This window comes from Lepus europaeus, chromosome 12 (assembly GCF_033115175.1).
Source record: "Lepus europaeus isolate LE1 chromosome 12, mLepTim1.pri, whole genome shotgun sequence".
Taxonomy (NCBI): Eukaryota; Metazoa; Chordata; class Mammalia; order Lagomorpha; family Leporidae; genus Lepus; species Lepus europaeus.
The window spans coordinates 91541993-91675056 of NC_084838.1; the positions used below are offsets into that span (position 1 = coordinate 91541993).

Sequence of the window (133064 nt, forward strand, 5' to 3'; positions counted from 1 at the left end):
CCCCCGTGGCCACTCCCCGGTTCTGTGACTACCCGAGCTTCTACTTGGGAGTGGGTACCCGGAAATCCAGCCAGCCAGAATGTGGGGTGAGGGCCAGCTGCTCCCAACAGTCTGACCTACCCCAGCCACCTTCCTCTTGGCCCACCCAGATCTCCAGCCCCAGCTTCACCTGACCCGCTGGGATGGAGGCCTCCACCCAGGCTGAGATGACCTCATGAGAGGTGCTGTGGGCAGGAAGCAGCCAGCTGCCGCGAAGGCCAACTGGTCCCTGGCAACTACCTGCCACCCCGGGAACCACAGCTGCCTCATCCCAGGGGCAGGAGGAAGATTCTGAAGGGGAAGTGGACAGGCTTGGACCCATCTGTCCAGTGCCAAGCACTGCACACACACACGCTACCTTGCAGCTTCAGAGCTGACCACTGGGAGCCTCACAAGGAGGGCATCATGGGGCAGGTGCAGGAGTGGGCCAAGGGTCATGCCGTCCTCCATGAAAGTGGGAGGTGGGCACAGCTGGAGCCAGATCCACCCACACCTAAATGCCCCTCTGCCAAGTCCTGGGGCTGGCGGCCTCTCTGGCTCAGTGTCTCCTTCTCTACAATGGAGCAGTTGTCAGAGGAGGAGCTGACGAGAGCCCCAAGACCCAGGGTCAGTGCCGGGCCTTCCTGACCCAGGCAGCCTCCAGTTCTCCATCCGTGCACTGGGAAACCTGACCCAAAGTGCTCAGGGGCTATGAGGCAAGACGGGAGTCCCTGAGGCCCTTCCAGGCGGTGGGCAGCTTTTCACCAAGCACCCAGCACTGCTGAGGGGCACGACTGCCCTCCCTCGCGGAGCTGCTAAGCTGTGGGGAAGTGGACAAGAGAGCAACGAGTCCGGCCAAGGAGTGGAGACGCTGGGGGAAAGCTATCTGTGGTGGCAGACATCGAGGACCTGTGGAAGAGCCCACTGCATGCTCGCACAGAAGCCCTGAGTTGGGAGGAGACTGGCGGTTTCTGCAGGCCGCATGGAAGGCTCCTGGTGATGGCAAAAGGCAGGAGAAGCGAGGCAGGCAGGAAGTGTGGCAGGGCCAGGACTTGCAGGCCTGATATCCACATGGGATCAGCACGGTTGCATCCGGTAGGATGGGCACTCGGAAGGCCGAGCCTGCAGGTGGTGTGGCCGCAGGGCACAGTATGTGCACAAGTGAACCCAGCTGGTCCTTTGCACACTCCCCTCTCTGGACGTGTTTCTCAACTGCAGACACTCTTGAGCCATGATGGTCTTGTTGGCAGCTGGGAGCCCTGGTGCATTCAGGCTGCAGGGGATGCCTGGTGGGGCTGGTGTGCTGGGTGGGGTGGTGGGCACCCCGGGACCCTCAGTGGGAGGTGGGCAGACCTCCATGCAGGAACCTCAGCTGAGAGTCTGTTCACTGTGCCCCCTGGTTTTCTTCCGTATCCCCTCATTTGTGGCCATGGAAACCTTTCCGCTCAGGAGTGCCCTGTTTCCAGCTCAGGCTCCAGGTGCCCCTAGCCCAGTCCTTGCCCATGTGGTGAATGGGCACCCAGATTTTGTCCTGCCCCAAAATCCTAGGAACCTAGAAAGTAGGAACCCCAGCACAGTGACCTCCTGTGCCTGCAGGAGGGGCTGGCCTCGGGGACGAGGAGGAAGGACTGGGAAGAGCCAGAGCCGATGGCGTTCAGCAGGTGAGCAGGCCTCACTGCCCTGTGGATGGGCAGGGTCTTGTGCCCAGGCCTGGGCTCTGGAGGGCAGGAGGCGGCCGGGGGTGGGGCCCACGTCAGGCAGCCAGACGCGGAGGTATGCAAACAGGCCCCTCGCTGGGGCGTCCAGTGGACTGGCTTCTGGCACGGACACTAGGACGGCTGCCCCACGAGGCAGTTCCGCAGGCAGAGGCCCCTCCCTCTCCCTGCTGGAGCCCCAGCTCCCTCTTCCAGGCAAAGTGAGAGCAGAGAGAACACGCATGCAGGCGCGAGCCAACGGTTGTCCAGCAGGTCCCCGGGGCGGGTGATGGAGTCGGGGGCACGCCCAGCCCCAGTCTGCGGGGCGGGGGACGCAGAGTTAACCACCACTCTGAGCCTTGTTGACTGGGGCTGCCCCAGGCTGGTTGGGACCACAGTGACTTTGGGCTTGGGGTTTTTCACAAGAGCAGCTGAATTTCTTTCATCTCTAGAAAACGCTGGAAGCTCTGTCTTCGCCTGGCCAGGACAGTTGGCAGAGGCTCCCCATATCACCATGGCCTCCGGCCCCTTACTCATCCACCTGGCTGCTGTCAACATGACCCGTGAGGACAAGGACCACTGTAGGGCATCAGTTAAAACCTCCAACCCACCCATCCCTCCTCTGCTCATGGTCCCCCTCCTGCCCCTGGCAAGCTGAGAGGAGTGTTCTGAGGCCGCTGGGTACCCCTGTGTGTAGGGAGAGGCGAGGTGGGAGCTGGCAGCCTTCTGTGGGGTTGACCGTGGGCACCCTAGGCACAGTCTCAGCCCTGCAGCCCCCTGCCCTGCTGCAGTCATGTCTGGCAGGCCGATTCCAGCTGCCCCTTGCCCTGTCTGAGTGGGGTGGGGTTGGGGTGGGGGCTTCAGGTGGTTTCCTGCGTCTCTTTGGGCAGCAGCTGGAGCAGGAACCAGGTACCTCCATGCCCTCCAGAAGGGCTGGCCCTGACCCTCCTGGAGGTATGCTGTCCAACGTGGAAGTTCACAAGCTGCTTTATCTCCAAGCCTCAGATTCTCAATGAGGAACTGGCCGGAAAAACCCATCGTGACCCAGTGAGTCACGCTGGGCACCCGATACAGACCCAGGGGGAGGCTGGGGCTCCCCTGCCATGGTCCTGCCCTCTCCCAGGCAGCCCAGCTGGAGGCTCCACATCACCGGCGCTTTTCTTCTCACCTGGAGCCTCCCCTGTCCTGTTCCCCCTCAGCCATGCCCTCACTGTATCGCGCCTTCTTACCCATGGGCAGCTGTCCACACCTGTCCTACAAGTCTGCCCAGGGGTCCTCTCCCAGTGCTGTGTGATGTTCGAGGGCTGGGGGTCCCGAGGGGCTGGTCCCTAACTCCCCCCAGCCCGTCTTGGGCATCTGGCACTGGGACCTTCCCATCTCTCTTTTTTTTTGATCCAAAGCCAGGAGCCAGGTGCTTCCTCCTGGTCTCCCATGGGCTGCAGGGCCCAAGCACTTGGGCCATCCTCCACTGCACTCCCTGGCCATAGCAGAGAGCTGGCCTGGAAGAGGAGCAACCGGGACAGAACCCGGTGCCTACATTGGATGCCGGCGCCGCAGGTGGAGGATTAGCCAAGTCAGCTGCAGCGCCGGCCACCTTCCCATCTGTAAGCCTGGCTCACAGGATGCAGCCCCCGGGATGCAGAGCTGCCCCCAGGCCAGGTGTGCGGTCTGTGCCATTCTGTCACCCTGGTCCCCACCCCCCACCCATGGCTTGCCTGCCATAGGACCCTGAGGGGCTAGGAGAGAGCACAGCAGCCAGGCGTACCTGCAGTGGCCTGCGTTTATTCCTGCAGACAGGCAGTGCTGCCCACAGGGCCGGCCACAAGTCTCACAGTGGCCACGCGGCCAGGGCAGGTCCGAGAGTGGCTGGGCAGCAGCCGGGAGTCCAGCCAGGTGGAGCAGGCCGAGCCTTGGGCCTCCACAGGCAGCTCCTTCTGGGCTGTGGGCTGAGCGCACAGCCTCAGGAGAGGTAGGGAAGGGAAGTGAGCGCTGGGGAAGCAGGGTGCAGTCCAACTCACGGGATGCAGACAGGTGGGCAGAGGCCGGGCGGCTGTATGTGGCTTTGCCTGCCACCATCTCCAACTGCCTTTTGGAGGCAGTGCTCATGGCACAGTCCACTCAGACGGCATTTCCTTTGGCAGTGGCCACACTCCCTGCCCTGGCCACACTGCTGGGGCTGGAGCAGAGGATGCTAGGTCTGAGCTCTTGGCTGAGACTGGCTGTGTGACCCTGGGTAAGTGGCTCTCTGGGCCCAAGGTTCTTCCTCTCTGGAGTAGAGGGAGCCTTCAGGACCAAGGGCCCTGAGTTTTGGGCCGTTGGCCCGCCCTCAGCAGTCCTGGGCGCCTCCGATACCACCTCCTGGGACAGCACAGGCCTGACGTAGTGCAGCAAAGGCAGCGGGCTGAGCTCATGGAATGGCTGTGCCCAGCGGGGGCTGGGGTTCTGGGGCTCCTGGGCTGTCCTGGGCTGGGTCCCTCCGGGCGGCGGTGCTCAGGGCCTCCAGCCAGCGCTGCTGCAGCTCCGTGGAAGGCATGCTCAGGTACCAGGACTGCTGGCCCCGCTGCAATTTCAGTACATGCCCCACCTCCAGCCCCTCTGCAGGCTCCGGCACGCTCACCGTGCAGCCAGGGAGACGGATGGGGCACAGCTGCTGGCTGTCCTGCAGTGAAGGAGCCAGGGTCAGCGTGCACGGCTGGTGGGCTCGCCTGTGCTGCCCTGTCAGCTGGAGGATTGGCAGCCCCCTCCCCACCCGCTGACAGAGGAGGCGAGAAGGAGGTCCCCTTACCCTCCAAACCTCCAGCCCCCATGGCCTCTCTCAGGCTGCTCTCCCCAGAGGTGAGGCAGGACAGCCCTGGGACATGAGCAGCAGCAGGTGGGGCTGGGAAGTGCCTGGAAGGCACCCTGAGTAGGTGAGGTTCTCTAGCTCCTGGCTCGCCCAGGATACATGAATGAATGAAGGAATGAATGGATGGGTACACATGAGAAGGAGCCACCTGCCTGTCCCGACTCAAACCCCGACTGGCTCCGGGGTCCTGACTCCTGCAGGTGGAGAACAGGGGTTGATTCTGAAGACAGCTGGGGGCCTATGTCCCACTGCTCATACAGGTCTTTCCCAGGCAGGGAGCCGTGTGCCACCTTGGGCACTGCAGGCACAGTGGATTCCCAGCCCAGAGCTTGGGGTGGGACACACACCTGGCTGCTTCCTCTCAGGTGCAGAACGTGGGGGTCCGGCAGAGGGATGGTGGCCCACACCTCACTCCAGGTCGTCCCATCGTCCGACAGCTGTAGGGAACTGCAGAGCAGGCTGGGCTGGGGGTCCGCAGCAGGCAGCTTCTGGTGATACGGGGCACAGGTTAGGGGTGGTCTCACCTGCAGGGGTCATTCAATCACTGGAGGGGGCGGGGGCAGGGCCAGAGCTGCTGCTGAGGATGAGCCAAGGCCGGACAGGGGCTGAACCCAGCCTCTCCTGGCTCCAAAGGTCACTGGGGGCAAGCTGGCAGGGCACACTTGTGGGATCACGTGGGGTGTGCAGTTTGGATCCTCTGATGGGAGTGAGACCATGTGCAGGTCAGGACAGCGTTAGTGTAATAGGGAGACCCAACGTGTGTGGGCACACGCCAAACACACCACAAGCACATACAGACACACACCACTGGCATGGAGGGGAGAGGCTGGTGCCCTGTCACCCTCTGACCACGCAGGTGATGCTGTGGCAAGAACAGCATCTCCCTGCAGGTGGGCCTTGAAGCTAGAGTGGGGCCAGCTCCAGGTCTTACCCTCTAATCAGCGTGACTCCGAGAAAAGTTGACCCTTGTTCTCACGTGCAAGTGGTCCCCAAGCCCCAGCCCTGCCTGGCCCTGAGATGCCCAAAATGCATACGTGTGACATTTTGGGTGCAAGTGTCACTGCTCCCAGCAGCTCTCCCGGGTTCTAGAGCCTGTGGACCCTACTGGGAGCAGACTTAGCTCAAGCGGGGTGGGGGTGGGGGAAGGCTGCATAGGAGCCAGGACCACCCACCTCTGTGTGGCTCTGCTTGGCCGGAGTCGCTGGCTGGGTCAGGAAACACGCTCTGCAGACGCGGCTCTGCCTGCTGTTCTCAGCCTTGAACTCGGAGCACTTCCCGCAGATGACCTGCAAGATGGACGGCCCCTGAGACCCCACCTCTCAGAGGGAGGAGGGGGGCGGACTTATGGTGTGGAGAGAGAATCCTGCAAGTCCTGTCCGGGGCAGAGAGCAAGGCTGGTCCCCAGGGCATCCAGAACCCGCCATCCCCATCTAGGGGCCTGGCATCCAGGAGTCTGTGCTTCCAGACAGAAGGGCAGAAGGAGCTGCCAGGCACACGCAGACACCCATGTCTCCAGCCACCAGAGGGATGCCAGGCAAAACCTCGGGGCCTCTTACCCTGAGCCAGGAAACGCGTGTTGGTGAGAACCTTGGGGAATGCATGGAGGTACACCACTGGGGAAACCAGTACAGCGATTCCTCGAAACAGCAAACACAATTACCACGCGGCCCAGCACTTCCACTCCTGGGTATTCACTCAGAAGAGTTAAGAGCAAGATCCCAAAGAATGGTTTGCACACTCATGTTTACTGCACCACAAAATCACAGTGCCAAGAGCTGGTCACAAGCCAAGGTCTATCACAGATCAACAGAGAAAGAACTCTCAGTCTACCATGCACAAAGGTGTGTGGTGTGCGGGGATCAAGCTAAGGGATGCCCCTCACTGACTCTGCCGGAGCTCTCAGTACCCGGGCCCCACTCCACTCTACCCACCTACAGACCTGTCAGCCCCTCAGAGCTGCAGTCCATCCATCATCCTGTCTCTCCTGCCTCTCCCAGTACACAAGAGTCTCTCCTCCAGTCTCAGCACCAAGCACATTTGCCTTTCAGCATCATCTCTCTATTGTGCCACCAACACTCACGTGTCCTTGGCTGACACTGCTGGGGCCATGCCACCCTTGGCCTGAATTCAGGGTTGATCTTGGTCTCAGCACTTGTGACTCTTTGCAGCTTGGACCTCCTCTCTTGAGATGCCGACCCCTCCCTGGATGGTCTCCTGGGTCCCGCTGATCCCAACTGCACTAGGGAGCCTTGAGATCATGGCTGCCTCCACCTCTGGTTGTAGCCAAGTGAGGCCTCCCCATCCCAGCCACTGTACCAGCATACGCTGGTCCTCCTCAGTGGTCAGCTGGCCCAGTCCCTCCCTGACACCCACTGCAGGCCAGGCTCTGGGTCAGGCAGCCCATACATCCCTCACATCTTTTTCTGTTCCTTTCCCACTAGACATGAGGGCCTGTAACCATCCTCTACCATCCACCATCCCCCTGTCATCCCATTCATCCACCCACCCTGCTAGCCATCCTTCATCTATACTTCCCCTCATCTACACATCCCCCCATCCATCCATCAAAGGACTCACCCGCTTATTCTCCCCGCCCCCACCACCAGTGTGGGAAGGCTTTATGAAAAGGCACAACAACAAAACAGGTGAAACTGAACACATTTATGCTAAGTGAAATAAGCCACAAAGAGAAATATCACATTTTTTCTCTTGGATGTGGAAGGTATAGAGAGTATAAAAATAGTGTGGGCAGGGACCTGCCCTATGGTATAGTGGGCTAAGCCTCTGCCTATGGCATTGGCATCCCATATGGACATCCCATGTCCCAGCTGCTCCTCTTCCACTCCAGCTCTCTGCTATGGCATGGGAAAGCAATGGAAGATGATCCAAATGCTTGGGCCCCTGCATCCACGTGGGGGACCAGGAGTTTCCTCCTGGTTCCTGGCTTCGGATTGGCTCAGTTCCAGCCATTGTGGCCATTTGGGGAGTGAACCAGCAGATGGAAGACCTCTCTGTCTTTCCCTGTCTGTAACTCTACCACTCAAAAAAGTGTGGGCATCATATTTTTTGGTATTAGTTATAAACATTGTCTTCACTAGATTATATCATCTATATGACAATATACCCATCTTTCCTCACTTTATGATCATTGTTAATGGATCCTACATGTAATGTTAATATTTTTGTTTTCAAGAAAAAACAATATATGTGTAGGTATATAATATCTACATAGTGGAGCTGGCATTGTGGCATAGAGGTTAACCTGCTGCCTGCAATGCACATGCAATATGTGGTTTCAGTCCCAACTACTCCACTTCCAATCCAACTCCCTATTTTTTTTTTTCTGGACAGGCAGAGTTAGACAGTGAGAGAGAGACAGAGAGAAAGGTCTTCCCTCCGTTGGTTCACCCCCGCTAAATGGCCATTATGGCTGGCGCGCTGCGCCAATCCGAAGCCAGGAGCCAAGTGCCTCCTCCTGGTCTCCCATGCGGGTGCTGGCACAGTCACGGCCACCTGTCCCTTTTGCACCATGCCCTCCCCTCCCCTGCCGGGTACTCACTGCCCCACAGAGCTTGCAGTGATGCCTCCTCTTGGTGATGGAGTTGAAGGTCTCGCCACAGCTCTTACAGCTCTGCTTCTCCTTGTCACGTCTGGTCCTACAGGACAGTTTTCTAGGCTCCGGCTACAAGGGGGTAAAGAGCTGTCATCAGCTTCGCCCTGCCCTGTGGAGTGTGCAGGGACAGCTCTTGCCCAAGTAACATTACCCATGCTCAAGGCCAAAGGGGACCATGCAGAGGGGAATGAGGTAAACAGGCAGGCAGCCTGTCCCTTCCCAGCTGGCCCCAGGGCCCCCACAAGTCATGTCGAGTGAGATCCCAAGTGCATCAAGACCTTTTTGTCTGGAACTGCCAGGCCAATGGCTTCATCAGGTGCATGTGAGAAAACACGGTTGAGCCAAGACTGGAGGAAAAGGCATTCACAGAGCAAGTGGGCTCAGCAGGGGCGGCCCCAGCACTGAGGTCCAGGGCACCTGCCAAGCTCCGTACCTCATCAGGCTACCCTGTGCTGGGCACTTGGGAACAAATACGCCCTGCCAGGTGTGCCACATGCATGAACACATGTGCCCACCCCATGCCTGCATGCACACGGTGTGGGGCATCCAACAGGGCTTATGGGGGGGATTGATGTGAGCTGAGCTGGCTTGGGGCGTAACTCCCACTGTCTCCCTGCCGCTGTAGGAACTCCTGCCAGAGAGCACAGCAAGGATGGTGGAGCAGGCTCACCTAAGGGCTGCTGGCCAGGACTCGGCTCCCCTGTCTGAGCGAGCACTGGGGGGTGGAGACAGGAGGTTCCTGCTCTGCCCTCATCAGCCCTATGACCCTGGAGGAGCTGCTTCTCTTAAGTTTCCTCATCTGTGAAATGGGGCGAGTGGCTGCTTCCCTGGCCCTAAGCCTCATTCCAGTACATGAAATCCGGACTGTTTTGGGTGACTTGCTAGTTACCCTTTCATGTTACAATAGCCCGGGAAACCCCAGGGATGTACCACTGTGGACGAAACTGCTTCCTGGGCTGTTGATCCCCCTAGAAGACCCCAGCCCTGCTCCAGGCTCCTCCCTGCTGACAGAGAAGACAGACCTGAAGGAGAGTTCAAGGCAGTCCAAAGATCTTTACCAAATTTCCCAGGATGGGGCTGGCGCGGTGATGTAGCAGGTTAACTCTCTGCCTGCAACATGTTCATCCCATACAGGCGCGGTTCAAGACCCATCTGCTCTACCTCCGATCCAGCTGCCTGCTAATGTGCTCGGGAAGGCAGCACAAGAAGGCCCATGTTCTGGGCCCCGGCACCCATGTGGGAGACCCAGCAAAGTAATACAGATGTCTCAGAGCAAATTCTGGCCATGCACATCCCAGCTGCACAGCCTGCCGTGTGGTCTCTCTCACTGTCCCCACTGGGGGCTCTGCCACTGTGGGGCATGGGGTCCTGGGGGTGAGGAAGGGTGACAGGGACACTGGCTCTGCTCTGTTTTGTGAAGTCAGCCCACTCTCCAAGGACACAGGTGTAAGATGACCCTGCTGCAGGTGACCTCACGCTCAATACTACAGTCTGGGCTCCAAGACCCCAGGTGGACAGCAGGTATCCTTGACTCAACATGCAAATCTGTCACCTGCCACGCCCACATCTTCCCTGAGGGCTCCACCCCCACACTGCTTCTCCCTTGTGACTGCCTCTCCAGGACTTCCGGGGATTCAAATGTGCCCTGAGAAGTGGGGGGCCTAGGGCATGGCAGGGACTGTGAGAAGGAAAGGGATAGAGAGGGAAAGAGGCCACCCCCAGGCCACCCACCATCCCTGCCGTCCTGGTGAGGGCTCAGTGGGCCTGGGAGTGGGTGGTAGTTGGCAACAGGGCACCCCATGTGCTGTTCTCAGGGGCCAGGGCAGGGGGCCCAACACTGCTCAGCAGCTAAGAACACAGGAAGCCATGGAGCGCACTGGGGTCACTGCAAGGCAGGTGCTGGCCCACAACAGGGTGGAGGAGAGGCTTTGGTGAGCTCAGGCTCCTGAGGCCTCACAGGGACCTGGTCCCCGCTGAAGGTCAGAGGGCAGCGCCCAGAGCAAGGAGGCAGCATGAGGCTGGGGCTGCCTGGATGCCATGGCCTCCTTTATCAGGCAGGTCTCCCGCAGAGGGCAGCAGAGTGAGAGCTCAGAAGAGCCCTGTACAGGTGCCAGATGCTAAGGATCACAGACCACTGCACCCACCCCGATGTGGCTCTGCCCCTGGGCACACCAGCTTCCAGAACCAGGGTCCAGCTGGATGTGTACACGGCAGGTGACGAGGGGGACAAGGAACCCCCTGTGGCCAGGAACAGGGAGTCAAACCAACCATGCACCTTGCTTGGATGAGGCTGTCAGGCTGAGCAGAGGCAGGGACTCAGTTTTCTGAGTGGATGGCAGGACGGCAGGAAGGCCAGGTCCTGCTTTTCCCGGAAAATGGGAATTGCGGCTTCTGCAGTAACTGGCCGAGCAAGTGACCGCACCCCACAGAGCCCCAGGTGCCCAGTGTTGCCCTGGAAGGTGAGGTTTTTCCAACAGCTGAGGCACAGTGTGAGGGTGGGCACAGGGCACAGGGCTCCATCCTGGAAGAGGTGGTTCCGGCACAGCACAGTGGAGGAGGCGTGGCCTGGCCCTCCAGGTGGCAGCGTCAGATGCCTTGCTAGCTCTCGGAGGTGTGTGCGTCACCCAGGGCAGATCTGGGGCTCGGTGAGGCCCTCTGGACTCCGACACTTCATACTTCTGTTAAGAATGACTTGATCTGCGCAGAATGGGGAAGTCTGAATTCTCTGACTCCCCTTACAAAACTTCCTGGCTGGGGTTTAGCCTCTCTTAGGAAAGAAGGTCTCGCAACAGCTGTACACTGAAGAAATCAGGGCTCAGGAAATGAGACCACTGCACCCTGTGGCATATATTCCCTCTCCAGACATGCTAAGAGGGAGCATGCCAGCAGGCAGCGAAGATCACTCTTTTGGGCATCAATTTAAAACTTGTGTCTTTGCACCTTGCGTGGATTGGTCCTGCCCTACTCGCCCTGTGTGCTCAACAGCTGCACACTGAGGCGTCCTGGGTCCCAGTTCAGTTCTGCTTGGCACAGAGGCCAATGACAAACACCTGGCTAGACCAGGCCAGCCAAGTCCACTGGGGTTGTCTGTGGGTGGATGGCGGCCTTGCTGGGTGTGAATGAAGGGACAGAGACAGAGACCAGACCTTGAATTGTGATCCCAGACACCCAGCTGTGGTGGGCTTCACGTTGTGCAAGCTGCGTAAGGCTGAACCCCACAACACAAGAAAGCAAAAGATGCGAGGTGGATTGAGCATGCCCAGGACGGCCACCATGACCAGGAGACACTGCACAGGGGCGGAGGCTCTGGGCCTTGAAGGCTCCAGGTACCTTCTCACCTGTAACAGGAGCAGCCCCTGTGTGACTGCAGGCACCTGACACAGCCTCTCTGATCTCCCTGCCTGGGGGGCAAGTGAGGCTCCAAGGGGTGGCCCCTGGGAGCCTTGGTTTTCCCCCAGGGTAAATATTTTAAGACGTGGTCTTCTGAGCTCCTTCCTCTGCTCTGGTCACTGATCCCCATCAGCCTCTGCTGTGGGACCCTCCTCTCCACAAAGGCCTCTTTGCTGGATTCCCCTCGGGGCCCTAGAATCCTACAGACAGCCTAGGTCCTGCCTGCCCTGGCCTGGGCTCCATCTCCCGCCATTTCCCTGCATTCCCCGGGGCCTGTGGGCTGGTCGGTGGGCAGTCAGTGGCTGGAGTTCAAGGGCACTGTCATGGAGATGGTGAAGGGTGTGTGACCAAGGCATCTCCATCTGCCCACGAAGCTCACACCCATGAGCGTAGTTTCTCCCAAGGATCCGGAAAGGAGGTGACCAGAACCATGTGGGACCAGCACAGGGCCAGCCTCACACACAGAATGACTGAGGGACCTGCTCACGTGGCAGCGTTGGCCCCAGTCAGGCCTCAGGCAGGTCAGACAGCAGGTACCAAGGCCCTGGGGCCTGGTGGAGTAGGGGAGGCCAGGGCATCGCTGGGAGGGGACAGGAAGCAGGCAGTCAGGAGGAGCCAATGCAGGAAGCCATGTGGGGCTCAGATGTATGTTTCCCCTCAGAGCTGCCCAGCTGCACTCCGACTTCCTGGCTTTCAGTCTGAAGGAGAGACAGGTGCTGCTCAGCGGAGCCCAGCAGCAGGCCACCTGACCACGGGGCCCTCCTCTGGGCCTGCCGGTGTGGATTCTGAGGGCCTCCCTGAGACCCCTTTGCCCTCCCTGAAGCCCTTCAAGGCCAGCTTGCTAAAGCTCAGGCCACAGGAGGGGGTGGCCGGGCAGTGGTGAAGGGAGGTCGGGGTGTCCTCCCACCAATCCATGCAGGACAGCCGGCCCTGTGACTGTGAGGTGGCTGGAGCGCAGGGCTGGTCATACAGCAGCCAGCCCCATCCCCCAGCCCCAGGTCGGTCCTGTCTCCTGGCTGGGCCTCCCCCTGCTCCTAGTCTCCAAGGCCATCTCACCTCACTGCCCTGAGCCCCGTTCCTCCTCCACAAAATAGGGCGGCCCCAAGGAACACCCCAGAGCAGCAGTGAGAAGGGAACAGCGTTGTGTGTGCCGAGAGCTGATGGCTGGTGCCGACTCACAGGCTGAGTCATCAGCTGTCCTAGGCCTTGTCCAGCTGAGCCCACGCCCTCCCAAGATGGAGCAAGGGCTGGGAGGGTAGGCATGCATGTGTGCGTGTAAGACACACAGACGAAGAGAAAGGCAGAGAGAAGAGTGAGCCAGCACGAGGGGAGGCCCTGCTATGTTCTGAATGTTCAGTGTCCCCCAGAGGCCCATATGTTGAGGGCTTGGTTCCCATGGTGGTGCTACTGGGAGGCAGGGGAAGCTGTAGAAGATGGGAGGTCCTTAGGTCATTAGGGGCAGGCCTTGGAAGGTAGTGCTCACGTGACCCCTCAAGTGCTTGTGCAAGGGGCGTTAGAAAGCCCGTCTGGCCCCAGCCACCCTCTGCTTCCCTTCCTGGCCAGCCTTTGACCTATCCTCTGCACGTCCTCTCCGCAGCCACCATGGGCTCCTGTGCCAGGCCATTTAGACCTTGAACCTCCCAAAATGGGAGCTCAGTAAATCTTTTGTCTTTATAAATTGGCTGCCTCGACCACTCCTTTACAGAAACAAAACAGTTGGCTAGAATAGGGAGAAAGCCTTGGAGGAGAGAATGCAGGGCTGTGCCCTAAGGTGGGATCTCAAGACCCCTGGGGAGATACAGACCCTGTGTGTGGGGTGATGTTCAGGGAAGCCAGCCCAGGTGGATGTTGTGGTGCCACAAGAGTCACTCCCCAGCATGTGACACAGCAGCTGTCCCGGGTGGCTCAGGGTTCAGGTCCCCATCAGTGTTGGCCCTGATAGCCAATGACTATCACTCCAGGGACGGATGCTCACACAACAGGCACTTACGTGGCTCATCCTATATGACCTCCCAAATTACGAGGGTGACAGGTCTCACTCGGGGCCTCACAGCCAGTCCCCAGCGGGCAGGCAGTGGGACACAGCCCTGCCTTTGGGGGCTGCGCTGCTTTGAGAGGTTGAAGGCAGATGGAGGGAGGTAGGAGGCCAGACTCCCAGCCAGGGGCTCAGAGCTGGGGCTGGACCTGTCTTCTTTATGTTACTAACCCTCCTAAGCACTCTGTGTCTCCTTAATACCCATTCTACCAGGACACAGCTCACACACCCAAGAGCAGGAACGCTGCTGGAAATCGGAGAATTCTTACACGTGTACTCCTGGCCCAGGAATGACTCACCTGCACCCACCTCTTAGCAGCAACCACAGCCAGGCCTGAGGCACCAGGGCCTGGTCTCGGACTTTTCCCATTCCCACACGCAGACTCCCAGGCACAGCGAAGGGGAGTCTGCACTCTACCGACCTGCCGCTGCATCTCATCTGCTCCCCACCTTGCCCCTGCTGACCGCTGGGTGTGGCCACTCACCCCTGTGGCACTCCTGCTGCCGTCGATGGCCACCGTAGGCTCCACAGAGCTGGGACTCACCATCTGGAAGGGAAGCAGACCGGGTGAGAAGACATTCCCAGACCCTAGCTCCTCTGTGGCTTGAGGGCTGATGCAGGAGGCGGAACTGAGGGGTCTGGAGTTTGTGTGACTTTGGGGAAGCTGCTGCCCTGCTGGTCTGTGTCCACAGGACAAGGCCTCTGGGGTTCTGACATTTCCTAGCATGCTGGACACTGCCAGGGGACACCTGTCACATGCCTCTCCTGCACAGCCCCCCCCACTGCACGGTGAGGATGGCCCTTTGGAGTCCCCCTCCCACAGGGGTGCTCCTGGCGCCCCTGCAGCCCCAGCTTTCCATTGTGAGTGAGAGGGGCCCGGCTTCCTGGTGGAACAGGCCCTGCGATTTGAAAAACAGTTGTGCTCAGTCTCCATCCCCAGGTCACTCCCACGCAGGGAGGCCACAGGAATCTCCTGCCCATGGACTGTGCAAAGTTTTCTTCTAAAATTCATCTGTCCAGGAAGCAGAAAAGGTGAGCAGATTTCCATGCAATTAATAAGTGGGCAAAGTAAGCAGTGGGCAGATTGTGTGAGGCCTCAGGGAGGACAGAACCAGCCTAGGGCTGGGGCCTGCAGCTGCTGGGCCAGGCTGAGCTGGGCACAGTGGTCCCCCCGGGATAACGTGGTGGGAGACAGGGGCCCTTCATCCTCAAGTTGTGTCCAGTTCCCCCACAGTCTGGAGTGGAGGTGACCTCCCCTGGGCACCTTCCCTGGGTATCCTTGCTGGGGCTCTGGCCCTGTGCATACTGCCAGGGCCTCTTTTGTAGTGGCATAGACTCCCTCTTGCCAACCTCCCCCCCTGACTACACAGAAGCCAGGGCCATGGCTTCCTAGGAACCTGCCTCTGGTGTGACCCATGTCTTCATGCAGAGTGCCCCACCTCTGGGCCTCCCCACCCAGGGTGGCTCCATAGAGGACATGAGCTCCCCCAAGGGGATCTGAGCTGATGTCTTAGGGGTGCAGGGGCATTTGGAGAGAAAATACAACTGTAAAAAGGCACCTGGGGTTACTGGGCCAGACAGGGGGTGCGCAGAGAGTCCTCTGGCCTGAGACCTCTGAGACTACTTCCACAGGGAGGTGATAAGGGGTCTGGGTGCCAGGGGCTGTTGTGCAGGAGGCATCAGATGGCAACAAGACAGCACAGAGGAGCACTTCCTCCACACTGAATCCAGCCTCCTCATCCTCCTGGGTACCCAGCAGCGCCCGCATGGTGCTCAGAGAGGGGTGGGCCGTCAGCTGTCTCAGTTCCTGGTCTGGGAGGACAGCTGCTGTCTGCATGCCTGACCCTGTCCCTCCTGCCCTCCCTGTCCCAGGCTGTTGACTCACGGGTGAGTCTGGAGACGGGCTGGGGTCCTCGTCCAGGCTGCAGGCACTGCTGAAGGCCCTGAAGGTCTCACTGTTCTGCCTGTGCTTCTTGATGGTGGCCTGGATGACCTGAGCACACAGCAAAGCCACACACGTCATCAAAGAGCATGGGTAGGGGGATGGGAGTGGGGGGACTGTGCCTCTGTCCTCAAGGAAGAGGACAGGGTCTGGTATTCACGGAGCACCACCTGGACCCCTGGCCATCTTATTTACCCCCCCCCACTCCCCCACCCCGATCAATGATTTAACTCTTCCTAGGAGCCAGCCAGAAAGAGGAGACCTGGCAGGGGACAGGACACCTAGCCTGTCCCCCTCCAGGCCCATTTCTGTCTATTTATTTATGAGAGACCCTGAATAAGCAAATGGATGGGAAAGACCGTGTGTGCTTACTGAAAGCACGGGAAGGCCACTGCCTCAAGTCAGGGCACAGCCCATGGGGTCACAAGGCCATCCCATCTGTGAAATGGCCACACTGCTCAGTAACTTGGTCATTTAGTGACTTTAAAACTTAAGAGGCTTCACCTGAATCCATTCTTTCTTCTCTTCTTCAGTCCTATAAAAAGAAAGCAGCATTTTGGCAATCCAGTCTTGGATGCGGACAATCAGCGCCCAGTCTCCTTCAGCCCCGCGGCACACACCTAATTGCTCGCTGTTCAGATACAGCTCAAGGCCTCAAGGTGGACCCTGGCCAGCTGGGGTCAGCTGTGGGCTGCAGAACCCCTGCAGCGGATGCCAGTCAAAGCCTCCCTGGGCCATTGCAGACTACACAAAGCTCGGCCAACACTGGTGGGATGTGAGAGATGACATCATAGCTGCCAGTCCACGCACATGCCCAGCATTGCCTGGCTTGGCTGTGCTAGCAGTCAGCAAAGTCTCCAACAGGACCAGCAGCCCTCTGTCAGCAATCTGACAGACCCGACGTCACAGATGCATGGAAGCCTAAGTGCATGGATACTGCCCGCAACCTGGCAATGGGAGACCCAGCAGAGCCCCAGGTCCCATCCATGACGCTGGTGGATGGCTGTGGGGAAGGGTTATGCTACTCTAGGACATGGTGCATGGATATGGATGATTCCTGGTGAACTAAGTGGAAAAAGCAAGAGGCAGAGCAGGCTATGCAGTAAACAGCATCTGATTTTAGAAGTGAGGATATATGTATATGCACAGAAAACCCTGGAAGGAAACTCAAGAGATGGCTAGAATGTCTGTCAGGCCTGGGGAACAGGACTGGGCAGAGGTTTAACTTTCACTGGTCTTCCTTGGTACAGTTAAATGTTAAGCTAGAAATCAATGATGAAAACATGTCAGAAGGGCACCCTGTTTAGGAAAAGAAGCCATCTGCTAAACTCTCAGGTCAAGGGTGTTCACCAAGCAGTGGGCACAAGGGACAGCCACGCCTACCGAGCCTGCAGCTCCAGGGACCTGTTCTTCCCCACGATGATGAATGTGTGGGCTGCGTTTGGCTTCACGGTATCTCGCACCTGCAGAATGGGACGGAGAGCCAGAGGTGAGCCAAAACAAGCTGGTCGCTTCGGCAGCCCTATAACTGCAGCTTCGTGTTCTCTGACTCAGAGGTTCTAGTGCCAGGGATGGGGCAGAGGTGGCCCTCAGGTCTGCGGGGAGGGGATGTCAAGGTTCAGGGTAATGGTGGGAGGAAGGGTCAGTCCCACTGCATGAGCTGGTCCTTGGGGGATGCTAGACCACCTGACCAGCCCAACAGGGCCAGGACCACTCATCCTCTGTGCTTGGGGCTCTGCTGGCTGAACCTGCTGCCCACTGGGTCTTCTGCAGGAGCAGTCCCAGCCAGCCTCACTCAGCCCATGCCTCTCTCTGCAGGCACCATGTCCCTGAAGCAGTCGCACCCCTCGGGAGGGATGAGGGTCTTTTAAGAAGAATGAGAATGGCCATGGTCGTGCTGCAGGTGTCTGGAGCCCCCTGGGCCAGGTACAGCCTGAGTTTGGGGACAGAGACAGGATAAAGGGCACTAGAGCCTACCCAGAGGCTCATTTCTTTCAAGATTTTGCCCTTGTCCATCAGGACACACAGAACGGTGGCAGGCATGGCTCCTGGGGGCCCTTGGGCAGACCCTTCTCAGAACACCCTGGACTGCCTTGACTGCTAGGCCCTGGACCCTGCACCCTGCCAGAAATTCTGGACTTTCCCCACCCACAGGCTGAGAACTTCTGCATTACGACATCCGGTCACTTGAAGCAGGACTGACTTCCTACAAAAAATTTGCACAGACGGTTTCTTCTAACCACGGAAACAGGTACATTTTCTGTAGTCATTACTTTTAATGATATTTCTTAGCCTGGATTCAGAAACTTTCAACTTAAGAAGGAAATTCTCGGCGTTATTTAAGCAAATAAGAAAATCATTTCTACTCTTTGAAACGATTTGATACCTTGATTTCCCCTGTGTTTTTGGAGCACCAGTTATTTCAAAGCCCTCCTCGGCCTCCACTGCTCACGGAACAGGGGACAGCCAGATAAGGGTTGCTCTGGACCCACACAGATGCCTGGGAACCCTCCTCTGACTCCAAGTCAGTGCAGGAGAGGAAAGACCCTGGTCCCTGAAGACAGGCAGGGCAAGCAGGCTCACGCCCTGAATCTGGGCTTCCATCTGGCTCTGGAAGCAGGGCCCTGGGTCCTGGCCTTTCAGGTAACAGGGGTCAGGCAGAGAGAAAGGATCTGATCCACCCAGCCCAGGACATCAGGGCCCAGATGATGTTTGGACACCACCTCAGTCACAGCTAGAGGCTGCGACCAGATCCAGGCGTCCTCAGCCCTGTGTGGTACCCCTTCTGTGGGTGGGTTTCTCAGGAAGGGGCTCACCTGCAGGCCGGAGATGTCCATCTTTTCCCGGACACTGAACTTCTGGCCCATGAGCCGTAGTCTGGGTACACAGTAGAGAATCATGCTGTTGAGCTGCAAGGGAGATGGCACGGTGAGGTCCCAGGGAGCCCCTTACAGGGGCCCTTTTGGTTCCTTTCAAGCCACAAAGGAAAGCGTATCTTAGAAAGGTGTGCACAGACATTTTAACTATGGTTGCATCTTTGAGTGGGGAGACGGCAGACATGGCTTTGTGTCTGTCCAGTTTCTACGCTTTAGCTTGTCTGCCAAGAACGTGGGCTAACTGTGGAACACGCAAGCAGAACTTCTGCAGGAGCTGCTGCTGCGTGTGACACCACGGATGAATCTCTAGCACACCGTCAGTGCCAGACTCATCTGGTGGCATTTCCACGGCATTCTGGGAAAGGGAAAAATGACAGAAGCAGAGAAGAGAGCAACAGGGGCCGGCCAGGGGCTGCAGGGACTCTGAACCACAAAGGGGCCAGTTCCAGACAAGGGAACTGGGCGGGGGGGGGTGGGGGTGGGGTGGCGACTGAGTCATTCCTTAACTCGGTGGTGGTTACAATGACTGCATTCGTCAAAACTCAGAACTGTACAGCAGATGTGGGTTTACTGGATCTGCATCTTAAAAACAATAAAAAACAAATCTTTCAAAGAGATAACTGTCGATTCAAGAAGAACAGAAGCTACAGAAAAATGGGAAAGGTCCCAGGTGCCTGCCTGAGTCTCCTTATTCTTCCCTGCAGGCCAGGGTTTGGTTCTGGGCTGGCTGGAGTGAGTGAGTGAGTGAGTGAGTGTGTGTGTGTGTTTACAGTTCTCTGCTCTCTCCTGGCTCAGTTCCTGTCTGTGTGTGTGTGTGTGTATGGCTACAGTTCTCTGCTCTCTCCTGGCTCAGTTCCTGTCTGTGTGTGTGTGTGTGTGTGGCTACAGCTCTCTGCTCTCTCCTGGCTCAGTTCCTGTGTGTGTGTGTGTGTGTGTGGCTACAGCTCTCTGCTCTCTCCTGGCTCAGTTCCTGTGTGTGTGTGTGTGTGTGTGTGGCTACAGTTCTCTGGTCTCTCCTGGCTCAGTTCCTGTCTGTGTGTGTGTGTGTGTGTGGCTACAGTTCTCTGCTCTCTCCTGGCTCAGTTCCAGTGTGTGTGTGTGTGTGTGTGTGTGGCTACAGCTCTCTGCTCTCTCCTGGCTCAGTTCCTGTGTGTGTGTGTGTGTGTGTGTGTGGCTACAGCTCTCTGCTCTCTCCTGGCTCAGTTCCAGTGTGTGTGTGTGTGTGTGTGTGTGTGGCTACAGCTCTCTGGTCTCTCCTGGCTCAGTTCTTGTGTGTGTGTGTGTGTGTGCGTATGTGTGTGTGTGTGGCTACAGTTCTCTACTCTCTCCTGGCTCAGTTCCAGTGCAGGCAGATGAGGGAAAGTGAGGATGTTGGATTTAAGAGATAAAAGCATGAGATGCTTGCAGCACACGGGGCAGTACTGCCCGAGAAGGTTTGGCGCCTGGATGTGAAGACACCAGGCTGTGTGTGACCCCCCCAGGTGGGTCCTGGGGGTCTCTGAAAACCCTGAAGAGCCCTGTCCTTGGGCTGCCAAGCCCTGTAGGTACCACCCCGGGGCTGAGGGTAGAAGCAAGGGCACTCGGGCTGGGCTGGCAGCCTGGCTCACCAGAAAGAGGTGGCGGTCCTGGGCCGTGCCGTTCTTGGCTGACAACTTCTGGATGTGGCCTTCCTTGATCAGCTCGTTGGCTGGGTTGACGATGTCCTCCTCGCCACCCAGTTGCTCATACACCTCCAGGAGCTTATGCATTTTCTCCTGCAAGAGACACAGGGCCCAGACTGATGCAAGACCTCAGGAACCAAGAGCTTATGGGAGCTGCTGGGAACCCAGAGGCCAGTGGAGCCCTGTCCTGGACCCATGTCCTGGAATCCCAATAAGGCAATGAGTCTACTGGTAATGGAGTAGGAGGGAAACACAGGGCAACAGTCTAGTTGGGAGCTGAAGGGTGAAGAGGAGTTCACCATGCAGAGAACAACAACAACAACAACATCTACCTCCATTGCTGTGTGTCAGGTGTGTTCCACACACAATGCATATTTTAACTCATTTTATTCCAACACTGACCCTATGAAGTATGTGCCATAATTTTCTCCAATTTATAGACAAGAAAAATAAGGCATGGTGAGATCACCTGAGTGACTGTGATGCTACCAACCCACCAGTCACTTCTCCTGGTCCTGGTGGGTGGGTGGCCACGTGGCCAGTTAGCATGCCAGGTACGATCAGACAAGGGTGGTGGCCCACAGACCCTGCTGAGCCAGAAGCCAATGCAGCAGAAGGCAGAGCTGAGCCCACAGTGACCTAACAGAAGCAATGTTGCGCAGGGCTGGATCCCCTGTGCCCTAGCAGGCCCCATCCTTGGACTTGAGTGATCTCAGCTGGCACTCCTGGAAACAAGTAGGTTGGCCTGACCTGTCTCTGGCATGGATGCAGGTGGATGTGGGTGGGCCACAGGGAACAGCACGGGGTGTGGGGCACACTAGAGGGGCAGGCTAGGTCAGCACTGAGGGCCTTGCAGGAAACAGGGGAAAGGGCAGGTACACCTGGTGCGTACTGGGCGGTGAGGGCAGGGGACATACAGCTGGTGTACTGGAGGGCTGGAGGTGGGGTTGTATCTGGCAGTGCAATGGAAGAGCTGAGTGTGTGCCTGGTATGTACTGGGGGGCCTAGGCAGGCACAGAGCCAGTCCATGAATGAGACTAACCCAGCTTTAGGGAATGAATGGTGAATGAATGAATGACACCACGACCAAGAGCTGACAGTTATTATACCAGGTCTTCCTCTGAGCACTACATGCGGAGATTCCTTTAAACCCCACAACAGTTCAATAATAAGAGAGGCTCTGTCAGGGCCCCGTTTCACAAAAGGGGAAGCTAAGGCACAGAGCACTAACTTGCTGAGGATCACGGATCCAGAGAAGGGCAGGCTGGCCCAGCTCTAGGTGGAGCTCTGACGGCCCCAGGGGTCAGGGGAGAGGGTGCTCACTGATATGGCCCATCTGGGTCCTGGGGTGGAGGTGCTCACTGACCCAACCCCCCACCCTCACTCCCTGCACCGCTCTGCGGCTCAGATCCCCGGCGCCCCTGGGGAGCGCACTCACCACTTTGCGGATGGCGGCGTTGGAGTGGTCGGCGGCCGTGGAGATGAGCTCCAGGGATCCTGCAGGAGAGGAATCAGTCAGGCCAGGCGGGAAGAAGACGCCGCCCTTCTCCTCCTGGAGTGCCTCGGAGCCCCAGGGAGCTGACCCAATTTTGCCCCCTGCCTGGTGGCCCCAGGCTGCTTAGAGACCTGGGCCAGAAGAACAGGGTGTGGCCCATGGCTCCGGGTCTGCAGGGGGCCTGCTGAGGCCAACACCAGGTGAGACCTCCACTCTCCTACACAGATCCCTGCCTTGTGCTGCCTACTGGCCACCCCAAGGTCACTGCTCTTCAAGCAGGAATGCCTCCCCCCCCGCCCCCAGTCCCACAGGGTCTTTTCTTGGTGCCTAACCTCTGAAGGTTAGCATGGACCAATGTCTGATGGGACCTTCCCCACAGCCCACACCTACCCTGCACTTCTACCCTCAAGGACATGAAGTCACATCATGGACTGTTTAGGGGACTTCTCTTTCCAGCTCTTTCTGTGCATCTGTCTCTCACCCCACACCCCCTCTGCATCTCTGCCTCTTCATCTCTCGCTCGTCCTCTTGCCCCAACTCCACCATCAGGGATCCAGGCAAGCCCTCCTCCCCATCCCGCCCCTGGGCCTCGAGGCCACTCTGCTCACTCTCTGCGTCCTTCCTGTCTGGGTTGTCCCCTGGGAGCCTCTTCAGGTAGTCCTTGAGGAGCAGAGCATAGCGGGGGACCCTCTGCACGGGCTCCAGCATGTGGTGCTGCAGCGTCAGGTTCCCGCACACCTCCTGCTTCTGTGAGGACAGAGGATAGCAGGTGCACCCGAGGGCACAGCTGTGGACACTGGCACCACCCTGGTTCTGGCCATCACAGCCCCAGGTCCAGCTGCCCTCTGTGACATGGGCCAGCTGGGGAGGCTGAGGCTCAGGGAAACTGGGGGATGGGCTGAGGACCAGAACGCCAGGTGGGTTGGCCTTGGCCCCCAGAGCTCACTCTGTTCTGCGAGTACAATTCTCACTGGAGAAAAGAAAATGCTGGGACCAAACTGCCTCGTCCCTCGAGTGCTTTCCCTGCCAACGTCCACCTGTGCAGGAAGCCGTGCCGAGAAATCCAGCAGAGCTTTGCCCGACTCTTGCTATGGGGACTTGGACCCACATGTGTCCTTATGCCTAGAGGCCGTGGGGAGTCTTTCTGCAGGCTCCTCCTGCTCTGAGTGCATTGGGAGGGCTCCCCTCGTGCAGACACCCAGCCAGTCACAGCCACACAGCATGATAACATGTGGGCCTCGGCGAGACAGCTCCCTCCCGTGCATGATTCTCCCATTCATGAAATGGGAAGAACAGCCTGTCTTTGGGAATTACTGCAAGGACCAGGATCCGATGAGCATCAGGACTCATCCCACAATTTTCTCTCTGACTCAATAGCATCCTTTCTTATTTTTGGAGTTAAAAAATTTTTTTAAAGCAAGGATGCCTGGCATAGTCGTTAAGACACCTGCATCCCACTTCAGAGTGCCTGGGGTGCGAGGCCCAGCTCTGGTTCCTCACTCTAGCTTCCTGCTGATGCAGACCCTAGGAAGCAGCGAGTGAACCAGTAGATGAGAACTCTTCCTCTCTCTGCTTCTTAAATAAATTAGTAAAATCACGTTTTTATAAAGACACACCAGCCCCTGCACCTGAGAAGGCCCATGTCACTGCCCCAGCTGCCTTACCTGGATGCTGTGGATGACGTCTTTGAATGGCGGTGAGCGCTGGGTCCACGTGCTCACCAGTGCCATGGCCCTGTCAAAGTTCTTCACGTACTCGCCATACATCTTCAGGAACGGGGCCAGCTTCTGCAGGATGTCCCCCAGCCGGGGGTTCGTGTCCCTTCGTGGAGGAGTTAAGATCATCAGACACACAGCCCAGGTGGGATAAGGCCTGGAGCCAGTGGACATGAACTTCACAGGGTGGGGCGGGGGGGGGGGGGGAGGATGCTGGCAGAGGGACCAAGGCCATGGTCCGACTCCCAGTGCTGTGTGGCGACAGGTGGACTGGCCACCCTCTCCAAGCCTTCGTCAGGAGGTTAAGGTATAGGCTGCCTAAGAAGTACCCGACGCTGCAGGCTGAGAGCCAGGGCCCGAGCCAGGGGCCGTGAGTTGTAGCAGAGCAGCACATGTAATGGGCCACAATCAAAGAGGAGTCCCATAATACCATTTTACTCCGTTTAAGTGAGTGAAGCTTGCAAATGACAGGTACGATCGGACAAGGCTGTGGATAAGATCCGCCAACACAGGCAAAGTCCCGCCCAACACAGGCAAAGTCATGGGGGCAGCAGTGCCCTGCAGTGATGAAAACGAAAGCTCTCACTACTTCAAACAGGGATGGCAAACAGATTTCAAGAAGCAGGAAAATGGAGATTTGTTCTAAATAGATAATCAAAAGCTGGAAAGGTACCATGTGGGTTTGACTTAAAGGCCACCAACGGGGGAGGGTCGGTAAGCAGCAGGAGTCCTGAACAAAGTCAAGAACGGAGCCGCAGAGGCCACCTGTGCATCCATGGGTTACCAGTCTCCAGGACCTGAAGGAGAAAGCCTGTCCCCACTGGTGGGGTCAAGGACTCTGTCAGCCCGAAGGCCACGCACTGCCTGGACTGCCCTGGGGGACACCGTGTGACCCGTTCTGAAGATTTACAGAGTGACCAGGCCCCACCCTGAGTGAGAGCTAAGGCCTGACAACCTCTGTGCTCTTGGGGATGCAGCTTGAACGGGCTTGGGGGACACCAAGAGGCAGCCAGGCCAGCAAAGGGATTCCCTAAAGCACGGAATCCCAGAGTGGGAAAATGTCTGGTGAGGAGAACTGGGGAGTCGGGGCCTCTCGTGCGGCATTCTATTAATCAGGACTTTCAGCTGAGCTCTCCCTCGCTAAGAACAGACTGGGGCAGCAGAGGGACAGAGGAGCCAGCTGCAGGGATGCTGGGCAAGGGTCTGGGGCCACTTTTGGGGAAAAAAACCTTTTTTTCAAGCAAAGATGGAGTGCGTGTGGGGAGAAAGAACAAAACCAACGAGCACTGTTTGTTCATGTTTGGCATTTCCAGATGTCAGATGTCACTTGAATCCCACAGAGCCCAGAGCAGGCCAGAAAGCTCCTTCATTCTGTGTTGACACTGAGTGGCCAATCATGGCCACCAACCAGGGAGGGGTGAGTCAGGACTCGACCCAAGACCGGGCAGGGAAGGGAGGCCCCCAAGTCCCCACGAGACTGTCGCCCGGGTGCCTGCCTGGCTTTCAGGCACATGGATCCCCACCCAGAACGCAACTCACCACTCCTCCGAGATGCGGGTCCGCAGCTCAGGCAGCAGGAACTGCCCGTGGAAGCGGTAGATGGAGGAGATGTTGGAGAAGATGCCCGTGGTGACCTCCGGGGGGATGCCTGCTTCCGTCAGCCTGGTGCAGAAAACCTGGGCACAGAGATGCCCACGATGGCCCCTGCACGTGCTGCAGTGCGGACACTGCCATGACCGGGCCACCTACAGCAGGGTGGGTGCTTGGGAGGGGGCTGCCATGGCTCTGTGACATCAACCTCGTGGTCTTCAGGCCAGCTTGCCTGTGGCTGAGGCACAGCATGCTTTCCCAGGTCACTTGCAAGGAAGGGAAGGCCCAGATGGCCTTCTCTGGCTTGTGAAACACAAACTGCCCACTCTGTCAAATCCTATCCATTGAGGCTTCATTTCCTGTGCTCAGAAGTACCATGTTGCTAGGTGGGCAGGGATGAGGGGCACCTACTGTCCCACCTATGCAGAAAATCATCCAGAAGCTACCTGTGTGCTCAGATAATGCAAATGCCGGCAAGAAACAACCCAAAAGTGACCAGACAAAACTTTTGCCCCAGGGCTACAAGCACTGAAAGTCAAAAATATGTTTCTGATCCAGACTTCTATTTGTCTGAGTTTTGGCATTTAAGTCTTTCATAACTCCCACTGTAATACCCAACCAGTGCTAAGAGATAGGCAGCTGGCCTCTGAGACTTCGCACTGCACTCTGAGTGGTTAAAGGTGGGCCCCCGCGGCATGCAGGTTACCTGGTCCAGCAGGTGCAGCCGCCTCACGTAGGTCTCCTCAGTTTGCAGGAGCTCCTGTGCAATGTGGAGCAGCTTTTGGGGGTTGGAGCCCTGTGGAGAGATGGCTGCAGCTCACCTGAGGGAGATGAGCCTGGGGCAGGCAGCACCCCACCATGGCTGCCTGCTGTGTGCCAGGATGACCAGGGGCCGGGAAGGGCAGGAGGGATTGGGATTGGGATGTGGTGCTCAGTTCTCATACATGGTGTCTCCAGGCAGGGTTCAGGAAAAGCACCACAGTGTTTGCCAATCTCCCAAAAGCTTCTTCAGCCCCGAGATGACTCCACCCGCCTAGGGCGTTCGCTACAGAGCGGCTTGCAGCACAGGTGCGTGGCCTGTCCGTTAAGATATCTACGTGCCATATCTGAGGGTCTGTCCGGTTCCTGACTCCAGCTTCCTGCTAACGCAGACCCTGGGAAGTAGTGGCGATGATCTTAATGGGTTCCTGCCACCCACATGGGGGACCTGGATTGACTTTCTGACTCCTGGCTTCGGCCCCAGCAGGGGGCCACTGAGGACAGCTGGAAAGTGCACCAGCAGATAAAAACTCAAATAAATAAAAATTCAAAAATGAAATATGTCACACGTGCATCACAAAGTGACATCAGCAAGACAGTTGGCTAAGAAACTGCAGGCCCTCCTTCCCTCACAGAGACATGGAATTAACAACACACAGACTGGAAATACCCCTCTGAGAAATCTAGAAACCAGGTGAGACGCTACAACATATGACTTCAAAACCAAGAAGGGATTCCAGTGAAAGTGAAGGAAAATTGGTGGTGTTTGGTGCACCTGTTTTAGTCCATTTTTGTTGCTGTAAGAAAATGCCTGAGACTAGATAATCAGAAAACAACATAAGCTTATTTCTCATAGTTCTGGAGAGCAGATGTCCAAAATCAAAGCATCAGCCGCTTTGGTGTCAAATGAACGTCTGGTTTCTGTCTGCAAATTGGTGGTCAGAGGCTGTGCCCTCACATGTTGGGGAGGATGGAAGGACAAAAGGCGGATGAGTGCTTTGCCTTGAGATGGTGGAGAGCAGAAGAGCACAAGAGAACGAACCGTTCTAGAAGGGACCTCCTCTCCCCCGTGAGAACTCCACTCCCCTGAGCTCATCGTCTCCTAAAAGCCCCACCTATTAATACTATCACAATGATGATTACGTTTCAACCTATGAACTCTGGGGTGTACATCAGACCATACTCCTCCCCTGTGCAGCACAGCACAGCACCACTGAGAAGAAACCTCCCATAACAGGACCCTACTGTCAGTGTAGAAGCGAAGAAGTGAACTACATGTCCAACACTCTGTGGACATGTGGACTCTGTGGACTGCCCATGGAACTGACCTCTCTCTCTTCCCTCCCCTGCCCCCTCTCCCCACTTCTCTCTCCCCCTTTCCTTCTCCCCTGCCTGCAGTGCTAATGAGAGCTGAGGGAATCTATTACCATTAGACACGGTCTACTAAAAAAAAACCATAAAGGGAATCCTTCAAGTGGAAATAAAAGGATGGTAAATAGTTACATGAAGCTAAAAGATAACATAGTTCTCCAGTAAAGGTACATACATGGTCAAGTATAATAACCTGAACTCTTATAATTTTGATGCATAGAATTTAAATCATAAAGGGGTCAGAGCCATGGCATAGCAGGTAAAGCTACCATCTGCAGTGCCAGCACCCCATATGGGTACTGGTTTGAGTCCTAGCTGCTCTACTTCTGATCCAGCTTCCTGTTAATACACCTGGGAAAGCAGGGGAAGATGGCCCAAGTCCTTGGGCCCCTGCACCCGCATGAGACATCTGGAAGAAGTTCTTGGCTTTGGATCAGCCCAGTTCCAGCCATTTGGGGAGTGAACCAGTGGATGGAAGACCTCACTCTCTCTCCCTGTCTGTGCCTCTCTGTCACTCTCTGCCTTTCAAATAAATAAATAAATCTATTTTAAAAAGAACTTAGATCATAAAACAAAAAAATTAATGTTGGTTACAGACTTTTTTTTTTTTATTTTATTTGTGACATCAACAATATGGAGCAGGGACAGAGGAACCAGATTGTAAAAGTAGTAGTTTTTTTATGTGACTAAAGTTGGCATCACTTTTTCTTTTCTTCATTTTTATTTGAAAGAGAGAAAGAGAGAGCACAAGAGAGAGAGGGAGGAGAAAGAGAGCGAGCTTCCATTTGCTGGTTCATTCCCCAAATGCCTCCAACAGCGGGGGCTGAGCCAGGCACTCAGTCTGAGTCTCCCACGCGGGTGGCAGGTACCCAAGTACTCAAGCCATCATGGCTGCCTCCTAGGATGCACTTTAGCAGGTAGCCAGATCAGAAGCACAGCCACTGGACCAAAATCTTTAAGTCTGTGTAAACTGGTCTAAAATATGTAAAGATGATTTGTGACATCGATACTAGGGAGCAGGGAAGGAGGAATCAGAACTGTAAAGGAGGAGAGTCCTTGTATATGGCTAAAATTGGCATCAAGAGAATGCTGTAATTTTAAGATGTTTTATATAACTACAGTGGAAACCACAGACAAAACAGCTAAAGAATATACACAAAAGGAAATGAGAAGCGGATCAAAGAACATCAATCATGAAACACACAGGAAGGCGGTAAGAACGGAGAGGAGAAGCAAAGGCTAGAAGACATTGAAAACAATGAACAACATGGAAATCATAAATCCTTCCCTACCAGTAACTACTTTAACTGTAAAGGGATTAAATGCCCCGATCAAAGGACATAGATTGGCTAAATGAATTAAAAGCAGCAGCATCCAACTATATGCCACTCATAAGATACTGTAAACCTAAGGACATTTATAGGCTGAAAGTGAAATAATGGAAATATTCCATACAAATGGTAACTAAAAGACAGTAGGAATGGCTACTCTTATACCAGACAAAATAAACTTTAAATAGAAAACTGTTACAAGGGCATGATGAAAGTGTCAAGTCAACAAGAAGGCATTACAATTATACATACTCATGCATCAAACCTCAGAGCTCTGAAATATATAAGCAGCTCTGACAAAATTGAAGGGAGAAATAGACTGCAACAAAATAATAGGAGGAGACTTCAATATTCCACTTTCAATAATAGATAGAACAACCAGACAGAATATCAGTAAGGAAAAAGAGGAACTGAACAACACTATCGAAAATGGGACAGATACAGAACACACCACTCAACAATAGCACAATATACATTCTTCTCAAAAGCACATGAACATTCTCCAGGATGGATCACATGTCAGGCATAAAGCAAGTCTTAACAAATGTGCAAAGTACCTTCTAGTGTCAGTGGAATGAAACCAGAAGAGAGTAACACAATGAAACTCACAGACACGAGCAAATCAAGTGACATACTCTTAAAAAAAACCAATGGGTGAAAGAAGTCAGAGAAGATAGAAAACACCTTGAGACCTACTGAAATCACAACACACTTAGGAAGCAAACGCAGTGCTGAGAGTTAAAAAAGGGGGCAGGCATTTGGCCTAGAGGTTAAGGTGTTGCTTGAGATGTCTGCCTTCCCTATCAGTTTCTGGCTCAAGACCCAATTCCAGGTTCCCGGTAATGCAGAATTTTGGAAGCAGCTCAACTAGTCAGATTCCTGTTACCCACATGAGAGACCCTGACTCAGTTCCTGACTCTCAGCTTTGGCCTGTCCCCGTCTTGGCTGTTGCAGGCATTTGGGGGAATGAACTATTAGATGGGAGATCTCTCTCTCTCCCCCCCTCCCCTCCTCCCTCCCTCTCTAAAATAAATAAGAGGAGGAGTAGGGACAAGGAGAAGAGAAGGGGAAAGGAGGAGAAGGTGGAGGAGAAGAAAGATCTTGAACTAACAACCTAACTTTACTTGTCAATAGAAAAAGAGGAGTAAGCTAAACCCAAAGCTAGCAGAGGAAGGAAACAGAAAGATCAGATCAGAGATAAATGATACAGAGAATGGAAAAACAGTAGAAAAAAGTTAACAAAACTGGGGGCTGGCCCTGTGGCATAGTGGGTAAAGCTGCTGCTTGCAGTGCCAGCATCCCATATGGGTGCCGGTTCGAGTCCTGGGTGAATCACTTCTGATCCAGCTCTCTGCTTTAGCCTGAGAATGCAGTAGAAGATGGCCCAAGTCCTTTGTGGGAGACCCAGAAGAAGCTCCTGGCTCCTGGCTTCAGATTGGTGCATCTTCGCCCATTGTGGCCATCTGGGGAGTGAACAGTGGATGGAATACCTCTCTCTCTCTCTCTCTGCCTCTCCTCTCTGTAATTCTTTCAAATAAATAAATAAGTCTTTTTAAAAAAATTTAACTTAAAAAAGGTAGGTTTTTGAAAGGAACAACAAAACTGACAAACTTTACCTGGATTAACTAAGAAAGAAAAGATGACTCGAATAAGCACAATCAGAAATGAAAGAGGGGGCATGACAACTGGTGACACAGAATTTAAGAGAATACTACCAACGACACGCCAATAAGTTGGTTAATCCTGAAGAAATGGATATATTCCTAGAAACACAAAACCTACCAAGATTAAATCATGAAGAAATAAAAAATCTGAAAAGCTCAATAATGAAAAAGGAGGCTGAGACAGTAATTAAATAAAGGAAAATCTAAGCCCAGTGGCTGCACTGGAGAAGTCTCCTGAACACGTAAAGGAGAACTGACCCACTCCTGAAATTTCTTAAACAGCATAAGAGGAGGGAGCACTTCCAATCTCACTGCACGAGGCCAGCGTTACCCTGACACTAAGGCTTCACAAAGACACTACAAGGAAACCACAGCTCAACATCCCTGATGAACACAATCCAAAAGCCTCAACAAAACACTGGGAAAACCAGATTCAACAGCAAATTGAAAGGATTATACACCACGACCAAGTCTGATTTATTCCTGGAATGCAACAATGGTGCAACAGACAAAAATCAACCAATGTGTTACGTCATTAACAGAACAAACAATAAAAATGACATGGCCTTCAGTTGACAACGAAGCTGGATGACAGTCAACACTGTTTTGTGATAAAAACACAACAAACGAGGAACAGGAGGCTTCCTCAGCATAAAGGCCACACATGAGAAGCCCACGGCTAACATCATCCTCAATGGTGAACATCTGAGCTTTTCCTCCAAGGCTAGGAATTCTCTCTACTTCTATCAAATATAGTACTGCAAGTTCTAGACGAAGTGATTAAGGAAAAAAAAAAAAAGGTAACCAAATTGAAAAAGAAGGAAAAAAATTAACTATTCACAGATGATCTTATACGTAGAAAACTCTAAAGATTCCACAAAAAACTACTAGAACTAATGAAGTGGGCCGGTATGGCAGCACAGCAGGTTAAGCCGCCACTTGCAGTCACCAGCATCCCATATCATAGTGCCAGATGGAGTTCCAGCTGTTCCACTTCTAATCCAGCTCTCTGCTAATGTACCTGGGAAGACAGCAGGTGATGGCCCAAGTGCTTGGGCCCCTGCTACCCAGCTTGGAGACTAGGGTGGAGTTCCTGGCTCCTGATTTTGGCCTGGCCCAGCCCTGGCTGTTGGGGTTATTTGGGAAGTGAAGCAGCTGGCAGAAGATCTCTCTCTCTCTCTGCCTTTTAAATAAATAAATACAATAAATAAATAGGGACCGTCATTATAGCATTGAGCGAACTATCACTTTTGCCTTTCAAATAAATGAATTTTAAAAAATCTTTAAAAAATCAGACCAATGAACCAATTCAGTAAACTTACAGGATACAAGATGAACACACAAAAATCAGCTGGTCTGAGAGCACAGACTTCAGACCCCGGGAGCCCTGTGCAGTGACTGGGCACACGCTCTCTGTGCTCCAGGGTGGAGAGAACTGCAGCCCACAGCCCCTGTGTTAACATCTGAGCAGAGCTTGACGAAAGGAGAGGGAAGGATACGTAGAGTATCTCAGTGGGGCTCCTGGGGGTTATCCTTGGATTCCTGGGGATGGGCCCTTCCTGGTTTGTCCTCTGTGCGCTCCTGCCCCTTGCACATCACAAGTGTCTCTGGAAACATCTGCTGGTCGCCAGATGGAGCCACATCCCCTCACACCAGGCATCACCCACCCCAGCCAGTAGTGTTCAGTCTCGTTCTTGGAGTAAGTGACCCAGCTTAAACCTATGTGTGGAAAAATGATTTTGTCTTACATTTACATTTTTCAGCTTTTTGGACAATCTGGGCTTGACTGGCTCATGTATGCACTTGCTAATTTGGTTCTGAGTCCTTTCTACCCCCACCCGGGAGATGGTGAGACCACTCCTCCCGCTTAATGCTACGTAAGTTACTAGGAAACTGCATAAGGCAGCAAGTAAGGGTAGGTCCCCAGGGCAGAGTGGCTTCAGGGCAGGGCAACCCCAGGGCCCTGGGAACAGAGGGGAGGTGAGTGAGGACCAAGAAAACCTCCCAAGATTTGGTAAGAAAAGCAGGGTGCCAGGGAAGGGGCACCTTCACAGGAACAGCCCTGGGGGAGACCAGGTGAGGAGATCAGCATGGAACATCTAGGACTCAGCCACATGATTCAGTCTCTCTGGGCCCGGATTTCTCTATTCAAGAGATCCCACTCCCAGGCACCTTCACACATGACCTTGAGAGGCCATACAAACTAGCAGTGCCCTCCATCCCCAGCTGACCTCACCCTGCCAAGTGCCATGACAGCAATTCAAGGTGCTAAGTGTTTAACTCTAAATGAGCTGCTATTATGGTACTTAACCCTGAAGGACACTCCCATTCAGAACAAAGGCACTGATGGGTGGGCGGAGGTTTAGCCAGGAAGGGAGCTCTGTTCTGGGAAGGGGCTCAAGCTGCAGTGTGTCCAGTGGCACCAGCCCAGCCCTCTGGGCCCTCAACACAGCGTTGGCTTCATGCCTAACCCATGTGTCCCCCATAAGGGCTGCGCGATTTGGGGGCCAAGAAGTGTGCTGATAAAATACATCCTCCATCTTTGCCAAAGCCTCTCCTTTATTATTTCGGCTTTCTTAGATTTTTTTTTTTTTTTTTTTTTTTAAGATTTTTGACTGGCTCATGTATGCACTTGCTAATTTGGTTCTGAGTCCTTCCTACCCCCACCCCGGGAGATGGTGAGACCCCCTCCTCCCCCTTAGTGCTACATAAGTTAGTGGGAAACTGCAGAGGTCCCGGTAGCCTCAGGTGGAATGGCATGTATCGACCATGTCTTTTATTATCTTCTGTATCTGCCCCTTTGACATCTGGGCCTCGCTGACCCTAGAGGGATGGCTGCCCCAGACGTGGCCAGTTCCTAGGGACAGTAACGGACCCATCTGTGATACAATCTTTCACATACAAACCAGCCAGTCCACAGCTCACACCCCACCTCCTCCACTGTGGGACTCACACCCTGGGCCATTGTCTTGCTGCCTCATTGCCCCAGGGCCAGACGCCCAGCTAGCGCTGCATGCCACAGTCCATGGAAATCAACCAGATTGGCCAATGCATACCTGCTTACTCCCTTCCTTCCTGTAGAAACCAAAACAGTCTCCTGACCCGTGTTCCCCTCTCCTCCTGATTGGCCCTAGTGCTTCCCCACGTGTGTGGATGTGTGTGTGTGAGGGGAGTGCACTGGCCTCCTGGGATCCATGAGTAACAAATTACCTGCTCCATGGTGGTTGTCCCCTGATCTTGCTGGCCTCACCATATCTGAAGAATAAAACCTGCACAGCATCTCCTCTTATCCACTGTTTCCCTTCCCATGGTTTCAGTTACTTGGAGTCAACCAGGATAATACTAATGAAAATACTAATATTTTGTCCAGACTCTTCCTAGGCAAGACCATAGTCATGTAGCTTTTATTAGTATCTTGTTACAATCATTCTATTTTATTTTCAGTTATTACTATTAATCTCTTACTGTGCCTAGTTTATAGACCAAACTTTATCATAGGTATCTGTGTACAGGAAAAAACAGTCTACAGGGTTCAGAAGCAGCTGCGGCTGTAGGCATCTCCTGGGGGTCCAGGGCTGTGTCCCCTAAGGATAAAGGGGGTGACTGTACTAAAACTTAGCCCCAGCCTTCTCTCCATCAACTAAGCTCGTGGTGGTCCAGGCACCAGGCCCTCTGCCCACCAGGTCTGTCTCCTGAGTCATGGCATCAGCAGCAATGTCACCACAAGGAGCCAGCAGGCCCCACCTGGTCACTTGGCAGCCTACCCACGCTGTGCTCCCTTCACAGAGGTGGTTTCTCCAACTCTAGGGCTATCTGCTGTGCTTCTACCTCCCCTTGGGTCCCAGAGTCCAGTAAATGCCAAAGAGAAGGTGTGCAGGCTCTCCCTCCGGGCAGGTCCACCATGCCAGGGACATACCTGCTGCTCAGGCCTCCACCCACGGTGCTGGGCCTCACGGGTCCTGCCCAAGTCTGAGGAGCGCAGAGCACCCAGCCTGTGCCACACCCTGTGGGTGATCCCCAGCATCTGCCTCGGTTTCCTCATTTATAAAGTGGATGACATTCATGCTACCTTCCTCAAGCACTCCACAGAGGGTGGCTGTGGGTGGCACCACCGGTAAGACTGACCTTTGTGCCTTCCTAGCTCAGGAGCTGGCCACACCTCATAGATGTGGAGACTGAGGCTCAAGGTAAGGGCACTGTCCAATGGGGCAGGTGGGCCTCATTGGTCATTCCCAGCAGACTTCATCCCAAAGTCTCCCCTTGGGCAGTGGGAGCCTGTGTGCCTCATTTCTGAGATGTGGGGCCCCTCAAACCCCTCCAACAAGGCCCTGGAACCCTCACCAGAACATAGCACAGGGGGCCTACCTGGGCCAGGCTGGCGTCCTCGTCGGTGCCCAGGGGGCTATGCTTGGGGTCGGCCTCCTCGCCCACGTCACTGTCGGCCTCCTCCGGGGGCACATCCTGCTGGGCCTGGCTGTCTGGGGCCGTCTCGGGGTGCAGCATGGCGGAGGCTGGGGAGAGCTCCTCGCAGGGGAAGTTCTCGCCGACCACGCTGGAGGACGGGCTGTCAATCCCGCTGTCCCGGTTGGGGATCTTGGTGATACAGCTCAGCTCCCCACGGGGGCCAGTGTCTGAGGCACTGTCCCCTGCCACAGCTGGGCCACCAGCGTCCCCGCAGGAAGCATCGGGCCTGACTGGGAGTGCTTGGAGCTTCCCCATGGAGGAGGTGCCAGGCAGAGAACTGGGCACCCCTGGGGGGACAGGTCCTGGGGAAGTTGAGGGCTTCCTGCCCAACTCCATCGTCAAGGCCGAGTTCCCCGAGCTCCTAGGGAGGCTGGTTGGCAGCTTCCTGTCAGGAGAAATGAGCCCAGCTTAAAGCAGCCCCTGCAGGTGGCCAACCTCACTGCCCGCCAACGGAAAGTCAGCTTGGAGGAGGCAGGCAGGGGCCACAGGCGTCGTGCAGACACTCCAGGCAGCTGCGGCGAGGTCCTACCGGGATAGGCTTTCTTCGTGGAATGGCAAATAGGGCAGATGGCAAAGGTTTTGTTGTAAAATGAAGTTTCTCCTACACACACACAAAGTAACACTGTGGCATAAAGCTCTCTGCCGCTCAGTGGGTTCAAAATACAGGCACAAAATAATGAGCAGCAGCGACCAGAGCTCACAGCGCTCATCCATCCACGTCCACAGTGCTTCTGGGTCCTGTGCTACCCAGCCCGGGCTGAGGCTCCCCGTCTCCTCATTCCCCAGACACGTTGAGGACATGGCCTCTAGAGGCCCCGGCCCTGACCGTGCCCCCAGGTCCCTGCTCAGGGCTTTGCCTCCACCCTCCCTCCCTCCCAGGGCCGTCTCACACCTGCACCTCAGCAGGAGCAACCTGGAGTGCTGGTCCTACTGACCCCTGAGGAGGGTCAAAGGTGAGATAAGACCAGAGGGGGCCTAGCAGTCCCTGAGATCGTCCCCTTGACCCATGACCAAAAGGGCCCCAGTGATGGTCACTTACCCCACCTGAGGCTGTCACCCTCCCTGACAGGGCTGAGGGTCGGCCGGCAGAGGCTGGAGGGACTCGCTGAAAGTCTCTCTCGCTCAGAAGGTCTGAAGTGGAGTTGACGAGGAAGTGCTGAGAAAAGGTTAAGGAGAATGAAAATCTCTTTCTGCAGCTGGCATTTGGAGCAGCTACAGCTTCCATAGGGGAGGGGACCCAGGTAGGGTACAGGTGTCCACAAGGCGGACACAGCACAGCCCGTCCTTGACCCCTGGCTGACACACACAGCTCCGAGAAGCGCAGGGGCCCATGGGCGGGCAGCATCTCGGCTCGTCTTAAAACTCCAGGTCCCCAGAATGCACTTGTCCTTGTTCAAAGGGGCTGTGTGCGGAAGGGTCACCTGGAACATGCAGGCACCTCTCGGGTGAGGACAGCTGCCAGCCCTCCTCGCCCACACCCCACACCCTCACCCGACACAATGAGAACAGTGTCTCAGAGTCCATCCCTCTTGTCCTGTGCGGCAGACGCCCTGAGGCAGAGCTCAGCACAATCAGGCTCCCGCAGTGTCCCCTGGGGCTGTGCAGGACCACCCACGTCCCCCAGGCTATGGGGCGACAGGTCCTGTGAAAGAGCACCTGAGGCCTGCACGGCTTCCTGTGTGTGTGTATGTGCGCTGCCACGCAGCAGATGGGTTTTGAGTGGACCTCTTTCAAGTGACCCCAAACTCGCTTCAGGTGGGCACTTACTATTGGCTACTGGTACATTCTTCACGAGCTTAATGGGGAGAAATATTAAGATTTCTAAACAGAAAATACATGTTTTGCTGCATTCTTCTCATAGCACAGGAGATAAACTCAAGTTTCCAGAAGTCAGACATGACACAGCAATAAAAACACGCACACGGAATGTGAGTCCTGCTCAGCCCCGGGGCAGCAGAACAGCAGAGGCCACCCTGGCTCCTCCCTCTTAGGGGAACAGTGATTCTGGCCAAGATGGAGGAACAGAAACCAGACTGACTCACCTGAGGCAGCACGAGTGGACAAAAGCCACAGAACAACAGTTGGCGAGACACTACGCCAGTTGGCAGAGCACCGTGATCCTTGAGAGATGGGAACAGGTGAGGGGGATGTGCTCGTGCTCAGGCCACAGGGGAGCCTGGGGAACTCTGAGGACATGGAGCTGGGAGTCCTGGAGACCAAGGCCGCCAAAGCCCGAAGGACAGGCCTCTGGAGAGGACAGCGGTCCACAGCGAGAGAACCCTAGATCCACAGAGGGACCCTCAGAATCTGTCAGCAGGAGCTATAGGGGCTGGAGGAGGAGCCACATGACAGGACCAGAGAGGGGTTACCCAGGTCTGCCGGGTTCAAACCAATCAGAGGGGTTACCCAGGTCTGCCGAGTTCAAACCAATCAGAGGGGTTACCCAGGTCTGCCCAGTTCAAACCAATCAGAGTGGTTACCCAGGTCTGCCGAGTTCAAACCAATCAGAGGGGTTACCCAGGTCTGCCCAGTTCAAATCAATCAGAGCGGTTACCCAGGTCTGCCCAGTTCAAACCAATCAGAGTGGTTACCCAGGTCTGCCCAGTTCAAACCAATCAGAGTGGTTACCCAGGTCTGCCCAGTTCAAACCAATCAGCCTAAAAAGCCCAAGGCTTGTAGAGCATGGGGTCACGTGCTTAGGAGGGTCTTGCCTCAGGAGTGGAGGGTAATTAACTCCATGTGCTGTTCTGGTCCTACTTAAAAATATTAACAGATGTTTACAAGAAGTCCAAAGGGTTTACAACTTAATTGTATCTCCAAGCCAAGCTCTAAAATACTCAAAGAATATAAACCAGCAAGGTAAAAGTCACAATGTCTGATATTCAATCAAAAATTACCAGGCACGTAAAGGGACCACATAACCCATAACAAGGAGGAAAACTGAAAACTGACCCAAAAGTGACAGAGATGTTGGAGTTTGCAAAGACATTACAAAGGTGTTATGCCTGCATTCCACTATGTTCACATGCTAAGTAGGGACATGAAAGAGGTAAGAAGGCCTACACCAGACTTCTAGAGGTCAAACTACAAAATGTGAGATAAAAAATTCACCGGTGGCAGACTCTCAGCCCATGGACCCACAAACTGGGGAATCGGGCCCCCTGTTGCTTGTGTCTCGTCTGGTTACTCCAGTGTCGCTGCTATGAAGGAAGTGGTTCAGCAGCTCCAGCTGGAGGCTGGACTCAACCGTGTCAGTGTCCCAGGCATCTCAGAGTTGAAACAGTTTTGCTCAACACCAAACCCTGCTGACTAGAGTATCTTCAGGTACAAATCCCTTCAGACCCCAGAAAGTCTGATGCTCTCTGCAGTCAAACCAATCTTTCAAAGAGTTCCCAAACCACTTCTCATTAGCTCTCATTTAAGAGAGCTAAATTAAAGCCTGTACAAAAGCTTCCCTTAACACACGAGCCACAATATACAAACTTCCACTTTTATTAGCCCTTAACACCTACCTCTGAAATTTCAGAAATTTTTATTTCACAAGGGTAATTATTTTATATATAATAGGAGCAGCATACAATAAAATACTTAGTATAAATGTGGAAAAAAAATACACTGGATGGGACTACTGGCAGATTGCACATCGTAGAAGAAAAACCAATGAATCTGAAGAGACAGCAATAGAACCTAAACCAAGGGAAACACAAACACACAGAGAGAGAGGGACACACACATACACAGAGACAGGAATAGTGAGAAAGAGACATAGAAGTGGAGAGACAGAAGCAGAAATAAAGACACATGGAGAAAAAGACAAGGAACAGTGCATTAGTGAGCTATGGGAAAACTTCAAACAGCACAATACACATGTAATTAGCATCCCAAAAAGAAGTGAGTAGGAAAAATGCTCATATTTGAGGAAATAATGGCTGCAGTTTTTATTGTATGACAATGACACCCCAGAAAGAAAAATCTCGTTCCCATCTTCTTTGAGGTATGCAGACATCGGAAATGTTGTTTCCAGTGTCAGTTTTGTTAGGACAAAAAGGGAGTACCAAACCTGAAGATGGAGGCCTGGGCAGCCCAGGTCGTCCAGAGGAGAGGGGTTTCATCATGCTGGTGGGGGGGTCCTGGAATTAGGATCATTCTACCTTGGAAGGGCTTTTGCACAAGAGCAGAAGAACAAAGAGAAATGGAGAGAGGGACAGGTAGAAGATGAGCCACACAGGTATATTAGCAACTGGGCAGAGCTGCCCCTGACTCTTCTCCACCTCCCTACCCCACCCAAGCTTCATCTGAAGCCACCCTACTGGGTTGGCAAGGCCACAACCTAGAGTCCAACGCTTTCCCTGTCTGTAGACACACATGCACATGCACACACTCATATATGCACACACATGTGCCACACACATGAAACATGTAAACACACACGCATGCACATATTTGACCGCATGCACACACACACAATATGCAGGGTTGTGGTGAGCATCTTCTCACGCTCGTTCACCAACAAGTACCCAAGGTATACTTTCCCTTCCCTTAACACGGGGTCAACTTGGTGAGGCTGACCCAGGCCGCAGCACTTGGGCACTGGAGCCCCCTTGGTCTTGGGTCACTGACACACATAGCGCTGAGCAGGGAGATCATGCAGCAGAGGGTCAGTTCTCTCTCCACTGGCATCCTCCAGCAAGGTCCTGAGGAAATGTCGACCTGCCTAAGAGAATGATCCGGCGCCCACTGCAGACTGGCCAAGGCTCAGCCACAGGTAGCTGAGGCTGGCACCACCCAGCAAGGGGGATTCCACAAGTATCAAGGCATTAGTACTGTCTATGTGGCTCCATCGCAGTAGCCGTTGGACAGGAGTAGGGTAAACGCTGTTGTCCCCACTCCTGGAGCCCCTAGAGCCCAGCTGCCATATGCGATGGGTGGGCCAGCACTGCAGCTCACTAGGTTAATCTTCCACCTGCAGCGGTGGCATGCTGGGTTCTAGTCCCGGTTGCTCCTCTTCCAGGCCAGCTCTCTGCTGTGCCCTGGGAAGGCAGTGGAGGATGGCCCAAGTGCTTGGGCCCTGCACCCACATGGGAAACCAGGAGGAAGCACCTGGCTCCTGGCTTCAGATTGGCACAGCGCGCCGGCCATAGCGGCCATTTGGTGGGTGAACCAATGGAAAGGAAGACCTTTCTCTCTCACACACACACTAACTCTGCCTGTCAAAAAAAAAAAAAAGAGAGAGAGAGAGAGAGAGATGGACGGAGACAGTCCCATGGCCCACTACAGGAGTCTGCCTGTCGGCCCAGCTCCAACATGCCTCTGGGGGCAGCATGAGAGCATCCCCTGCTACAAAAAACCACCACAGCGCTCATGTGCCTTACTGCCTGTCCCTAACCACAACAGCCCAGTGGTCCCACACCAGTGTGTGCTCCATAACTGCGTGCCAAGGGAGTGTAGGTTTTTAAAATCATCTGCACATCCTGTGACACCCTCCAGTCTAAGGGGGACTCTGATGTCCCTCCCCTGAATATGGGCAGGGTTTAGAGATCTGCTCTAACCAGAGGGCAGCAACCACCACACAGAGAGGAGCACTGGCTATGCAAGGAGGCTACATGGTACGTGCCAGTCAATAGCCTGCAGCAGCCAGACCTGGAGCTGCGGGGGAAGCCTTGGAGATGGCCCGGGCCTGCTGCCGAGAGCTGCCATCTGTGCCACTGGCCCCAGACTCACCAGGGATGATGATGGGGTAGCTGTGGCTTCACTCTGCCTTGTTGAGGGCTGGTCAGTTTGCAACGGCTGGCCCCAGTGATGCTAAAAGTGATGTGGGCAGGTGGGGAGCTAGCAGAGAGGAGCTGAGGTTTGACGGCACCGCCCCGCTGCAGCCCAGCCCAGCCCACCACATGACAGCTCCAGCCAACCCATGTGGCAGTGTGGCCTGTGTGACAGCTCCAGCCAACCCATGTGGAAGTGTGGTCTGCGTGACAGCTCCAGAAAGCCCCGCAGAAGCCCTGGTCAGCCAGCACAGCAGCTTCAGTTGACTCTTGCATGATAGCCTGGTCTGCACTGCCCAAACCCATCTTCCATGCACCAAGTCCCTCACTCCCCTGACTCTTTGTAGCAGAAACTGTAAGTTCCTCAATGCGGTAAACTTAGAACCAGAGCCAGCTGGAGATATCCAATAGAGCTACAGGCTATGTTCTGTGGATGATCTTTGGGTCATTATAATGTTATTATAATAAAATTACCATGGCTGGCACTCCCATTCCCAGCATGCACTTGATGCCATGACACTTCTACAAATTCCATAAAGGCCACAGAAATGGGCAACACCCAAGCCTTGTCCAAGCTCCATCCTCTTTGTTTTTTCTTTTTAAAGAATTATTTATTTATTTATTTGAGAGTTAGAGTTACAGACAGTGAGAGAGAGAGAGACAGAAAAGTCTCCATCCGTCAGTTCACCCCCAAAATGGCTGCAACGGCCGGACCTGCGCCGATCTGAAGCCAGGAGCCAGCAGCCTCCTCTGGGTCTCCCACGCGGGTGCAGGGGCCCAAGGACCTGGGCCATCCTCCACCACTCCCCCAGGCCACAGCAGAGAGCTGAATGGGAAGAGGAGCAGTCAGGACCAAAACTGGCGCCCACGCGGGATGCCGGCGCCACAGGCAGAGGATCAACCCACTGCACCACAGTGCCGGCCCCATCCTCTTTGAATATTTAATTAAGCTCCACCCCAGACACCATCCCTCCTTTTAGTATAAAAGTACACACCCACCTTTGAGCTTGCCTGCACTTATTTTTTGAGTGTACACTTTTCCTTTGCTTTAAATAAATTTTGCTTTCCTGCTTACTTTTATCTATGTCTCTTCCTTGAATTCCTACTTACGACAGAGAGAAGAACCTGGACCAAGCCTAGACAGGGGGCATCCCTATAACATAAGGACCATCAGGCAATACCACGAGGGGCTGTGTGTGCACACCTGCAGCCCACAGGCCACAGGTTGCCTCTGGCCCCTGTACAGCCTCTGCTTTGCTTACCTTTAGTGTGTAGTTCCAAACCTACTGAGGTCATATTAGCATGCCCCAGAGTACAGAGTTATGCCTGGGAGAAATGCCCAATGACCAGTGGAATTAAAGCCACCCCATGACCCAGAGAGGCTCAGAAGCACAAGAACTGTCCCTGGGGTCTCAGCCTGGGAAACATTCTGGTGGCCACCAGTCTGACCAAAGGTCTTCATCCTCTCTGCCGAGCACACAGTGGGGTCCCACAGCTTTGGAACTGGGGTGGGGGTCAGCAGGATCTTGGAGCAGGACAGGGAAATGAAGGCAAGGTGGGCAGGGAGAGGAGGAGGCAATCAACATGGCCCCTCCGGTTTGCTCGCAGTAGCTCCTGACAGTGACCTGTGCCTGTGCTGTTAAAACAACCAAATCCTCTTCAGACAACTTAGAAACCACAGAAAAACAGAAGTCAGTACAAGTGACCTGCGGCCTTTGCAGTGAGATGATGGCTGTGGTCAGGTGGTTGGGTGGCCAGGGCATGGCTCTCCAGCTTTCCAAGTGGGGCTTCTCGTATAGCAGTTGCACTTGTCCCTGTCCAGTTGCCAACCTGTGTCTACCAGGTGCCCTCAGGAATCGTTTCTCCCAAAGGAGGTGAAAGCAGGGACTTGAACAGATATTTGCACACCCATAGTCACAGCAGTGTTAGTCACAAGAGCCAAAACGTGGAAGCCACCCAAATGTTCATCAACAGATGGATGGATGGGGGCCGGCACTGTGGCACAGCGGATTAACGCCCTGGCCTGAAGCGCCGGCATCCCATATGGGTGCCAGTTCAAGACCCGTGCTCCACTTTCTGTACAGCTCTCTGCTGTGGCCTGGGAAAGCAGTGGAAGATGGCCCAAGTCCTTGGGCCCCTGCACTCGCGTGGGAGACCCAGAGGAAGCTCCTGACTACTGGCTTCGAATCGGTGCAGCTCTGGCCGTTGCGGCCAATTGGGGAGTGAACCATTGGATGGACGACCTTTCTCTCTCTCTTTCTCTCTCTCTGCCTCTCCTCTCTGTGTAACTCTTTCAAGTAAAATAAATAAATCTGAAAAAAAAAAAAAAAACAGATGTATGATGAATAAAACCTGGTCCATTCATAGAAGGGACTATTATGCAGCCTTAGGAAGGGAAGGCATTTTGACACATGCTACAACACGGATGAGACACTTGAGACCTCTGTGCCCAGTGAAACAAGTCTGCCATGAAGGTCACCCACTGGGATTCCACTGAAGCAAGGTCCCTAGTGTAGTCAACTTCAGAAGGAGGAAGCTAAATGAGGCTGCCAGGGCCCAGGGGAGGGGGAAGAGGGAGAGAGTGTTGAATGGGGACATAGGCTTACTTGGGATGACGAAAACGTTCTGGAGATGGATGGTGGTGAAGGTTACACAACAACATGAATGTACTTAATGCCACTGAGCTGTACACTGGAAATGATCCAGATGGCACATTTTATATGCTGCATCTTTTTTTTTTTTAAAGATTTTATTTATTTGAAAGAGTTACAGAGAGGTAGAGCCAGAAAGAGAGAGAGAGGTCTTCCAACCGCTGGTTCACTCCCCAAATGACCTCAACGGCCAGAGTTGAACCGATCTGAAGCCAGAAGCTTGGTCTCTCATATGGGTACAGAGGCCGAAGGACTTGGATCATCTTCTACTGCTTTCCCAGGCCATAGCAAAGAGCTGGATCAGAAGAGGAGCAGCCTGGACTTGAACCGGCGCCACAGTGCTGGCCCCATATATGCTGCATCTTTCCTAACTCTAAGGTTTTGCTTTTTATTTATTTGAAAGGCAGACTGGCAGAGAGAAATGGAGAGAAAGACAGAGACAGAGTTTTTCTAGCTGCTGGTTTATTCCCCAAATGGCTACAACAGCTGGAGCTGGGCTAGCCTGAAGCCAGGAGCCCAGAGCTTCATCCAGGTCTCCCACATGGGTGCAGGAGCTCAAACACTTGGACCATCTTCTGCTGCTCTCCCAGGTACATTAGCAGGGAGCTGGAGCAGAATTGAAGCAGCCAGGTCTTGAACCAGACATCCATATGGGATGTTGGTGTTGCAGGCGGAGGCTTTACCCACTATACCACAACAATGGCCCCTAGACAAACTTACTTTAACAAAAAAATGCATTCAGAAGGCTCTCACCAGAAATTCTGTGAATTTACACCAAGGTGACTGATCCCAGGATGGGGCAGGCCTGGGTCTGTGGGCATCAGGCTGGGGTCTGCATGCATGAGGTACAGAGCGCAAGCACCATCCTGGCAGCCCTGCTACCATTAGACATGCAATGAATGGTTGTAGGAAATGCAGGAACATTTCCTGGTGGTTTGCATTCCTGAGACCAAGGTTTGCATTCCTGTCCCAGGTGGCAGACATGGGGTGAGGAGGAGGGATGGAGCCTCCTGCCAACTCCGGAGGGTGAAATTAACCAAACCTCTAGGAGGCCCTGCCTGTACCCTCCCCTGCTCTGGCCAGAGGCCCATTCCCTGGGGGTTTTGAGACATGATGGCCAATGCAGATTGAGCCTGGCACACAAGCCCTGTGTGTCCACCTTGCCTGCTGTGTAGCCATCATTGGCCCCGAAGCTGTGCATCCACCCTGTCCTGTCTGGACAACTGCAGACAGGCCTGACTTCCCAAAGTCTCAGATTCCCCGTCTGTAATATGGACACAGTAACAGTCCGGTAAGGATTCTAAAAGCCTGAAGCCAGCACACAGCAACCCTATCCCCACACTGGCTGTTTTGTACGTTGTCAGCGGCTCTGACAGACACAGGCACAATACTTTGTCATCAGATGGGACAGAGTCAACTGAAGCACTCCCAGGCCTCTGTCACCAGCTGCAATGTGGCTCAGCCATGGCAGATCAGTGAGATCAAGTCAGGAGCAAGTCCAAGATCTTTGCTAAGACCTAGAATTGGTGGAAATACACAAACAGCGGCTGGTGCCGTGGCTCAACAGGCTAATCCTCCGCCTCGTGGCGCTGGCACACCGGATTCTAGTCCCGGTTGCCCCTCTTCCAGGCCAGCTCTCTGCTGTGGCCTGGGAGTGCAGTGGAGGATGGCCCAAGTGCTTGGGCCCTGCACCCCATGGGAGACCAGGATAAGCACCTGGCTCCTGCCTTTGGATCAGTGCGGTGCACTGGCTGCAGCGCACTGGCCTTGGCAGCCATTGGAGGGTGAACCAACGGCAAAGGAAGACCTTTCTCTCTGTCTCTCTCTTTCTCACTATCCACTATGCCTGTCAAAAATAAAAAAAATTTAAAAAAATAAAAAAATATAAATAAATAAACTTGTCTTTAAAAAAATACACAAACAGCAAGCCCAGGGAGGCACAGGGGCCTCAACACAGAGCCACCTCTCTCACAGGGTTTCCATATAGGGGGACCACCACCATAATATAATAAAATCTCAATCTTTTAACTAAAATAAACTTCTTCCCTACATAAGTAGCTATACACATAATAAAGCAAGCAGAATCCCAGGGGCTGTGCCGGGATGGATCCCACAGCTGGTGGGGGGTGTGCAGGCACTGGGTTTCCTTCAGGTGGTCAAAGGATAGGGTAGCTCAGGAGGAGGTAGGGAAGCCTCCAGGGTCCTGCCAGTCCAGGGGAGAGACTGGGGCCACAGGGAGGCTGAGGAGGGGTGATGTGGGTGGCCCAGAGGCCAAACGCCTGACCCGTACAGGGTGGAGGAGGAAACTCCTAGTGCCTGAATCAGGGTGCACAGCAGGAAGAGCAGAGGGCAGCGAGGCCATGCATCCATCTCACCCGCAGGGCTGGAGGCTCTGTGGGCACAGGAATGGGTAGTTTGTCCCAGACCCACAGGTGCCTGCTCCCACTTTCTCAATAACAGCACAGACCCAGCTATGGCCAGCATGCACTCGTCTCCCTGCTGGACACCTGTCCCACTCATCACCCTCCAGGACCCACAGATATCTGCAGAGCAGAGGACCGAGTGCAGACAAGGAAACATCAGGGATGAGTGAAGGCCCCACAGCTCTTGTTTCCTTCCTGGGCTGGCTCGGTCCCCACTGGCTGACCGAGCAGACATCCTGCCCAGAGAAGACAGGGACAGACGGGCACTGAGTGACCAGCTGTGCTCATCCATTTGTCCTTGTTCATTGTTTCCAGTATACACTTGTCCTTGAGCCTCCTGCGTCCACCAGAAGGTTGCACAAACCCTTCTCATTTGGGCTTCACATCTAGCCACTGCTGCCGTGGATTCTTTGTTCACTTCCTGTGCCGTGGAGCCTCGATTTCCCTTTCTGGACATGGGTGTCATGATGGACCCACCAGGGGCAGGGTGGAAATGGTGCAGTAGAGCTCCTAGCACATAGACCTCCAACTCTTACAGTCACCACTAACCCACGAGCTTCCCAGAGCGGCAGAGACAGGTGCAGCCTCCCAGCACAACGTCCCCATAGTCAGACGCTCTCAGTGTCTGTGTACACGGCGTGATCCCGTGTAGCCTGAGGATCCTTTGCCCACCTTGAGGGTACTGGTTTCTGTGCAGATGCAGACACCAGCCCCCCAGGAGCGGAACCTGGGCCCGTGGCCTGCCTGAAACAGCCCAGCTGGGGACAAACCACTTCCTCCCCTCAGCACCTATTGGCTCCACCCAGCTCTAGGGCCACTGAGTGAATAGGGAGGCTTAGAAGATCTGTGCTGGGGTTCAGCCAGAGCTCTTGTAGGCTGGGGGTGGGGGCTGAAGCATCCTGAGGGGGCTCCCTGTGCTGAGCCACATCCAGCCGGGCATTGGCAAGGTCTGGAGTGAGCACATGTGTCCTCTGCTTGGTGGGCTGGTGCTGTGCAGACCCCACTCTACAGACTGGGACATCGAGGCAGAGTCTGGGTTGCCGCCCAAAGTCATTCCCCATCCCGCTGCCCTGTGCTTGGCTTCTTCTTTTTTTTTTTTTTTTTTTAAATTTTTGACAGGCAGAGTGGACAGTGAGAGAGAGAGACAGAGAGAAAGGTCTTCCTTTTGCCGTTGATTCACCCTCCAATGGCCGCCGCGGTAGGCGCGCTGCGGCCGGCGCACCGTGCTGATCCGATGGCAGGAGCCAGGTGCTTCTCCTGGTCTCCCATGGGGTGCAGGGCCCAAGCACTTGGGCCATCCTCCACTGCACTCCCTGGCCACAGCAGAGAGCTGGCCTGGAAGAGGGGCAACTGGGACAGGATTGGTGCCCTGACCGGGACTAGAACCCCGGTGTGCCGGCGCCGCAAGGCGGAGGATTAGCCTACTGAGCCACGGCGCCGGCGCTTGGCTTCTTTTCTCCAGTGCATCTCATGAAGCCCCAAGTCCACCTTTCTGTCCTCCCTGGGGGGGAGGGGGGGCAACAGCGACCCCCACATCTCTCCCAGCACTCACTGACTGCAGAAACATGCACACACACAAAGGGGCTGCTCCTCCATCATGATCATGACAGGGACCTTCACCCTGCAAACCCCTCAGGGTCCTGGAGCCTGGCGCTCTAGATGCAGCCACACTATGTGCCCTTGAATGTGCCCAGTACAATCATGGGGACACCTGGGTTGTTCTGTCACTGCCACTGTGACCCAGCCCACAAGCCTCTTGAGGTGGCCTTTCCACTGCCCCCACTGTCTGGTCTGAGACAGGCTCTGAGGAAGCCTGGCAGATTCTGTTCTTCCCAGTAGCCCTTGCGCCCACTAAACTGCAGACAGCAAGGCATCTTTAGGTGCTCCACTGCAGGAGGGCTCTGGGGGTGTGTCTGGGACCATTCTCCTCAGCTCAAGTGGAGGAAGACCCACTGCCCCCACCCTCAGCCTTGGCTATGCCTAAGCCAGGTCCTGCTGCCTGAGGGGACACTGAGGGCACAGGAGGCTCCACTCAACATATTAGAGACCCAAGTTGCCCCACATGGTCAGCACTGTCCACAGAGACTTTTGCACCTGCCATGCTGACACTCACAGTAACTGACTTCTTACAGCAATGCTGAGGAAGCCACAGCAAGACAACAGGACGAGACAAGACGCCACTCACTCGGCACCACGGGGCAGCTTCCTGCCTCAAAAATATCTGTCTCTTCAAACGTCTCCTGCCCTGAGCACCTCCTGCCACCCCACAGTCCGCCTTGCGACACCAGACAGGACCCAAGAGCTCAGCCAGGATCCCAGGAACCCAGCCCCACTCACCGCCCTCCCGAGGGGGAGCCTACCTTTCCTGTGGAGCTCAACTCCATGCACCAACAAAACACAACTTCCTTTTTCTAGCTTTCACAATTTGGGTCACAGAACGATGGCGTATTTGCATTTCCGTGTCATTGCGTAGCCTGATGGGGGCTTGGCTTGCTGGTCCTGGAAGTGCCTGTTTGCCTAGTGACCTGAAAAACACCATCCTCTGGGCTGGTTAAAGTTTAACGGGTGCCTGGCAGGGCCAGTGCACTCGTGGACCGCCCACAACTACCCTCCTGCTTCTGCCCCAGTGGGCCTCTCTGGGCAGATTTGGGGCCGCAGGCACCTTCAGGGAGGACGGGTCAGCAGGCATTGAGGGGACATGTGGGGGTCACACAGGCCTTCTTTGGGGCTAACAATGAGATGGCCATGGGAGCTGGGAAAATGAGGAGGCCCTGCTGGCCACAGACAGAGGATTTCAAAGTGTTCCCAGCCACTGAAGCTGGAGCCTCAGGGAGACCTGGCAACAGAGGCTGTTCGGGCAAAGCCCAGCGCCTGCCTCCTCTACCCAGGTCCTCCAGGAGGGCTCCTTCGTTGTTTTGGAAGAGAGTCTATAAGTAATGGCACAGGGGTCCTTTGAGGCTTAGATGGAAAAACTGACTGGTAATGTCTTCTTTTTTTCTTTTTTTTTTCATTTATTAAACTTTTATTTAATGAATATAAATTTCCAAAGTACAGCTTATGGGTTACAATGGCTTCCCCCCTCCTTTGTTTATTTGAGAGGTAGAGAGAAGTAGAGAGAGAATGAAAGAGAAAGAGAGAGAGAAAGAGAGAGAGAGATCCTCCATTCGCTAGTTCACTCCCCAAATGGCCACAACTGTTAGAGCTGGGCTGATCTGAAGCCAGGAGCCAGGAGCTTTCTCTGGGTTTCCCACATGGGTGCCGGGCCCCAAGCACTTGGGCCACCTTCTACTGCTTTCCCAGGCCATAGCAGAGAGCTGGATTGGAAGTGGAGCAGCTGGGACTTGAACTGGTGCCCATGTGGGATGCCAGTGCTGCATGTGGAGGCTTAGTCTACTATGCTACAGTGCCAGCCCCAATGGCTTCTTACTCCAACTTTAAATTGTGTGTGTGTGTGTGTGTTCTTAAAGGATTTATTTATTTGAAAGGCAGAGTGACAGAGATATAGAGATCTTCCCTCCACTGGTTCATTCCCCAAATGACTGCAAAGCCAGGAGCCAGGAACTCTACCTGGATCTCCCACATGGAAGACAGAGACCCAAGTACTTAGGCCATCACCTGCTGCCTCCTAGGAGGCAATAGCAAGAAGCTGGATTGGAAGCAGAAACCCAGTACGGGATAAGGGCACCCCAAGCGGTAACCTAACTCACTGTGCCAGTCCCAGCTTTAAATTTTTTAAAAACCAAAGTGATTTCCTTGGGCCTGGGTCCCCTTGTTGTCGACGGATATAACCACACGGCCTGTGTTTACTCTGTTCCTGTTCCCTGAGGGACAAGTCCTCTAGCAGGCAGCCCTTGACCATCTGGATGTTTCCAAGTCAACTCAGGGAAGGACAGACCTGCTGCCACCACCCCCGAGACATCCCCTCTGCTGACACTGCCTGACCCAGAAGGCTGGCAATGGGATCCCCAGAGGAACAGAGGCCATGCCCAACCCACCGGGAACACAGAACTGGCCTATGAGTCAGGACGAACCAGGCAACTCAGTGCCAGCCCAGGCGTGACATTCCAAAAAGTGGAGGATCATGGCAGGTGAGAACTGGAGGGGCCCTCTTGTTCCTACATAGGGGTGAGGGGGAGCAGTGACGCCTCTCTCTGGGATGACACATTCCAAGGAGCAGCATATCCATGGCAGCTACTCCCCGCCCCCATGGCCCAGGAATGCCACACCTTGGCATCCACACCCTTGTGCAGTCCCTCCCACTATGAGAAGGGTGACCATGGACACTAGAGTCCATAGGGCACTGCAGAAATGGCAAGGGGACTTCGAAGCCAGGTCACACCCCACTGTGGCTCCTGTCTTCCTTGCTGGGTCATTCGCTCCAGGAAGCCACGTGGGGAGGAGCTGAGGCCAGCCAACAGCAGCACCACCTTGCCACAAGACAGTCACCTTGGAGACTGAGCCTCAGCCCTGTCCAGCTGTCAGATGGGGAACGTACCTTGGACTCTACCCAGTTGGGCTGCATGAGAGACTTTGAGCCAAGGCCAAGCTGTATCCAAATTCCTGTTCCACCCAGAGTAAACTGAGTTAATAAGTGTTTACTGTTATTTATTTTTTAAAAAATATTTACTGGGGCCAGCACTGTGGCATAGAAGGCTAAGCCTTAGCCTGCAATGTCAGCATCCCATATGGGAGCTGGTTTGAGTTCCGGCTGCTCCACTTCCAATCCACCTCTCTACTAATGTGCCTGGGAAAGCAGTGAAGGATGGTCCAAGTGCTTGGAACACTGCATTCATGTAAGAGACCTGGAAGATGCTCTTGGCTCCTGGCTTCAGCCTGGTCCAGCCCTGGTTGTTGTGGCCATTTGAGGAATGAACCAGCAGATGGAAGATCTCTGTGTGTCTCTGTGTGTGTGTGTCTCTCTCTCCATTTCTTTATCTCTGCCTTTCAAATAGACAAAATAAATATTTTTAAAGATTTATTTATTTGAAAGGCACAGTTACACAAAGGGAGAGACAGAGAGAGGTCTCTGATCCACTTGTTCATTCTCCCAATGACCACAATATCCAGAGCTGGATCAGGCCAAAAGCAGGAGACAAACTCCATCTGGGTCTCATACATGGGTGACAGGGGTCCAAGTGCCTTCCCAGGTGCATTGGCAGGGAGCTGGATTGGAACAGCTGGGACTCACACGAATACCCATATAGGATGCTGGCATCACAGGCTGTGGCTTAACCCACTGTGCCACAATGCCCGCCCCTACTATTGTTTTAAACAGGGCCTGGGTAATCTATTAGGCAGCAATAGCTAAATGATTTTCAACAGCTCCTCAGGAAAAGGATCTGGAGCTGGGGGGTGGGGATCAGCCCCACAGGGAGAAGTATCTGTTGGGAAGTAGTGGTGGACATTCCAGTTTCTTTGTCCGGTTATCTTATTCACGAGACAAAGACCCAAACGGGTCTGCAAGGCTGAAGGGCTCTTGGTAACCATGGAGGTCTGCTGGGGGCCACAGTGAAAGCCATTTGTGCTTAGTTTGGTAACTTCACGATGCAGGCTCTGCAGGGGAAGGCTGCCTGCCCACAGCGACCCCTCACCCTGCCCCCTAGGGGTCTGCTTCTCCTTCCCAGGCAGCTCACCCCAAAGGAGAGCACATCCCCTGAGGTCCCTGCTTTGCCCAAGGGAGCCTGAGCCCTGCCTGCCAGAAAATCCAACTATGGCCCAGGGACGGCCATCCCGACCTGGGACAATCCATGTCAGGCTGAGGACCCCGAGGGCAGGACACACAGCACAGAGGGGCCAGGGTGGAAACACAGAGCCCGGCTCTGTCACCAGAGAGTGTCCACTTAGGAGGACTCCCCGGAGGAAATGTCTATCACCAGAAGGGCGTCCCCAGAGGGAGTGTCCACTCACGAGGAGACAGTCCCCAGGGAAGGCCCTCACCAGGAGAGAGTCCCTGCGGCAGTGTCCACCACCAAGGGAGAAGCACTCGGGGGAGGGGTCCACTCAGAGGAGAGAGTCCCCTGGGGAGTGGCTACCACCAGGGGAGTGACTGTGTCCGGCCCAGTCCTCACGCAGCCACAACAGCCTGAGGGACTCTTGAGGGGATTATGCTGACTACAAAGAGACAATCTCAGTGATTACACGCATCTGACTGCCTTTATCTAATATTCCTAAATGGCCAAATGTGGTGACAGAGTTTAGGTTAGTGGCTCTTGGAGGTTAGGGGAGAACAGGCAGAGGTGACACAGACCACAGGGTGGTCCTGTGGTGACGGCTGCTCTGTGTTCACTGAGTCAGTGTTGCCCTTGCACCGGAGGCTGTCTGTATCCTTTTCCAAGGTGTTGTCACGGAGAGGGTGGAAAAAAGCTCATGTGCTCTCTGTATTACTTCGAAACTGCATGTGGTTGTAGTTATTTCAACATAAAAGCTTTTTTAAAAAAAAGATTTATTTATTTATTTGAAAGTCAGAGTTACACAGAGGAGAGGCAGAGACCGAGAGAGAGCAAGAGAGAGGTCTTCCATCCAATGGTTCACTCCCCAATTGGCCGCAAAGGCCGGAGCTGTGCTGATCTGAAGCCAGGAGCTAGGAGCTTCTTCCGGGTCTCCCACACAGGTGCAGGGGCCCAAGGACTTGGGCCATCTTCCACTGCTTTCCCAGGCCATAGCAGAGAGCTGGCCGGGTCTCAAACTGGCACCCATATGGGATGCTGGCGCTTCAGGCCAGGGTGTTAACCCACTGCGCCGCAGCGCTGGCCCCTCAACATAAAAGCTTAATTTAAAAACAGGAGCCAGGATAGACATTCTGCCTAGAGGTTAGGAAGTCAGTTGAGACGGAGGGATCCCACATAGGAAGCCATGAGTTCAGTCCCCAATTCTGGCTCCTGATTCCAGCTTCCTGTTAATGCAGACTCTGCAAGGCAGCAGGTGATGGCTGAAGTAGCTGGGTTCCCATCACCTGTGTGAGAGACCTAGCTTGAGTTCCTGGTTCCCAGCTTTAGCCCAGTCCCAGCTGTAGTGGGTATTTGGGGAGTAAATGAATAAATGGGAACTCTGCCTCTTAAGTAAATAAATTTAAAAAAAAAAAAAAAAAGAGCCATTGCGAATGGCATCTTTTAGCTCTTAGGAGAATCTGGGAGGTGTCAAGTGGAGGACAGTAACTACTGGATGCTCAGCGTGATCACAAATGGAGTTGCTGGAACCCGAGGCCCTTCCGGGACTGGCACCTGTGGCCTCCTGGCCTTGTGCTTGGCAGCGTCATCCTGCTCAGACCACTTCTCCCTGCTCACCCCTGTCTGCTTCCCAAGGCCGTTCCCCTGCCTGGGTAGGCCTGTCCCTCAGCCAATGGGACAGTCCTCATCAGCTCCGGCTCTGCCTCCTGGGCATTTAGATCCAGTGCCACAGTCATTACCCAGCCAGATCGCACGTTCCCATAAACACAGAGTATAGGGGCCACCTTTCATTTCTCATTCAGAAGAGGTGATTCAGAGAGAGGTGGGAACAGCAAGGCCTGGTGGCTCACAGCCTAAGCAAGACACATCCAGAGGCACAGGTGGCGGGGTGGGGGGGTGAGGTGTGTGTGTGTCCAGGGTGGGAAAAGCACCTGAAAGTAAGAGTTCCTTCGACAATGAGGAAGGTGAGGTTCAGAGGAGCCAAACGCTTCTACGCAGTCAGCCAACATCCACTTGCAGAGCAGCTATGAGGTGCAGAGGAACCTGCAGCCGCCAGAGGCAGCTCCCGAAGAAGGAAGTTTGCAGAGACAGAGCAAGGTGGCCCCTGTCCCGGCCACCGTGCTTGTGTTGAGGTCACCACCAGACACTCCAGTCCCATGGGCACACAGGCCAGGTGCCTCTTCAATCACCTCTTTGTTTTGGGGAACCCATCCGTCCCAGCACCCTTCAGATGCCAAGGATTGGACCAAGTGTCTGACATTGTCATTCTCGCTGACAAGATGGGAGAAATGCCAGACCAGCTGGGGCAGGAGAGGCTGGGCACCAGGGCAGCCCCATCCAGTCGCCTTGCATGGGGACACCCTGTCGGCTTGAGGCCCCAGAAACAAATCCTACCGAACATCCGACAAAGGAGACACAGGGAAGGACAGCTGACGCTGCTGTGCTGGGGTGGGGAGCTTCCAGGAATCCTCATTTTTTCTCTCGATGCTTCTCAGCAACGTATCAGTTTCTACAAAGTACATGTATTGCATTTGTAATCGGGAGAGGAGCCAACCTGTTTAAAAGTAAGGAACAAAGCCTCACGCTGCTCCCCAGCAGTTCCCAGCCCGGGTTCTTGCGCAATGAAAGCCAGCTGTCGCCACGACTGTTGACGTGTGGAAAATTTAATTTGTACTTAGCTGTCCTAAATCTCTCTAAGGAAAAATGTGGTCGAGAAACTAAAAAAGAAAGGACATTGAATGTAATTCTGCTTCTGAAAAACTTTTTTTTTTTTTTTTGCAAGAAAGTTTCCTAGGTTGCTTTTGACTGGAATTGCATTTAGTTCAAAGATAGAAAATTCCCGAAACTGGCACTGCCTTTACCTTCACCTGCCTCCCTCCTGGGCAGGAAAAAGCCCAGAACTGCAGCCAGGCAGGCAGCGGGCAGGTTTATGGACAGGGCGACTTAGGTGACCCACTTCACCCAACATGGGCAAACTTCCCCAACCCCAGGCCCTTGGAGGCTCCCTGGGGAACACACGGAAAACGCTAAGGTGTGAGCAGCAAGCAGCTGACTGATCCTCACTCCTTTTACCTCCTCATTTAGAAAAAAAGAATTGCTTCAAAAATACTGAAAGGTTTAGTCATCCTGGCCAATAGAGCCTTTAGCACAGAGCTGAGAGGCAGCCCCAGCCGCTCACAGATAGAGCGACTGCCAGAGCTTTCCAGACAGCAGGCCTAATTACGGGAGGCTGTGCACACTCGAGCCTCAAGTGGAAGCAATTATTCCTTATCTTGAACAAAAAGCCCTGATATGTCCACACTTGCACCAAACGGCTGTGCTGGTGTCTTTTTATTTTTTTTTTAAATCCTATAAGAAAAGAAAAATTATCCATGTGTAAATAGACAGTGATAACAGAAAAACTGAGGCCAGACAGGGGCCACGCCCCCACTCTCTCCTCACCATTGTTGTGGGGCAGCTGCGCAGCAGGGATCGGCCCCCCCGCCCAGAAGCCCAGAGAGAAGCGGCCTCTCTACCCTGGTGCACTCACAGGCCTCCTGGAAGGGTGTGATGCTGAGCTAGGGCCTGGGGGCAGAAAACGGAACTAGAGGTACCTAAGGAGGAATGAAGGACAGAAGAGAAGAAGAGAGAGGGGGAAGGGGAAAAGGAGGGGAGGGAGATCAGATCTGGGTGGTACAGGGGAGGGCTTTGGGACTGATGGGTGGAGGACAAGCAGCCTCCTGGATCTCACTGACTTGAACAGCAATGCATGCAGAGGTGCTCTGGCCCCCCAGCACCAGCCCCTATACCCAGTGCTCATGGCAGGGACGCTGGGGGCCCTCAGAAGCCTTCAGGGTGTCACACATGTTGTTAACAGACGAATTCAGGCAGCTAGTCTGTTTTGCAGACAAAAATTTTTGGAGCTTATTTAAAAAAAAAAAAAAAGATCATGGAGAAGACAGAGGCACAGATGCCCTCTAGCCACTAAAGATTTTAGATCTTCAATTTCATCAGCCGGGGCCTGTGCAGGGTGCCCCCATTGTGCATACAGGTCCCCCACACCAGGGCCCCCAGCCATGACCCAGGAACAAGAAGGCCATGGCCACAGTCCCCTGGACAGGGCACAGGCTCCCCAAGGCAACAACAGCAGAAAGTCAGGGTCAGCTGACCAGGATCCCCAAGCCTCCTTGGCGCCCAAGGTCACAGCCAGCCAATTTATTCTTTCAGATTACTGCCAGGGCAAGCACCACATGGGATCCTTCTGAAAGGGACCATTTAAGTACTAAGAACTTGGGAGTGGACAGAGGCAACCCTACTCTGGCAAAGGCCACACAAGACACGGTTCATTTAAGCTCAGCCTAAGATTCTTTTCACACACAAACAAAAAAATTGTACCTCATGCTTCAAGTCTAGCTGGGATATTCCAAGATGCAAAGTCATTTACTCAGAGACTACAGGCTAGGGATGATTTGAATGGCTAGAAATGAAAAGGCCTTCCTCACATATTCATTTAGCAGGCTTGTATTATTAATAGGTACCATTTCCTTTTTTAAAGTCCTGCAGGGGGCCAGCGCTGCGGTAAAGCCACCGCCTGCAGTGCTGGCATCCCATTGGGGCGCCAGTTAGAGACCAGGCTGCTCCACTTCCGGTCCAGCTCTCTGCTAAGGCCTGGGAAAGCAGTAGAAAATAACCCAAGTTCTTGGGCTCCTGCACCCACGTGGGAGACCTGGAAGAAGCTCCCGGCTTCAGATCGGCCCAGCTCCAGCCATTGCGGCCATTTGGGGAGTGAACCAGTGGATGCAAGACCTCTTTCTCTCTCTGCCTCTCTGAAACTCTGCCTTTCAAATAAATAAATAAATGAAGACGTCCTGCAGCTGAATTTCTAGAGGGTCGGCTGGAATGCCATGCTGAGTGAGCTAGACCTGGAGTGGACCAGGCACTCATGCTGTGTCCACTGCAGCCCCTGTGTCTCACCCTCAGAGTTCACCCTCACAGAGTTTCCTCCCTCTATCCCGCAGCAAGCTGCCAGTGGGTAACACATGACCCTATTTACAGCTGGAGAAACTGAGGCACCAGTCCACAATCCCATGGCAGGTGTGGGACCAGATTTCCACTCACATCTGTCCACCTTGCCAGCACAAGACTCTCCTACTCTGACACCCCACCCTTGACTGTGTAAGACCTGGACTCCCGGGCACCCGGAGCAGTGCCAGGCCCACAACAGGCTCAGAGAAGCTTGTTGTCCTCTAACAGCTATACCAAGGGCTCAAGGGACCAGTATCATGATCTTCCGCCCTAACCAGGCTCTGCCCAGCATCTCCCTGTGGCTCCTGAGGCCCTGGGGACACAGCCCGACCCCAGAGTGGACAGCAAGCTGCTGACCCCAGGTGAGCAAGGCCATGACCTTAACTGTGGGGACTGAAAGCCAGTTAACTTCAGCTGACGATCCAGTGCCCCAGCACACAGACCAGGGAAGCAGGAGCAGCAGGACCCACTGCCACTGAGAATTGTTTAACTTTTCTGCACAGGATCACCCTGTGTGACAACCTCCTGGGCTGGGGTTTGCTGCTGTCTGAATAGTTTACAAAAGTAAATCGCACCCATCCATGCACTCATCAGTCATCAAACTTCAAACTCATTTCAGCCAATGATGCCTGGATCCCAGTTACCCTGGGAAACGACAACTTCTTAGCCACCCTGAGCCGCAGACGGCAGCAGGAGCAACCTGGGGCCCACGGAGGCCACGCACACACCCTGCCCGGGCCGGCTTCTTAACGAACTTCAACCAAGGGGCCCCTTCCCACCCAGGGCTCACGTTCTCCCGCACTGGAGCCGCAGCGGCAACGCTAACAAAAAGAAAGGACAACACAGTCCCGGCAGCCCACCCGGCCGGTTGTCATGGGACCTCACAGGCTGTGGTGTATTTATAAAGCGCACACTTTCCCCATCGGAAAGAGCAGGGCGAGTGGAAACCCGCAAACGAGCCGGGTCCCCACCCCACCGCCCAGCCTGCTACCGGTTGTTCCACAAATATCCGTTCCCCAGCCCGGGGACCAACGCGGGGGTTCTGCGGGTAACTAAGTTCCTCAGGATGCCGGCCCCGCCCCCTGCAAAGTCAGCCACCGAGACAGAGACCCCCGCTCAGGGTCCCGGCGGCACCTGACACAAACCCAACGCACTCACCGCCAGGCAAACGAGCGCCGCAGCTCGGCCTCACAGGCGAAGTCGGCGGCGTCGGGAGCGCCTGCCCCCCGACAGTCTCCGAGGAGCCCCGCGCGGCCGGCGGAGCAGGGCTGAGGTCAGCCAGCACCCCGCGGGGCGGCCTGGCTCGCAGGCGCGGCCTGGGGTCCCCGCGGCCCCCGAGGCAGCCCCAGTGTGGGCTTGGCCACAGCTGTGGGACTGCAGCGTCTGACAAAGCCGCACGTGCGAGCCAGCGGGGGGCGCGGGCGGGCCGGGGGGCGGGCTGCAGGGTCCCCATGGCAACGCGGCGCGGGGCGGGGCTGGGGGCCGCGGGCCCGGGCTCCGCTCGCGGCCGCCGAGGGAGGCGGCGACGGTCCGGACGCCTCAGCCGCGGCCGCCGCCTGGCGGGACGCCATGGCGGGTCCCCGGCAGCCGCGGGAACTTTGCGCGTGGAGGCGCTGCTGCGGCTGCGGACGCTTCTCTAGGTGCCTGCGAAGAAGAAGGGAAATGCAACTGCCTTAAAGAGGTACTGTGGGGTGTGTGTGTGTGTGTGTGTGTGTGTGTGGTGTGGAGGGTGTGTATGAGTTGTGTGGCGTATGAGTTATGTGGAGAGTGTATGTGTTGTGTCTGTGTGGTATGTTCTATGTGGTATACAGTGTGCATGTGTGAGTTATGAGGTGGGTGTGTGTATGAGTGTGTAGAGTGTGTGTGAGTGTATTTGTAGTATATGTGTGGTGTGTATGTGAGTGCGTGTGTAGTATATGTGTGTGAATGTATGTGTAGATGTGGGGTGTGGTGGCTGTGTATGTGTAGTGTATTGTGGTATGCATGTGTGAGTTATGAATTTTGTGTGGTGTGTGTATGAGTGTATGTGTAGTATGTGCGTGTTGTGAACTGTGTATTGTGTGAGTGTATGTATAGTTTATGTGTAGTGTGTGTGAATGTATTTGTGGTACATGTGGGTGTGGTGCATGTATTTGTAGTATATGTATGATGTGTATGTGAGTGCATGTGTAGTAGATGTGAGGTGTGTTAGGTGTGTGAGTGTATGTGTAGTATATTGTGGTATGCATGTGTGAATTGTGTGTGTATGCAATATATGTGTGAGGTGTGTGAGTGTATAGCATATTGAGTGCATGTGCGTGTACAGTGTGTGGTGTTTATGTGTGATATGCATGTGAGTGTGGTGTATGTGAGTGTGTGATGTGTTGTATGTATGGTATATGTTGTGTGGTGTATGTGTATGGTGTATAATACATCAATTTGGGGGATCCCACATCGTTTCCCCTGAGCAGGTACTGAGTGCCAGGCACAGATTTACCTGCTGAATCCTGCCACCAGCCTGCAAGACTAAGTAAGGTACCATGATTGGGGTATTTCTGCCGGGTAAACTGATGGACCAAGAATATACACATCCTTCTGCCCAAGGCTTTTCCTTCATAGGGTGGGGAGCCAGGATAGCCCCGGCTGGTGGCTTGTGTAGGGGTTATTGTATGTGGGAAAGGTGAGTTGGTCCCCCAGGGGCCCAGAGCCAGATGCTGCTGGCAGACAGTAGGAGCAGGCCCAAAGGGCAGCTCTGTGAGGCTTTCCCTGTCCTCGTGTCACCCACTGGTGTTTTCATGATGGCAGTTACCCTTTTGCTTCTAGTGTAGAACTCCCTGAAGCATTTCTTATAGGGCATTTTTGGTGGCGATGAATTCGCTCAGTTTTTGCTTGTCTAAGAAAGAATTTATTTCTCCTTTATTTCTGAAGAATAGTTTTTGCTGGATATAGTATTCTTGGCTGCAGTGTTGTTCTTTTTTTTATTTATTTATTTTTGACAGGCAGAGTGGATAGTGAGAGAGAGAGAGAGAGGGACAAAGGTCTTCCTTTGCCATTGGTTCACCCTCCAATGGCTGCTGCTGCTGCTGCCGGCGTGCTGTGGCTGGTGCACCGCGCTGATCCGAAGCCAGGAGCCAAGTGCTTCTCCTGGTCTCCCATGGGGTGCAGGGCCCAAGGACTTGGGCCATCCTCCACTGCACTCCCGGGCCATAGCAGAGAGCTGGCCTGGAAGAGGGGCAACCGGGACAGAATCCGGCGCCCCGACCGGGACTAGAACCCAGTGTGCCGGCACCGCTAGGCGGAGGATTAGCCTGTTGAGCCATGGGCGCCGGCCCGTTATTGTTCTTTCAAGATTTGAATATATCCTACTATTTTCTTCTGGCCCATAATGTTCCTGTTGAGAAGTCTGCTGCTCATTTAGAGTTTTGACACTTTTCTCTTGCTGGTTTTATAATTCTGTCTTTATCTTTGGCTTTCACTGACTACAGCCTGCCTTGGAGAAAGCCTCTTTGGGTTTAATCGGTGTCCTTTGAGCTTCCTGGACCTATATGTCCATTTCTCTTTCAAGTCTTGGGAAGTTTTCAGTCATAAATTCCTTAAATAGGCTTTCAATGCCTTCTCCCATCAATTTAGGGGAGCCGCCCCCATACTGCAAATATTTGCTCACTGAGAGATATTCCAAGTAGCTCATAGGTTTTCTTTGTTCTTTCATTCTTTCCTATCTTTATCTCACCTGGTCATTTCAGAAGACCTGTCCTCAAATTCAGAAATGCTTTCTTTTGCCTCCTCTCCTCTGTCATTGCAGCTTTCAACTTTTTTTTATTTTGTTGATTGACATTTCGGTTCAAAGATTCTGACTGATTTTGTGTATTGAATGTTGTCTTTGTTTCACTAACTGTTTTCCTAGTTTCTAAGAAACTTATCTGTATTCCCAGTCATCTTTCAATATTCTTTATCAACCGACATTTTTAATTTTGTTCAGTCACTTCACACGGGTTTCCTTCAAATTGGGATCTGTTTCTGGAGAAGTCTTGTGTTCCCTTGCTGGTGGCATGCTTCCTTGTGTTTTCATGTTTCTTGCACATTGCTGTCTGCACATCTGGTGTATCACTTGCTGCTTCCAGTTTCACAGAGTAGATTTCAAAGGAAAAGACATTTGCATATAAATGGAGAGTAAGCTCTTGCTTGGATAGATGGCATGCCTTTGCTTCTAGATGAGCTCAGAAGTATAGATTTTGAATGATTTCTTTAGTTGCAATGTCATGATATCCAGGAGTGCCCCAATAGTCCAGTCGGTAGCAGTTCCGGAAATAGTGGTGTGACAGTGCCCATAGATTTGTGCTTCTAGATGTATGTGCCCACACAGGCCCTGTGGAGCTGAGTGCTAATGGCACTGTGCTGCATGATGACATCAGCCACTGTTCCACTTTTGTGGGACATAGAAACGGTCATCCTCAAGTCCTGAGGTATCTGGACACAGGTATCACTGGAACTTGTAAAATGATAGCCACCAGCACAGAGTTCCAAGAGCTGAGATGCCTGTCTTTTGCCCTGTGAGGCACCTGTGGCTTTGGGCAGGGATCACCTATTGACCTATCTAGCAGTGTCTCCAGTCTACACATGGAACTATGGTGAAGCAGATTGAGTCCTAGGTGCTTGGGGACCCAATGTGTCTGTCCCCAGACAGTTCCCTAAATAGTTCCCTAAATAGCCGGTGAAGGCCATGGAATCCTCTTGTAATTATGGTCACCAGTCTGCAGTGGTGATGGGGATTGCTGTGCTTCTGCTCAATTTTTTTTAAAAGATTTATTTATTTACTTGAATATCAGAGTTACACAGAGAGAGGTAGAGACAGAGAGAGAGAGGTCTTCCATCCTCTGGTTCACTCCCCCGCTGGCCGCAATGGCTGGAGCTGCACTGATCTGAATCCAGGAGCCAGGAGCTTCTTCCAGGTCTCCCACACAGGTGCAAGGGCCCAAGGAGTTGGATTATTTTCCACTGCCTTCCCAGGCCAAAGCGGAGAGCTGGATCAGAAGTGGAGCAGCCGGGATCCGAACTGGTGCTCATATAGGATGCTGGCACTGCAGGCATTGACTTTACCTGCTACTCCACGGTGCTGGCCCTTCCTGCTTAATTTTACCCAGCTTTGTGGAGCTTCCCTTGGGACCTGGGGCAGTATGGTCCAGTGCACTTTGTTCCTCTCTTGAGGCTGCCTTCCCGCATCCCCATGCTGTTTGGTGTTCCCACCCCTAACCTGGTGAGTTGCAGTGTTCTCTCCCTCAGTCACTCGCTTCAAAATGTGGTCATTTCTCTGTCACCTGGTTCTTCCCTGTGGCAGAGGTGACGGCAAAGCACTTTTATTCATCTACCTTGCATTATCTTCTCCAGATCTTAATTTTCAGTGGAGAAAAAAACCCCAGGAAGTAATAAACTTTGGACTTGTTGCCATATACCAGCAATTTATGACTATTTTTTATAATTCTAGAAACATGTGCTTTCCCATAGAGCAGCTGATGAGTCAGTATTTTAATTCACTTGGGAATGACTCTACCATCACTTAATTTAATATCTAAAGTCTTTAATTACATGAAGCTTACTAAAATTTATATCACTTACATTTACCTAACTTATTTATTTTTTAGCAATTATACCTGGCCTACTTATGAAAATTGAGAATTAGACAATCATAGTCAGCAATTTAAGTTATTTTTCTGTTAATGAAAACTTTAAAAGTTACTTTGCTAGACTTGTTATACAGAAAGCAATGGACACTGAATTGCACGTTCTTTTTGAAGATTTATGTATTTATTTGAAAAAAACTACAGAGAGAGATGGAAAGATAGAGATGGGAGTTGGGGAAGGTGGGGAAAGAGATCTTCCATCCACTGGTTCACTTCCCAGATGGTCACAGCAGCTGGGGCTGGGCCAAGCTGAAGCCAGGAGCCAGGAACTCCATCTTGGTTTCCTACATGAGTGGCAGGGGCCTATGAACTCGAACCATCTTCTACTGTCTTCTTAGGCACATTAGCAGGAAGCTAGATCAGAAGCAGAGTATCCAGGACTCAAATCTGCATTCGGCATCTCAAATGGCAGGTGCAAAGCCAGCCCCTGGATAGCACTTGTATTTGCATCTTTGTTCTTAGGGAAAATTTATACCTTTTTTTTTTCTTAATTTGAGAGGTAGAGTTATAGACAGAGGCAGGGAGAGACAGAGGGAAAGGTCTTGTATTATTTTAAAGATTTATTTATTTATTGAAAAGGTAGAGTTACAGAGAGGCAGAGGCAGAGAGAGAGAGGCGTCTTCCATTTGTTTGTTCACTCCCCAGATGGCTGCAATGGCTGGAGCTCTGCCAATCCTGCTAATGCACCTGAAAAAGCAGTGGAGATGGCCCAAGTGCTTGGGACCCTGCATTCACGTGGAAGACCCAGAAGAAAATCCTGGTTCCTTGCTTCTGATCCGCTCTGACTGTTGCGACCATTTGGGGGGGGGGACTCTCTCTCTCTCTCTCTCTCTCTCTGTCTCTCTCTCTCCTAAACTGTCTTTCAAATAAATAAATAAATCTTTTTAAAAAATACTTAAGTGCTTATTTTGTTATATTAATAGAGCTCTTCTATATATTTTCATGCAGAAATGTCTCATACAAGTAATGAATAGACATAAAAACATGAAAATACAGACATTAAAAATGTCACAGCTCTCATTTTTAAAATGTAGTTAGGTATAAAACATAATAATGTTAGCAGACAGCTGCTCAGAGGTTCTTGTCTTCCCTCAAGAAAGAATTCAGACAGGAGACCGAGAGTGGTGGTGAGCGAGGTAGCAAAGCCTGATAGACCAGGCAGGTGTCTCGGGAAGTGACTGAGTGCCCTGTCTGTGCACCTGTCAGGCCAGGTGGTCATCTCAGGAAAGGTCTGAGAGCCCAGTCCGCATTCAGACTGCAGTCTGTATGGATAGGAGTGTGGGTCCCTCTGTTTCTCCTCCCTGCCTCCTTCTTTCGAAAAGTGTTGGGCGGGGTGTTTTCTGGATGTGCCATTCCCGGAAGTCCTCCCAGGTCCTTATCAGCACAGTGTTATAGGACCTACCGCCCCCTGGGTAAAACCAGGCAAAAACCCAGCTAACAGGGTTACAGAACAGGAATATTTTATTTTATTTTTTTTTAAAGATGTATTTATTTATTTGAAAGGCAGAGTTACAGAGAGGCAGAGGCAGAGAGGTCTTCCATCTGCCAGTTCACTCCCCAAATGGCTGCAATGGCTGGAGCTGCGCTGATCTGAATCCAGGAGCCAGGAGCTTCTTCTGGGTCTCTCATTTAAGCGCGGGGGCCCAAGGGCCATCTTCTGCTGCTTCCACAGGCCATAGCAGAGAGCTGGGTGGGAAGTGGAGCAGCCAGGATCCATGTGGGACACCGGCACTGCAGGTGGTGGCTTTACCGGGACACCACAGCACCGGCCCCAGGACAATTACTTCACCCATAATTGCTCCTCTGCTTTCTGTGCTCGTTTCCTCATTCCATCGCACAAAGGTTTTCTTTAAAAATTCCCATTCTCTTCAGTCACTTTTACACACATAGGCTAATGTCTACCTAGCTGCCTTAAAAAAAAAATGTTTACTTATTTATTTTGAAAGTCAGAGTTACAGAGAAGGAGAGAGATAGAGAGAGGGAGGGAGGGAGAGAGAGAGGTCTTACATCTGCTGGTTCACCCCCAAGATAGCTGCAATGGCCAGGGTTGGGCCAGGCTGAAACCAGGAGCCAGGAGTTCCATCTGAGTCTCCAGGCTCCAGGTGGGTGCAGGGGCCTAGACACCTGGGCCATCTTCCATTGCTTTTCCCAGGCCATTATCAGGGAGTTGGATCGGAAATGGAGCAGCCAGGACATGAACCAACACCCATATGGGATACTGACATCACAGGCAGCGACTTTATCACTTTAACACATTGTGTTGCTGTGCCACAGTGCTGCCCCCCTCATCCTAGCTCCCTTAATAATATAAATGTACCAGTTTATAAGAAGGACAGTTGGATCCAACTAATATCATCAACATGACACTGATGTTGAGTTTTACATATGGCCGGCGCCGTGGCTTAACAGGCTAATCCTCCGCCTTGCGGCGCCGGCACACCAGGTTCTAGTCCCGGTTGGGGCGCCGGATTCTATCCCGGTTGCCCCTCTTCCAGGCCAGCTCTCTGCTATGGCCCAGGAAGGCAGTGGAGGATGGCCCAGGTCCTTGGGCCCTGAACCCGCATGGGAGACCAGGAGAAGCACCTGGCTCCTGGCTTCGGATCAGCGCGATGTGCCGGCCGCAGCGGCCATTGGAGGGTGAACCAACGGCAAAAAGGAAGACCTTTCTCTCTGTCTCTCTCTCTCTCTCACTATCCACTCTGCCTGTCAAAAAACAAAACAAAACAAAAAAGAGTTTTACATATGCTGATAGGTTGTCTTATGAAGACCATGCACTGAATATTGGCAGAGAGAAAAAATTAAGAGAGGAAGTTCTAAGAGCTGAGAAGCCCCTACAGGTTAGCCCATCATTTCAGTTTTCTGACTTAATTCTCGGAGCATCAAATTTGTAATTTGCCCTTTGGTTTAAAATGTACATGAAGAAGGAGACATTTTCTGAACACTGCTGGATTCTCTCCGGTGCCTGAGGATCCATTGGTAGATCACAGGGCAAGCGGGAGGCCAGCCTTGTGGGGTTCTGGTGGGCTTGAGAATGAAATCTACCTCTAGAACTGGAGTAAGACGAGGAAAAGGATGCCTGCTTTATGTGGCATGGAGTCCTCGTGTGGAAACGAACTGCAAAGACACAGCAGCAGCCATTGTGTGCGTGCTTGCTGGGCCAAGGACAGGCAACTGTGACTGAACCGGAGGAGGGGGCTTCAGAGACAAGACTTTGCAGCTTGCTCTTGGGCCTGACGTTGCATCTGAGAAGGTTCAGACTGCTGCCTTTTTTTTTTTTTTTTTAAGGATTTATTTATTTATTTATTTGAAAGTCAGAGTTATAGAGAGAGGTAGAGACAAAGAGAGAGGTCTTCCATCTGCTGGTTCACTCCCCAGATGGCCACAACAGCCGGAGTTGCACCAATCCGAAGCCAGGAGCCAGGAGCTTCTTCCGGGTCTCCCACGTGGGTGCAGGGGCCCAAGCACTTGGGCCATCCTCCACTGCTATCCCAGGCCACAGCAGAGAGCTGGATTGGAAGAGGAACAGCCGGGACTATGAACCGGTGCCCATATGGGATGCTGGCGCTTCAGGCCAGGGCTTTAACCCGCTGCGCCACAGCGCCAGCCCCTGTCTTTTAGGGTAGGGAAGGCGCCTTTACGTGGGAAGTGTATCTTTTGGTTTTTAGGAACAGCACAGAGTCCTTTTTCAAATGTCTACATAAATAGTCAATGTGTCAGAATAGCAGATTTTCACTTGCTCATTTTTCTACTTGCACATCCCTTTGCAGATCTGAAGATTGATTAGAAAGCTGAGCTGGCTGCCGGGAAGACTCGATTAGCATCTCGGGATGCTACAGGAAATGGCAGGGACATCTCAGGTTGTCTGAAGATGGCTCTCAGGGAAGGAGTCTTTTAATCAGTCTTGGGTGCATTTTAAAGATTTATTGATTGATTGATTTGAAAGGCAGAGTTACAAAGAGAGAGAATTTTCATCTACTAGTTCACTCCCCAAATGGCCGCAACAGCCGGGACTGGGCCAGGTCAAAGCCAGGAGCCTGGAGCTCCACCTGGGTCTCCCATGTGGCTGCAGTAACCCAAGGACTCGGGCCATGATCCGCTGCTTTCTCGGGCACATTAGCAGGGAGCTGGATCCAAAATGGAGCAGCTGGGACTTGAATCATCGCCAGTCTGGGATGCAGGTGGTGGCCTAACCTGCTGAGCCACATCACCTGAGTGTGTTTTAAAGCCTCAGGCTGTCAATTGAAACACATTTTATGGAAATTCTTGGATCTTCTGGCTGTGAGTTTTAATTTCAGGCTACAATAAATAAGCTTGGAGAGTTTAAATGATCTTCAAATTATTTGAGCATGTCACAAACTGCTGTCCCAGGGGCTTGGGTGATGGTAGAGGATGTGTTGAAAACCTGGAATTACTGAAAGCTCTTCTTACACAAGGATGTTTCAGACACTTCAGAAAAGTTGGAAATAATTTTTCTTGAGGCAAAAATTTTGAAATCACAGGGTTTTTTCATAAAACATATTTCTATGAACTTTTTGAAGCCTCATTGTCAACCCCTTTAATCCAGGCAATTCATTTCCAAATAGAACACACAAAAGCCAAAATATTAGAAGAAAAACAAAAACCAACCCAAGGTCAGCAAAAGGGCCTGAAGGGCCCACTTTAGTCTACAGTAAAGTGGTGTGGTGGGTTAAGCGGCCACTTACGACACGAGCATCCCACAGCAGAGTGCTGAAGTCCAGGCTATTCTGCTTCCGTTCCAGCTTCCTACTAAGGTACTTCTGGCTGCTTTAACAAAAGGGTCCTAGATTGTAAGGCTTATAAGAAATCATAATTTGACTTCTGTCTCTGGCTGGAGCCCGAGGATGAGGGAGGGTCTCCAGCTGTAGGCACTGCTGTGGTGCGGGTGCTTAGCAAGCACGCAGTGGACATTGAGAGCATTCTGGCCTTAAATCCTCAAATACAAGCTCATGCTACCCTGTGTTCGACTTCAGCCAAGAAATTAGATGAGAAACATTGGAAGAGAAGCCCTGATAAGAGCTGCTTTAATTGTGAAAAGCTGAGAATAATTTCGATGACATCAAGCACACAATTCTTGGTGAGCGAGCAGCTCTCTGAGAAGCAATGAGGCACATTAACAGGGAGGTGGATTAGAAGTGGAGAAGCAGTGCCTATATGGGATGCTGGCATTGCAAAAGGCAGCTTAACCCACCACGCCACACTGCCGGCCCAGAAGTAAATTTTAACCTGTATAACACAGTAAAAGTTGTAAAAAGTTGTAACAGTAATTACCCTCATTAGTCTCTCTTTAATAGAAGCATTTCTTTTTGAGAAACTACTCTTGATAGGAGAGGAAATTTACAGGAAAATTTCAAAATAACAGTAGTAACTTGGAGAAGAAGCAATTTGGAGTTCATTTTATTAGGATATGGAGTAGTGTTTTGGTATATACATGGCACAACAAAATAAGATGTATGGCCACTATAACATAGCAGCAATCATAATAATAAAATTTCTCAGTGAAATTCCTATTTTATACTATTTTTATTGACCATGTATGTTATGTAATTTAAACCTTGAAATAGTAAGTGACAGTAAAGGAACGCTATAGTGCACTCATTGTTTAAAAAATAAAAACTATGATTATGGTGTATGAAATTTTGTTTACTATGTTAGAAAGTGAAATTAAGGTAAATATAAACATAAGCAAGTGGTAATTAACATAAGAATGTCCTGGTTATTTCTTTACCATAATCTCTATTTTACATTAGTTTGCTTTTAGGTACTTTAAATATTCAATCAGTAGGGACAGCATGTGACTCCATTTTAACATTTGTCACTAAATGTTCATTAGTTGATTGTATGTTTATTTGTTATTCTGACACTAAATTGTATGCCTTTAGCATTTTGAAAAGTGATGTCTGATGGAATAAAATAATATAAAAAAATCATAATTTAATTCTCAATGTTTTGGGTGCTGGGAGGCCCAGATCTGGGTGCCAGCAGATTGGGTTCCTGTAAAGATGCTCTTCCAGGTTGGAGACTGCCCACTTCTTGTTGGATCCTCATATGGCCAGAAGGCACTCATCTCATTCATGACTTCATTGCTTCCCAAAGGCTCACCTCCAGTACCCTCAGTGCCCCCAGGACTCCCGGTATATCCAGATCTGGGCAACACAATGAAGATACTTTCACAACATTTTTATCAAGGAATAAAAACAAGGGAAAACCTAATGAAAAGTGGAATTTTATGTTGAACAATGATAACCATAGGACCCAGTAGAACAAACAGGGGAAAAGAAAACATGCTAAGGATTTGCAAACCCGTGAAGCTACTGGAACTGTGACACCTGGTTGGTGGGGGGTTACAGAGATACTATAGCTTTAGAAAGCTTTGTGACTGTCTCTCAGAAATGCAAGAGTGAAACTTCCGTGAGATCTTGCTATTGCAGGCTCCCAAGCTTCTCTGTGATCATGATCAGGAGAGGAACAGAAAAAGCATGGATGTCCAGGCCTACCCAGTAACACCTGATCAGAGTTCCCCAGGGAGGACCAGAGGTGGACATCACTGGTGCTCGCCCTCCTCATTCAGGTCTCCCCATTCCTCCCTCTCCTGCCATCACAACCTTATGCTCCTTCACATTATGTTCCTGACTCAGCCTCTTCTTCACCACAAAGAGCCCTTGCATCTCTGTCCAGCAGATGGGGATCATTTGCCAGTAATCCACAGGGTCGTGGCATCCCATGTGTCGTGCCCTGGGACAGGATCTGGTGACAAGATTGTCAAGTGCCATCTCTTCTGGTTCCACATCAAATTGAGGGACCTTTCCTTTAACTCAAACAGGCCTGGAATGATGTATATTTTGCATGATTTTGAAGATTGTATTAGGACCTTAAAACTAACATTGCTTATATTTGCCCTTTAGTAAGGTAGAGTAATACCAACTAAAAAGGTGAGTTCCCATGCAGTTATGTTGGCCACGCAGACTTAATTTTTTGGTCTGTTGACAGTTGCATAAGATTTCATTCAAAGTAATCATCTGCTTTATGAATTTTTATAGTTATTAAAAGTTGTCACAGTTTTAGAAGAGTTTGAACTCAGGTAGACCATCACAGTATCATCTATTATCCTGTGTGAAGCAATTTTTAAAAGTGAAAGAGTGGGGCCAGCACTATGGCTTAGTGAGTGAAGCTGCTACCTGCAGTGCTGGCATCCCAGCCATCCCATGTGGATACCGGTTGGAGTCCTGGCTGCTCCACTTCCCATCTAGCTCTCTGCTATGGCCTGGGAAAGCAGTAGAAGATGACCCAAGTGCTTGGGCCCCTGCACCTGCATGGGAAATCCAGAGGAAACTCCTGGCTCCTGGCTTCAGATCAGCTCAACTCCGCCATTGCAGCCATGTGGAGAGTGAACCAGCTGATGGAGGACCCCCCACCCCCGCCTCTGCCTCTCTATAGCTCTGACTTTCAAATAAGTAAATAAATCTTAAAAAACAACAAAAAGTGAAAGGGAAGTTCTTAACAATCTGTGGGAAACAAACCAAACAAACCTTTGCCTGGCCTGGCCAGGGTACAAGGAAGTTTGCCCTTCTGAATCAGCTTCCTGCTAATGCTCCTGGGAAGGCAGTGAATGATGGTACTTGGGCCCCTGCCACCCATGCGGTGGGAGTTCCAGGCTCTGTCTTCAGCCTGGCCCAGACCTGTTGTTTCAGTCACTTGGGGAGTGAACCTCGCTCTCTGTTGCTCTGCCTTTCAGTTAAATAAGTATATATATTAGAAACAGTTTAAAAACACAGCCCCCTCGAGATGCATTCACTCTCTGGGTGGGAATGACAGGACCACACCCATGCTCTCGTCCTCACAGAGCATGTGAGCCCGGGGCCTCTGAGGTCGTGGTGGGCCCTTGTCTGGGCTGAGCTGGTCCTGGAGGCTGCCTCCTCCTTCTGCTCTGCTTGGGCCTCTGGTGCTGGCTGCCTGTTGCCCCAGCGGGACAGGGGGATGGCAGGAGAGAGGGTGGGGCGGCTTTCCCAGGCCTGGAGACAGTCCCTCCCTGGGTCAGAGGACACCTCCTCCCCTCTTCCCTCAGGTCTAGGGTTGGGGCAGCTGCCCCCATTGCTGGGTCTGGGCCCCTCATCACCCATGTGCTGGCTCACAGCCCTGCCCACAGTCAGACTCTGTCCCTCATCACAGTCCTGGTGCTTGTCCCAGGTAGGTGAGGGATCTAGTGGGCATCCTGTCCTGTCCCTGAGGCCTCTGTCCTGTGTGTAAAACATACAGGAACCTGTGGGGTACCTAGAGGTGAAGCAGACATATTTCTTATTTACTTTAGACATTTATTTCAATACATGCAGCTATCATTTTTATGATTTCCTTGTTAGAAAAAATAGAAGTGCTTTGTACTAAGTGTGATTATGTGTGTGTGCAATGAAGGAAACGCTATTTTAGACTATAAAACTTAAAAAAATGTTGAAACAAAGTCTATCTTTAATAAAACTATTTTTCTTAATTTCAAAAGAAGTGCAGTGGCTACTTCATGTCACCTCCTAATATATGAGTATTAGTGCTAAACTAAGAATAAAGGCAGGAGATGTAAATTGTGTAGAATTAGGGCTCTGATTTCTTTTATTTGGCCTTGTTTCTTTTAAATCAATCAAAAATTAAGGTAAATCAACTTGTACATATTTCTGACACTAGTTCATAATGTACCGAATGTTCCTCATGGTTTTAAATATCCCTGTTTGGGTTGAACATGAATTATGGACCAGCTGAAGAGACAGTTCCCAGTGGGCAGCAGGCCTTCTAGGCTCTTAAGGTTCTGTGTCCTGTGGCTGTGTTCCAAGCTAACCGCTTGGAACTCTGTGGAGTGTCCACATAAAAGGGAAACGAGTGCCCGGTGGCCGCCAGCTGGGCCTGGGGAGAGGTGGCCAGTTGGGCTCTAGATGATGATTGGATTAAAAGTTGCTGGTTTTCCTTCTCGTTTGGCATGTTTACTTACATGTTTATACTTGACGGCCTCTTCAACTACTTCTGAGAATTTCTGTCTCTCTGCGTTACCAGTCTGTTCATGCAGGCTACCTGTTTTATGCTTCAGGGTCCTAAGCACATGACATTCCCTGACGATTCCAACATCCTTTCTGTGTCTGATTCTGATACATGCTCCGTCTCTTTAGACACTGGTAGTTTGTTGTTGTTGTTGTTGTTTGTTTTGTTATTATTATTATTTTTTTTTAGTGTTTTGGTTTGATGATTGTTGCCTTTCGGTAGGCCAGATGGGACATACTGGGAAAAAGGCACTGTGGTGATCAGATCTGTCGTGAGATGATGGTAATGTGTGTGGAGAGGGAAGCACCCCATAGTCCTGTGGGTAATTCTCTGTCTCTTGGGTAGCCTATGCCTCTTGCCTGTGAACTCCACACCTGCTTTCCGTCAGGTGGAACAGGGTGATGGCAGAGGCTGGAGTCGGGAGTTCCCTTCCCTAGGACGATGAGGCTGTGATAAGGCTCCGGTTAGATCCTGTCTCCAGAGAGCAGGCGTCCTTGGGAACTGAATGCTCTGTTGTATTTTCAGTGGTTCATTTCCCCTTCCACCTTGAGGTCCTTCCAGGGAATTTTTCTCTGGTATTGACTGTGGAACTCCAGCCGGTAAGACTCAGGAAAGCGTGTGGACATCTGTAGGCCTGGCCCCTTGCACTATTTACTCCTGTGCCTGTCCGCGCTGAGCCTCCAGCTGGGCATTAGTCACGTTCAGGTTTTCCTACACTGCCAGTGGATCCTGTGTTGCTCTCAGCTCCAGCTCCTGTTCACTGCCATTCCACTCCCACCCATCTGTCTCTAGCTTTGCCCTATGTCCTCAGTGCTCTGATCAAAAAAGAGAGTTGTTGGCTTTTCAGTTTTTGTTGTTTTTATTTTTTTAAAACTTGTTCAGATGGAGTAGCAAACTTCTGGGTCCTTACCTGGCAAACTGGAAATGAGAACTCTCACCTTTGGTTTTGAAAGATATTTTTTTCTTGGTAGTGAATTTTATATTGACAATAGTTTTTAAAAATATATTTATTTTTTAAGCCAGAGGGGGTACAAAGAGAGAGAGATCGCCTATTTACTAATTTACAGCCAATTGCCCATAACAGCCAGGGCTGTTCCAGGTTGAAGCCATGAGCCAGGAACTCAGTTTAGTCTTCCATGAGACTAACAGGTACCCAAATACTTGAGCCATCATATGCTGCCTCTCGGGGTGTACATTAGCAGGAAACTGGAATGGAGTGCAAAGCCTAACTCAAATCCAGGCACTCGGATAGGGGATGCAGGTGCTCCAAGTGGAGGCAGCTGATCCTGTGCACCAAACATCCACCCCTAGAATCACTTTCTAAAGATTTATTTATGTATTTGAAAGTTATAGAGGGGCAAAGCACACACACACAGAGAAGTCTTCTATCTACTGGTTCACTCCCCAAATGGCTGTAATGGCCGGATCTGGACCGATCCGAAGCCAGGAGCCAGGAGCTTCTTCTAGGTCTCCCACACATGTGTAGGGGCCCAAGGACTTGGGCCATCTTCTACTGCTTTCCCAGGCCACAGCAGAGAGCTGGAACGGAAGTGAACCAGCCGGTACGTGAACCGGCGTCTATATGGGATGCTGACACTGAGGCAGCGGCTTTACCTGCTACACTATAGTGCTGGTCCTGAAACTTTTTTTTTTTTTAAATTAATTAATTTATTTGAGAGGCAGAGTTACAGAGAGAGGGAGAGACAAAGAGGTCTTCCATCCACTGGTTCACTCCCCAATGGGCGTAGCAGCTGGAGCTCAGCTAATCTAAAACCAGGAGCTAGGAACTTCTTCCAGGTCTCCCATCCCAGTGCAGGGGCCCAAGCACTTGGGCCATCTTCTAATGCTTTCCCATAGCAGTGAGCTGGATCAGATAAGGAGCAGCCGGGACATGAACCAGTGTCTATATGGGATACTGGTGCCGCAGGCGGAGGCTTAACCTATTATACCACAGCGCCAGCTCCCTTAAAATCATTTTCAATACTGCTTTAGCTGTATGCTGTGGTTTTTGATATGTTATAATTTCATTTTTATTTGTTTCAAAAATATTTTAATTTCCCTGTTAATTTATCTCATAACCCATTGATCATTGAGGACCATGTTGTTCAATTTCCATGTATTTGTATATTTTATTTTCTTCGAGGAAGACCCAGGCCCAGTCTGAGGACACTCTTGCTCTTAGCAACTATGTGAGCAGGTGTAAGGTGTGAGAGATGTTCTGGGGTCCAGAGAAGGCCTTCCTAGAGTGACCTCAAGGAAGATGAGGCTGAAGAGGGAGCGGCACCTGCTCCCCCTAACATCAGCTCCCCACAAACCCCACAGGTACAGGGGCAGGTGGGGCAGCGTTGTGGGGTCGGCAGGGCCTCAGATAAGGATGGCAGAGGACACTCAGAAAGTGAGACTGAGAGAAGGACGCTTCCAGGGGTCCTGGCTGTCTTTGGTCTGAGGTGACCTTTGGGATGCAGGACTCTCCGGGTAGCTGGGGAGGGACCTGAGGCCCAGCCCTGGAGGTGTTCTGGCTGCCCCACCCCTCTGCCTTCCTGGCATCTGGAGAGTGGGACGTGGCGGTGTGGTGTATGACGTGGCTCCGTGCTTCCCTGTTTGAGAGAAATAGAAGAAATGTCTTGGAGGGAGGGCCGGGGGCTGTACAGAGGGACATGGGAGGGAAGTGGACATGGCCCGTGGGCATCGTGGAGAGTGACATGGTGGGGGAGGGCTGTTTGCTTTGGCAGCCTCTAGTCTCAGGTGGGCTGTGCCTGGGCAGAGACAGGCAGAGGGGCGCTGCGGCCTCGGTGTGACCCAGGTCACCTGGCGCCTGGGGGACAGTCTCGGCTGATGCCCACTCCCTGCACACACCTGTCCCCAGGTATGATAACAGGGTAATGCCCACTGAGGGGACTGCCTGCTGCAGCCCATGTCAGGCCTGGGGGGGGGCCTCTCCTGTCCATTCCCCATCTCCCCACCAGGCGCCCTGTGGTTGGGAGGTGGTCTTCAGGGTCCCGACACTGAGGGCCAGCACAGCCCCTCCTCCAGGAGCCCGAGTCTCTCACTCTGGTGTGGAGGCGGCAGGAGCCCAGGGCGGAAGCCTGCGCTGACTGGTCCGTGTCCGCCTGCAGCCACCCTCCGCTGACCACTTGTGTCGGCCGCGTCCCCAGCCTGCTCCCGCCCCTGGTGCTCAGGGAGACCTCAGCCTGGGACGTTTCCGTGAGGAAACTCCATTCTGCCAAAGGCAATTGTCTTGTGATGGAAATTGTTTTTGAAATAGTCACAAACTTGCTGAGAAACGATGAAGAAGCTGCTTCTGGGAACCGCTCGGGTTGAGTTGCTGACCTGGTGCCCCGCGCACCATATATTTCCGTGTCTGTGTCCCACAAACCGGGACAGCTCCCTGCACAGCTGCACCCGGGGTCAGCCATGAAAGTGCCACCCCTGTGTCTCCACCCGCCTGTCTCAGGTGACTCAGATCCCCAGCGACACCATCACAGCGAGGGCACAGGACAAGGTCGTGTGTCCCTCAGGAGGGCTCAGGCATCCTTCTTTGGTTTGGTTTGCGTATTTGGTTTTTGTTTTATTAGAAAGACAGAGGTTTCCAGCCTCTGGTTCAGTCCCCAGATGTCCACAATAGCCAAGGCTGGGTCAGGCTGGAGCTAGAACTCGGAGGCTGCCGCTCTTACCTCGGCGCTCTCTCTGGTGACACAGACACCTCAGACAGAAAGGGCAGGGCCTGAGGAGTCCCTGGGGTGCTGAGGGCTCAGCCCACGCTGCCATGCGTGCTGGTGTCACGGGAATGGAGGGCCCTGCTCAGCGGGAGCTGACTCCTGCTCTGTGGCTCCCCGTAGATCTCGATTCCAGGCTCAGTCCCACACCCCTGCTCTGTGTACCTCCCCCGGCGCTGCCTGTCCTAGAGCCCTGGCGGGGAACGGTGAAGGGAGCCAGGCAGGTGGCAGATCCCCGCCCTGACGGCAGACAGAACCGCAGGGAAGTTTCCATGCAGAGGGAGATGAAGCGCGAGCCGAGCCTCGGGTGTTCCCTTGTAGCCCACCTGCCTGCCACATCCGCGTGTTCTGAAGGCGTTTTCCCCACAGACGCTCGGTCTCCGTCTCTGTGGAACAAGGACTCTCGGAGGCCAAATCAGTCCCATTATTGTGCTGAACCATTGACAAGCTAGCAGCCACTCCTGTGTAGCCATGTAAGGAGCAGAAGTTAAACAGCTTCACCGTAATATTAATAAGAAATAAGTAAGAGCTAAGCTGACTGCAGGATATCTGGATGGGCTCGATAAGAACCACCCACGGGCCTTACCGGCCCTACACTGACCACCAAAAGTGTATATAAAGTGCAGCTGAAGAGGCCCAGTGAGACCCTCTGAACAGACTCTCCTGAGAGTGGCAGAGCGAAAGCTCCAGTTAACCCACTATACGCAGACCTTCCCACAAGAGAGTTCTCCCAGCCAGCCTCATGCTTGTCCAACACCGAGGCTCTGAGCTCGCCTGATGCTGAAGCCCTGCTCGCCTGAAGTCCACTGCACTCGCCCTTTGAGACCTGCATTCTTCGGCTCAGAGGCACCACCTGTGCGGGTGCTGTGAGAATCTGCCCTCTGTGGTACTTTGGGAACCTTGGGGGGTCGGTTTGCCCAGTGTGTTGTGTGAATCAGAATGTGTGACTTCCCCACTGCATAATAAAGTCCTTATTGGAACCAACACAGCCTCAGTGCCATTGCTATACTTGCAACAAGCTGATACCCAGGAGCTCAGATACCTAGCTCCCTAGAAACCCAGGAGTGGCAGCCACTGGCTGTGTGGACTGCTCACAAAGACAGATGGGCTGTGATTATCTTGCTCCCACAGCTGTGGCTCTTTGTCAGCAGAGACAATGCTGTGAGGAAGGCTGGTCCTGTGTGGTTTTGTGAATCCATCAGGAGGCCTGGGTCTCTGTGGGAAGAAGTCTCCTCTGACCAGACACCAGCACAGAATAATTCCAGTTCACCTCCCCCATCTCGCAGAAGGATAACTGAGCAAGATAAGGATGTTTTGCTGAAGGCTTTCTGTGAAAAATACCGACTATGCTCATTACAACAAGGTTTCAAAGATAGCAGACCCAGCACCCGTTGCGGTGCCCACCTGCCCAGTCCAGAGAAAAATATGAAGTATTAAATACTGCAGTCTCCTTTATTTGCAGGGGTATAGTTCAAGACCCCCAGTGGATACCTGAAACGTCAGCTAGCCATGAGTGCTACACATGCTGTGTTTACATACATATGCTAGTGTTTAATTTATAAATTGGGTACAGCAAGAGATTAACAACAGGAACTAGCAATGAAACAGAACAATTTCAACAGTTGTAATCATATACTGAAACAAAATTGCCAGCCTCACTACTGTTGTGCTTTGGGGGCCATTATTATGAAAAAGAGCAGTGACCGGAACACAGGCTCTGTAATTGGCAGTCCATCTCTAACCACGTGACTAAGTGTGGAGACTCAAGGGAAGGATGATTCATGTCCCAGACAGGATGGAGTAGGACTGTGCAAGATTTCAGCATGCTACTCCAAAAGTACAAGTTAAAATTTATGTATTGTTCACTTCCGGAATTTGCTGTTCAGATGTTCTGACTGCAGTTGACTGTGAATAGCTGACACCGAGGAACAGGAAACCACAGATAAGGGGTGTGGGAAATGACTGCGCGAAGCCACACTCGGAAGGCAACATGAGCAGTGGGGGCTCTAGGTGATGTGGGGGACCCCAGAAAGGAGTGGAGAAGACATAGGACCCCAAGGGGAGCCGCCAGGAGAGGTCCTGGGAGATGCTCAAAGTTTACAGACAGAGAGGACGGGCATCCAGAAGTGCTGAGCTGGAGAAAGCACAGCAGGAGTGATCGGGCAGGTGACCCCGCCTGCCTCCGACCCACTACGCTGACCAACAAGCCAGGCATGCCGGCCTCCAGGCAGGAGTGCACGGCAAGTGGCCCTGGACGTCAACAAGGGAGGGTGTCTCCCAATGTCTCCCACCTTCTCCCAGCCACAGGGCTCCGAACCCCAGGTCTGACGACGCGCATGGAGGGAGAGGGGCCAACACAGAATGACCAAGTCAGGAGCAGCAAGGCCAAAAGTTCCCAACAGAGAAAGCACATCCTCAGAAGGGAGCAGGAGGAACAGGCAGCTATAGAATGAAAACAGTGGTCATGGCCTGCGCCGCAGCTCAATAGGCTAATCCTCCGCCTGCGGCGCCGGCACACCGGGTTCTAGTCCCGGTTGGGGCACCAATCCTGTCCAAGTTGCCCCTCTTCCAGGCCAGCTCTCTGCTATGGCCCGGGAAGGCAGTGAAGGATGGCCCAAGTGCTTGGGCCCTGCACCCCATGGGAGACCAGGAGAAGCACCTGGCTCCTGCCTTCGGATCAGCGTGATGTGCCAGCCACAGCGCGCCAGCCGCAGCGGCCATTGGGGGGTGAACCAACGGCAAAGGAAGACCTTTCTCTCTGTCTCTCTCTCTCACTGTCCACTCTGCCTGTCAAAAATAAAAAAAAATAAAAAATAAAAAAAAACACAGTGGTCATGAGAAGAGATCAAGTGAGAGACTTGATCATATTTCATATTACAGAGACTTGATCATATTACATATTACAGAAAAAGAATCTCTGGATTTTCCCTCCTGTGTGTTTTTGTGTTGTTTCTTGGTCCATGATGCCAGCTGAGGTTGTCAGTACAATGGTGGGATGGGAGCAGGTTAGTCTGCCATTTTTCTCGATCTCCCAGTTGCACATCCAGTCTGAGGCTGATCACCCCACACTTGTTTAAGCTGCCCCTGAGGTTCACAACAATTTCCCCAGCTCTGTGATCACCAGTGATTTCAAGTTCCCCAATGCAGCCATGCTTCATCATCACAGTTAGAAACCTGACCAAGACTTTGGAGCACAGCCTAATAAAAACCTGGTTTTTGCCTCTCTTTTCGGTGTTATCGAAGCTTTTGAGAGTGTTGGCCAGGGCATTCATGGGCACCATTGTGGCAGCTGGAAAGAGGACGTCTCCTATGGGTGCTGTACGTCAGTATCCTGATAAGTATGTATTTTAGTCTTCACTTTGTCCACTTCGGTATTATTTTCAGCGTTTTCATAGTCCATTTTGAACTGAATCGCATCTAGTTATTAAAAAAGGGAGTCTTTAAAAAGTTTCTGGAAAGTGTTTTATGAAAAAAGCTATGCATGATTTCAAACCTTTTACACCAAGATAAGGTTATTTTATTTCCGATTTCCAGAAACTCTTCCTACAACACAGGCTGTCAGTAACTGAGAGTTGGCTTCCTGGACTGCAGTTTCTAACACGTTCACATTTTTTGTGGATCATGTAAGCCCTCAAATTTACTTATTTTACCAGAAAAGTAAAAAGTTTTTAGCTGAAAGGTCAATTTCAATAAAGCACACAGCTCTGGCGTCGGCCTGGAGCTTCTGAGGGGACCTTGGACGCCGGGCTTCCGTTGCCTCGTGGGTCGGTGCCGCGGAGGACCCGGTCCGCCCAGAGCAGCTCGGCCAGGCGAGAATCCTCCGGGACCGGCTTCCGAGCACTGCGCAGCGGCGCCCGCAGGAGCCCGCCCACCCGGCGTGGTGCCGCCCCGCCCCGCCGGTCCTCGGAACCGCAACCCGCGGTGTGCGGTCGCCCTAAGGCCGCGACCCTCGGACGGCCGAGCCCGACCCACAGGCCCGACCCGCTCTCCGCTCCCCTCGGTCCAGAGAGCCCCGGCCTCCACCACGCTTCGGACCCGTCCCGCCCCCAAATTACCCAGGCCCCGCCCGCCACCACGTCCCCCAACCCCTCCAGCCGGTTCTTCCCCGGCCCCTGCCCCGTCCCCGTCGGTCCCGCTCCCGCTCCCTTTTAGGGGGTCTGCTCGCCCCACTTCTCCCCTCCTCCGTAGCCGTCCTCCGCGGTGCTGACCGCCTGGGGCTGCGGGCTGCGGGCCTCCTCCCAGGCAGGGGCCGCGAGCTCTGAGCTGGGAAGGTGCAGGGTGCAGGGCTCCCGGAGCCCCGAGTCCGCTGGTAGCCGGCTGGTAGTCCGCTGTCTGCGGAGCGCTCGCCCTGCCCTCGGGCCTCGGGGCCGGAGACGGTGGGAGAGGCGCCGGCGTCCTCGGGGAGGGCAGGCAGGGAGGAACGCGGTCCTCTGTCCTCGGAGCCTGGGCTCCGGAACCCGGCTGCGTCCTCGCCCTGCCTCCTCCGTCGGACTCTCAGACACAGCAGAGACGCCGCCCTCAGCGCGGACGGGCTCACCCCGGCAGGGCGCGCTCGGATTCGCCAGGACGGGAGCCTGGGCGTCGCGCAGCACAGAAGCGCTCGCTCCCCGGGGCCTTCAAAAGCCCTCAACAGTCATGGAGGAGCCCGACGACCTCCCGATTCGGTGGGCTGTGCCTGGGGACAGTCTCCACATTAGAAATTAAAACAGAAATCCAAAGTGTATTGAGGCCAGCGCTGTGGTGTAGCGGTTGAAGCCGCCGCCTGCAGGGCTGGCATCCCATATGGGTGCGGGTTCGAGTCCCGGCTGCTCCACTTCCTATCCCACTCTGCTATGGCCTGGGAAAGCAGCAGAGGATGGCCCAAGTGCTTGGGCCCCTGCACCCACGTGGGAGACAGGGAAGAAACTCCTGACTCTAAATTGGCGCAGCTCCAGCCCTTGGGGCCGTCTTGGGAAGTGAATCAGCGGATGGAAAATCAATCTCTCTCTCTCTCTCTCTCTCTCTCTCTCCTTCTCCCTCTCCCTGCCTCTCTGCAACTCTGCCTTTCAAATTAATAAATAAATCTTTGGAGGAAAAAACTGTATAAACTCATTTGATACCATAATTAACACATTTCTTATGAATGATGTATACGTTTGTTGAGATAAAAAAGAACTCTATGGAAACCCCAAAAATTAAGGGGCCAGGCCAGAGGCCGCAGGGGTCTTGGACGGCGCTCAGGGCCGCGGCGATCCCGTGGTGCGGAGCGGCGGCCAGGCCCTGCGTGGCGGGCAGAGCCGGGGCGGGCGCCACACCGACGGGCGGCACTCGGGCGGTGCGTGCCATCTGGGTATCGCAGGAGCGGTTTCCACAGGATGCCCGCCGAGCTGCCCTGGCCCACCTGGTCCTCCACACAGCCCTCCCACGTGGGAAGGCGGGCTCGGCGGCCGAGGTCTCCTCAGAAACCCCGACTGCGCTCCCGGCCGGGCCCAGGGGGCTCCGGAGGCTCCCGGCCGCTTCACCCTCACCGGCAGACCCAGGCAAGGCGCCGGGTCCGGATCCAGAACGCGTGGGCCCTGCACACCGGCCCCCGGGGCCGCGGTCTCGGCGAGCCCGCGTCAGCCTCCGGGCCAGGAGTCCGCTGGCCCCGGGAGCGCGCGTGGTGCCGGCCCGGCCGCTGCTGCTCCAGGTGAGCTGCCGCCGTGCACCTGCCCTCTCCCGCGTGGGGACTGGGGTCTCTGAGCAGTGTCCCAGGGGTCGGCGTCTTTCCTGTGGCGAGGACGGGCGTGGTGGCCCCCGAGTGCCCCAGGGCGTCGCGGGTTCTCCCCGGTTGGTTTCTCTGGGTCTCCGAGTCGCCCCCTCTGGGGAGTGCGGTGCGGGTGGGACCAGACAGGAGCCGCCCTCCTCCCGCCCTGCCCGGCCTGGGGCGAGGGCGTGGGGGCGGAGGCGGGGTCCCTGGGCCGGTGGTGAGGCCTTGTTCCTCCCGGTGAGTGACGTGGGAGCCGCCAGGGTCTTAGTGGAGGAGTCCCGGGTGGGTGTTTCGGGGGCGCCCGTGTGCGCTGCGCTGAGAGTGGGCCGAGGGCAAAGCAGGGGGTCGGGAAGGAGACCCCTGCCCTGGTGCCTGGGGTCTTCTGCGGAACGAGCAGGGATGATGCCGGGTCCCCTTCCTTCCATTTACCGTTGTCACAATCCTCGTTTGGTTCTGTAGGATTCTCCAAAGGCTAAAAATGTTTTTTTTTTTTTTTAATAACCTTATGCAGTGTGATTCAAGCCATTGCAGTTGTTTTACTCAAATTATTCCGGCTGAGGCCGGTGGGAGTGGCTTTCCGTTGGCCTCTGGGCCCTACTGAAGTGCCTGCTCCTTGATGGGTCCCTTCTGTCTGCAAGGTGCTCCAGGCTCACCCCTACACTTCCTGTCCAGACATGGAGGAAATACGAATTTCTCTAAGGATCTCAGGGTCCTTTGCAGTCCCACTGCCGACAAACGTGTGACCTAGATTCTTTACAGACTTGCCAGTGTTGGTGTTGACCATGTTTTCTCTTCTCATCAGTGGTTTAGCTTTCATTACACTCATTTCACATCTCTATGCCTGCTGGTGGAATGTCTGTTCATTCAGTTTCTAACTGGTGGCCTTCTTTTCCTGTTGTGTGTTTGAGTTCATTATGTACTCTACATATGGGTCCTTTATCTGATCTATGCTTTAAAATATTTTCCCCAGTCTATACGTTGAATTTCTTGTTCTGAACACTGTTATTTCCAGAATAAAATGTTTTTTTTTTTAATTTTTAAAATGTCTACCTTATCCATTTTTGCTTTTATGGATTGTGCCTTTGGTATGGAGAGGGGGTGGGGAGACTTTTTTCCGCCAAGGATCATTTGGATATTTGTAACACCACTCACAGACCATACAGAATTATCAACTTAAAGCTTAGTCTGCTGTGGGTTTATTGAATCTTGAATCTCGCTTGTGGTTGCCTTGGCAGGCCCAGAGCAGATGATTCCCCGGCCTTATACGCCTGCTGGCCAGATGTTTCCCACCCCTGATTCAGGCATGAAGTATTATTGATGAAGTCTTATATCCTGGGGTGTTTTTCTTGTGTACTTGTCTAAGAGATTGGTGTGATTTGCACGTCATTTGGCCCCTGAACTCGTGCAGCTGTTTAGTCCCCAAACCTTCATGCTAATGTTACTGAGATGGTAGGAACTTAATCCAGTAATGGTGTTTACAGGTGAAAACTCTGTCATTTTAGTGTGGGTCTGAGTGTCTTTCTTTCTTCTTAAGATTTCTTTATTTATATGAAAGTCAGAGTTACACACAGAGAGAAGGAGAGGCAGAGAGAGAGAGAGAGAGAGAGAGAGAGAGAGGTCTTCCATCTGCTGGTCCACTCTCCAATTGGCTGCAACTGCCAGAGCTGCACCGATCTGAAGTCAGGAGTCAGGAGCTTCCTCTGGGTCTCTCACATGAGTGCAGGGGCCTAAGGACCTGGGCTATCTTTTACTGCTTTCCCAGGCCATAGCAGAGAGCTGGATCAGAAGTGGAGCAACCAGGACTTGAACCAGTGTCCATATGGGATGCCAGCACTGCAGGCAGCAGCCTCACCCACTACACCACAGGACCGGCTCCGTGAATATTTTTTTAAATTGATTTCTGTGTCTCTCCCTCCACAAACATTAAAAATCTTGATAACTATAGCTACATGTTAAGTCTTGAAATGATGTACTCATTCCTCCAAATTCTTATTTCTTACTTCTTTTTCAAAATTGTTGCTATTCTAGATCCTTTGCATTTCCATATACATTTTAGACCAATCTTGCCTACTTCTGTGAAATATCTAAATTGACTTGTAAAGGAATTCCATTAAACACACACACACACACATAAATTTGAAGAGAATTAACATTTTTACTGTGTTTGGTCTTTCAGTCCATGCACATAACCAATCTCTCCATTTATTTAATAAATCTTTGTGTTCATTCATTAGAACTCTACAGTATCAGTGTAAAAATATTTTATCTAATTTTATTAGATTTATGAGTGGTTTCATTTTTAGCAAATGTCAATGGTATTGCATTTTTAATTCTCATGTTCATCACTAGTGTATAGATGTGCAATTGAATTTGTTTTTTATTCTTTTGTATTGTGAAACTCTGGTGAACTCACTGACTGTAGGAATTGGTACATACACACACACACACACCCCTTGGAGTTCTCCACATAGGTAGTCCTGGCACCTTCAAATGAAAAGTTTGATTTCTAGATGTAGCGTGTCACCTGCAGCCTGCCAGGTGGACACATCTAGACGTCCATGGGGCCACAGAGTCGGGACCTGCTCTCCGGGCATGAGCTGATGGCACAACGCTGAGGCCACGAGAGATCTGAAGGGAGTAGAGACCGAAGCTCTTCCCCTGGAGAATGCATCCGTGCTCTCAGTGGGCTCTCTGCAGGAAGGCAGATTATGGGTTGGCAACCTGGACCCCAAAACCACAGAATACCATCTTCTCACGCTGCTCCAGAAGTTTGGCAAGGTGAAGCAGTTTGACTTCGTCTTCACCAGTCGAGTGCCTTGAGGGACAGCCTCGGTACTGTTTTGTTAACTTTGAAACCAAGCAGGAGGCAGAACAAGCCATCTCAATGGCAAGCCGGCTCTGTCTAAGAAGCTGGTGGCGCAATGGGCACACACACAAGTAAAGAGATACGATCATGACAAGAATGATAAGGTCCTTGGGGCTGCTGCTGTGGCACAGCGGATTACAGCTCTGGCCTGAAGTGCCGGCATCCCATATGGGCGCCTGTTCAAGTCCCAGCTGTTCCACTTCCGATTCAGCTCTCTGCTTTTTTTTTTTTTTTTAAAAAAAAAAAAAAGAATGATAAGGTCCTTCCAATTAGTCTTGAGCCATCTCAAGCCTGAGGCCATTCAGTCTAACCTAAGCCTCAACTGCAAAAAAAATAAAAGGCATTGAAGCAAAGCTGAAAACGATGGTGGAAAATCCTGATGCAGAGTATCCCTCAGTGCCTGTTTATTCCTACTTTAAACCACCAGATAAAAAAGGTCTATTCCTTGTTCTGGAACAGCCTGGAAATCTCGAAGATGGTGGTTGTGATTTGCCATAGCAGCAAAAGCAATTCGGTCTCTGCACCTAAAGTCCTCTGCCTTTGTACCCTACAGATGTGATCGGTATTGCCCGACAGAGCACAGTCACGTGTTGGTTTGGTAACATAGCATTGTTGAATGTTCTTATAGATGTGTCACCCCTGAAGTATGTGTGGAATTGAGCATGGTCCAGAATAAATAGGATTGTCTCGAGAAAAACAAAGTTTTATTTTGCCTTTCCATATCATGTGCCTTTTGTTTCCTTTCCTGCTTTCTGCTTTGGCTCAGTTGGCTAGAAATGCCAGTACTATGTTGAGTTAGAGCATTAGAATAGATACTCTTGCTTTATTCACCTTTTGGGGAGGAAAGAGTTTTTCCTGTTAATAGTAAGAATGTGCCAGTGTGTTAGCTTCAGGCATGATTTGTGGATGCTCTTCATCACGTTAAAGAAATCCATGCTGATCCGATTCTCTGTGTGTTTTATCAAAAATGAGCATTTAATTTTGTCAAGTAATTTTTCTGCAGATGGAAGGATCTTGTGCTTTTCTTCTTTAGTCTGTTAACACAATAAGTCTGCCTAGGCCAATGTCTTGCAGCATTTACCTGATGCTTTCCTCTAGTAATTTTTTGGTTTCAAGGCTGAGGTTTAGATCCTTGATCCATTGTGAGTTGATTCCTGTACAGGGCAGAAGGCAGCAGTCTTGTTGCAAACTTCTGTGTATGGAAATCTAATTTTCCAAACACCATTTGTTGAGGAAACTGTCCTTTCTTGAGGGAGTGATTTTAGCTTATTTGTCAAATATTTGTTGGTTGTAAATGCATGAATTAATTTCTGAGACTTCTATTCTGCTCCATTGGTCTATATGCCTATTTTTGTGCCAATATCAGGCTGTTTTGATTTGAACAGTGCTTTAGTGTGTCTTGAAATCTGGTATTGTGGTGCCTCCGGCTTTGTTTTTATTGTTTTAAATTGCTTTGGGGGCCAGCACTGTGCTGTAGTGGGTAAGGCCGCCGCCTGCAGTGCCAGCATCCCATTTGGGAGCTGGTTCAAATCCCGGCTGCTGCATTTCCGATCCAGCTCTCTGCTATGGCCTGAGAAAGCAGTAGAAAATGGCCCAAATCCTTGGGCCCCTGCACCCACGTGGGAAACCCGGAAGAAGCTCCTGTCTCCTGGCTTCAGATCGGTCCAGCTCCCGCCGTTTCGGACATTTGGAGAGTGAACCAGATGATGAAAGACCTCTCTCTGTGTCTCCCTCTCTCTGTAACTCTCCTTCTCAAATAAATAAATAAATCTTGTAAAAAATTGCTTTGAGGGTCCTGCCCGTGGCACAGTAGGTTAATCCTCTGCCTGCAGCACCAGCATCCCATATGGATGCTAGTTCTAGTCCTGGTTGCTCCTCTTCCAATCCTGCTCTCTGCTGTGGCCTGGGAGGGCAGTGGAGGATGACCCAAATCCTTGGGCCCCTGCACCTGCATGGGAGACAAGGAAGAAGAACCTGGCTCCTGGATTCGGACTGGCGCATAAAAATGACGCATAAAAATGGTCTGGGTGCTGGCAGTCCCACGTGTGGCTGCCGGCAGGCCTGGGTTCCTGTGAAGGCGCTCTTCCAGGTGGGGCACTCCCAGCTTCTTGCTGAATACCCACCCCTCTCCGTGGCCAGAGGGCCCTTATCCCATCCTGAGCACTCTGCCCTCACAGCTCCGTTCCCTCACGGGGGCAGGCCTCCCCCACTGCCATAGGGATAGTAGGACTCAACTTCAGCAAGTAAATTAAGAGGAGGTAACTTTAGTTCATTATGGGTTGCTTTTTTTTTTTTTTTAATTTCAGAAATTTACTTACAAGGTGGCTTGGTACAGATTTGTTTGACCTTTACCCAAGTTCCTGAAGTATATGCTTATGTCCCTTTCCCACTTTGGGAAATTAACAGGCATTAATACCTCTGGAGATCTGCCAAACTCCATATCTTTTCTTATTGTTCTATGGATGCCTGAGACCCTTCTCCCTTTGGCTTAGTTTCCTTTCTTCTTCAATGTTGCTAATAGCAGGAGTCCTGCACTGTCGGGATGATGGGGGGACCACTTTCTTCAACAAGCACCAGAGACAAGTTTCGGTGAATATGTCTGTTTATTTTTTTAAAGATTTATTTATTTGCAAGTCAGACTTACACAGAGAGAGGAGAGGCAGAGAGAGAAAGAGAGAGGTCTTTCATCTGATGGCTCACTCCCCAATTGACCGCAATGGCTGGAGCTGCGCTGACCCGAAGCCAGGAGCTGGGAAGCTGGAGCTTCTTCCAGGTCTCCCACGTGGGTGCAGGGGCCCAAGGACTTGGGCCATCTTCTACTGCTTTCCCAGGCCATGGCAGAGAGCTGGAAGTGGAGCAGCTGGGTCTTGAACCCGTGTCCATATGGGATGCTGGCACTTTAGGCCAGGATATTAACCTGCTGCACTACAGCATTGGCCCCAAATAATGTCTGTTTATTAACAATCAAGCACAAGCTTTTAGAGGGAGGCAGAAGGGTCAGGCAGTAGCTAGTTCAGGGCAACACTGATTCTATAGGATAGAGCCAATATTGGTGCCTCTATGCTTCTCCAATTAGCTGGAAGGTCACATAGCCTATGTAGCCTTCCAGGTGATCCTTATGGGTCTGGGCCACACCCAGGAGCTGTTTCCCTGATTGACAACTATAAGGCCCTTCAACAGGGAGCGGGGGTGGGGGAAATGTGCCTGGGGTTCCTGCCCCCTGTCAGCAGACAGGTCATAGGGTCCTTCCCAGGAGGCATGGTGTGCCATGCCCTCTTAACTTCCTGCATGGACGAGGCAGGCAGTCTCCCAGCCAGGCAAGGATCACCCGTAGCAAATTTCTACTTTTCTACCTTAAAGTGAGCTGTTTCTTTCCTCTATTCCTTTTATTCTACTATTGAGTTCATTCAGTGAACTTTATATTGTTTTTCAGTTCTAAAATTTATATTTTTTAATACTTTATAATTCTGTGCTGAGAAATTTTTTAAAAGAAAGCTATTTGTTTTAAAAGTGATTTCTTTGCTTATTTGAGAGACTCACCGAGAGAGAGAGAGAGAGAGAGAGAGAGAGAGAGAGAGGAGAGAGAGGAGAGAGAGAAGAGGAGAGAGGGGAGGAGGAGAGAGAGAGAGAGAGGGAGAGAGAGAGAGAGAGAGAGAGAGAGAGAGAGAGCGAGCGCCCCCATCACTGGTGCAATTCCCAAATGCCCACAGTGGTAGGGGCTGGGCTGTGGCTGAAGCTGGGAGTAGGAAACGCAGCCCAGATCTGACAAGAACCCAGGTACTGGAGCCATCACCACTGCTGCCCAGGGTCTCTACCACCAGGGAACTGGAGTCCTCAGATGGAGCTGGGAATCAAACCCAGCACTTAGATGTGGGACACCAGTGCCTTAACCGTTAGGCCAAACAGTCCTGCTTTGCTAAGACGTCTATATTTCCCAGTTTTTTCACATAGGCTTGTAGTTGATTGGAAGGTATTTTTATCATGAGATTAAAGAGCTTACGTGGGGCCAGCACTGTGGCGTAGTGGGTAAAGCCTCTTCCTGTGGTGCCGGTTCAAGCCCTGGTCGCTCCAGCTCTGATGCAATTCCTTGCTAATGTGCTTGGGAAAGCAGCAGAATGTGGCCCACGTTCTTGGGTCCCTGCCACCCACACGGGAAACCTGGATCAAGCTCCTGGCTTCAGCCTGGCCCAGTTCTGACTGTTGCGGCCATCTGGGGAGTGAGCCAGTGGATGGAAGATTTCTTTCTGCCTCTCCCTCTGCCTTTCCCCTTTCTATAATTCTGCTTTCCAAATAAGTGAATAAATATTTAAAAAGGAGGGGGGCTTATTAAATAATTTTAATATAAATTTATTTTACTGTTTACAGAATATCTACTAAAACTTTTTATTACATCTGTTAGTGAATTTTAGTTTCACAGCTCAGCTGAGCAGGGCTCATCACACAGGATGTGGGCTGTGAGGTGTTGTATAACTTTCTTCACATCTCTGATCCACTGTCGGGTCCAAGCTGATGCAAACCACAGCCTCGGGAGGAGTTCCACACTCTGTACTTTCAGTATCTTCAGCCTCCTGCTCCCAAGACTGTTGGAAGCTGAGTCAGGGTAGGAACCACGGGACCCTCACAAAGCTCACTGTGGCCCCCTTTGAGAGTCAAAGGTCAACTTGTGTCCAACCAGGGTGAGAGTGGGCAGGATCCTGCCAGGCACAAGACCTCTTTGGGGGCCATTTCCACATCGTGTGCTGCCTTGCCCAGGCCTGTCCAGAGGGGACGTTCTTGAAATGCCAGAGGAATGGATGCATTTGCCTGGTCCTTCAGGAAGTGTGAGCTTCGAGACTGCCCGAGCTGGGGGACGAGGCGCCACCTGGTGTCGGGGTTGTTCGGCGTTGAGACCGTTTCCCTGTTAAGCGAAGAGGAAGCCTAAGGAACAAGGTGGAAGTCTGCACACATGTAAGTAACTTAAACTGAGAGGCTGTCTTATTTTAGGCATCTTCTCCTCCTTTTCCTGCTTAAAAATATCCTTTGATGAAATGGCAGTGATCATGGTAGTGGGCTTTTATTTTCTGTATTTGGCAAAATGAAAATGCAGTAATTTGGTGTACTGGAGCCCTGGGTTTCTGTTATTACTAAAATTGCAAAGGTCTGTAAACTTCATAGTCTGACTGTGGCCTATAGCCCAGCAGGGTAACTGGACTCTGCAATGCTATATTGTACATTTAGAAATAACTAGAGGAGGGGCTGGCGCTGTGGCGTAGCAGGTAAAGCCACCACCTGCAGTGCTGGCATCCTATGTGGCTACCGGTTCGAGTCCTGGCTGCTCCTTTTCTGATCCAGCTCTATTCTATGGCCTAGAAAAGCAGTGGTGGATGGGCCAGGTACTTAGGCCCCTGTACCCACGTGGGAGACCCAGAAGACGCTCCTGGCTCCTGGCTTTGGATAGACCCAGCTCCAGCTTGCAAGTTGTCCAAGTTAGGTTTTTATCAGCTAAAACAACCATCAGATGACTTATGTAAGCTTAATGGTAACTGCAAAGTGAAAATTTGTCATAGAAACACAATAAAGGGAAAATAATGATAACACTACAATCATCAAATCACAGAAACAACACAACAAGAGAGGAAAGAAGAAACTGTAGAATAGCCAGAAAACAATCAACAAAATGTAACTAGTAACTCCTTATCAACAATGACTTTTTACTTAAAAAAATAAATTTATTTATTTGAAGGGAAGAGTGTACAGAGAGAATAATTCCTTATCAATAATGACTTTTTATATAAAAATTATTTATTTGAAAGTCAGAGTGTACAGAGAGAGACAGAGAGAGATTTTCCATCTGTTGGTTTTCTCCTCAAATGGCTGCAATGGCCAGGGCTGGGCCAGGCCTAAGCCAGCAGCCAGAGTTTCATCTGGGTCTCCCACGTGGGTGCAGGGGTCCAACTACTTGAACCATCCTCTGCTGCTTTCCCAGGCATATATATATATTTTTTGACAGGCAGAGAGGACAGTGAGAAAGAGACAGAGAGAAAGGTCTTCCTTTACCTTTACCATTGGTTCACCCTCCAATGGCCGCTGCGGCCAGCGCACCGCGCTGATCTGAAGCCAGGAGCCAGGTGCTTCTCCTGGTCTCCCATGCGGGTGCAGGGCCCAAGCACTTGGGCCATCCTCTACTGCCTTCCCAGGCCACAGCAGAGAGCTGGCCTGGAAGAGGAGCAATCGGGACAGAATCCGGCACCCCGACCGGGACTAGAACCCGGCACAGGCAGAGGATTAGCCTAGTGAGCTGCAGCCCCAGGCATATTTTTTTAAAGATTTATTTGAAAGTCAGATTTACACAGAGAGAGAAGGAGAGGCAGAGAGAGAGAGAGAGAGAGAGAGAGAGGTCTTTCATCCGATGGTTCACTCCCCAGTTGGCCGCAATGGCTGGAGTTGAGCCAACCCGAAGCGAGGAGCCAGGAGCTTCTTCTGGGTCTCCCACATGGGTGCAGGGGCCCAAGCACTTGGGCCATCTTCTACTGCTTTCCCAGACTGTAGCAGAGAGCTGGATCAGAAGTGAAGTAGCCAGGACACAAACTGGTGCCCATATGGGATGCTGGCACTGCAGGCAGCAGCTTTACCCACTATGCCACTGTACCGGCCCCTCCTGGGCATATTTAAAACAAACTTTAATTGACATATAATTTTCCTTGTTTATGGAGCAGAGTATTATAATACAATATGTGCACACATACAGTGTGTAATGTCAAATGAGGGTATTTTGCATTTCCACCTCCACAGATACTCTCAATTCTATGTGTTGAGAGCCTTGCAAGTCTCCTCTAGTTATTATTTTTTTCCAAAGATTTATTTGTTTATTGTAAAGGCAGAGTTACAGAGAGGCAGAGCCAGAGAGAAAGAAAGGCTCTCCATCCGCTGGTTCACTCCCCAAATGGACATTTGGCCAGAGCTGGGCGAATCCAAAGCCAGGAGCCAGGAGCCAGGAGCTTCTTCTAGGTCTCCCACATGGTTTCAGGGGCCCAAGGACTTGAGCCATCTTTCACTGCTTTCCCACACACACCATCAGGGAACTGGATCAGAAGTGGAGCAGCTGGGACTCGAACCAGTGATCATATGGAATGCCTGCACTGCAAGCGGCAGCCTTACCTGCTACGCCACAGCACCGGCCTCAAACTCTACACTTTTACTCCTTTTCTCTGACTTAATATGTTTTTAAAGAAGTAAACACCTGTTTCTGTTTGACAGCTTGTTTTGGTAGGCGGAGACCTTACCCTGCTGGGTGGGACAGTGATAGGTCTGCCTCCAGGATCACAGTCAAGCTGCACAGGAGTCAAGACGTTTGACCATTCTGTAGGCCTAGGTCCAGGCCTAGGTCCGGAGTTGCATCTGTGGTTGGCAAGTTTGTTTCCATGCTTCCTGCAGGACCCCATGGTGGATCTCCAAGGCCATAATCTATCAGGGTTGGAGCCATGTGACAGATAGTTTCTATGACCACAATCAAGACCACAGCGAGCAAGCCTGGTTCCCGGGGCACAGCCAGGTGTAGCTCCCATCATGTCCATCTATGGGCAGACTGATTTCAGGAGTGTGGGCGAGCAGGCCTGGAACTGAGGCACAGGGCTGCTTCAGGGTCCACCGTTGAGACCTCAGTCAGCAGGCTCGCCACTGTGGCTCAGATGGCCCTGTGTCCTGCTGGCCCCTGGGACAGGACTTCCCCAGACCACAGCAGAGACAGGTACTGAGTACCCAGGGCTCTTTAGGGTCCACGGTCAGGACTGACTGTGTTGGGGCTGACAGTAAGGTCATAAGTGCATATCACTGATATACCCCTAAAACTGGTTAAGATGGTGAAGTTTATGTTCTGTAAATTTTATCACAATTTTTAAAAAACAAGAACATATCCAAAACTACTACCCTAGATAGAGTCTTTAATAAGTCCTTTACCAAAGTCTCAATGTTAACAGGGGCCAAAACCCTTAAATTATGCATATCCTTTGATCCATTTCTAGAAATGTATTCTAAAAAATCAGACAAAGGGGGCAGGCACTTAGCCTAGTGGTTAAGATGTTAGCTACGATGCTCATATCCCAAATCAGGTCAATGCCTGGCTCTTACTCCCAATTCCAGTTTTCACCAGTGCAACCCTGGGAGGCAGTAAGTAATGGCTTAAGTTATTGGATCCTTGCCACCTGCATAGGAGACCTAGATTTGAGTTCCTAATTTGTGGCTTAGTCTGACTCAGTCCTGGCTTTTGGGGTATTTGGGAGTGAACCAGCAAATGAAAGCTTACTCTGTCTGTGTCTGACTCTCTCTGCTTCTCAAGTAAAATAAAATAAGAAGACAAGGGAATAATGGTGAACACACACATATTTACCACATATGTCACTGTACATGTAACTATTTAAAAACTGATCCAAATGTGAGTTTTCTTTTTTAAAAAATATTTATTTATTTAGCTGAAAGGCAGAGTTACAGAGACAGTGGAAGGGACAGAGAAAGAGAGAGATCTTCCATCCGCTGGTTTATTCCTCAAATGGCTAAAGCAGCCAGGGCTGAGCCAGGCCAAAGTGAGGAGCTTGTAATTCCATCTAGATCTCCCACATTGGTGGCAGGGACCCAAGGACTTGGGCCATCTTCTGCTGCTTTCTCAGGTACATTAGCAGGAAGCTGCATTGGAAGTGGGGCAGCTGCGACTCTAACCAGTGCTCCTATGTGATGCTGGTGTTGGTGTTGCAGGTGGAGGCTTTACCTGTGGCATCACAGCACCAGCCCCTGTGCTTTTGACATGAAATTTTGTCCCAATATTTCCTTTATAAAGCAGATCATGAGGCCGGTGCTATGGTGCAGTGGGTTAAATCCCTGGTTTGCAGGGCTGGCATCCTATATGGGCGCCAGTTCGAGCCCTGGCTGCACCACTTCTGATCCAACTCTCTGCTATGGCCTGAGAAAGCAGTCCTTGGCCCCCTGCACCCATGTGGGAGACCTGGAAGAAGCTCCTGGCTCCTGGCTTCGGATCAGTGTAGCTCCAGCCATTGTGGCCATTTGGCGAGTGAACCGGTGGATGGAAGACTTTCTCTCTCTGCCTCTGCCTCTCTGTAACTCTGCCTTTCAAATAAATAAATATATCTTTTTTTAAAAAAAAAAGCAGATCATAAAACAGTGTACATAGTGCACGTGTGCACGTGTAATGGTTTTCAAGTGATGAACCCAGACAATTAGCTGACAAATACCCAGAGACCAGGTTAAAACCACCCAGGTGACTCCTGTGGAACCTGCCTAGGTTTTTGTCTACACAGAAGACGGCACCACCATCTCTGGAGTGCTCATTCTGGGCCAGGCTCTTAGTGTCCCCAGCACGCTGAATCTGCACAACAGCCCTTGGTGGGGAGCACTTTCATTATTCCTGCTTTCTAGATAGGGACACTGAGAAACTGAGTGCCAGGCTTGGCTCACAGAGCATCAGTGGCAGGTTGGGAAGCCTGGAGCCCAGGCTGGGTAAGTCCATGCCCCACCCCCAGCAGCCTGCTGCCCCCGGAAGCCTTGCCTGCACGTGGGCCTGAGTCTGCAAAGTGTTGGGCGCTCAAGGAATCTGGGGGCAGATAGACAAGAAGACGACCACAGGTGGCCAGAAGCCAGTAGCAAGCACCAGCTGCATTCGGCCATGCTTAGAGAGGTCTGCAGGTGGAGTCTTCTCCAGGAATGAGGCTGTCAGAGGCTTAGAGGAGGGGGACACCACACTGAGGAGCAGGAGGGAAAGGGAGAGAAGGGGACAGAGGGGATGGGGGAGTCCTGTGTCCAGGTGATGTCACTCAGCAACCAGGCCAGGGGTCTGGGTCACAGAGCGTCCCAGGGCAGCAGCGGCTTGGGGTCTTTGCAGCCTCCGGTTAATCTTTCCTGGTCCAGCATAGGTCCATGGAGTTGTGAAGGGTATGAAAGGTAGACAGACTCTGAATGGCTAAAAACCTGCTTATTTGGGCCACATTTAGAACAACTGGATGTGTAAAAATTTGAGTTTGGTATTAGCAGCAGTCATTTGACTAACGGACCTCAGCTTTTGAAGAAATGAAAACCCGTGGGGCCAATATTCACAGGCCGGCTTTGGCTCATGTAGCATCTTTGGCTTAAAAGCACGAGCCAGCAGCTCCTGGCAGGGAGTGCAGCCTGGAGAGGACAGGCTGAGCTGGAGGATGGCGGGTAAGAGAGCACCACTGCCCAGAGCAGGATCTTTGTGGGCCAGGGTGTCCCCCACGCGCTTCCCCTGAGACAACCTGGGTATGAGGTGGCTGTGGCTGAAGGCAACAAGCACCCTTCCATGGGGCAGGAAAATATTTAAATTTCTTTCTTTTGGCAAAACATACATAGCATAAAATTTATCGTTTAATCCTTTTTAAGTATACAATTCAGTGGCATCAAATACATTAACAGTGTTGTACAACTATCATCCCCATCCATTTCCAGGACACTCCCATCATTCCAGACTGGAACTCTATACTCATTAAACAATAACTGCCAATTTCCCTCTCCCCCAGCCCCTGGTAATCTCTGTCTGCTTTTTAGTGTCTATGAATTTGCCAAATCTGGGCACTTCATAGTAAATGAAATTATACAATATTTGTCCTTTTGTGTCAGGATTTTTTTTTTAATAAATATTTTTTTTCTTGACAGATAGAGATAGACAGTGAGAGAGAGAGAGACAGAGAGAAAAGTCTTCCTTCTGTTGGTTCACCCCCCAAATGGCTGCCACAGCCGGCGCCGCGCCGATCTGAAGCCAGGAGCCAGGTGCTTCCTCCTGGTCTCCCATGCGGGTGCAGAGCCCAAGCACTTGGGTCATGTTCTGCTGCTTTTCCAAGCGCATTAGCAGGGAACTGGATCTGAAGTGGAGCAGCCAGGTCTTGAACCGGTGCCCAAATGGGATGCTGGCATGGCAGGTGGTAGCTTTATCTGCCATGCCACAATGCCAGCCACTGTGTTAGGCTTATTTCACTTAGCATCATGTCTTCAAATCTTGGTCATGTGGAGCGTGGATCAGAATTTTATTCCCTTTTATTGTTGAATAATATTTCATTTTATGTATGTAGCACATTTTGGTTGTCTGTTGGGCATTCAAGCTATTTCCATGTTTTGGCACTTGTGAATGATGTCACAGTGAACACTGGCACACAAGTGTGTGTGAGAGTCCGTGTTTTCAATTCTTTCAGGTATATTCCTAGGCGTGGAATCACGGAATCCTATGATAATTCTAGGTGTATCTTTTTGAAAAGCTACCAAGCAGTTTTCCACAGCAGCTGTACCATTTTACATTTCAATCAGCAAAGCCCAAGAATTACAAATTCTCCCCATCCTAACACTTGTTGTTTTCTGTTTCTCTTTTCTTTTCTTTTTTTTTTTTTTTGCTCACTTTATGTAAAGATTTATTTACTTACTTAATAACTTGTAAGGCAAAGCTACAGAAAAAGAGTCAGAGAAAGGGAGGGAGGTGAGAGAGAGAGAGACAGAGAGAGAGAGACAGAGAGAGAGAGAGAGACAGAGAGAGAGAGAGACAGACAGACATAACTTCCTTCTGCTGTTTCTGCAGCAACAGCCGGGGCTGAAGCAGGCCAAGCCAGGAGCCTAGAACTCTGTCGGGGTCTCCCACATGAGTGGTAGGGGCCCAGGCACTGCTGCTTTTCTAGGCACATTACCAGGGATCGGAACTGGAAGTGGAGCAACCAGGACGTGGGCTGGCACTCTGATATGGGATGTCGGTGTTATGTGCCGAGACCATCCTTGCTTGTTTGTTGTTGGTATTGGCCTTGATAATAAGGTTGAAGTGGTATTGCATTGTGGGTTTAACTTGTATTTCACTAATAAGTAATGGTATTGAGTATCTATCTCTTCATGTGCATATTGGCCATTTGAATATCCTCTTTGGAGAAATGTCTACTCAAATCCAGTTGTTTCTTTTTGTTATTCAGTTGTAGTTTTTTTATGTATTCTATATATTAATTATTTATCAAATATATGACTTAGAAATATTTTCTTCCATTTCATAGGTTACCTTTTCTTTTCTTTTCTTTTCTTTTTTTTTTTTAAATTTATTTGACAGATAGAGTTAGACAGTGAGAGAGAGAGACAGAGAGAAAGGTCTTCCTTCCGTTGGTTCACCCTTCAATGGCTGCTACAGCCGGAACTGTGCTGATCTGAAGCCGGGAGCCAGGTGCTTCTTCCTGGTCTCTTATGAGCGTGCAGGGGCCCAAGCACTCGGGCCATCCTCCACTGCCCTCCCGGGCCACAGCAGAGAGCTGGCCTGGAAGAGGAGCAACCGGGACTAGAACCGGTGCCCATATGGGATGCTGGTGCCACAGGCAGAGGATTAACCAAGTGAGCCATGGTGCCAGCCCCTCATTTTATTGTTTTCTTTGATGCACAAAAGTTTATAATTTTGATGAAGACCAACTTATCTACTGTGTTGACTATGCTTTTGGTTTCATACCCAAGATATCATTGCCAAATCCAGTATAAGGAAGTTTTTCTCTATGTTTTTTTCTAACAGTTTTACAGTTTTAGCTCTTATGGGAAGATTTTTAAAAATATATTTTGAGTTGATTTTCATATATAATGTCAGATAAGGGTATAGTTCCATTCTTTTGCATGTGGATATCCAGTTTCCTCAACACTACTGTTAGAAAGACTGTTCTGGGGCCGGCACCGTGGCTCACTTGGTTAATCCTCTGCCTGCAGCGCCGGCATCCCATATAGGAGCCGGGTTCTAGTCTCGGTTGCTCCTCTTCCAGGCCAGCTCTCTGCTGTGGCCCGAGAAGGCAGTGGAGGATGGCCCAAGTGCTTGGGCCCCTGCACCCGCATGGGAGACCAGGAGGAAGCACCTGGCTCCGGACTTTGGATAGTCGCAGCGCCAGCCACAGTGGCTATTTGGGGGGTGAACCAATGGAAGGAAGACCTTTCTTTCTGTCTCTCTCTCACTGACTAACTCTGTCTGTCAAATAAAAAAAAAAAAAAAAAGAAAGAAAGAAAGACTGTCCTTTCCCCATTGAGTGGTCTTTGCACCCATGTCAAAAATCTATTAATCATACTTGTGAGCGTTTAGTTTTGGGTCTTCCATTGCTTTAAACTGGTCTCTATGCCTGCTTTATGCAAATATGATGCTGTTTTGTTTACCAAGTTTTGTGATAACTTTTTTAAAGATTTATTTATTTATTTTGAAAGTCAGACTTACAGACGGTGCGGGGGGGATCTCTTCCATCTGCTAGTTCACTCCTCAGAAGGCTACAATGGCCAGTGATGAGCCAGGCCAAAGGCAGGAGCCAGGAGCTGAATTTGGGTCTCTCAGGTGGGTGGCAGGGGCTAAACACTCAGGTCATCTTCTGCTGCTTTTCCTAGGCCACCAACAGAGAGCTGAATTGGAAGTGGTACTGCCAGGATTTGAACTGGCACCCATATAGATTGCCAGTGTCACAGGCAGCAGCTATACTACAACACCAGCCCCTATGATAAATTTTAAAAATCACATCTTGTTAGCGATGCTGTTTTGAGCTGGGTGAGCAAGTTAGCCTGTACAGGTTTGCTAATAAAGGGTTATTGAAAAAAAAAAACTAAAAAAAAATTTTAAAAATCAGAAGTGTGAGTCCAATTTTGCTCTTCTTTTTCAACATTGCTTTGCGAGCCCATATAAATTTTAGTATGGTATTTTCTATTGCTGAAAAAAATTTTAAATGCCATTGTATTTTGATACTGACTGATTTGATCTATAGATCACTTTGGATAGTATTGGCATCTTAGTTAAGTGTTCCAATCTATGAACATGGATGTCTTTCCATTTTTTCTGTTTTCTTTAATTTGTTCCAACAATGTTTTGTAGGTTTTTTTTTTTATGGCTCTTTTCAGTTTATTGCATGAAGGAGTTACACTAGTCCAAGTTAAAAGCGGACCCCAAATACATCATACAAGCTGTGAGGTTTTTAAACTTGTGACAAGGGACAGAAGGGCAATTCTACTCATTGCAAGGAAATCCTCACTTAAGCTTCTGTGAGCCACAAGCACTTAAAACCCATGAACCTTCAGCTGGTCATCCTTAGCCAGTCCAATCTCGACCAGGAACTGGCATATGTTCTTGCGCTGGTCACCCTGTAGCTGAATCACTTCTCCGTATTCCGGATGCTCAATCACAGTACCATTGCAGGCAAATTTCTTCTTAAACGCCTTCACTAGTTTCTTTTTATCGTAATCATCAGCGATCCCTTGGACAGTAGTTAGGGTCTTCCTGCCGTTTCTCTGTTGAATTCTTATATGGATATAATCCTCAGTGCCAGCAGGAAGCAGGTCATCACCCTGACTTGCATCAGCAAAGGGGTCGAAAGAGTGGAGGTTCTGGATGGCGGACATACGATACGATTCCTTTTCCTCGATGGAAACGGCCTGCGGAAGGCTGCAGCGGGAGAAGGCGGGCGGCCCCCTTTTGTGTTTTGTTTCACATATAAGTTCATGTCAGAGGCCCATGTTCCGACACAGTGGGCTAAGCCACTGCTTGGAATGCCAGCATCCCGTATCAGAGTGCCAGTTCGGGTACCAGCTGTTCTGCTTCCCATCCAGCCCCCTGCTAACGTGCCTGGGAAAGCAGCAATGGACTTGGACACCTGCCACCCATGTGGCTCCTGGCTTCAGCCTGGCCTAGACCTGGCTGTTGTGGCCATCTGGGGAGTGAGCTGGTGACTGGAAGATTCATATTCTCTTTCTCTCTCCCTCTCTCTGTCACTCTGCCTTTCAAATAAATACACAAATAAACAAAACTTTGTTTAAAAATGTCATCTATAAAGAGAGATAGTTTTGCTTCTTCCTTTCTAATTTATTTTGTCTTTTATTTATTTTTCTTGCTTAAGTACTCTAGCTAGGACTTCCATCCTATGTTGAATAGAAGTGGTGAAAGCCTGCCTCTGTGTCTTGTTTCTAACATCAGGGGAAGCCTTTGGTCTTTCCCCATTGAACATGATGTTGGCTGTGGGTTTTTCAAAGTCCTGAGGATTAGGGTAGAAAATCTGAAGAATTGTTTTAGAATTTTGCACACTTGGAGGCTACACAGGGCCCAGCGTAATTGTGATCTTAAACAGGCACCTGCAAGTACCTATGGGGGTGATTTTCTTCTTCCTCCAGCTCCTCTCTCCATCTTTCACCTTGCTCTGGTCCCACAGTGCTGCTGGCCTTTGTGGATTTCACCAATGGATTCGTCTGTCTTCTGGGTTCCTGCTACGTTTGCTAATGGGAGACACCAGCCAAAGGTTAGCGGGTGGGAGGAGAGTGAGGAAGGTATTTACTCCCTGCCTCCACCCTTCTGGGTCAACACGGGCTGACTGTGTACTCTTTCACTGTGGAAGGACTTTCGTATGGCCCTCTCCTACACTTGTCTCATGAGGTTATGGGAACTCTTCCTGCTTTGTTCCTGTTAAGTCCTGGGGAAGGAAAAGCTACTGCCCCACCCCTTACCTGAATCCACGCCTTTGTAAATAATCCTTTGTTACTCCACCTAGCTGCCTCATCTGAGGTGTTCCATCTGTGTCCCTTGGGATCCTGACTGTTAAGACACTTGCATGCCAACTTCTCCAAGTCACCTCCATACATGTGTTCTTTCATTCATTTCTTCACTCAACAAATTTTTTAAAATCATATACCATATGCTAGATGCTGTGCTACAGAGAGAGAGGTCTTCCATCTGCTGGTTCACTCCCCAAATGGCTGCAATGGCTGGAGCTGAGCCAATCTGATGCCAGGAGCCAGGAGCTTCTTCCTGGTCTCCCACATGGGTGCAGAGGCCCAAGCACTTGGGTCATCTTCTGCTACTTTCCCAGGTCATAAGCAGAGAGCTGGATTGGAAGAGGAGCAGCCGGGACACAAACCAACACCAGTATGGGATGCCAGCACTGTAGGTGGAGGCTTAGCCTAGTACTCCACAGCACCAGCCCCATGTTCTTGAAAGAGTATTTTATAGAGTTCATTTCAAAATATTTATGGATGAAATTATGTGATGCCCAAGATTTGCTTTACATTCAGGACAGGAAGGGGATGCACACCAATAAATACACCATTGGTTATGAGCTGACACCTGCTAAGAGTGATGGGTACATGAGAATTCATAACACTAGTCTTTCTATTTCTATATCTGGTTGGAATATCCCTTAAGAAAAATTTTAAATAAATAAGTAAAGAGGATTACTATAGACTAACTAAATGAAAAAGCAAATTTAGATTATACCCTACACCAGGAACCGAAACAAATTCCAGATTGATTAAAGAACCAAGCATAAGTAATATCAGGGAAGAGTCAGCGGATAATATAGGTTAATGTTTAACTGATTGTGTTCATCGGCTTTTTGTTACTTTAACTAAAATACCCCAGAGGAGCTCCTTGGGAAGGGACACGTTTATTGTGGCTTACAGTTTCGAGGTTCATAGTTCAGGATCAGGTGGCCCCATTAATCTGTTGTTTGACAGAGGCTGGCAATGGCAGAGAACAATCACTTGGTGAGCCAGGGAGCGGAGAGAGAAGCTAGGCCTGTCCAGAGAGCTACCTCCTGAGGGCGCGCTCCTGCCCACCTGCAGACCTACCAGATGCCTTCAGAGCAAGTCCCCCCCCCCCCCCTTAATCCATCACCACTGATGTAAGCAATGCGGAGGGTAAACACCTGCAGGAGTCTGGGGAGTCAAGTCCTGTCCAGTCCATAGCATAGGAGCAACAAAAAGACTACGAAGTAAAACATCAACTGATTCAACTATGTAAAAATTAGCAAAGTCTCCACATTAAAACTGACAGAAAACGGCCTTTGAACAGGCCAACAGCAAACTGGGGAAAGTATTTATAATATATAGGACAAACCATTATTATATAAGAGAGCGTCTGTAAAATAATAAGAGATTAACATCTCAACATAAAAGTATCAAAAGACGGCCGGCGCTGTGGCTCAACAGGCTAATCCTTCGCCTTGCGGCGCCGGCACACCGGGCTCTAGTCCTGGTCGGGGTGCCGGATTCTGTCCCGGTTGCCCCTCTTCCAGGCCAGCCCTCTGCTGTGGCCCGGGAATGCAGTGGAGGATGGCCCAAGTGCTTGGATCCCTGCATCTGCGTGGGAGACCAGGATAAACACCTGGCTCCCGGCTTCGGATCAGCACGATGCGCCGACCACAGCACGCCGGCCATGGCGGCCATTGGAGGGTGAACCAACAGCAAAGGAAGACCTTTCTCTCTCTCTCTCTCTCTCTCTCTCTCACTGTCCACTCTGCCTGTCAAAAAAAAAAAAGTATTAAAAGACAAGAGTGGGAAATTTATTTTATAAGTAAATAGCAAAAAAAAAAAAAAAAAAAAACCCAACTCAGTGAAATTAAGAGGAACCCTTTTGCACCCATCAGACAAGCAAGTCTTTACAATGATAACACCTGGAGAAGGTGGGCGACAGAAATCAAGCACATGCGTCAGTGGGATTAGAGTAAGGATGTGACAGCACTTCCTCAGAGTGATTTGACAGTGTGCATCAAAAGACTAAAAATGGTTGTACTGTTTGACCTACTAAATCCACCTTTGAAATTTTTCTTAGTAAATAAGAGAAGTACAAGTATACTGATATTCTGTGACATTTGTTACAATTTATTTATAGGAACACACTGTGAACAAATAGAAGTGTCCAAAAGTAATGCTTTGGTCCGTGCACAGGGCATGTCATGCGCCTTCCCAGGCAGAGTACTGCCCAGACGTTAGACCCAGCATCAGGAAAAGTGTAGAAACAGGAGTGACCATCTTCTCCTATTTTGAAATATTTGTTGGGAACATGATTATAATGGCTACTGAGAATGCCATGTAGGATTTTTATCAAATAATCATAGTTTGAAGTACGTATCACAAAATGGTAGCAGTGGCTACTGCTAAGTAGTGGGTTAAGCATCTGTTTCCTCATCATATTTTCTGCATGTTATAAAGATTTGACAATGAGCATATATGAGGGTACTTCAAAAAATTCATAGAAGATGCATATTATGAAAAAACTATTCATGAATTAAACATTTTTTGCATCCAAATAAGCTCATCTTTAAATTCCATTTTCTATGAACTTTTTGAAGTATCCTCATACTGCTTTAACATAAGACAATAACTGACTCGACAATTATATAACCAGAAAGATGATTGAAATCAAAGAACTTTAGACTTGGGGAAAATATGGCCACAGGATCTTGTGCACCCCATGGACTGCCTCCATTTGACAGGAGATGAGTCTAGAGCATTGGGAGTGGCTGGTCCAGGCCACCAGTAACCAGCCCAGCCCTGTCCTGCCTCCAGGGTCTCCTCAGTGTGCTCCTCTCCAGGAAGTCTTTCTTTTTTTAAAGACTTATTTATTCACTTCAACGGCAGAATTACAGAGAGGCAGAGGCAGAAAGAGAGGTCTTCCATCCACTGGTTCACTCCCCAATTGGCTGCAACGGCTGGAGCTGCGCCAATCAGAAGGCAGGAGCCAGGAGCTTCTTCCAGGTCTCCCATGTGGATGCAGGGGCCCAACGACTTGGGCCATCCTCTACTGCTATCCCAGGCCATAGCAGAGAGCTGGATCGGAAGTGGAGCAGCCAGGACTCAAACCGGCACCCATATGGGATGCTGGCACTGCAGACAGCGGCTTCTCCTGGTATGCCACAACGCCAGCCCCCAAGAAGTCTTGAGGGACAGAGGCTGTCTTATGAAAGCAAGTATCTGAGGAGCTGCTATGAGAAGAGCCTGACAGGTCCCTCATTTTCGTCTCACAACTTGATATTTATTCTGAGGCATTTGAAGTGCTAAAAAGCAAAAGTACACTTTCCTGGAGTCTATCCACATTAATTAGACCTTAAAATGATACTTTCACAGTTGCTGCATTATTTATAAGCTAGCTGGTGAATTACTGATTTTTCTATCCCTTCCAGGGCCTCACACAGTTCTGCCAACGTAGTGGGGTCCAACAGGACCTTTTGCTTTTGCTTGCATTTGCATTTGCTTTTGTTGCTGTTCTGTTTAAAAAAAAAAAAAAACAAACACATTTGAATGTTTATGATTTTAATTCATGAGTGTGATTTTAAAAGGCAGATAGTAATAGAAACAAAAATAGCATCCCCTCCCCCTCCCCATCACTCCCTGGTCTTGAACAATCACAAGAAGTTGTAAGAAGAAACCGTGTTCAATTTGTTAAGCTGCTCTTCTGCCATGTCCTCCATATTCCCAAGACCTAAGCACATGCCGTTCTTTCTTCAGCTTACTTCCAGTGTCCTCACTTGTCTGCCTGTTCAGACAGACTTGGGCTTAGCTCACATGCACTCTGCTCTTTCTCCCCAGTCTCCCCAGGACAATTAGCCCACGGCATTTGTGTTATTATCTGTATCATGCAACTACTGTTCACCTAAGTCACATAGAGTACAACGTTTTTCTTAGAGTGAACCACCATCTCTCATGACATAGCTTAGTTTTCCACGTACCTTTCTTTACAGTCTCCCCATGTGCTTTGATCTGGCTGCAGTCTCCACGACCATAGACCCATGGCTTCCCTTGTCTCCAGTTGGGTTCTCTGACCCCCAGCATCTTCCGTCCTGGCTCGGCACCTCCTGGCCCTGCCATGCACCTTGCTTAAGCCCTGTGCTGAATGACCTGCTTTGGAATCCCAAGCCCTCCGTGCCATGGGCTATAGGGTTGTTTTGCTGGGGTGCTTTCTCCAGTAGCCATCATGCATAGAGTAAAGAAGGTAAAACCTTTGAGTGCTTGTGTGTGTTTAAATGCCTTCCAACTGACTGAAAGTTTGGCTGAACAAAGACTGTTAGGTTGAACATTATTTCCCCCTGAATGTGGGGGATCATTTTTCTTGAGTTTCCTCGAGCTGCGGGTGAAGGCCTGGTGTCATTTTGGTGTCCATCTGCCTGCTTCTCTCCACACAGCACTGTCCAGCAGTTGTGTAGCACAAACCACCCATGGCATTTAAAATTTTCCAGTAGCCATCTTAAAGAGGAACATGTGAAATTCATTTTAATAATCTTTTGTTTAACCCAGCATGTTAAGGATATATTATACTTCAACATGTGATCAATACTAAGTTATTGATGGTTTTACTTTTTTTTTTTTTTTTTTTGTAGTAAGTCTCCAAGTACATCTATGTTCAAAGCAGCCTCTTTCCAGTGTTGAGCAGTCCCCTACAGCCGATACCCACCATATTGGACATGTGGATTTACAGCTGCCAGCATGTTCTCTCCATCCCTAATATACTGAAGTTTCAGGCCAATATATGAGGGTACTTCAAGAAGCTTGGGGAAAATGGAATTTAAAGGTAAGTTTATTTTGGTGTAAAGAATTTGAAACCCATGCATAAATAGGATATTCAAAAAGTTTGTGAAAAATACATCTTTGAAGAAAACTGTGTGTATTTGCTGCTCTGTTTTCTTTATCTTTCTCTCTTATTTTCTTTACCTCTTTCAGTTCGGAGCCTCACATCTCATCACTGTGTCGGTGTCTGGAGCTGCTACCCTGACGTCTACGTACACAACTGAGCCGGGAGGAACAGTACCTATAGGTGGTAAGAGTTAGGGCGAGAGGTCAGGGCAGCCTGAGCCTCCCTCTGTAGATTGCCAGTAATCCCTGCTCACCACCAGGGCTGGACAGCACCTGGTGTCACAGGCCCTGGCACTCCAAGTCCCACAGCCCTTCACACTCTGCCCCACCTCCCTCCTCCTCTCCAGTATCAGCTGTCCAATTCCCATCTCTGTGCATGTTCCCTTTCATATTGATGGTTGTGGATTTCAGTTACTTTCTAATTCTGTTCCTCTATTTTCGTGAGCTCTCTGGAGGAAGAGGGGATGAAAACGGTTGCCCTCCTGTCTGTAATTCAAAGTGCTCCATTACAGACTTTGTACATAGGCTGCTCCTCATATTTGTCTAGAAAAAATTATGGTAGCCATTACTAAAGCTATGTCTATACGATTTCAGTGTAATTTGGAAAGTAGTAATTGATTAATATAATTATTAATAAGTATTTAGTGGAGAAGTATTGGTTCCTTGTACCTTATTATTATCATTTTTTTTTTTTTTGACAGGCAGAGTGGACAGTGAGAGAGAGAGAGAGACAGAGAGAAAGGTCTTCCTTTGCTGTTGGTTCACCTTCTAATGGCCGCCGAAGCCAGCGTGCTGATTCGAAGGCGGGAGCCAGGTGCTTCTCCTGGTCTCCCGTGGGGTGCAGGGCCCAAGCACTTGGGCCATCTTCCACTGCACTCCTGGGCCACAGCAGAGAGCTGGCCTGAAGGGGGGCAACCAGGACAGAATCCGGCACCCCAACCGGGACTAGAACCCGGTGTGCCGGCGCTGCAGGCGGAGGATTAGCCTATTGAGCCACGGCGCTGGCCCCTTGTACCTTATTATGACAGATATGAACAGTATTAAGAAAACTAGTATGACTGATCATTTTCCCCTTGTGATTGCTAACACAATTTTTCTTTGACAGGCAGAATTAGTAGAGAGAGAGAGACAGAGAGAAAGGTCCTCCTTCTGTTGGTTCACCCTCCAAGTGGCTGCTACGGCTGGCGCGCTGCGCCAATCCAAAGCCAGGAGCCAGGTGCTTCCTCCTGGTCTCCCATGCAGGTGCAGGGTCCAAGCACTTGGGCCATCCCCCACTGCCCTCCTGGGCCACAGCAGAGAGCCGGACTGGAAAAGGAGCAACCTGGACAGAATCCGGCGCCCCAACCGGGACTAGAACACAGAGTATCGGTGCCACAGGTGGAGGATTAGCCTAGTGAGCCATGGCGCCATCCGCTAACACAATTTGATTGATAAAAATCTTTCTGGGAAAATTTTTCATACACCTAAAAACCATAAATGAGAGGTTGGCCTTGTTGTATAGCAAATTATGCCACCACTTGTGATGCTGGTATAGGGATATATTAGAACATGGTTCAAAGCCCTTCTAATCCAGCTTCCTGCAAATATGCTTGGGAAAGCAGTGGGTGATGGCCAAGTGCTTGAGTCCCTGCTGCCCATGTGGGAGACCTGGATGAAGTTCATGGCTCATGGCTTCAGCCTGACCCAGCCCTGGTTTTGTGGTTATTTGGAGAGTGAACCAGGAGATGGAAGATTTTCTCTCTCTCTCTCTCTCTCTGTTGCTGTCTCTCTCTGTCACTCTACCTTTCAAATAAAGAAATAAACACATTTTAGAAGAAACTATAAGTGAAAATTTGACTTGTAGTCAGCAGATCCTCTCTGAGAAATTTATTTTCTACGTTTAAAAATATATACTAGAGTCTGGCATTGTGGTGTAGTGGGTAAAGCCAGCCTGCAATGCTGGCATCCTATATGGATACCAGTTCATGTCCTGGCTGCTCCATTTCTGACCCAGCTCCCTGCTAATGGCCTGGGAAAAGCAGCTGAAGATGACTTAAGAGCTTGAGTTTCTGCACCCACGTGGAAAACCTGAATGAAGTTCCTGGCTTCTTGGCTTTGGCCTGGCTCAGCCCTGGCCATTTAGGGAGTGAACCAGCACATGAAAGTTCTCTTTCTCTCTCTCTTTGTAGCTGCGAGTTTCAAATAAATAAATAAATAAATTTTAAAAAAATATAAACTGAAATTTTTACTTTTGTGTTATGCAAAATTAAACTTTTTAAACTGATTGATTAAATATTTCACTTGTTATTTCTATTTAATAATTAAATCATTTTTATGTACTTGTCAGGATTCTTCCAAAAATAGAGGGTCTATTCTTCTGGGATCCCAAAGAGACTCTCAGGAAGGCCCACTGAGCAGGTGCAGCAAGGGACTCTGTGGGAAGCAGGTCTGAGAGGACAGGGGCGGAAATAGTGTGGTCCCGGGGAGTCTGGAGCTGGCGTCTTTGTGGGAGTCAGTCGCTGACAGGCAGGGAGGGAGTGTGGGTAGTAACAGCTCGACACCTCTCTCTTCTCGCTCTAGGTCTGTGATCTTCAACTGTTGACCAAACCCAGCCAGGTGTAAGGGTCAGCTCCCGGGCCCTTAGCTGGAAAAGGAATGGACAGAGCAGAGAGTCTATGTAGTGGCATGAGCTGCGTTACAACACGGAATTGTTGATGTGGGTGAATTTGGAGTGAACTTGAGAATTCTCTGATACACACAGGACTCGGGATAGTGGTATCTCCCATTCCCAGCTGTTGTCTAGGCTTTCAGTTCAGTATTCTCCTCAGGTTTGGAAATGCTTGTGCCAAGGACTACTTGCTGGTTCTGTGTGAAAATAAGCTAAACTAGTATTAGCACACTTAGGATTTTCTGAGGGGAGATGGAAATGCTAATTGCAGCTCAAGTAAAGAAATGTTCATGTTTCCCCATAAACTCTTTCTGTAGTGTTAGCAATTTCATCTAAAACTTAAGGGACATTCAGTACTTTAAATCCACGTTAACCTTTCCATTTAATTTTGCTGACTTCCTCGTGCCTCAGGCTTGACATGTAACGCTCTCAGTAAAATTTTAGTGCTGGTTTTCTCTTCGTACCTATGAGAGAGGGCACTTTTCACAAAGTGTCAAGTGTGCTCACAGAAATTTGCTTTATCATCGTCTTTTACTTTGATTTCATGGAGCTGTTTGGGGGTTAATCTTGGGGCCCTTCCACGCCCAGTACGCCGTGAGTTCAGAGGGTTTTAATGTGCAAGAAGAACTCAAGAATTGGGCCTTTGGTTTGTTTTTGAATGCTCATTAGAATTGCCTCTGCTGTTTTCAAAAGGTGATTTCCCAGGCCTCTATTCATCAGTGGACTGCACCCTTTCTTTCCCTTGTGGGTTTAGACAGTTCTAGCCCCTGCCCTCTTGTTGGTGTCCACAAGTTCTGGTCTGTGAAGCACTGTTGCCTGGCAACGGGCTAATGAGGCTTCCTCTCCATGGTGCTACAAAAGCTGATCAGAACCTCACACAGTCTTATTTACCCCATGGAGATAGGTACAGTTTCTTACGCTACATTAATGGCAGACAGGATAATTTTGTCTTTAAACTACAGCCTGATAGAAAAGTATGTTTTAAAATCAAACATTTCTTATTAAAATTTGCATAATTATTGACTTATTTTTAAAGCAATTTTTTTGCTTGGGGACAGCGCCATGGTGTAGCCAGTAAAGTCACTGTCTGCAGCGCCTGCATCCTACTTGGGTACTGGTTTGTGTCCCCGCTGTTCCACTTCCAATCCAGCTCCCCGCTCAAGAGCCTGGAGAAAGCAGTGGAAGATGGCGCAAGTGCTTGGGCCCTGTGCCCATGTGGGAGACCTGAAGGAAGCTCCTGACTCCTAGCCACAATGGCTGGAGCTGCGCTGATCCGAAGCCAGGAGCCAGGAGCTTCTTCCAGGTCTCCCACATGGGTGCAAGGGCCCAAGGGCTTGGGCCATCTTCCACTGCTTTCCCAGGCCATAGCAGAGAGCTGGATGGGAAGTGGAGCAGCCAGGACTTGAACCGGCACCATATAGGATGCTGGCACTGCAGGCAGCCACTTTACCCGCTACGCCACAGTGGCAGCCCAGGTTTTTTTTTTTTTTTTTTTTTTTTTTTGACAGGCAGAGTGGACAGTGAGAGAGAGAGACAGAGAGAAAGGTCTTCCTTTGCCGTTGGTTCACCCTCCAATGGCCGCCGCGGCCAGTGCACTGCGGCTGGTGCACCGCGCTGATCCGAAGGCAGGAGCCAGGTGCTTCTCCTGGTCTCCCATGGGGTGCAGGGCCCAAGGACTTGAGCCATCCTCCACTGCCTTCCTGGGCCACAGCAGAGAGCTAGACTGGAAGAGGGGCAACCGGGACAGAATCCAGCGCCCCAACCGGGACTAGAACCCGGTGTGCTGGCGCCGCAGGCGGAGGATTAGCCTATTGAGCCGCGGCGCCGGCCCCAACCCAGTTTTAAATTTTTTTCTAAACCCCTATTTATTTGCTTATCTTTCATCTGGTTGTTCTATCCATTTTTTTAAAGTTTTTTTTTTAAATTAAAAAGGCAAAATAATACACATACACAGAGAGAGAGAGAGAGAAACAGATCTTCCATCCTCTGGTTCACTCCCCAGATGGCCACAACAGCTTAGGGTGGGCCAGGCTGAAGCCAGGAGCCAGAAACTCCATCCCAGTCTCCTAAATTTAAATCAAAGAAAATAGATAGGGTTTTAGGCATATTGTAAAAACTTCTCCAAAATTCCTTTTGTTATTAAGTTTGCTCCATATAAATACTGTTCAAACTAGATTAGTGAGAACATCATCTTCATGCATCTTATATCAAATGTACAGTGGTAGCTAAATTGGAAGACAGATGTAATACCATCACACTGAAAAACAAGAAACTTAAAAAAATTCTAACTATACTGAACCGGGGAGAAAATAAATCTAAGGAGAAGTTTGATTTTTTCATTTATTCAAAAATCATAGGATTGGGGAGCCTTCACCTGCCAAACCGTTCTGAAAGTCCCTGCTGCTAGGGAGGAAGATAAAAGGAGTATGTTCAAGTCGCTCAAAACACTTTATTACCTTAAAAAAGGACCCAAAAAACCCTCAAACTTTAATTTTATGATTTTTAGCATTTGGGGCCTGCTCATATTGGTCAACAAGAAGGAAATGCATTACAGTTTTCCTGTACCTCTCATCTGAACTAGAAGTTCTGACAGAATTAAATCTGAACTCCCTGAGGATTCTGAGAAGTTAGCAAACATCAGGCAAATAGAAAGTAGGGGTGAATGGGGCCAGCGCTCAGCTGACGCTGTGGCATCCCATATGGGCACCAGTTTGAGTCCCAGCTGCTCCACTTCTGATCCAGCTCTCTACTATGGCCTAGGAAAGAATCAGAAGATGCCTTGGGCCCCTGCACCTGTATGGGAGACTCGGAAGAAGCTCCTGGCTCCTGGCTTCTGGCTATAGATCTGCCCAGTTCGAGCCATTGCAGCCATTTGGGGCAAGAACCAGAGGATGGAAGACCCCTGTCTCTCTGACTCTGCCTCTCTGTAACTATGCCTTTCAAATAAATAAATAAATCTTAAAAAAGAAAAAAGGGGGCCGGCGCTGTGCTATAGCCGGTAAAGCCACCACCTGCAGTGCCAGCATTCCATATGGGCACCGGTTCGAATCCTGGCTGCTCCACTTCTGATCCAGCTCTCTGCTATGGCCTGGGAAAGCAGAAGAAGATGGCCCAAGTCCTTGGGCCCCTGCACCAACATAGGAGACCTGGAAGAAGCTCCTGGCTACTGACTTTGAATAGGCGCAGCTCCAGCTGTTGCTGCCATCTGGGGGAGTGAACCAGCAGAAGGAAGACCTCTCTCTCTATCTGCCTCTGCCTCTCTGTAACTCTGCCTTTCAAATAAATAAATAAATCTTTTTTAAAAATTGTTTTTTGTTAGGAAAGATTAGTATGTTCACAATTAATGTAATTATTGATGAAGAGAGTTTTACTTCTGCCATTTAGCTCTTTATTTTCTATGTGTTTCTTTTTTTTTTTTTTTCTTTCTTTCTTTTTTTTGACAGGCAGAGTGGACAGTGAGAGAGAGAGAGACAGAGAGAAAGGTCTTCCTTCCATTGGTTCACCCTTCAATGGCTGCTGTGGCCAGTGTGCTCCGCCGATCTGAAGCCAGGAGACAGGTGCTTCTCCTGGTCTCCCATGGGGTGCAGGGCCCAAGCACTTGGGCCATCCTCCACTGCACTCCAGGGCCACAGCAGAGAGCTAGACTGGAAGAGGGGCAACCGGGACAGAATCCAGCACCCCGACCGGGACTAGACTCGGTGTGCCGGCGCCACAGGCGGAGGATTAGCCTAGTGAGCCGCAGCGCTGGCCTCATTTGTTTTTGTTCCTCAATTCTTCCATTACTTGTTGGTATTTAATTGGTTTTGTAGTATATCATTTTCACTTCCTTTTCTGTATGTTTGTTATTGATTAAAGGAATTATAACAACGTAGTTTGGTTAATAGCTGCTTGGTTACAATAGTTGACACTCTGCTGCTCCTATACCTTCCCACTTCTCCCATTGTGTTGTTATTGTCACAGATTACCTCCTTATGCATTGTAACCTCAATAACATGGATTTATATTATTTTATGCATTTGCCACTTAATTAATGTAGGGAAAAGAGAAATTATAAGCCAAGCCAAAAGGATATTACTTTTATATTTACTCGTGAAGTTATCTTTACTAGTGTTTTTTATTTTTTATGACTTGAAGTCACCGTCTGAGTCTCTTTATTTCAGCTTGAAGGACTCCCTTTAGCATTTCTTACTGGGCATAGCTGCTGGTGTTGAACTCCCTTAGCTTTTGTTTACCTGGAATGTCTTCTTGTACACTGCTTTTTTTAAAGATTGATTTTTATTTATTTGAAAGGCAGAATGACATGGAAAGAGGGAGAGACAGAGAGAAAGATATCTTCTGTCCACTGGTTCATTCCCCAAATGGCTGCAATGGCTGGGGCTGGACCAGGCTAAAGCCAGGAGCCAGAAGCCTGGAACTCCCTCCAGGTTTCCCACATGAATGACAAGGACCCATGTACATGGGCTATCCTCTTCTGTCTCCCTAGGCACATTAGCAGGGAGCTGGATTAGAAGTGGAACAGCCAGGATTCGAACCGGCACTTCCATATGTAATGCTAGCACATAGTGGCTTAACCTGCTGCATCACCTCACTGGCCCCTGTCTCTTTCATTGTTGAAGGGTATATTTCCCAGATATGGATTTTTTTTTCTCTTTCACTTGAGAGGCTGAGAAAAAGAAAAGCAGAGGAAGACAGGGAGAGAATTTCTATCTGCTGGCTCACTCCCCAGATATCTGTAACAGCAGGTGTTGGCCTAGACCAAAGCAAAGTGCCAGGAACTCAGTGCAAGTCTCCCATGTGAGTAGCAGGAATTCAACTACTTTTTTAAAAAGGAGATTTATTTATTTGAAAGGCAAACTTATATAGAGGGAAAGACAGAGAGAGAGAGAGATCTTTCATCCACTGATTCACTCCCCAGAGGGCCACAACAGCTGGAGCTGGGCCAATCTGAAGCCAGGAGTCAGGAGCTTCTGCTGGATCTCCCACATGGGTACAGGGACCCAAGCACTTGGGCCATCTTCTGCTGCTCTCCAAGGTGCATTAGCAGGGAACTGGCTCACAAGTGGAACAGCCAGGACTCAAACTGGCACCTTTATGGGATGCCAGCATCACAGGCAGCAACTTTACCCACTACACCACAGCACTGACCCCAAACCCAACTACTTAAACCATCACCTGGTGCTTCCTTGGGTTTTCATTGTTGGGAAGCTGGAGTGAGGACTGGAGCTGAGACTTGAGCTCAGGCACTCCTATATGCTACATGGGCATCTTATCTGGTGTCTTTACCACTAGGCCAAATGTCTGCCCTGGATATAGAATTCTTGGTTCAGTTTTTTGTTCTTTATATTTTGTTATTGTTTTAAATCCAGGACTTTAGATATGTCATCCCACTGCCTTCTGGCCTCAATGGTTTCTGGGGGAGAAAACAGCTGTTAATCTCACTGAGGATGAGTTTACCTGAGTTGCTTCTCTCTCTCTCTCTCTCTTTTTTTTTTTTTGACAGGCAGAGTGGACAGTAAGAGAGAGAGACAGAGAGAAAGATCTTCCTTTTTGCCATTGGTTCACCCTCCAATGGCCGCCGCGGTAGGCACGCTGCGGCCGGCGCACCGCGCTGATCCGATGGCAGGAGCCAGGTGCTTATCCTGGTCTCCCATGGGGTGCAGGGCCCAAGGACTTGGGCCATCCTCCACTGCACTCCCTGGCCACAGCAGAGAGCTGGACTGGAAGAGGGGCAACCGGGACAGGATCGGTGCCCCGACCTGGACTAGAACCCGGTGTGCCGGCGCCGCAAGGCGGAGGATTAGCCTAGTGAGCCACGGCGCCAGCCTCTCTCTCTTTTTAGCAGGCAGAGTTAGACAGTGAGAGAGAGAGAGAGAGAAAGGTCTTCCTTCCATGGGTTCACTCCCCAAATGGCCGCTATGGCCAGCGCCAATCTGAAGCCAGGAGCCAGGTGCTTCCTCCTGGTCTCCCATGCGGGTGCAGGGCCCAAGCACTTGGGCCATCCTCCACTGCCTTCCCGGGCCACAGCAGAGAGCTGGCCTGGAAGAGGAGCAATTGGGACAGAATCCAGTGATCCAGCCGGGACTAGAACTCGGGGTGGCGGTGCCGCAGGTGGAGGATTAGCTTAGTGAGCTACGGCGCTGGCCTCTCTCTTCCTACTTTCAAGATCTGTTCTTTGTCTTCGAGCTTTGACAATTTGATGATAATGTGTCTTTGTGTAGATCTCTTTGAGTTTATCTGGCTTATAGTTTATTAAACTTTTTTGGATATGTATGTTCATGTCTTTCATTGAATTACTAATTTGGGGGTATTTTTCTTCTATCACTCTTCTCCTTCTATTATTTCTATAAGCATACCTGATAGTGTCCCAGGATTTCTTCACTTTGTAGTTTGTTCTTTTTTTTTTTTTTTAAAGGCTTTTATTCACCTATTTGAGAGGTAGAGTTACAAACAGAGGGAGAGAAAAAGAGAAAGGTCTTCCATCCAAATGGCTGCAACTGCCAGAGCTGGGCCGATCTGTAGCCAGGAGCAGGCTTCTTCTGGATCTTCCACCTGAGAGCAGGGGCCGAAGCACTTGGGCCATCTGCTGTTGCTTTCCCAGTGGGCCATCTGCTACTGCTTTCCCAGAGCATTAGCAGGGAGCTGGATTGGAAGTGGAGCAGCCAGGACATGAACCGGCACGCATATGGGATGCTGGCACCACAGGCAGAGGCTTAGCCTACTATGCCATAGCACTGGTCCCATACTTTGTTCATCCGTCTCCTCAAGATAAGTAATTATAATTGTCTGATGGGGTTTTTGGGATATATTTTGTAATTTTTTGTCTTAATCTGACACTTTGAGTTGTGGTAACTCTGTAATTCTAATTCTCCCTCTCCTTAAGGATTACTGATTTTTGTTTACTGAAGGCTGAAGCTATCCACTTGTGACGTCTCTAAACTGTTTTTGGAAAGCATGTGCTCCTTTTTATGTGTAATCGCTGAAGTTTCTGTTCCCTTGTAATTTTCAGGTCAACCAGGTCAACCAGTGACATGACCATTATTTCCTTAAATAGCTGGTTCTCCAAAGAGGAAAAAAAAAAATTGTCTTTACTCTTCAGGATCTGTGAGGAATTAGCTCCAGAATCCCCATGGATGCCAAAAACAGTGTATGCTCAAGTCTCTTATATAAAATGTGTAGTATTTTCAAATAGCTGTGCATACCATCCTATATATTTTAGGTCATCTCTAGAACACTCTAACACCTGATATGGTGTAAGTGCTATGTTTCATAGTTATTACACTATATCACTTAGGGAATAAAGATAAGAAAAAGTCTGTACATATTCAGTACAGAGGCAGTTTTACATTTTTTTAACTTCAAAATTATTTTATTTTATTTTATTTGAAAGTTGAGAGCTAGAGGGAGAGATAATTTCCATCTGCTGGTTCACGTCCCAAATGTCCATAAAAGTTGAGGTTTGGCCAAGTGGAAGTCAGTAGCCTGAGACTCATTCCAGGTCCCCCAAGTAGGTGCCAGGGACTAAAATCTTGAGCCATTACCTCTAAGGGTAAATATTAGCAGGACGCTAGATCAGAAGTAGAGTTGAGACTCAAACCCAGAACCCTCATATGGGATGGGATGCAGGTGTCCCAAGTGGCATCTTAACCACTGTGCTAAATGCTCATCCCCAGTGCAGTTTTTAAAATATGTATTTTTAAATCCACAGTTTAATTAATCCATGCGTGCAACACCCACAGATACAGAGTGCTGACTTAACTGTTTCTTTAAATCTTCTGGCTAGGAAACCATTTCTCTCTTTCGGGATTAAAACAATGGCCAGCTTGCAGGCTGGTCCCCCAGTAACCAAAAGTAGTGATCAGTAATCAAAATCCTTAAGCTCAATTTTTGGAGGAAAAGGTCCTTATTGCTTATCCTGGCTCCAACAAGCCACACAAAGGACTGGGCTGATGCCTCCACTGCTGACTGTTAGGGTGCCAGGGTAAGAGGGATGGTAGCCCCTGAAATTCTAAAGTCCAAATTTATTTAATGAAATTTATCACCCTCTTAATCAAGTTCTTCCCTGGAAACCAGTCTGGTTCTTTGAGACCAGAGTGGCAAAATAGTTGCTCCAGGCAGTTCCTGCCAGCTGTGTTGTTCCTGAAGCTTCCTACTCTGTCATCTTTCCTCATATCTCTTCATTGTGGTTTCAATATTCATTTCACTAACTAATAAGATTTTGAACCTGCTTTCATGTGTTTATTTGCTATCTGTGTATTTTCATTGGTGTTGTGACTGTTCAAATTATTTGCATAAATTACATACTGGGGAACTGGCATGGTGGCATAGCACGTTAAGCTGCTGCCTGCAATGCCAGCATCTCATATGGGTGCCTGTTTGAGTCTTGACTGCTCCACTTCCGATCCAGCTCTCTGCTAATGTGCTGAGAAAGCAGAGGAGGATGGTTCAAGTCCTTGGGCCTCTGCACCCATGTGGGAGACCTGGAAGACGCTCCTGGCTCCAGGCCTAGCCCTGTCTGTTGTGGTCATTTGGAGAGTGAATCTGCAGATGGACCATTTGTCTCTCATTATTTCTTTCTATCTAGATATATATCTGCCTTTCAAATAAATAAAATAAATATTTTTTTAAGATTTAATGTATTTATTTGAAAGACAGAGTTACAGAGATGCAGAGGCAGAGAGAGAGAGAGAGAGAATCAAAGACATTCCATCCACTGGTTCATTCCCCAGATGGCTGCAATGGCCGGAGCTGGGCTGATCTGAAACCAGGAACCAGGAGCTTCTTCCAGATCTCCCATGTGGGTGCAGCGGCCCGAGGATTTGGGCCATCAACTGCCTTCCCAGGCCATAGCAGAGAGCTGGATCAGAAGTGGAACTGCCAGGACACGAACCAGTGCCCATATGGGAGGATGGCACTGCAGGTGGTGGCTTTACCCGGTATGCCACAGCACCAGCCCCTAAAATAAATCTTTAAAAAAAAGTACATACTGAATTTTTTTTCCATAGAGTCTTAAGAGTTTTTATGATATATTATGAATACAAGTCCTTTATTAAACACATGATTTGTAGATATTTTCTACCATTATAACTTATCTTTTCATTTCTTTAAGAAACCAAAAGCAGAATTCTTGGTTTTGATGAGAATAATTTTCTAGTTTGTTTTTCTTTTTTATGGATGCTGTCTTTGGCACAATCTAAAGATCTTCAACCAAGGATCACAACAATTTTTTTCATGTCTGTAGGTATCTATCTGTACTCTTTATTCTGTTACATTGATCTCTTTGTCTATCATTACGCCAGTACAGACTGTCCTAATTACTCTATTTTTATAGTCAATTTTAACATGAGGTAATATGAGTGCTCAACCTTTGTTCTTTTACCCCACAAAGTTATTTTTGCTGTCATAGGTCCTTGCATCTCCATATGAAATTTAAAATCAGTATATTGGTGCCAGCGCTGCAGCGTAGCAGGTAAAGCTGCCACCTGCAGTGCCAACATCTCATATGGGTGCTGGTTTGAGACCTGGCTATACTCCATTTCCTATCCAGCTCTCTGCTATGGCCTGGGAAAGAAGTAGAAGAGGGCCCACGTCCTTAGGCCCCTGTACCCTTGTGGGAGTCCCAGTAGAAGCCCCTGGCTCCTGGCTTTGGATCAGCGCAGTCTGGCTATTGCTGCCATGTAGGGATTGAACCAGCAGATGGAAGACTTCTCTCTCTCTCTCTCTCTCTCTCTCTGCCTCTGGCTTTCTGTAGCTCTGCCTGTCAAATAAATAAATAAATAAATAAATCTTTAAAAAATAAAATAAAATCAGCATGTTGATATCTCTCACAAGGCCTATTGAAATTCTGGATGGGTTTGTGTTAAATCTAAAGATAACTTGATGTCTACTTATTTAGAACGTACATATATGGGCAGGTTTTTATGGGCTGAATTGTGTCCCCCTCCCCCTTAAATTTGTATGTTCAAGTTCTAATCCCTGGTATCTCGGAGTATAACTGTGTCTTGACATAGGATAATTAGAGGTAGTTAAAATCACATGAGGCCACATGAATGGCCCCTAACCTAGTGTAACAGGCAACCTTATAAAAAGAGAAGTTGTGGGGGCCAGCCTTGTGGTGCAGACATTAAGCCATGCCTACCTATATCCTGTATCCTGTAGGATATAGATATAGGATATCCTATATCCTATAGGAGTGCTGGTTTGAGTCCTGGGTGTTCCACTTCCAATCCAGCTCCCTGCCAAGGCGCCAGAAAAAGCAGTGCAAGATGGCCTAGTACTTGTGCCCCTGCTACCCAAGAGGGAGACCTGGATGGATTTCCAGGCTCCGGGCTTCAGCCTGGCCCAGCCATGGCCATTGTGGTCATTTGAGGAATGAACCAGCAGATAGAAAATCTCTCTGTTTCTCTCTTTCAGTCCTTCTCTGTCTCTACCCATTCCCCCACTTCCACCCCCTCGTAACTCTGCCTTTCAAATAAATAAATAAATCTTAACAAAAACTCTGAGAAAAGAAGAGGAGGTTAGGAGGACACAGACACACGAAACGGGAAGATCATGAGAAGACCCAGAGAGACTAGATGGGTTCCTGCAAGCCAGGGGGAGAGACTCTCAGAGGAAAAAACTCTGCCCAAGCCTTGATCTTAGACTCCTCAAATTATGGGAAAAATTAATTTTGGTGTCTAAGCCACTCAGTATGTGGTATTTGCTATGACATTCATAGAAAACTAATACAGGAGAGGTTAAACCAGGGCATGAAGAGAAAGAGGAGATCATGGGAAGCCATGCTGAAGACTGCCTGCCCCAGAAATGTTGAAATATCCAACTCTATTGGGGTAGATAGGCATTGTGGTGCAGTGGGCTAGGCAGCTTCATCGGATATCGGCATTCCATATCGAGTTCAAGTGCTGGCTACTCTGCTTCAGATCCTCTACTTGAGATTCCTTCTAACGCATCCTGGGAGACAGCAGATGATGGCTCAGGGGCTTGGGCCCCTGCACTCACATGGGAGACCTGGATGGAGTTCCTGGCTCCTAGCTTTGTCCTGGCCCTGGCTGTTGTGGGCACTTGGGAATGAACCAATGACTGGAAGCACTCTGTCTCTCTTTTTCTCTGTCACTATGCCTTTCAAGGAGATGGAAAATATACAGCTTATAAAAACTTTTAAAAATCCAACTATAGGAGCCGGTGCCATGGCTCACTTGGATAATTCTCCACCTGCGGTGCCAGCATCCCATATGGGTGCCGGTTCTAGTCCCGGTTGCTCTTCTTTCAGTCCAGCTCTCTGCTGTGGCCCAGGAAGGCAGTGGAGGATGGCCCAAGTGCTTGGCCCCTGCACACACATGGGAGACCAGGAGGAAGCACCTGGCTCCTGGCTTCAGATTGGCACTGGCCATAGCGGCCATTTGGGGAGTGAACCCACGGAAGGAAGACCTTTCTCTCTGTCTCTGTCTCTCTCACTGTCTGTAACTCTACCTGTCAAATAAATTTTTAAAAATCCAACTATAACTGCAGATTTTTCTAGTTTTTTTTTTCAGTTCTGTCAACTTTTCCTTCATGTATTTTGAAGCTCTATTATTAGATACAAAAGATATATATATATATATATATATATATATATATCAGTTGTATGGTCTTGATGAATTTATCCCTTTATCCTTATGAAATGACCATTTTTATTTTTTAATTAGTTGCTCTGAAATATATTTTTTATGAAATTAGCTATGCTCCTTTTTTTTTTTTTTTTTGACAGGCAGAGTTAGACAGTGAGAGAGAGACAGAGAGAAAGGTCTTCCTTTTGCCGTTGGTTCACCCCCCAAGTGGCCGCTACGGCCAGCACATTGCGGCTGGAGCGCTGCGCTGATCCGAAGCCAGGAGCCAGGTGCTTCTCCTGGTCTCCCATCTGGGTGCAGGGGCCCAAGGACTTGGGCCATCCTCCACTGCCTTCCCGGGCCACAGCAGAGAGCTGGACTGGAAAAGGAGCAACCTGGACAGAATCCGGCGCCCCAACCGGTACTAGAACCCGGGGTGCCGGTGCTGCAGGCGGAGGATTAGCCTAGTGAGCTGCGGCACTGGCCAGCTATGCTCCTTTCTTTTTTATATACTTTTAGATTTTAACTAAAACATAAAAATTGTGTAATGTCCAGATCATGGTGAATATATCTGTCTTTGCAAACATATATCATTTTTTATTTGAAAAACATTCAAAATCCTTTATTCTAGCCTTTTAAAAAGAAAAGTATATGGTACATTATCTTATCATTATCTTATCTTTCAGGGGTAGGGAATGTCCAGCCCATGGGCTGCATCAGGCCCACAGATTCATCTGGTCTGGCCCTACCCAGGCAACTGCAGGTGGGACTCGAAATTCAATAAATCTGTAGCAGACACAACCCTTTTAAAGATTTTTATTCGTTTGAGGCAGAGTTACAGACAGAGAGAGGGAAAGACAGAGTGGGAAGTCTTCCACCTGCTGGTTCACTCCCCAAATGGCCGTAACGACCATAGCTGGGCTGATCTGAAGCCAGGAGCCAGGAGCCTCTTCCGGGTCTCCCATGTGGGTGCAGGGGCCCAAGCACTTGGCCCATCTTCTACTGCTTTCCTAGGCTGTAGCAGGAAGCTGGATCAGAAGCTGAGCAGCCAGGACTTCAACTGGGGATGCTAGCACAGCAGGCAGATGCTTAACCCGCTACGCCACAGTGGCAGCTCCAGCAGGCTAATTTTAAGTTGATAATTTTGTATGGTCCTCAGTTGATGTTATAAAAATCCATATAGTCCATTAGCAGAAAAGTTTCCCAACCCCATATAGTCACCTTCGTGTGTAATAGAACATTGGAACTTCTTACTCCTAATAAACTTAATACCCACTGAGTAATTTTTGCCCAGCTCTCCCTCCCTCATACGCTCCCCAGTCTCTGGTAACCAGTAACATATGTTGAACTTCTATGATTTCAATTTTTCTTTTTTTTAGAGTGACATCATGCAGTACTTGTGTTTCTGGGTTTAGCTTATTTCACTTAATATAATGACGTCCAGTTCCATCTTTGTTGTTGAAATGGCAAGATTTCGTCCTTCTTTATGGCTGAATAGTGTTCCATTGTGTCTATGAACCACATTTTCTTTTTTTATCAGTTGATGGACACTTGGGTTGTTTCCATTTCTTGGCTGTTAACTGTGCTAAAATAAATGTAGGCGTGCCGATGTCTCTTTGGAAGACTGGTTTCATTTCCCCTGGATATGCCCAGTGTGCTTGCTGGGTCCTATAGTAGTTCTATTTTTAGTTTTTTCAGAAACCTCCATATGCTTTTCCTTGATGGCTGTACTATATTACATTCCCACCAATGGTGTGCAAGAGTTTGCTTTTCTCTACATCTTCACCAGCACTTGTCTTTTTGAAAGTAGACAATCTAGGCCACAGCTCAATAGGCTAATCCTCCGCCTTGCGGCGCCGGCACACCAGGTTCTAGTCCCAGTTGGGGCGCCGTATTCTGTCCCGGTTGCCCCTCTTCCAGGCCAGCTCTCTGCTGTGGCCAGGGAGTGCAGTGGAGGATGGCCCAGGTGCTTGGGCCCTGCACCCCATGGGAGACCAGGAGAAGCTGGCTCCTGCCTTCGGATCTGTGCAGTGCGCTGGCTGCAGCACGCCGGCCGTGGCGGCCATTGGAGGGTGAACCAACGGCAAAAGGAAGACCTTTCTCTCTGTCTCTCTCTCTCACTGTCCACTCTGCCTGTCCAAAAAAAAAAAAAAAAAGAAAGAAAGAAAGAAAGTAGACAATCTAAATGGAGTGAGGAGATACCTCACTGTGATTTTGATTTACATTCCTGTGATGATGTGATATTTAGCATTTTTTCATATATCTGTTGGCTATTTGTATGTCTTCCTTTGAAAAAATGTCTGTTTAAATCCTCTGCCCATTTTTTATTAAATGCTTTTAAATTTTTTATTAGCAATAACTGTACATAGTTATGGAGTGCAGTGTAATGCTTCAACACACATACACAAATACACTGATCAAATGAGAGTAATCAACATTTTCCAGCTTTGATATTACTTTATTATTGGAGGCCTGGAGCTCCTTTCTTCTATGTGTTCATAAAATATACACTAGGTTATTGTCAACTATAGTAACCCAACCCTGCAGTGTAACACTAGGAATTTATACACTGATCTGATTTTGGTGCCAGTTATTCAAACTCTCTTTGTCCCAGCTACCTACCTCTCCCAGACTCTCATAGCCACTATTCTATGTTCAGACTGAATTTTTTAGCTTCCACATATGAAGGAGAATACATGGTATCTGTCTTTCTGTGTCTAGCTTATTTCACTTAACACAATGACCTCTAGTTCCATATATTTTGTAGCAAATGATGGGATTTCATTCTTTTTTTATAGCTGAATAATATCCCGTTGTGCATATATGCCACATTTTCTTTATCCATTCATCTGATGATGGACACTTGTGGCTCATTTGGTGCTCATATGGGATACTGGCATTGCAAGTGGCAGCTTAATATGCTGAGTCACAAATCAGCCCTGGTACGTCTCTGTCTTTAATGGGGATATTGAAACTCTTACATTTGATGTAATTATTGATGTTAGAGTTCATGTTTGCCATTTTATTTTTTGTTTTCTATTTCCTTTGGTTCGTTTTCTGTTTTACCTGCTTTCTCATGGATTACTTGTTCATTTGTTTTTAGAATTAAAAAAGATTCATCTGTAATGTTTTTGGTGTATCTCCTTGAATACCTCCTATACTGGTTGCTTTAAATATTATATTATGTGCACATGACTTATCACTATCCACTGCTATGTCAGCATTTTGAAAGTTCAAGTGAAGTATATAAGCCTTACTACCCTTTGTGTCCCTTTACCTTTTCTCATTTATGATTATCTTAAATATTTTATCTACATATATTAAATACTTCCTCTACGTATCATCATTCCAATTATCATTTTTCTTTCATCACCATGTGTAATTTCAAAAACTCAATAAGAAAATAAATATGTATTGTGATTACCTCTCTTTTTCTTTTTTCACTTCTTCCTTCTTCATTAATGTTCCATGGCTTTATCTTTTATTATTTCCTTTCTGTTTAAAAAAGTTCCTTTAGCCATTATTTTAGGGTAGATTTGCTGTCAATAAATTTTCTTGGTTTTCCGTCTTCTGAGGATGTCTTGATTCCTCCTTGATTCCTTTAGGATGTTGAGTGAGTTGACATTTTTTTTTTGAATGTGCATTTTTTTTTTTACTGTACCTATTTGTGTAAACTTTTTTAAAAGATATGTTTATTTATTTGAAAGGCAGAGTTACAGAGACAGAGAGGTGGAGACAAACAGATTTTCCATCTGCTGGTTCATTCCCCAAATGGCTGCAATGGCCAGGACTGGGCCATGCTGAAGCCAGGAGCCAGGAGCTTCTTCCAGGTCTCCCACATGGGTGCAGGGGCCCAAGAACTTGGGCCACCCTCTCCTGCTTTCCCAGATGCATTAGCAGGGAACTGGATTGGAAGTGGAGCAACTGGAACTCCAACCAGTGCTCATATGTATGCTGGTGTAACCTGTTGTGCCACCACACCGGCTCCATTTCTTTCTTTCTTTTAAAATATTTATCTGTTTATTTGAAAGGCAAAGATACAGAAAGAGAAAGGAGGTGGGAGGGGGAGAGAGAAAGAGGGAGAGGGAGAGGGAGAGAGAGAAAGAGAGAGATTTCATCCACTGGTTCGCTCTCCAAATGGCTGGAGTGGCTGGGGCTGGACCCGGCTAAAGCCAGGAGCCAAGAGCTTCTTCCAGATCTCCCACATGGGTGCAGGTGCCCAAGCACTTGGGCTATCTTTCACTGCTTTCCCAGGTGCATTAGCAGGGAGCTGGATTGGAAGTGGAACAGCTGGGATTCGAACCAGCACCCATATGGGATGCCGACACTGCAGGCAGAGGCATAACCTTCTATGCCACAGCGCTGGTCCCCAGCCCCATTTCTTTTGCTTCTGTGTTCCCAAAAATATTTTGCCAATTCTTCTTGGTTACTATGGTTTCTAATGAAGGATCCACTGTCATTCTAACTGATTTCTTCCTTTGGTAAAATTTTATTTCTCCCCTGCTGCTTTCAAGATTTTTTTGTCTTTAATTTTCAGAAGTCTGACTATGCTGTGTTTTGGTATTTATTTTATTTTGGGTTTGTTCAGCTTCTTTAATCTGTAGCCTTATATCTCTTGCCAAATTTGGGAAAATTTAAGTCATTATTTGTATACTTTCTTTTAAAATTTTAGCTTTATTGTTTATTTTCATTTCATTCAAAATGCTCAGAAAGAGAGAGAGAGAGAGAGAGAGAATATTCCAAATGCCCCAAACAGTCAGGGAGCTAGGGTGAGCCATGCCAAAGCCAGGAGCCTAGGACTCAACTCAGTCTCATGTGGGTGGCAGGGACCCAAGAACCTGTGCCATCTTTGCTGCTCAGGCTGGGCAGCAGCAGAAAGCTGGATGGGGTATGGAGTGGCTAGGACTTGAACCAAGCACTTCCATAAGGGATGTAGGCATCCCTAGTGGCAACTTAACTGTGCTAAATGCTCACCCTCTCTGCGCATACTTATTTAGCTCTACTCTTTTTATCCTCTCCTTCTTAGATTCTGACAACACAAAGTTTAGATCTTTTGTTATAGTTTCACAGCTCCCTGAAGTTGTTTGGGTCAGCTTGAATCACTTCTATTGTTCTATCTTCCAGTCCACAGTCTCTTTTCTCTGTCTTTTCCATTTTGTTTTGAGCCCATTCACTGAGTGTTTGTTTTGATTGCCATATTTTTCAATTCTAAAGCTTCCATTTGGTTCTTCACACTTTCTATTTCTTGGCTGAGACTTTCTATTTTCATTTGTTTTAAGCACTTTCAAATTCCTCATTGAAGCATTTTCATGGTGGTTGCTTAAAATCCAAGAAAAAATAATTATGACATCTTTGTCATCATTGTATCCCATATGGAATGCCAGTGCCGCAGGTGGAGGTTTCACCTACTACACTACAGCGCCAGGCCCCTGCGGTCTCTTTTGACACAAAGAGACCAGGCCTCACTACGTTTGGAGAAGATGAAAGTCCTAAGTCCCTACCTGGGCTTCTCTAAAACCACCCTGGTGGATGGGCTCCCTGGGGAGCCTCTTTAATACCCAGCACAGGTGAAAGACAAGGCTCCCCTCTCCGCCTTTTCTGATGTGACCGGGAGTCTTGGTTACAGTTTCTTCTGTGGTGCTTGCCTAGACTAGTGCAGTTTTTGTTGAAATTGTTGGAGACTGCCCTTTTCCTGGTCCTTTGTTCATAGCAGATGGGTTCCATATTGACATTTTTGGTTGTGCCCTTTGTCCTTCCATGTTGTCAGCTTCTTTCAGTCTTGGATACATGAAAGAAAAAGAAAAGCCATGGAGCTTGCTGCTATGGTGTTCCTGGGGCCTGGAGTGCCTCGCCAACCCGTCATCTTTCCACCTTCTAAGGCTTGTTACGTTTGTTCTCCTTAGCAGGAGGAATAGGGAAAAGTACTTCCACTCCATCATTCTGGAAACAGAAGTCCTAGGTAATTTATATTGAATTTGATTATTGATGTGGTTTGATGTGAATCTACCATCTTACTGTTTTATATTTGCTGCACATGTCCATTTTTTAAAAATTTTTGTTTGTATCAATCGAGTATTTGGTATGATTTTGTTCAATCTCCTTTGTTGTTTTAACAACTATTATTTATTTATGCTGATTCTTAAGATCTTAATTCTTCTTAGGATCTTTAATCTTTTTTAAAAAGATTGATTTATTTATTTGAAAGGCAGAGAGACATGGAGAGACAGAGAGATCTTCCATCTACTGGTTCACGCCCCAAATGGCTACAACAGCCAGTCAGGAGTTAGAAGCTCCATCTGGTTCTCTTGGATGGGTGATAGGGGCCCAGGTACTTGGGTCATCTGCTTCTTTCCCAGGCACATTAACAGGGAACTGAATTGGAAGCAGAGCAGCCAGGACTCAAATTGGCATTCAGATACATGATGCTGGTACTGCAAGCAATGGCTTAACCCACTCAGCCACGCTGTTCCCTTTAACTCATTTTGGTCTACTTTCATGTGATATTATATCACTTCACACACAATAGAAGAAACAAGACAGTGTACTTCCACTTCCCCTCTCCAAGCATGTGCTACTGTTGTCATATAAATGTAGAAAGTTTACTTTTACATGTTATAAACCCCACAATGCATACTGAATTATGTCCTCTTGAAGGCCATATGTTGAAGCTTTAACCCCAAATATATTTGGAGCTAAAGCCTGTTAAGAGATAATTAAGGTTAAATGAGGTCATAGAGTAGGGCTGGAAACAATAGGATCAGCATTCTTATATGAGACACCAGAGAGCTCTCCGGGTATGTCCCCATCTTTCCCTGTGAGGACACAGTGAGAAGGTGGCCATCTGCAAGCCAGGAACCTGACCATGCCGGCACCTTGATCTCAGACTTCCAGACTGTGAGAAAAATGAGTACCTATCATCCAAACCTCCAGTCTATGGCAGTTTGTTATGGAGCTAAGTAATACCCAATATTATTTTGCTTTAAATTTTTTGATAAACAGTTGATAAATAATGATCCTTTAAAGAGATGTAACTAAAGGAAATTTGATTTAGCCATGTAGTTATCATCTTTGCTTCTCATTGATGTAGCTCCAGATTTCCATCTGGAAGCATTTTCCTTCTGCCCAAGGGATGTCATTTAACATTCCTGATGACGCAGATTCTTTTACCTGTTTGGTTTCTGTAAAGGCCTTTCATTCTTTAATTGACATTTTGCTGCATAAGTGATGTTTGGCCAACAGGAGGTTGTTCCACTTTTTCCAGGCTTGTATTGTTTCTGATGGGAAATGTGCCATTGTCTTTGGTGGGAGGGCAATTGTTTTAAGATGGAGTAGTTTTCCTCTTCATGTATACTTGGGGGTTAAGTTCTAGAGCCTACGAGTTTATAATTTTCATCAAAGTTGAAGAATTATTTACATTTTTCCATTCAGGGGATCTAATTGCATGTGTACTAATAAACATGACATTGTTCCATGTATTGATATTGTGCTTTTTTCCCCAGTTTTTGCTGTTTCATTTCTTTTGTAATGTATCTAAGTTTTGCAATGCTTCATTCATTAATCTTATTTACTGTATTTTTCATTCAGATATTGCAGATTCTACCTCTTAGAAGCTCAATTAGAAATTTCAAGAATATCTTCCATTTTCAGTATTTCCTCTACCATCTTGAACATACAGACTATGTTTATAACTTTTTTCAGTGTCCTTGTCTACTGATCTTATCATGTGTTCCATATCTGAGTCAGTGTTCACTGACTTTATCTTTGTGGTGAGTAGACTGACGCCTACACCTTAATCCTCTGAACCTATGACTATGTTACCTTCCATGGCAAAAGGGGTTCCATAGATGAGACTGAAGGACCTTGACATCGGGCCTTTATGCTGGGTTATCCAAGTAGGCCCCTGTAATCACAAAGGGAGACCAGAGAGTTAGAGACAGAGACAGGAGCTACTATGGTGGAAACAGAGTGGTATGGAGCCATGAGCCAGGGAATGTGGGAGCCCCTAGAAGCTGGAAAAAGCAAGGAAACATTCTCCCCCAGAGCCTCCAGAAGGAATGCAGCTCGTATGACTCAGTACAGACTGCTGACTTCCAGAATTGTTTTTTAAGATTTTTTATTTATTTATTTGAGAGGTAAAGTTACAGACAGTGAGAGGGAGAGAGAGAGAAAGGTCTTCCTTCCATTGGTTCACTCCCTAAATGGCCGCAGCGGTCGGAGATGTGCCGATCTGAAGCCAGGAGCCAAGAGCTTCTTCTGGGTCTCCCACGTGGGTGCAAGGGTCCAAGGACTTGGGCCATCCTCCACTGCCTTCCCGGGCCACAGCAGAGAGCTGGATTGGAAAAGGAGCAGCCGGGACTAGAACCAGCACCCATATGGGATGCCGGAGGATTAACCTAGTGTGCCATGGTGCCGGCCCCTGACTTCCAGAATCATAAACTAGTAGATATGTGTGACTCTAACCAGCTAAGTTTTGTAGTAACTTGCTACAAAAGCAATAGAAAATTCATACACTTTTCAAGAAGTGTTTTCCAGTTTCTTTGTTGCTTGGTGAGTTTTTTTTTTTTTTTTAAGATTTATTTATTTGAGAGGAGGAGTTACAGACAGAGAAGTAGAGAGAGAGAGAGAGAGAGAGAGAGAAAGAGAGAGAGAGAGTCACCCATCTGCTTGCTGGTTCACTCCCCAAATGGCTGCAATGGCCAGAGCTGAGCTGATCCAAAGCTAGGAACCAGGAGCTTTCTCCAGGTCTCCCACATGGATACAGGGGCCCAATGACTTGGGCCATCTTCCACTGCTTTCCCAGGCCATAAGCAGAGAGCTGGATTGGAAGAGGAGCAGCCAGGACTCAAACTGGTGCCCATATGGGATGCCAGCACTGCAGGAAGAGGCTTAGCCTACCACACTACAGTGCTGGCCCTACTTTTGTATTCTTACAACTATTCCTGAGTTTGTTGTTTATCCGTGTTAGACAGGTCTGGAGTTGTGTGTTGTCTCGAGTTGATTTTTATCTTATTCTAGAGAAGACTTAATATTCTGATGACATTTGAATGATGTGATTTTCCAGTCTGGTGTTGGGAAGATGTGTGAGCTTCAGAAACTGTACCCTCTCATTCTTTCTGCTGGTTTTCCTCATATACATGCACTAATCATTTTCAGGAGTCTCTGAGGGTCACTGGAGTTCTCTTCCTTGTCCAGTGTTCCTGTGTCCAGGACGCTTCTTTGTGAACTCTAATCATCTTGCCCAACCCAAATTCCCAGTTCTGTCTCAACCCAGGGGAGACCGCAAGGGTCTGCTTGGGTTCCTTTTACTCACATCATGTTCTGGAAACTTATTCCAGGGAGTTGGATTAATTGGCTCACTTTGTTGAGTACAGTGTCTGGTATAAACAAGCTATTTTTTTTTTTAAGATTTATTTTATTTGAAAGACAGAGTTACTGAGGGAGAGGGAGAGGGGGAAAGAGAGGGAGAAAGAGAGAGAAAGAGAGAGATCTTCCATCCACTTGTCCACTCCCCAGATAGCCTCAAATGGCTGGGGCGGGGCCAGGCCCAAGCCAGGAGCCTGGAATTCCATCAGTGTCTCCCACATGGAGAAAGGCCCCAAGTGCAGGGGCCCAAGCACTTGGATCATCTTCTGCTGCTTTCTCAGGCACATTAGCAGGGAGATGAATTGGACATGGAACAGCTGGGACTCCAACCAGGGCTCATACGGGAGGCAGAGTTGCAGGCAGTGGCTTAACCTGCTGCTCCACAAAGCTGGACCCCAAACAAGCTATTCTTAAAGATTGCTGACAGGGGCCAGTGTTGTGATGCAGCAAGTTATCTCAAGTGTCAGCTGTTCTGCTTCCGATACAGTTCCTGCTAATGTGCCTGGGAAAGAGTACTTGGGTCCATGCCAGCCACACGGGAGACCAGGATGGAGTTCCTGGCTCTTGGCTTTGGTCTGGCTCAGCCCTGGCCTTGTGGCTATTTGAGGAGTGAACCAGGGGATGGATCTCTGTCTCTCCTTCTCTCTGTCACTTTGCCTTTCAAACAAAGAAGCCTTAAAAAAAATTACTGACAAACTGGAAAGACATCTAGTGTATATATTTGTAAGGAGAATTCTATGAATGATGTAATAGAGTTTTTAGGTTACAGAATTGAAACTGTAGGGGAGTAACCTTATTTTATAATTTCCACATGTCTAGAAGTGGGTAGGCATCCATCAAAGACCAGAAGGATGTTTCATAAGCAATAAAGCACTGCAGAAATGTGATTGAGGTATTACTAATTTATTGAACAAATTAACATAATCTACTATGGGGTTAGGCTTAAGAATTAAGATCTTCCAGTGTAACAGCCATTAGCCACATGTAGCTAGTTAAATTTAAAATTTTGTTCCTCAGTTGTACTATACTAGTCACACATTAAAAACTCAGTAGCCATGTAGGCCTAGTGGCAACCATATTATTACCAATCATTTCTATCATAATAGAAGGTTCTGTTGGACAGTATACCTCAAGAAAAAGACATGTCAAGATTAAGATTATAATTTTTTCTAGGGATAGGAACTTTTGATCTGTGTATACAGTGCTTCCTAGTTGACAAAACTGGAGGTGGTTTATATGATGGATTAACAACATATCATGAATCACTGTGCCGAAATCCCTCCTCCTGATTGCACCGGTGTGGTAGACAATTGCTCAGGCTTGCAGTTCTAACTGAGCAAATGCTCCCTGCACCACACACCTGGAACCTGCAGCTGGAAGATGGGCTGTCTCTTGGCCTTTTCTTTCCCAGGTTCAAGGTCTTACTCCACCTTGAGGATACAGGTATGTAAACCTTTTTCTGTCTCCCAGAGACACTTGCATTCCCCTTGTAGCTCCACAAGCAATCCTGATCTCTCCCTTTGGCAGCAAAATCACAGGCCTGCCAGCAGCCGCGGCTATTTCCAGGAGGACTGTCCAGTTCCACTTGTCTGAGGCCCCAGACTCCTGCAGGAAGTCAGGTTCATGTGTTTCAGCTTGGTCAGCCCTGGATGCTTTTTCTATTGTGGTGTGGGAGAACTACTCCTTCTGCAAGTTTTATTATGATTTGCACAAATGCAATAGACTGTTTAACTAGTCCCTAAATGACCAAAATGACTAAAATGACTAGTCCCTAAATGACCAAATGTTTAAAACAGCTTTGTACTTAGCAGAATTTCTTTAAAAAATTCTCATTTGATTTACATCACATTTAAAAATAAAATTGCTTACTTTTATAAACAATTGATTGATTCTGTAAATTCCATCAGGCAGTATTTAAGGGATGACTGTGAAGTTTTAATCCAAATGAGAGAAAATACACTCTGTATTTTCTTTTAAAGCAGTCTTCGCAGACGTTTGTCCATTTACCATAGCAGCTCTTATTGCCCACACAGCTTGGGCCACCCCTTGGAGTTGCCTAGGGAACCTATAGCACCCATCTGGAAGTTCTCTATGACAACTCTTCTCTCTTGAGCAGAGCTATTTTTGCATCAGCCCAAAGTCATTTGGACACAAGTTTGGCAAGCATGGTAGGTAACAAAAAACAAGCAGGAACAACAAAAAGACAGTACTGTTTTAGAATGAAAATACAGACGGAAAACTCTGAGGCCTTACGCAGCCCCAGGGACAATGTTAGCGACCTTCAGCGGTGTGGTCTCATCCTGTGGCCTCCTCCATCTCGTGACAGCGTCTCTCTTCTACTAGCAATGACGCCAGTGCATATGGCTGATGAGAGCTGCCTAGGTAAAGCTGTTTATGAGCAGTGGACCCAGGATCTACACATGGCCCTGGAGTGCACATGAAATTCAACGTGATAGGATTCTCATTTCTACCTTGGAGAGCAGGCCTGAAATGGCTGCTCAGTTACCTCATTAATCTTTCTATGCAAGTTATTGATGTTCTTAACAGACTCCACTGGCTGTTTACTTGCTGGTCTCCCCTGCTTTACTGTTTTCTTCATCTCCATGTCCCCAGTGCCTGTGTACAGTGTGCTCAGTGAGGGGTGACGTCCTGTTTTGCTGTTGACTCTGAGTTTGAGTGTGCCGCTTCACCGTTTTGCAGATCCGTGAAATGAGCAGGTGGGTGGGTGAAGACCTTAACCAGCTTTAGAGTTAAATGAAACTACCTTCTCGTGGAGGCAGCACTGAGTTCTCGTCATTACATTTCCTGCTCCCTCAGAGGAGGATTTGATCTACAATCTTTCTTCCCGCATTCTGATGCCATCATATAACCCAAGAAACCCCTACAACATGGAGAGAACTTTGGAACCACACCCAGAAGCCAAGGAGTGGTAAACAGCACACTTTCCCTAGCACGATGGACAGGGCCTACAAATCAATGACTCTGCACAATGACCTTAGGTTTCAAATCAGTCTCAAGAAGCATCGGCAGTGTTGGTGGCTTTGTATAGTTTGTGTAAGGTACTTTGTGTGACTGACACAACAGCTTCTCAAAGAATAAATGGTAATCTGTCATGTAGGTAATCTGTCATTTAGAGTATGAGATGCGTTTTGTCATGGTCTTAAGAGTCTGTTGACCGGCCGGCGCCGTGGCTTAACAGGCTAATCCTCCGCCTTGCAGCGCCGGCACACCGGGTTCTAGTCCTGGTTGGGGCGCTGGATTCTATCCCGGTTGCTCCTCTTCCAGGCCAGCTCTCTGCTATGGCCCAGGAAGGCAGTGGAGGATGGCCCAAGTGCTTGGGCCTTGCACCCCATGGGAGACTGGGAGAAGCACCTGGCTCCTGGCTTCGGATCAGCACGGTGCGCCGGCCGCAGAGGCCATTGGAGGGTGAACCAACGGCAAAAGGAAGACCTTTCTCTCTGTCTCTCTCTCTCACTATCCACTCTGCCTGTCAAAAAAAAAAGAAAGAGGCTGTTGACCAGCTCAGTGCCCTCACTGCGGTAGATCCCAGCACTGCTGGGATCCACAGCCTTAAGGCCAATGCTGTTTCTCAACTGGTGACCCTGGAAGGGTACAGTGTGATCAATTACTCCTGTGCCCTTTAGGATGAAGTGCTGAGTTTGCAATGTAAGAAGTTAGTGGTATTGTGAGTCACTCTCCTTCACTTACATTCCAATAAGGGAACTAGGAGAACATGGAGCTATGGATTCTCTTGCTCCTTTGAACCTCATTCATCATTTGTGAGTAAAAAGGCAGAGACATGCAGACTCAAAGACCTTTCTACCAGGATTCTTGCTCTAGTGCAGAGTCAGGAAACTGTCTTTTCATTTGCTTTTTTCTTTTTCAAGATTTATTTATTTGAAAGGCAGAGTTACAGAGAGGGAGAGGCAGAAGCAGAGAGGGAGAGAGAGAGCTTCCATCTGCCAGTTTATTCCCCAAATGGCCACAATGGCCAGGGCTTGGCCAGGTCAAGGCCAGGAGCCAGGAGCTTCTTCTGGGTCTCCCACATGGGTGCAGGGGCTCAAGGATTTAGGCCATGTCCCACTGCTTTCCTAGACACATTAACAGAGAGCTGGATTGGAAGTGGAGCAGCCAGGACTAGAACCAGCACCCATATGGGATGCCAGCATTTCAGGTCGCCCCTTTCCCTTTCCTTTTTTTTTTTTTTTTTTTAAGATTTATTTTTTTATTTGAAAGGTCAAGTTACAGAGAGGCAGAGGCAGAGAGAGAGAGAGCGAGGTCTTCCATCTGCTGGTTCATTCCTCAGATGGCTGCAAAGGATGGAACTAGGCTGATCTGCAGCCAGAAGCAAGGAGCCAGGAGCTTCTTCCAGGTTTCCCAGACAGGTTTAGGCGCCCAAGGACTTGGGCCATCTTTTACTGCCTTCCCAGGCCATAGCAGAGAGCTGGACCTGAACCCGCGCCCACATGGGATGCCAGCGCTGCAGGTGGTGGCTTTACCCGCTACACCACAGTGCCAGCTTCTCCCTTCCCTTTCTAACCTGGCCTGTAGTAAGTCAGGGAGATGGGAATCAAGAATTTGATGTTTTGAGTCTCTAGCTGCAGTAAAGAGGGAGATGGACAGGAAGAGGTTTTGGATGCCAGGAAGTAAAGTGGCTTCTGGGTGTTCTCACAGCGGTAGTGAGGGGACACAGACAGTCCTTTGCAGACTTTAGATAGGGTAAGTAAAGAGCATCATTATGGTGGACAGGGAAGGCCAATCCCAGTAATCCAGGGAGTGCAGAGACCTTTTGGCGGAAATGGTAACCAACTGATTACACAAAAAACTGTACATATATTCTTGTTTTAACAATTGTGGTTGAGAGAGAAAATCAATTCACACCTGTGAAGAGATAAGGATTCTTCTTTTAAAAAAGATTTAATTATTTGAAAGGCAGAGTTAGAGGGAGACACAAAGAGAGACTCTTTCATCCACTGGTTCATTCCCCAAATGGTTGTAATGGCCAGGGCTTGAACAGGCCGAAGCCAGGAGCCTAGCACTCCATTCGGGTCTCTCCCCAAGTACTGCTATCTTCCACTGCTTTCCCAGACATATTAGCAGGGAGCTGGCTTGGATATGGAGCATGTGGGACTCCAACTGGCACTCATATGGGATGCAGGCATTGCAGGCCAGCAGCTAATCCACTGCAACACAAAGATCAGGAGTTTTAATCCAGATAACTAAAAACAAAAAGGAGTAATCCCTCCCCCAAATAATAACATATTCAAAACTGAGGAGATAAGCATATACTCTCAGGTAATTTGACAATTAGCAGATTAAGCCTGATTTTAAGTGACCATTTCAGGTTCAAATCCCAAGCACGACTTGCTCCCTTCTGTGGTCAGATTATATGCCTGGTTCCATCCCTTCTCCCAGCATATACTATGACGTACAGGGGGGAGCCAGGTCTCTGTCATTTAGTCATTTGCTATTGCTGATGGCTAGAAGGCTCAATTAGGTAGACTATGCATTCTACCAGATTTCCAATGCTTTTCCCTTGAGTGGCCTCACTTTGGAGGCAGCTGGATCTTCTCCATAAGAATTTCTAGTGTGAGTGCTGTGGTATAGACTAAGCTGCTGCTTGGGATGCACATTTCCCATATCAGAGCGCCTGGCTTGTTACTGGCTACTCCCTGCTTCTGATTCACTTACCTGCCTCTTGGGAGGCAGCAGATGATGGCCCAAGTACTTGAGTTCCTGCTATCTATGTTGGAGACCAGGATGGAGTTCCAGGATCCTGGCTTACAATTGATTGTCGCGGGTGCTGGGGGAGTGAACCAGTAGAGGAAGATCTTCTCTGTCTCCTGTCTTTTAAATAAATCAATTTTTTTTTGGGGGGGGGGGATAAGGATTTTTGTGGAGTTAGGTTCACTGGACTTCAGCCTCCCAAGCAGGGCAGATTTTGGGGATGTTTGCAAGAAGGGGCCATACTTGGCCGGCGCCGTGGCTCACTAGGCTAATCCTCCGCCTTGCGGCGCCGGCACATGGGGTTCTAGTCCCGGTCGGGGCGCCAGTTCTGTCCCGGCTGCCCCTCTTGCAGGCCAGCTCTCTGCTGTGGCCAGGGAGTGCAGTGGAGGATGGCTCAAGTGCTTG

The 133064-nt window shown here is 50.0% G+C and overlaps 2 protein-coding genes and 1 pseudogene across 3 annotated transcripts; 1 reads left to right on the top strand and 2 right to left on the bottom strand.

Moving 5' to 3' along the window:
- Nucleotides 1-3595: 3595 nt before the first annotated feature.
- On the bottom strand, nt 3596-57170 carry FGD3 (FYVE, RhoGEF and PH domain containing 3). Of its 2 annotated transcripts, none has more exons than XM_062207099.1 (18): nt 57129-57170; nt 35504-35620; nt 34366-34849; nt 25582-25671; nt 24825-24961; nt 23235-23391; nt 22179-22317; nt 21514-21572; nt 20022-20168; nt 18355-18447; nt 16922-17001; nt 16043-16073; nt 15482-15589; nt 14081-14143; nt 8117-8239; nt 5730-5843; nt 4905-5045; nt 3596-4371 (listed from the first exon to the last, which is right to left on the bottom strand). In XM_062207099.1, the coding sequence occupies exons 3-18, from the start codon at nt 34798-34800 to the stop codon at nt 4120-4122; spliced, it is 2169 nt and encodes a 722-aa protein (XP_062063083.1). In that variant the 5' UTR covers nt 34801-34849; nt 35504-35620; nt 57129-57170; the 3' UTR covers nt 3596-4119. The 2 variants fall into 2 exon arrangements, with proteins under 2 accessions (XP_062063083.1, XP_062063084.1); XM_062207100.1 differs by lacking the exon at nt 57129-57170 and adding an exon at nt 53361-53396.
- A 24408-nt stretch (nt 57171-81578) lies between these two features.
- LOC133771059 (probable RNA-binding protein 18) lies at nt 81579-83464 on the top strand (annotated as a pseudogene).
- Nucleotides 83465-96879: 13415 nt separating this feature from the next.
- Nucleotides 96880-97406, bottom strand: LOC133771351 (eukaryotic translation initiation factor 1-like). Its single transcript, XM_062207101.1, has one exon. It carries the CDS (start codon nt 97344-97346, stop codon nt 97005-97007), a length of 342 nt encoding a protein of 113 aa, XP_062063085.1. The 5' UTR covers nt 97347-97406; the 3' UTR covers nt 96880-97004.
- Nucleotides 97407-133064: the final 35658 nt, after the last annotated feature.

Bases quoted from the DNA above. Each gene is read 5' to 3' on its own strand.
- FGD3 (XM_062207099.1), bottom strand. From the start codon at position 34,800: ATGGAGTTGGGCAGGAAGCCCTCAACTTCCCCAGGACCTGTCCCCCCA. The intron at 23,392-24,824 runs GTGAGTTGCGTT...TCCTCCACGAAG, and splicing joins ACCCGCATCTCGGAGGAGTG to GGACACGAACCCCCGGCTGG. The intron at 20,169-21,513 runs GTGAGTGCGCTC...TGTCTCTTGCAG, and splicing joins ACGCCGCCATCCGCAAAGTG to GAGAAAATGCATAAGCTCCT.
- LOC133771351 (XM_062207101.1), bottom strand. From the start codon at position 97,346: ATGTCCGCCATCCAGAACCTCCACTCTTTCGACCCCTTTGCTGATGCA.